Here is a 105,000-nt window from a genome sequence, read left to right as displayed (position 1 = left end):
TGTGAGGTTTGTGGGGAGTCTTGGAGGTCTGTGGAGGTCTGTGGAGGTCTGTGGAGGTCTGTGGAGGTCTGTGGGAGTCTTGTGAGGTCTGTGGGGAGTCTCGTGAGGTCTGTGGGAGTCTGTGGAGGTCTGGGGGATCTCGTGAGGTCTGTGGGAGTCTCGTGAGGTCTGTGGGAGTCTCGTGAGGTCTGTGAGTCTTGTGAGGTCTGTGGGAGTCTCGTGGAGGTCTGTGAGAGTCTTGTAGGGTCTGTGGGAGTCTCATGAGGTCTGTGGGAGTCTTGTAGCTGTGGAGTCTTGTGAGTCTGTGGGGTCTTGTGAGGTCTGTGAGAGTCTGTGGAGGTCTGTGGAGGTCTGTGGGAGTCTTGTGAGGTCTGTGGGAGTCTCGTGGAGGTCTGTGAGTCTTGTGAGGTCTGTGAGAGTCTGTGGAGGTCTGTGGAGGTCTGTGGGAGTCTTGGAGGTCTGTGGGGTCTCGAGAGGTCTGTGAGAGTCTTGTGGAGGTCTGTGGGAGTCTCGTGAGGTCTGTGGGGTCTTGTGAGGTCTGTGAGAGTCTTGTGAGGTCTGTGGGGTCTTGTGAGGTCTGTGAGTCTGTGGAGGTCTGTGGAGTCTGTGGGAGTCTTGTGAGGTCTGTGAGAGTCTTGTGAGGTCTGTGGGAGTCTCGTGAGGTCTGTGGGAGTCTTGTGAGGTCTGTAGGAGTCTGTGAGAGTCTTGTGAGGTCTGTGGGAGTCTTGTGAGGTCTGTGAGAGTCTGTGGAGGTCTGTGGAGGTCTGTGGGAGTCTTGTGAGGTCTGTGAGAGTCTTGTGAGGGTCTGTGGAGTCTCGTGAGGTCTGTGGGGAGTCTTGTGAGGTCTGTGAGGGTCTGTGGAGGTCTGTGGAGGTCTGTGGGAGTCTTGTGAGGTCTGTGAGGTCTTGTGAGGGTCTGTGAGTCTCGTGAGGTCTGTGGGAGTCTTGTGAGGTCTGTGGGGAGTCTCGTGAGGTCTGTAGAGTCTTGTGAGGTCTGTGAGAGTCTCGTGAGGTCTGGGAGTCTTGTAGGGGTCTGTGGAGTCTTGTGAGGGTCTGTGGGAGTCTTGTGAGGTCTGTGAGGGGTCTTGTGAGGTCTGTGGGAGTCTTGTGAGGTCTGTGGAGTCTTGTGAGGTCTGTGAGAGTCTTGTGAGGTCTGTGGGGTCTCATGAGGTCTGTGGGGAGTCTTGTGAGGTCTGTGGAAGTCTTGTAGGGTCTGTGAGAGTCTTGTGAGGGTCTGTGGGAGTCTCCTTGAGGTCTGTGGGAGTCTTGGTCTGTGGGGTCTTGTGAGGTCTTTGAGAGTCTTGTGAGGTCTGTGGGGAGTCTTGTGAGGTCTGTGGAAGTCTTGTGAGGTCTGTGAGAGTCTTGTGAGGTCTGTGGGGTCTCATGAGGTCTGTGGGAGTCTTGTGAGGTCTGTGGAGTCTTGTGAGGTCTGTGGGAGTCTCGTAGGGTCTGTGGGAGTCTTGGAGGTCTGTGGGAGTCTTGTGAGGTCTGTGGGAGTCTCGTGAGGTCTGTGGGAGTCTTGTGGGTCTGTGGGAGTCTCATGAGGTCTGTGGGAGTCTTGAGGTCTGTGGGAGTCTTGTGAGGTCTGTGGGGAGTCTTGTGAGGTCTGTGAGAGTCTTGTGAGGTCTGTGAGAGTCTTGTGAGGTCTGTGAGAGTCTTGTGAGGTCTGTGAGAGTCTTGTGAGGTCTGTGGGGAGTCTTGTGAGTCTGTGAGAGTCTTGTGAGGTCTGTGAGAGTCTTGTGAGGTCTGTGAGGGAGTCTTGTGAGGTCTGTGAGAGTCTTGTGAGGTCTGTGAGCCTTGTGAGGTCTGTGAGAGTCTGTTGAGGCGGATGAAACAGTTTCCTCCACTGGCCACCACGCCTTTCACACGGTCACCCTTTAACAGACACACACGCCAGCACAGCCGCGCCCACACACCACACGCCTACACTACCACACGCCCACACTACCACACCAGCACACGCCCGCGCCCACTACACACGCTACACCACACGCCACTACCACACGCCTACACCTACCGCCTACACTACCACACACCTACCACACGCCTACCACACGCCTACACTACCACACGCCTACACTACACGCCTACACCACCACGCCCACACCACACACGCCACTACCACACGCCCACACTACACCTTCACTCAGATTACACACACACACACACACACACACACACACACACACACACACACACACACACACCACACCTGCAAGTATTAGTAATAGTGGTAATAGATATGAAATAATATTTAGTCAATTTCTGGTCTTAGTTGAGGAATTGGTTTTATTTCATTAATTCTAGCCGATAGTTAACCCCGGACTGGCATCAATTCACTCAATCATACTCGTTCATACACTCATACATTCTGACCCATATATATTTATTCACTCATTCATTCACTCACTCGTTCATACACTCATACATTCTGACCCATATATATTTATTCACTCATTCATTCACTCACTCGTTCATACACTCATACATTCTGACCCATATATATTTATTCACTCATTCATTCACTCACTCGTTCATACACATTCACTCGCTGATTCAACCTCACACACACACACACCTAAACTCACTCATCTTCACACCCACCCTCCATCCACTCTCCCGTCCTCATTCCACACTCACACACTCACTCCTCACACTCACTCACACACTCACTCACTCCTCCACTCCCTCACACTCACTCCTCCACCTCCACACACTCACACACTCACACACTCACTCCACCTCACCACACTCACTCACACCTCACTCACTCCCACTCACACTCACTCACTCCCACACTCACACACTCACCTCACTCCCTCACTCCTCACACTCACTCACACACACTCCACTCCTCACACTCACACACACACTCACTCACTCACACTCACTCACACACTCACTCACTCACACTCACTCACTCACTCACACTCCTCCCTCCACTCGCACTCCTCCACACTCCCCTCACCCACCCCTCACACTCACTCCACCTCCTCCCTCCACACTCACTCACTCTCCACTCACTCACTCACCTCACACTCACACACTCTCCTCCCACTCACTCACACCTCCACACACTCACACACTCACTCACTCCTCCTCCACTCCCTCCCTCCCACTCACACACACACACACTCACTCACTCACTCCCACTCCCTCACTCACACTCCCTACTCACTCACTCACCTCCTCACTCACTCCTCCCTCCCTCCCTCACACTCACTACACTCACTCCTCCACCTCCACACTCACACTCACGCACTCACTCACACACACTCACACACACACTCATGATATAAGCTCCTTCAGATACACTGGAAAAACTTAATAACAAAAACTATCTCTGGTCACACATTAGCGGACAAAATTAGCGGAATAAAACTAGTCCGCTAATGGGAGGTGTTTACTTAAGACAGGTCGCGCTCTGTGTGTGTGTGTGTGTGTGTGTGTGTTCAGAGAAGAGAGAGAGAGAGAGAGAGAGAGAGAACTACGTTTTTTTTTAATTGTTATTGAATTGAGTTCCTTTACTGTATCTATCCGTGTACCTGTAACTCTACCTGTCCCTATAACCTATAACCACCTGTTCATTTTGTCCCCGAGTCAACCTAACCTAACCTAACCTAACCTAACCTAACCTAACCTAGCCATACGGTAAATAAACACTGACAGTTTTAAATCATTTAATAAGAGTTTAATAATTTACACCCAACTCAACCCATAGGCGCTCATAACTACTCCCTGGTGATTGAGGGAATTAACGACAGCCAGTTAGCGGTTCCAACTACGTCGATTAAATGGCACACACACAATGACACTACCAACTCGACAGTGACCAGGACAGTTGCTGGTGGCGTCAGTAGGTATAAGTTATCATTGACAGTGTTATCGTCTGCCGTACACCGTGTTATCTCCCGCGATAACATACAACAATCATCTCCACACTTGCCCCGACGTTTCCGACAGGTGGGGTGGGGAGTGGCCGACAGGTTTTGGGAGGGGGAGGGGTCCGATAAGTTTTTGAGGGAAGGGGTCGATGGTCACTATTCTGAAAAGGTCACGTGATATTTTTTTTTTGGGGGTCCCACTTAAGTTGTGATAATGTAGCCACACTTACGATAGATTCTTAGAGTCTTAGGTTTATTTATTTTTTTCACTTAACTTGTTTGATAAAGAAAGGAATATTTATCTCATTTAAGTTACGACATAAAAAGAGATTCTCAAAGATTCTTAAGTTAAATCTTCCTGTAGGGAGATACGAGAATCCCTCTAACTGCCTCACTTATAAGGATTCTCAACGAGTCTTACTTTAGTCTTATCTGGCGGAGTAAGATAACTTATCTCTATACGGTAGAGTCTTAGTGTACAGTATTAGTGCCATATTAACCATCATAATTACACCTTGAATGAGCCAATTAGATGCGTTCTTTTCTCTTTACTTCCTGAATGAGCCAATCAGATGCGTTCTTTTCTATTTACTTCTTGAATGAGCCAATCAGATACGTTGATTTCTATTTACTTCTTGAATTAGCCAATCAGATGTGTTCTTTTATATCTATTTTATTTAATAATGAACCAATCAGATGCGTTCTTTTCTATTTACTTCTTGAATGAGCCAATCAGATACATTCATTTATATCTCCAATCAGGGTGAAATTTGATTGAAAAACCTTTGGGAAATTCACCTTTATGTCATAGCTGAAGCAAAACAATTATATTCGTCCTGAAAAAAAAATAATTACGTTGATAATTTTTAACTTAATAATCTTTGAAAATTAATTATCATATCGTATCTTAAGAGCAAGGTAATATGACGTCACTAGAGGTAATGTGACGTCACTAGAGGTAATGTGACGTCACTAGAGGTATTAAATTTAACATGTTAATTTGTGAGAGTTTGGACCTATCAAGAGTGCCATAAGGACAGGGAGATTATGGCACTGAGAGGTCAAGTTCAATATTGCCACCAGAGTGAGGAGTATTAAGAGAGGGGTTCAATGCCTTAACTGTCACCCTCTTAACTTGTTCACCTTGAGTTTCTGTCTGTCTGTCTGTCTGTCTGCTTGTCTATCTGTCTGTCTGGTCTGTCAAATGTGTGTATGTGTGTGTTGTATCTATCTGTCTGTCTTTCAGGTGTGTGTGTGTGTGTTTGTGACTGTGTGTGTGTGTGTGTGTGTGTGTGTGTGTGTGGGATGGTCGTGAGTGAGTGTGTGTGTGTCAGCTGTGTGGGATGGTCGTGAGAGTGTGTGTGTGTGTGTGTGTGTCAGCTGTGTGGGATGGTCGTGAGTGTGTGTGTGTGTGTGTGTGTGTCAGCTGTGTGGGATGGTCGTGAGGTGTGTGTGTGTGTGTGTGTGTGTCAGCTGTGTGGGATGGTCGTGAGTGTGTGTGTGTGTGTGTGTGTGTGTGTGTCAGCTGTGTGGGATGGTCGTGAGTGTGTGTGTGTGTGTGTGTGTGTCAGCTGTGTGGGATGGTCGTGAGTGTGTGTGTGTGTGTGTGTGTGTGTGTGTCAGCTGTGTGGGATGGTCGTGAGTGTGTGTGTGTGTGTGTGTGTGTGTCAGCTGTGTGGGATGGTCGTGAGTGTGTGTGTGTGTGTGTGTGTCAGCTGTGTGGGATGGTCGTGAGTGTGTGTGTGTGTGTGTGTGTGTGTGTGTCAGCTGTGTGGGATGGTCGTGAGTGTGTGTGTGTGTGTGTGTGTGTGTCAGCTGTGTGGGATGGTCGTGAGTGTGTGTGTGTGTGTGTGTGTGTGTGTCAGCTGTGTGGGATGGTCGTGAGTGTGTGTGTGTGTGTGTGTGTGTCAGCTGTGTGGATGGTCGTGTGTGTGTGTGTGTGTGTGTGTGTGTGTCCAGCTGTGTGGGATGGTCGTGAGGTGTGTGTGTGTGTGTGTGTGTGTCAGCTGTGTGGGATGGTCGTGGGTGTGTGTGTGTGTGTGTGTGTGTCAGCTGTGTGGGATGGTCGTGTGTGTGTGTGTGTGTGTGTGTGTCAGCTGTGTGGGATGGTCGTGAGGTGTGTGTGTGTGTGTGTGTGTGTCAGCTGTGTGGGATGGTCGTGAGCGTGTGTGTGTGTGTGTGTGTGTGTGTGTGTGGAGTCAGCTGTGTGGGATGGTCGTGAGTGTGTGTGTGTGTGTGTGTGTGTGTGTCAGCTGTGTGGGATGGTCGTGAGTGTGTGTGTGTGTGTGTGTGTGTCAGCTGTGTGGGATGGTCGTGGTGTGTGTGTGTGTGTGTGTGTGTGTCAGCTGTGTGGGATGGTCGTGAGTGTGTGTGTGTGTGTGTGTGTGTCAGCTGTGTGGGATGGTCGTGTGTGTGTGTGTGTGTGTGTGTGTGTGTCAGCTGTGTGGGATGGTCGTGAGTGTGTGTGTGTGTGTGTGTGTGTCCAGCTGTGTGGGATGGTCGTGAGTGTGTGTGTGTGTGTGTGTGTGTCAGCTGTGTGGGATGGTCGTGTGTGTGTGTGTGTGTGTGTCAGCTGTGTGGGATGGTCGTGAGTGTGTGTGTGTGTGTGTGTGTGTCAGCTTGGGATGGTCGTGAGCGTGTGTGTGTGTGTGTGTGTGTGTGTGTGTGGAGTCAGCTGTGTGGGATGGTCGTGAGTGTGTGTGTGTGTGTGTGTGTGTCAGCTGTGTGGGATGGTCGTGTGTGTGTGTGTGTGTGTCATCTGTGTGGGATGGTCGTGAGTGAGTGTGTGTGTGTGTGTGTGTCAGCTGTGTGGGATGGTCGTGAGGTGTGTGTGTGTGTGTGTGTGTGTGTGTGTGTCAGCTGTGTGGGATGGTCGAGTGTGTGTGTGTGTGTGTGTGTGTCTGTGTGTCATTGTGGGATGGTCGTGGTGTGTGTGTGTGTGTGTGTGTGTGTCAGCTGTGGGATGGTCGAGTGTGTGTGTGTGTGTGTGTGTCAGCTGTGTGGGATGGTCGTGTGTGTGTGTGTGTGTGTGTGTGTGTGTGTGTCAGCTGTGTGGGATGGTCGGAGGTGTGTGTGTGTATGTGTCAGCTGTGGGATGGTCGTGAGTGTGTGTGTGTGTGTGTGTGTCAGCTGTGATGGTCGTGTGTGTGTGTGTGTGTCTGTGTGTGTGTCATGTGGGATGGTCGTGTGTGTGTGTGTGTGTGTGTGTGTGTGTGTGTGTGTCAGCTGTGTGGGATGGTCGAGTGTGTGTGTGTGTGTGTGTGTGTGTGTGTGTCAGCTGTGTGGGATGGTCGTGTGTGTGTGTGTGTGTGTGTGTGTGTGTGTGTGTGCCGCTGTGTGATGGTCGAGTGTGTGTGTGTGTGTGTGTGTGTGTGTCATTGTGGGATGGTCGTGAGTGTGTGTGTGTGTCATTGTGTGATAGTCGAGTGTGTGTGTGTGTGTGTGTGTGTCAGTGGGATGGTCGAGGTGTGTGTGTGTGTCAGCTGGGGATAGTGAGTGTGTGTGTGTGTGTGTGTGTGTGTGTGTCAGCTGTGTGGGATGGTCGTGAGGTGTGTGTGTGTGTGTGTGTGTGTGTGGTCAGCTGTGTGGGATGGTCGTGTGTGTGTGTGTGTGTGTGTGTCACTGGGATGGTCGGTGTGTGTGTGTGTGTGTGTGTGTGTCAGCTGTGTGATGGTCGAGTGTGTGTGTGTGTGTGTGTGTCACTGTGATGGTCAGGTGTGTGTGTGTGTGTGTGTCAGCTGTGTGGATGGTCGAGGTGTGTGTGTGTGTGTGTGTGTCAGCTGTGGGATGGTCGAGTGTGTGTGTGTCAGCTGTGTGATGGTCGTGAGTGTACTTGGCGTTACTTAAAGAAGAAACACCCACTAAGCATGAGCCTGTTTTCTACTAAGGGGTGACGCCTAGGAGGGGAGAGAGAGAGAGAGAGAGAGAGGGGGGGTCAAATTTAGAGGAGGGGTTTATTAATTAACTCAGGTAATGATGAGGTAGATAGGGGAGGAGTAGTAGATAGATCCTGCTGAAACTTAAAGGGGGAGGCTAAGGGGTGTTTTGTAGGGGGGCCGTGTTTGGGAGGGGATGGATAGGGGTGGTGTGGGAGGGGTTGTGTGTGTGTGTGTTCTAGGATGATGATTTATTTTTTTTTTGCGTGAATTTAGAATAATCTTTATTTGGTTGTTCTTCCCGTCTCGTGTCGCCCCACCCCACCCTGCCTGACCCTACCCTACCCTACTCCTACCCTAACTCCCACCCTACCCTACCCTACCTTACCCTCTAACCCACCCTACCCTACCCACCCTAACCCACTCCCCACCCTACCCTACCCTGCCTGACCCTACCCTACCCTACCTACCCTACCCCACCCTACCTACTCTACCCTACCCTACCCTACCCTACCCTAACCCTACCCTACCCTACCCTACCTATGGACAACATCTCCATTAGTCCACCTCTCTCTGTATGACACCTTAAGGCCGAAGTTGTACTGTGGATCTGTCCTCTCGTGTTGGTGGCTGCCTGACACAACGAGAAATTGACCCTGGGTTTAAATTACGTCTACAATGCCATACCACATTTCTATTATGCCCCGATGACCTATTGACCTTTGTAGATTATGATTGGGATTTGACCTCTGACCCTACCCTACCCTCATCACTGACCTCCTACCCCATTCCCCAATTCCGACCCTACCCCGCCTGTCCCAAGGGTTGACAGGTCTCCACACACACACACACACACACCATCAATTATCCAGAGGTGGGCAGATCCTCCTCCTCTCACCTGTCTGTCTCACTGCCCCTGTCTGTTTTACACCTGTCTCCTGTATACACCTGTCGCTTCTATACACCTGAAGCTGAGGTGTGAGAGACATTGTGATGAGTGAGAGATAGTGTGTGGAGAGACAGTGTGAGGACACACACACACACACACACACACACACACACACACACACACACACACACACTAACGTCTTTAAACACAGTAATTCACAAGATATTCTAAAAACACAAAAATATAACTACAAAATTCTATACCTACCAGTGAGATATCAGCTGTGATTTTGTCTATACCATCTAATATTATCCTGGCAGGGGGGCAGGTCTGACTGTGTCCCCTTAGTTGATGGGAACTGTTCGTTGCATACCTTCCACTTCAATTATTTCCATTACTCTTCACAAACGTTTAACTAAACTCTTATGTATATTATTTATAGAAGAACTATTAGGAATGTATGTTATTTCAGTGATAATATTTGCAAGAGATTGTTTAATGTTTTTTTTAGTGATTCGATGAAGTTGAAGTTATGATGGGATTAATCGAACAAGTAGGTAATGTTTACATCTAGGCGGGCGGATGATCCACAGTTAAAAAAGAATAAAGTCACCATCAACTAATGCTCTTCACATCAAGTACCATCTTTACCTGACAGTTTCAACCATAAATTGTTCACAGATGTTTATCACGAAATAAATAAATTTAGACGACGATTATTTCAAAGACGATCGTCAATTAGTTTATTATAATGTATTTGGTTAACGAAATCTTCATTGATGTATTTTTGTAACAGGATTTTCACTTATTATTTGTTCTGATTCATGTATGCAAAGTTGGTGGTGGAGGAAGAGGGAAAATCGATTCAGAACAACATGAGAATCGAGGGTTTATTTCCCCTAGGATGGATAGCGGTCATGTCAACAGCAATAGCTACATGCAGGGAGGCTACGGCGCTAAACCATTCACACGATACAGGCGACACCAACCAACCAAACATAACCTAAATTAATTGAATAAAAAAACCTAACCTAATCGTAAGTAATTAAATAAAAAACCTAACCTAACCGAAAATAATTAAATAAAAAACCTAACCTAATCGTAAGTAATTAAATAAAAAACCTAACCTAATCGTAAGTAATGAAATAAAAACCAACCTAACCGAAAATAATTAAATAAAAACTAACCTAATCGTAAGTAATTAAATAAAAAAAACCTAACCTAACCGAAAATAATTTAAAAAAAAAATCCCTGACCTAAATAAACGTAAAAATCTAAGCATAAAATCGATTAGTTTAGTTTAGAACTGTTTATTAGTTTAGGCTCGTATCTGCCGCTGCTAAAAACGATTCAACACTACAAGCAGAAACACGTATTTCAGAATTCATATAAATACCCTCATATTTTCATTCGATAAAATAAAAACACAGATATCAATTAAGATTTCGTCAAAACAGAGATATGAGCTTCGTCTTTACATAACTTGAAAAGAATCAGATAAGAGTTTTACAAGACTTTGCTGTCACGTAGAGCATCTGGCAGGGTAGAAGTGAGGAACATTGGAACGTGATAGTGATAAGAGAGATAGAAACGGAGACAGGTGAGAGAGAGAGAGAGAGAGAGAGAGAGAGAGAGAGAGAGAGAGAGAGAGAGAGAGAGGAGAGAGAGGAAATAGAGCGGACAAAAGAGAGAGAGAGAGAGGGGGATATAAGGCAGTCAATTGAAAAAAAGAGAGAGAGAGAGAGAGAGAGAGAGTGACCTGGTAGGCTGGGTGGGTTACGTCACTTGGCAGTTGGCGATCAATGATACCTGCTTTCCTGACTCCCCTCGGCTGACCTGGCGTGACCTGTTGCTGACTTGGACTGACTTGTACTGACCTGTTGTGACCTCTCGATGACCTGGGCTGACTTGTACTGACCTGTTGTAATCTGTATTAATTTGTAGATGACCAAAGGTAACGCCGAATTTGACAGGTAACCCATGGTCAAATCTGACAGGTAAACTCTGCAATTGTCACCTGTCAATATTGAGGCCTAAATATTTGACAGGGTGGCAAGGTGGATTAGTTCTCTGTCCCGTCAACCCATTCCACTGTCTATTATTCCACCCTACGACCTTCATATCCCATCCTACACGACCTCAACCCATCCTACACGACCTCAACCCATCCTACACGACTCCCTCCATCCTACAACGAGTCCAACCCATCCTACATGACTCCAACCCATCCTACATGACTCCAACCCATCCTACATGACTCCAACCCAACCCACACGACTCCCAGCCCATCCCACACGACTCCCAGCCCATCCCACGAGTCCAACCCATCCTACACGACTCCCCAGCCCATCCTACACGAGTCCAACCCATCCCACACGACTCCCAGCCCATCCTACACGAGTCCAACCCATCCTACACGAGTCCAACCCATCCTACATGACTCCAACCCAACCCACACGACCTCAACCCATCCCACACGACTCCCAGCCCATCCTACAGAGTCCAACCCATCCTACACGTCTCCCAGCCCATCCTACACGAGTCCAACCCATCCTACATGACTCCAACCCATCCTACATGACTCCAACCCATCCTACATGACTCAACCCAACCTACACGACCAACCCATCCTACACGACTCCCCAGCCCATCATACACGAGTCCAACCCATCCTACATGACTCCAACCCATCCTACATGACTCCAACCCATCCTACACGAGTCCAACCCATCCCACGACCCCAGCCCATCCTACATGAGTCCAACCCATCCTACGACCCCAGCCCATCCTACACGACCCCAGCCCATCCTACACGACTCCCAGCCCATCCCACACGACCCCAGCCCATCCTACACGAGTCCAACCCATCCTACGCCAGCCATCCTACAGATCATCCAGGTTCAACCCATCCTACACGACTCCAGTCCATCCTGCACGACCCCATCCCATCCTACACGAGTCCACCCATCCATGCCACCCAGCCCATCCCACACGAGTCCAACCCATCCTACACCCCAGCCCATCCTACACGACCCCAGCCCATCCTACACGATCCCCATCCTACAGACTCCCAGCCCATCCTACACGAGTCCAACCCATCCTACGCACTCCCAGCCATCTACACGATCAACCCATCCACACGAGTTCAACCCATCCTACACGACCTCCAGCCCATCCTGCACGACCCCATCCCATCCTCACGAGTTCAACCCATCCTACACGACCCCAGCCCATCCTACACGACCCCAGCCCATCCTACACGAGTCCAACCCATCCTACGCTACCCCAGCCCATCCTACACGACTCCCAGCCCATCCCACACGACTCCCAGCCCATCCTACACGACTCCAGCCCATCCTACACGAGTCCAACCCATCCTGCCACCCCAGCCCATCCTACACGATTCCAGCCCATCCTCACGACCCCATCCCATCCTACACGAGTCCAGCCATCCCACGCACCCCAGCCCATCCTACACGACTCCCAGCCCATCCTACACGATTCCCAGCCCATCCTACACGACCCCAGCCCATCCTACACGACCCCCAGCCCATCCTACACGAGTCCAACCCATCCCATGCCACCCCAGCCCATCCTACACGACTCCCAGCCCATCTATACGACCAGCCATCTAGTTCACCCTCCCAGTTCACCCATCCTACACGACCTCCAGTCCATCCTCACGACTCCCATCCCATCCTACACGAGTCCAACCCATCCTACACGACTCCAACCCATCACGCTACCCAGTCCATCCTACAGAGTTCAACCCATCCTACAGAGTTCAGCCCATCCCACACGACTCTCCAGCCCATCCTGCACGACCCCATCCCATCCTACACGAGTCCAACCCATCCTACACGACTCCAACCCATCCTACACGACTCCAACCCATCCTACACGACTCCAACCCATCCTACGCTACCCCAGCCCATCCTACACGATCCCCATCCAGCCCATCTCAGTCTCATCACACGACTCCCGCCATCCACACGATTCAACCATCCTACACGACTCCCACCATCCTACCGACCCAGCCCATCCTAGACCGCCCTCCACGCCATCCTACACGACTCCCAGCCCATCCTACAGGACTTCTACCCATCCTAAGGAACTCCAAACTTTAGGTTCAATCACAGAATTTCACTCTGCCTGAGAAAGCATAAGTGGACCTAATTTTAAAGTTTTCTTTCTTTCTCTCTCCCATTGTTTCATGCTCTCTCTCTCTCAGTGAGGTATGGCTCTACCACACTGCAGGGTGTTTTGTCACTCACTTCCTCGTAAAAGTAAGAGCCTTGGCAATGGTAATGTGTCGACGGCTTTTTCTTGCCCACACGTCAGTCTGTCTGTCCGTCCGTCACCAATCTAGAAAGTTTTACTTTCGGAACTGTATGTGTGTGTGTGTGTGTGTGTGTGTGTGTGTGTGTGTGTGTGTGTGTGTGTGTGTGTGTGTGTGTGTGTGTGTGTGTGTGTGTGTGTAAAGGTAAAAGAAAACAATTGAACATACTGCACTTTCTACTAGACCGGGTGATCCAGCCTCTGCAGTATAGCCAGAAATACCCCTGTACCCTCCTCCCTCTCTCTCTCCTTCCTTCCCTCAATCACTCTGTCTCTCTACTCATCTCTCCTCCTCCTTTCCTCCTCTCTCCACTCCCATCATTTCCCACTCACCTCTACCCCCTTCCCTTCCCCCTCTCCTCACCCCCTCCTCACCACCCCCTTCACCTCCTTACACCTGGCAACACCACACCTTTCCCTGACAGTCACCCACCCCGTTCATCATGGCCTTAATTCTCAAAAAAAATCCGTCCCTAAGTAAAAAAGAACTCTGTTAACATCACCCTGACACAACTAACTGGTCTACCTCAACAAAGACAACAACAACAACAACAGATTCTCATAGATTCATCGGGTCAACCCCTCCCTCCCCCCTCCTCTCCATGATTACCTGTAGATTATACCCTTCACCTTCTCACTCCATCTCCCTCTCCCTAGTTTATTTCACCTGCTAATTAGAGATCTTAGTATTACCTAGTGAAGGGTGAGGGAGGTAGAAGGATGAGGTTAGGTTAAGAAGTTAGTTAGGTTAGGTTAGGTTGTGGGTTAGGTTTGTGTAGAAATTTACCTGAAATATACATAAAAAACTTTCCATGGACATTCAACAGCCAGTACATGCACAGACTTACCAACAGTGAATAAATAGGTTTATATACGCCCAGTACTTGCTCAACAGTGAATAACAGAGCCAGTACATGCCCAGTACTACCAACAGTGAATAACAGAGCCAGTAATGATGCCCAGTACTACCAATGTGAATAACAGAGCCAGGACATGCCCAGAATTTTACCAATGAAAGTGATTAACAGAGTTTCGTGTATATGCCTGGCACTTACCAACAGTGAACAACAATAGAGTCAGCACATGCCCGTACTTACCAACAGTGCATAAAAGAGCCGCACATGCCCAGTACTCTTACCAACAGTGAATACAGAGCCAGTACATGCCCAGTACTTACTAACAGTGATTAAACAGGTTTCAGCACATGCCCACTTACCAACAGTGTAGTCAAATAGTATTTTGTGACATGCCCAGTGTTTCTGTACCAACAGTGAATAACAGAGCCAGTACATGCCCATACTCACCTACCAGTGAATAACAGAGCCAGGCATGCCCAGTACTTACCAACAGTGATTAACAGAGCCAGGACATGCCCAAAATTTTACCAACAGTGATTAACAGAGCCAGGATGAAGCTCCAGTACTTCACCAACAGTGATTAACAGAGCCAGGAATATGCCCAGTACTTACCAACAGTGATTGCTGTGAGCCAGGACATTCAGTACTTCTGCAAATAGTGACACAAGAGCCTGTGACATGCCCAGTACTTTCACTAACAGTGATTAACAGAGCCAGGACATGCCCAGTAATTTTTACCAACAGTGATTAACAGAGCTCAGGACAGTCTAGTACTTACCACAGTGACAATGGGGAGCCAGGACATGCCCAGTACTACCAACAGTGAATAACAGAGCCAGTACATGCCCAGTACTTTACCAACAGTGAATAACAGGTTTCTGTGCACATGGCCCAGCATATCACCACAGTGCACACAGAGTTTCAGCACATGCCCAGCACTTACCAACAGTGCATAACAGAGCCAGTACATGCCTCCAGTACTCACTAACAGTGAATGGGCTGGTTTCAGCATACGCCCAGTAATTCCCACCAACAGCATTTATTGAGCTGTACATGTCCAGTACTTAACAACAGTGCATAACAGGTTTCAGCACATTCCAGTAATTTCACTAGTGTGAACAGAGTTCTTTCAGTACATGCCTCCAGTACCCTACTCAACAGTGAATAACAGAGCCAGTCTAGTAATTCTACCAACAGTGGAACAACAGAGCCTGTTATTGCCTAGCACTTACCAACAGTGAGAACAGAGCCAGTACATGCCCAGTAATTTACCAACAGTGATTAATAGAGCACACAAATCGTCCAGTGGTGACGAGGATAAAAATTAAACAAAAAATTAAATATAAATAAAAATAAATAAAATAAACAAAGATGAAATAAAGAAAACAAATAAGAAATGATAAAAGAAAAACACAAAATTATATACAAGAATTAAAAAAAATAAAGTACAGCATGTGGAAAAATACAACCATGGTGGGGTGTGTGGGTGGTGGGTGGGTGGGTGGTGGTTAGGAGGTTTTCAAGGAGTCGATAGCGCCCAAGTACCTCCTTCCTAGTGAGGTCATGTGTGTATGTGTCTGTCGTTCTTGTTGAGGCAGTGTGAGTGTGTGTGTGTGTGTGTGTGTGTGTGTGTGTGTGTGTGTGTGTGTGTGTACAGATGGTTTGATGTTTATTTTAGTGGATTGATAAAGAAGATGTAGTCTTCAACACATGATCAGATGAGGTTAGGTTAAAATAGGTTAGGTCTGGATAGCGTTAGGATAGGTTAGGTTAGGTTAGGTTAGGTCAGGCATTAGGTGACCCTGAGGCGATGAGGAAGGGCCTGAGGGTAACAGGAGAAAGCACAGCACAGTATAGCACAGCACAGTATAGCACAGCACAGCACAGCACAGCACACAGCTTCTGGGTAATACAGTAAAGTAATCCTAGCATCAACAACCTCATCGTGGCTTGACTTAATCCCACTAACCCAGACCAGGGAGTAGACGTGCCCTGCCTACCAATCACATGCTATTGCTGGTCTCATTTATTTACTGCGCCTCAATATATAAGGTAATTTAAACACGCCATGAGGGTTATAATTACAATAGTCTATCAATTATATAAGAGCTACTACCCTCTACACGTCATCAATTAGCAGTCAACGCGCGCTTTTTACTTCCTTTTGTAATCTAGCCGTCATGATGATGCCACTACTCGGAGCTTCACGATGATGTCACTACTCGGAGCTTCACGATGACGTCACTGGTCGGAGCTTCACGATGACGTCACTGGTCGGAGCTTCCCCTTACTGGCTCTCTAAAAGCCCCGGCACCGGATACAATAACGGAAATTACCAAGAGTTGAAGAAACAAGTGAGTGAGGACGTGCGTCATGGACTTCACTCTTCAGGATACAACTGCAGCGGAAATCCAGCTTAAGCGACGTATACCGGCCATGGCTGTGTTCCTGGCCTGTCACACGAACGCTTCTGTCACGAATACGTCCTTAAAATCAGCTAATATACATTACTCTATCTTGCCTTCTCATTGGCTACGATATTTTGACTCTTAACGATAGATTTAAGATGAATTAAGTTAGTGGAGTGCGAAATATATGGCAGGAAAGATTTGTGGTTTGTGTATGAAAATCGGTTGAAACATTTTTTCAAACTATATTCCCAAGAAGTGATACAACCAGGGCCGGATTCAGGCGTATGGGCAGCTGCCCAGGGGCCTCCACAATCTGGGGGCCTCCACATATTACAATATTTTATTTATTTGTTTATTCATTTGGGTTATTTTTATTTTCATTCTTTAAAATTCATGTTTATCTATTCCATCACGTAAAACTATGTTCAGCAAGAAGCGTGATAGAAATTAGGCTAGCTACTCCTTGAAATTCATGAATACCTGGTTTTCCTATGAACGTATATTTTTAATATTTTTAATATAACTGCATATGGCTTCAAAATTCTCAAAGAAGTGTTCAAATTTCAGGATTTTCCTGGGGCTTCCAGCGCCCCCCGGAACTCCCAAATGTTTAGGCTCGCTTCACTCACCACCCCACCCTCTTGGGTAGTTATAATGAGGGGGGCCTCCTCAAAGAGGCTGCCCAATGCCCATGGGCCTCCACAGGTCTAAATCCGACACTGGATACAACCACTAGCTCATTATACACCATCGGTATTATAGGCAATATATCATCACTCAAGATCTTTTTCGAGTTTCAATTTCTTGTTTTGTGTTCATCAGTTTGTTGGGCGCTCATCCAGCTTAGTTAGTTAAGTTCAGACGCGGCCAGTAATAGCGACTCACCCAGGGATCACACAACGCCTTCCGGATGTTACGTCTTTCAAATGCTGTTGTTGTTTTAATGTGATGACTTAGTTTCACATCCTATGCCAACACTTCTCGGAATTTAGCGTTTTACAAGTGACGTCTTGGTCATTTAAGTCTCAAATTAAGAAACAATTTTCTTTTTCTGGCGCCAACTTGTAGATTTGGCTCAGTGTCTGGTAGAAAGTGGGTTTTTTGGTTAGGTAAATGTCTCCAATAAGCTTGTGTTTGTGGTCAACTCAAGGTAGTGGAGGATCTTGTGTTTGTCGGAGCGACCTTGTGACTAAAGTCTTTGAAAGGAAACACGATATGGCGTCTCTCTCTAACACCTACACACCAACAAAGAATAAACACCAATATAAACTCCACACAACAAACGAAAAATTTCACACACATTTAACCAACTCTCTCCACTAGCATTTATTATTTTTACTATTTCCATATCACAATCAATTTACCCAACAAGAATATCCAAAATTTATATTTTTCTAAACCAATTCACACATCAACAAGACCTTATAGCTGTAGGGGTGAGAGGCACAACATAGCAGGTTAGAACATGAAAAACATTCTTCCTACAGTCTAGAACCAACACACAACACCTACAAAGTACGTTACATTTACCCCTCACGACCGCCACGGGATCTCCAAGCCAGATGTCCTACAGAAAGTCACACCCATCTTTCCTTCCCGTGTTTTTCACTATCTTACCAAATAAAAATTACCCAAAACACGAAGAATGAAAATATGGAGTTATTTTTTTTTTACCCTGATTAAGGTTATTGATTATTCGGTTAACTAATATGCTTTGGGTAACACGAAATTCGAAAATTGTTATTAATACGAATGCTGTACGTGGTTGTAAAGGGTTAGTTAGTTGGTTTTGGTGTATCATAAAAATTAACTGAATGATAATAGAGATTTGTTATATACACAAACTTTCTAGTTATAATCTTCACTTTTTTCTCCTTTTCTATTTATTGTCTAGTAAGTATTTTTCCTGTTTTTTGTTCTTATATCAAAGATTTTTTATTTATTACTTTTCAAATGAACGGCTTTCCATTCCTTATTTTTCCTCAAAATCAAAATATATTCCCATTAACCTCTCATAAAAGTCCTTTATATTTGTGTTTCTTCAGATAAACTAATTTAGTATAATTTTTCCTCCAGTAAACGAAATTTTCCCTTAATTTAACCATTATTCCCTTTTTTCTTCAATAAACGACTATCCCCCACTTTCTGCCTAACTCCTTCACCAGGCATCATGTGAGCTCACGGGACCCCCTCCTCTCGAGTGCTGAAGGTCAATTAAGATTCATAATAAACCCCTTTTCATACCTCCAATCCCTTAATGAGATTTATCTTTTATTACGCGCCATTAAGACTTCAATCGGGCTCGTCCGTCCTCGAGGTCTCGCTAGTCTTAGAGTTCTAGATGATCCTCGAAGGTAATTCTGTCCCGTTAGTCCTCGGGGTCTTGGTGGTCCTTGGGGCGTTGGTATTCCTCGAGGCGTCAGTAGTCCCCGAGACCTTGGGGATTTTCGAAGTCTCGTTAGGTCTCGAGGATGAATCAGTCCCTTTCTCGAGATCTCGTTCGTTTGTACTGTGTCTTTATCTCGTTCTCTATGTCTTACAAGTCCTCAAAGAAAGTATAATCATAAACCAATTGATATATATTTAAGTATACGATCACACATTGACAAACAGAAAACGTAAACAGACCCAAACTGTTTTTCTTAATTTTCTAAACTGATCTTTTTCTTAATTTTCTAAACTGATCTATATGGCCCCTTAAACTTTGTCTGTATTTAAATAAAACTATAAAAATAATCATGCTTTTTATCTCACGAACAACATGGACAATAAGTGAAAATGAGATGGTTCGCTAAATGCCTTAATTAACCGAGATTATAATTAGGCTTGAACTGTACTACTTAGGAAATGAACTAGTAAAGAGCGCTTATTTTTTTTCTTTCCAACTGGAGAACTTATTTTAACCTTATTTTGATGATGCAGTTATTTTTATTTTACTTGTGCATTACTTAAGTATGATGTGTATATGTGTATGTATTGATTTAAGAATACGTGCTTAAATTACTTTACATATCACAACGTCACTGTATGTATGTATGGCAGTAGTAGTAATAATAATAATAATAATAATAATAATAAGACATTTCTCACCACCAATACACTAGAGATAGATGTCAGCTGGTGGGACGTCCTCCTCCTTCCTCCCGCGTGACGTAAATAGACAACAACAGGAAGTGAACCCAACGCCTCCGTTATACCTGTCAACAGTGGAAATAGAATCGTCAAACAGTACAAATGGAATCGTCAAACAGTACTTATATAATAATGACGTAGGATATACTATTTTTCCTATTAATTTAGCATTTCTAGTAAGGGTGTGATTGTTGAGGTTTAAGTTGGCATTTTATCCGAAAGTAAATACAGTAATATGATGGATTTTTTTCCCACGTTTAGGCTTTTATATCACGGGTTATCCCAGGATATATTGCGTTATTTAACCTTGCCCAGTATAACCTGCCTTTGACCCAGATTACTCGTTGTGTTAGTTAATATTGTAATTAACCTGAACTTGGGTAGGAAACTTAAACTAACATAAGCTGTGTGAAGGAGTTATCAAATTACTGGATCACCTGAAGGTTAAATACCCTTACCTAACCTAACCTAACCTAACTTATCCTTACGGTAACCTAACCTAACCTATCTTATCCTAACCTAACCTAACTTAACCAAACATTCGAGGAAGAATGACATATGGCGTCAGAGATTACCGTAGACTTTATAGCCATTGTGGGCAGATGTAACGACGTAAATAACCAATTATCTTTATACGTAACCTTCATGGCTGACAAACACGCACAAGTCTCGCCACTTGTTTTTGTCGTATATGACTTTCGAAGCATGTCATTAATGTTGTACCTTTAGGCCTATATATAGCAATACTATAGTTATATATGAACGTGAATTTCCTTTTATATATCTATTGGCCATAGTTGGATTATAATTATATACAATGTATATTCCTATATTGATTAGCCGTCAGGAGTAGCCAGCAGCCTATCTTGATATTCAATAAATGTTACAGTATCGTCAACATTGATCGTGTAATTTCAATGTTGTTAGACTTGTAAATGGAGGTTAATAGTGGATATTATGATCTGTACTTGTGTCTTCAATATACATCGTATAGAAAATTCCGTTCAAGATCTGAACCTGACGACTCCATTTATCAACCCCCAGTCCAGGGCGCAACATATACACGGAAAATATGTATTCATATGATAACTTTAGTGTATATTGTAAACAGATTATATATATATTTCACAAAATAAATTATTAGATGCACCTATAAAACAGAAAATCCAACAAACCTTACATGAATGCAGAGTACTCCAGGAGACGGACTCTACACACACTCTCTCTTGAGCTATCATTCAGGAAGTGGGTGGCGGTGATGCTAATATCGTCCTTGGTGTGAGGGTCTGCCACGTTCATTATTGCCTACACCATCCGTTCTCACATCCCAGTACACACACACACGCTCCAGTTTTCATTCTGCGAGACAAGAATGGTTGAGTTTGGTGTATAAGTAAGTTCCTGGATCACAGTGCACCCTGGACTCAACAGACCGCTGGCTGCTTGGCTCTCACCGTCGATTAGTCTCTCAGCTGTGGCTAAGATCTATTTTTAGTTGTGCTAGGTATGAATTTATGAGACGCTAGGATTGATCTGTTTTTGTGTTGCGGACATCTCGGAGACGCTAAGATTTTTTTTTTTTTTTGAGATCTCGTTGGCGCTATGATTGTGTTTTGTTAAGACATGGTTAAGATATTTTCACCTTTTACTAAATAAGGTGATGAACTTATCAAATCAGTCATTAATTGTGACGGATTTTGTTTTTAACATTAATTATCATAATTTATACTTTTTTTACAGATTCCACAAATTTTATCTTCAGAATATATGACTAAACACAATCATAAATTCTAATACAATTGGTTCCTGTATCCATGTCCTTACTGTATAATCCATAGTATAATTATACTGAGCTGAATAGATTATGTTAATTACATCTGGGTGATTACAGTGAAAGTTGTTCATAACTAATATAAGTTATCTATACGTCTTCGTGGGTCTGAACCAGTCATGGGAGATGGGACTGATTATAATTATACAAGGGTGTAATCCTATAATCGTAATTGACTACGATTATAGGACATTCCTGTGCTGTTTATTTCATGCTACTCACTGCATGTATAGCCTGACTCAACCTACGGTATTGTCAACCATTTTGATATACCTTCTTCATGTGGCAGCGTTCAAATCCAAGCTGAATTTTTAGTTGATTCTTATTATGTGGTTAGTTGATATCTTGGTAGTATGTTGACATTTTAATATAAGAAAACTCCTTTTACATTCAATACATCTCCACCTGTTTCTAACGAAGAACTAAAACAATACGAAGAAAATCACCGTAATAATATAAATAAACTAAAGAACACATCGACTATTTTCACATAATATTTAGCAGCAGATCGTAAAAGTATTCTCAGATAATGAAATAATAAAATTACAGCAACAAAGATCCGAGAAGCGAGTTTGCAATTTACGCCGCGGAGATTCGATATGTTATCTCTGATGAAAAATGAAATGTGTATTTTCTTCTCTCACTGCTAAGTAATTTCAGGAAATTGTTTCGTGCATATAAATAATAAATGTAATACTAAACTCATAATTATTATTGATTATATTCAGAGATAAAGAGGGACGTAAGAGAATCAGCAAATCGTTAAATTATATATATATATATATATATATATATATATATATATATATATATATATATATATATATATATATATATATATATATATATATATATATATATATATATATATATATATATATATATATATATATATATACTTCATTTTAGTCCATATAAATGATTTTGAATATATAATCAACGACCGATGAGGTCGTTGATATATATATATATATATATATATATATATATATATATATATATATATATATATATATATATATATATATATATATATGTTTGTGTGTGTATATTATTTTTTTACATGTGAGCTACAGGCCGCCATATACAGTACTTGCAGCTTTAAAGGTTAGCGCAAGGTATATTATATGATATTCCTTGGCTTAACGTGAATTAACCTCCAGACACGTAGTTGAATTTAAACAACTGCTTTACTGGACTCCACACACTTCCAAAACAAGTTGGTAAATATCAGTGACAAATTTCACTGACAGTATTTGTTCAGCTATGTATTTAAACATGGATGTGAATTATCATAATAATCCCACTGAAATTAATACATTAGTCTCGCAGTTGATAAATTATTCGGTGTGTACTGTTGGTCGCCAGTCTTGGTTAGAAGTTAGATAATTATGAGGAAAATGGAGTACTGAATATAGGAAACCCATGAATTCTAGTAGGCTGGCTAAGACACGTCCTGGTTTTAATCATTAAAAATAAAATAAAAACTAACAAATAAAAAACCGAATCATACATTATAATAAAATTTATGAATAAAATCACATAAATATCAACTTGCGTTATGCACCGTTGTTCATAGGGTAATACAGTTGTTCAATTACCCACAATTTAGTGACATTACAGTTACTGAAAGCACCTGGCCAAGTCTCGACCACACAGGATCAACGCGTATGCGGGTATAATATTCGCTGATTGGTCGTTTCCCTCCATGACGCCCGCTAATGTTGCTCTTTCATTTAATTAAATTTGTATTTATTCTAATTTGGGGGTTTTCTTATTTCCTTATTTTCCTTTTTATGTTTTTCACCCAGGGAGTTTATTTTGTCAAGAGTAATTTACATATGTTTTTGCTCCTTGGTGTTTTTTGTTTTGTGTTTTTATTGCAGAAAGGTTACATTGTCAAGAGTAATTTATTTGTACTTACGCCTAGATAGTTTGTGAATAGTATTTTACACAGACAAAGACATTGACGTTATAATGTTACTATACAGCGCTTCACCAGCTAAGCCTTTAAGCTCGGAACAAGGTTAGTAATTACATTAGTTCATCAACAATTAAAAATTATGAAAGAGAGACTCACTCTGTGCAGATTTATAGTCTTGTTTTAATCTATCCTGTATCATTTTTACGTACATAATTCGAATCACCAGTTCTGAGGAATTTCTAACACTCTTAATATCTTCTGTACGCTGTTGTAGTCAGTAGCGCCACTTTGTCAACATCAGGGAATACGAGAGTAATAGGTTTCTAGTTGTCTTTCATCAAGTCAATAATTGTTCTTATATACCCACGCTATTACAGTAATACCAATAAAAAACCTCTTTAGATGACAGAAATATTAACAATAAAAGCACACAACTGCTTTACGGTATGAGTACCATGGTAACACTGCGTGCAGGCTGGCTTACCGCTCTAGGTACTTACTAACACGGACCTCCAATTACCGTGCTGTACTGCCCCTGATGACTACAATTACTACTATTACCGTACGATTCGTGGAACAAACTATACGATTTTCTATACATGTGTTTAGGACAAGTTGCCGACATAATCGTTGACTAAAATGGTTTCTCTTATTGTAAACATTACACGCATTATATGAAAAACTGTTTATCTATATATGAGCTAACTTAGCAAGAAATCGCACGTAATAAACTCATCAGGTTAAGTGAAACCAAGTGAATAATTTCCTGCTAGAATGCCAGTGAAAATCAGTTGATATTGTCAGCGCATGTTGTACTGTGTCAGCAAGGGAGGAACCACGATTTCATGCAGGGGGTCCGAGGTGCTGAATTAGGACACGGGGTGATGGAGCCACCTGCAGGACACCCCAACCCTGCCAGAAGATATTAATAAATAAGTTCAGAGGTGTAAGATGAGCTATGTTGGTTCCCTTTAAAGTAAACACGATGAGGGGAATTTAAACTTTAACATGAAATTAGGGAGGAGAGAAATGCTTCCCACTTCCTTGTGCCGCGGGCCATTTGGGCAGCGAACTGAACATTATTCCGACGGATATTTTTCACTGTTTATTCAACGTTATTTGCACAGTGTATTCGACTATTTGCTCAGTAATTCAGCACTCTTTGTCTTAAACAATTGGGACAGCTTTAATTTACGGTAATTTACATACACTTCGACATAGTGGGTCCATACACTTGAAACCCCGGCCAGGGGCTTCTGATATACACAAACATATGTTTAGGAAAACCAACATTAACAAAATTACGTACTTAAGCAGTTTACTGAAAATGTACTCAAGCAGTTTATTAAAATTGTAATGCTGAGCACTTTCAAAATTGAATTGAGTTATTTTACGTGGCTCGATATATTATGTTATATGAATATCCTAAATATCGATCTTTACTTGACCACGGAAACTGGCTCAAGTTAATAAGGCGGAAACGAATCAACGATACGTTCTGTCTGAGCGGATACACTCCAGGAAAATGACAACGCGAGGAAAAACGACAGCAAGTTGGGGAATTGACGCAAAAAGTGCAAGTGTGATGCCGCCTTAGACATAGTGAGTCCATATACGAGTACTTGGGCATATTAGGTTATTACACACAGACATAGGCGTGTTTGCCCCATCCACTGTGTCTGCGTCGCGCCATCACTTTCTGCATTGTATTCGCAGTGTTCCCAACTGGCAAAAAAAAAGGTGGAAATAAGGCTATCCTTCGACAAAATGCTTATCATAGGTTGTATACCTGCATTCTGTATGTACATTGTATACCTGTCACCGTCTATATACATTGTACACTTGCATCGCCTGTGGACATTTTATGCCTTTAATGTTTATGTGTGCAGTTGCTTGTATTCCCAGACTGTCCATGAACACACTCCAAAAAGAATATATTTACGATTTTGTTAGAAAATGTGACAGAACGGACGAAGGATTTGGACAGCCCTACACTGAAACAACAGGAATCCAGTGTTTGTTTTGAAATTCATTGGACCCCTCCGTAAAGACACTTTTTTCTTGTGTGTTACAATGTATACTTATATTGTCTATGAACAAATTAAATTAATATAAACTTATAGCTCAACTTTACTGAGTATCTATCATCCTCCCACAAGCGATTTCAGCGATGTATCCACCCTGGCAACGCTTAATATTCTCCTTCAGTTATATTTTCAGTTACCCTTCCAATATCAGTAACTGTAACATCCCCACCCACCCCACCCCCTCCTCCTGCATGTCTCTAGTCACTCCCTGTGGGTGATGTATCTGTCATACTTCATATTTGTTAATGTCTATTGTATTTTACTAGTCAAGAATAAGCCTTTTAAAGAACATTAGTTGTTGAAGTGTAGTAATACATTATATAAACAGCTTTATCATTATTAGTGTTTTTCCTTTACTCAACAGAACTAGATCACTTCGAGAGTAGATACCCCAGCTTATTTCATCCTAAGCTTAATCATCCAAACGCTAAGTCAACCTAACGCTAACCTAACCCCAGATAGCGTTAGGACGTTAATCTTTTAAGTGAAATAACCTGGGATGTCTAATCTTCAGGAGATATTTTATTTATTTTGTTTAACATTTTACTAATTTTCAAGCTTTCTTACTGATTTTCCTGAAGAATATCCGTACCAGGACAGGCTCACCCAATGCTTGTAACACCCACGCATATTTTTACTCTAGTATCAGTCAACACCAACCTCAAACACGTCACGACTGAATGAACTCAAGTCTTCAGTTGGTGCTTGCCGCTATAGAACACAGGAACTGTAGTGAAGTTAATCAAGCGTTTGTGTGTTTGTTATTGAGACTGTTATTGTTTATCCGTTGACGATGACTGATTAAACTTGATGGTATATAAATCATGTACAGTTTGGTCTCTCGTTAGTTGTTTTTCTAACGTATTGTAGTGTAGTCTAATAGCTAAGGTCATTAAGGATATATTCTAGAGTAATATGTACACTAGTCTCTGTATATCAGTACTGAGTATATGATTACATTGATACTGAATACTTAAAGTCGATATAACCAAATATATCGCTCTGCTGCTGTCTGCTCTGTTGCTGTCTGCTCTGTTACTGTCTGCTCTGTTACTGTCTGCTCTGTTACTGTCTGCTCTGTTACTGTCTGCTCTGTTACTGTCTGCTCTGTTACTGTCTGCTCTGTTACTGTCTGCTCTGTTGCTGTCTGCTCTGTTACTGTCTGCTCTGTTGTTACTGTCTGCTCTGTTACTGTCTGCTCTGTTACTGTCTGCTCTGTTACTGTCTGCTCTGTTGCTGTCTGCTCTGTTACTGTCTGCTCTGTTGCTGTCTGCTCTGTTACTGTCTGCTCTGCTACTAAAAATGCTGAAAAGGGTAATACTGTACTGTGAGAGAAATCAATAAATTCTTTTGAGGTGAGTACGGAGACAGCGGCTCTTGGTCGTGTGGTGGAAGGAGTGGGGAAGATTTTAACTTGATAGGTTACTTGAGACTCTTCAAAGATGGATCAGTGGTTTATACAGCTAATTTTGAAGTTTCTAATAACTTTTCTGAAATCTTGTACATTTCAATTTGTTGTCTAGTGTAAAGTAGGTCCCTTATAATTTAGACTTGTCGGGAAAATCAGCCTTAGAGGAATGTATGAAAAAATAATGCTTATCAAAAATTTAACCAATATGACTACTGTAGGGGTACCAGTTTCAGTATTGGTACATCATTTTCGTCAGCGTGTAAGGTGTGCAACATTTAATGCTTTGCATATCATCAGCAAATAACATTTTAACCTTTCTTGATCTTTATACATTAAGGTCACTAGACAAGACAGGTAAAATAAGGAAGTAGACATACGGATTCGGACGTGGAATACAAAAACATTGGTAGAAGCTGGAATTCAGCTGATATTCATATAGGATCTTTTTATGAGAAATTTATGACCCAAGCTTATTTGGAATATATTTGAAAAAACCTTAGAAGTATCATGGATATCAGGTAGACTACTACACTAAGAGTACGTTCATTCATTAAATGTGTGCGCTCATCGATCCTCAGTTGTTAATGACGTCATACCCAGAGATCACCTTCTTCATATATAAGGAAAATTTAAGAAAATGAGGCAAAGAAAAGTAAATTTCAACATTTATGGATGATCAAATTGGCAAATATCAACACGCAGCTATAATTTTTATAACTTTGCTAGATAAATATTATGTAACAGGCTGTAAAGTTAAAGAATTCTTATATATTAAACGTGAATGTGGCAACAAACGGACTCGTTGCCAGTCGCTATGGGTTGTGTGCGGTGATTGGCTGAGCGCGTCACCCTCTCGGTCAATGGCAGGCCTCGGTTCCAATAATGTGTGTATCGCGCCAGACTTTCAAAGGCAACCCTTACCTTGAGGGTGAAAAATATATTCTCTCTATCTTTGGTATATAGACCTTAATACACAACCCAGTAATATTCCTTATAGTTCAATATTCCCGGATAAATAAGTTTTAGTCTAGTGGAGGTTCTGGTAGGGTCATAAAAGGAAAGTAGACCAAGCCGTCTGCTGGGTAGAGTCCCGTGTGTTGAGAACTTCAGATGTGAGGATCAATAATGGAACGCATCTCAGTAAGGCTGTGAATATCAAGAGTGCATAGCAGAGGAGAAATCTTTGGCAAATACCACTAATGTATTGGCCCTTTGTGGCGTATTTTAGGGGTTATGGCTCCCTTATAGTGTGTACATTATAGTGATAAGTCTAGTGAGATGGAAGGTAGAGTGGTATAGCAGGAAACATGGACCTGCCTAGCAGTGCTGGGCTCCTGATTCTTTCGTGCGCGTGAAATGAAACGGGATTTTCGTAAGTTTCCTCCTTATTTGAACCTTTTCGACGATGAGTGGACGACCCAGGACTACAAGCTTTGCTGAAGGAAACAAAGGACCACCTTCAGTTTCCTTCCCGGGCATGAAAATAAGCAGTAAGTACTCTTAACATTCCGTGATGGCCGTCCTCCCTCAGCCTTGTCCCTACCTTATGAACACCTCTTCCTCCCGTTTATTTCACCTCCTAGTCAGATTTTCCTCTGTTCTTTCACCGCATTTAGGCACCTTACGTATCCTGAAGGAGAAAATAGAGAGAAAAAGGCGGTGTATGGGCAGTACAGGGCGTGGCAATGTGAGCTGGTTGAGTGATGGGTAGACGGTACAAAACAGCTGATGGAGGTCGGGCGCCCACTACCCCACCTTACCCACCCCCACCCTTCCCTACCTGCTCCTCAAACATGCCCATATCATGTGGCAGAATCTTCCTTCATGCTGTGGTGGAATAATACATGCCAGTCACCCTTCTTAGCAGAAATATCAATGGTTTCCACAGGTCCGGGAGCTCTGGGTTCCTGAGAGTGTTAGTCTACCCTGCCTCTCTACCTCCCTACCCTCACCATACTATATAGAAAGTACAAGTAGAAGGTCGATTATACATCTCTGTGAAGAAATAACCCCCTCCACCCTTTGCCTAGTGTAGGAATATCAATAGTTTCTTCATATTTTAGACTTACTGGACCTGGGAGTTTAGTCTTAGGGGGTATATAAGCCTAATCTATTCCCCACCAGATATCAGGTGCTCAAATATCAACTTATAACAATTTCTAATGTATAATAAAAGTGACCCCAACTCTTGTAGAAATGATAGCTACCCATTTATTTTACCTACGTATACCAGGTATCCTAATTATACACCTGAGCTTCTTAAACTTTTCTCAACTGATTTCATCTTCAAGATATATATATACTTTTCATGATATTTAAGACATTTTAGTAATTTTTGTATCATATGTGGAGAGAAATTTGTGTTCAGTATGCAGAGTAGACTATATTATATGACCAGTGAACCATTCTCTTAGGCTTACACAGGGACAAAGGCATGACCTGTATAACTTATCATGTTTACATAATAAATGATAGTGTAGATAAGGGAAAAAGTTCATAACGTCTATATACATGTATTGAAGGTGGCACTTGGAACTTTCATTAGACTTTCCCTTCTTCCATGTCTCCATTTTATTTTCTTATGCTGATTGAATTTAGTGTTTGTAGATAGAAGAGGTTTGTTGGGTTACTTATATTACTGTAGATTGGTGTAAAGAAGTCCTGTAGATTTTTTTATTTTATACTGGTTGATGAAAGACAAAGGTTATGGCCTCGTCGACGGCACCCTAGAGCAGACATTCGAGGGGTTAGGTCTCTCTTGTCTTAGTTTTCCCAGTAACCATAGCATTTGCCTCCATAATTTCTCTCTATAATTTTCCGTTCTATCTTTTGAATTTTTTTTTTACCATAGATGAGCTTAAACAAAATTAATTAAGAATCCCTGCTGCTTATTTCACCTGATGATTAAACACCCAGTTGATAACCTAACCCCCCCACACACACCTCCACCCCATTTATTGTAAGCATGAAATACTCAGTAAGCGAGGGTTCCTGATCTCCATGAGACCTGTACCTAGATCGATCATGGCTATGTACTGATTGAGTCTGCAACACCTAAATCCTGCGTAATCAGTGCAGCTCTGATTACAAAAGCATACAAATCCAACACCGAAAAAATCCTTTTCACTCATCTGACCACTGGATTTACAATAAAATTTACACTTACACATCAAATCCTTGCTTCTATTGTCCTTGAGCTAACACACAAACCCTAGTGAAACTAAATAGAAAAATAAAACACAGGCTACCTCCCATGGTAGCTATTTACAAAACCTAAAAGCACCATTTTATAAATTATTTTTTCAACCCAAATTTGTCTACAGGGTTAATATCAGATCATATATGGGGGTGTGATGGTAGGTATGTAGTTACTGGATTTGCCATTTAATGATGCCAGACAAAACCAAACAACCTAACAATGCTCATGTTTGCATCTGTCATAATAAAACAAAAAATAATAGCCCACCTGCCCAAACACCTGGTACATTATTAAGGGGTGAAAATGTAAATAAAAACCCAACCAAACTTATAATTTTACTCGGTATAATAATATTTCTAGTAAGGAAAGGTAGGTTGGTTATGTCTGTCTTCATGAACACTCTGCCTAGACACTACATCCTTGCTTTCTGATTACTGTACAGTCTTTGAGTTAAAATTTCCTCAAAGAATATGTCTATACATTCTAGTTAATTATCCTCTTTAGAGATATAAATTTCTTTGGTTTGTTTTTCTTCATGATAACTTAGCTTTTAAAACACCACTTAAAGCACAGTGGAAGGGGAGATTTGAAAGATGGAAGTACAGGTAGTCCCCGACTTATGACCGACTTGACTTACGTCCACCCGCACTTACGACCGCCTCAGTCGTACCAAAATGTGGTCAAATTATGTATTTTTGAGTCCCAAAGTCAGTACACAGACAAAATTTTCATTTATAATTCACTTTAAAATGGCTGGCAAGCTTAAAAGTGAGTGTTTTGTGGTGTTGAGAAGAAAAAGAGACCCAAATTTTCGATTTTCTATGTGTTATTTAAGTATTTCCGACTTTCGACCTGGATGTCGGTCCCTAACCCCGTCGTAAGTCGGGGAGTCCCTGTAGTGGTATTCAAGTGTTTAAAACAAGAAAGGTTAAACAACATTTCAAGGTAAGTGCCAACATAACTGTATTGACCTGCGTTTAATCCAGGCCCACTTAACTATATCAAACAGCAACAATATTTTCATGACTTTTTTCATGTAGCTGCTGTATATACTGTAGCTACTGTACTGTATCTATGACCATATTTACCGGGTATTGTATACAAGTGTGGTGCAGGATTCTGTGAAGTCAGACTAAAGTGTGCCGGATTAAGGTCCCAAAAAACTTTTCAATATCTGGTATCTGTCCTAACCCACAAATTCCTTAATAATTTACTACACCTTATGTAACCAGGCTGTTTATTGTTGATTCCTTGTTCTAAATTGGCTTTTATCACTTAATAATATAATATTGTGAAGACCAGTGGTTTCATGACATGTAACTTTATCTTACTGTAACTTAACCTGAGTAAAAGTTAAGGAAAGAGACTCCAACCTTAGTTCCTGATTTTTGTTGAAGGGATTTTTGCAGATATGTTTGTTTCAATTAATAGTGTAAATAAAAAAGGAGAAATGGAGAAAGTGGGTATGGTATAATCTTAAAATAATATATACTGCTACAGTACCGGTAGTTACTAATGCAGCTGGGGATCTATCTTATGAACTGTCCCTATCAAGCATCACCATTGTGTAAATGGTAATCCCTCAAGGTGAACACAGTACAGTACATGAGTAAACTAACACTGTACTGTACAGTAATATGGCTGCCGGTAACAAAATAAATCAACTTAATCTCGTGATCTTGCCGGTACTTTTTTGATCATGTTAGATTAGGTTGATTTGTCATCTGATATCATCAGCTAATGGTTTAACCCCATAAGTGTGACTGTGGGATCACAATTAACGTAACAAATATAACTTTTTACTCCCATTTTCTGAAGTTTATATCAGGCACTTATCTTTTTATTTCTCACCCACCAGATTTGTCATAACAGATATTTTTATCTCCCTTCATGGCTGTGACACTCGACTCCAGTCAGAGGATTGTCAGAATTGGTGTACTGTACAGTGACTACTGTGTTTTTATTTCTACTGTACCCAGCCCATTCTGCCATCTCCTGGATGTTTGAGGTTTTTTAAGGGTACTGTACCTGGTAATACTTTACAATAGGAGGCACCAGTAAACTAGTTCTTCTGGAAATATTGTTTATACAGTAAGTACTGTAAAACATTGTTGCTTGAACTCATTGTACTTCACATTCTCAACTTTGGAACTGCATTAAAATGACTGAATATGTTTATGAAACAGCAAGAAGACTGTCCACTTAAAGCAACTAATGCTATGCTATAGTATATATATATCTCACTGTGGTTTGTTCCTGCTAAAATCAGGCAGTTTATTGTGTCTTTTGTCAATTAGCCAGTGAGTAGATGCTGTGGCCTACCGGTACTTGTGGTTTTGTAAGTACGGCACAGTAAATTCAGTCATTTATTCACAATTCTAACATTCTACTGGAAATACTGTTATCATCTGATGGCTTTGTTGGTTTTCCTGATACCATTGTTTGTATACCTGCACTGTCTAGGTATAATGGAAATTATATATACTGTACAGTATTCTGTACAGTACTGTTACCTGCTCTGCCTGTGTACTGTATTCCTGCATGGTCTATAATACACGCTGAATCAATTGTTAACGTGCATGATGATTTTACTAAATCAATCAGTTGACAAAATCCAGTTAGTTTTGGTTGTCAGAGGCAGGAAGAGTAATTCTCTCAATCACCAGCTGGGTCCCAAGGTGGGGGCATATAGACTCACTAAGGTGGTTAGGTCAGGTGGGCTTGGTCTCTTAACCATTTGTGTATGGGGTACCTTCTCTGCTGAATGAAATCGTCTGACGTTAGCCAAATAAAATATTGTATTAAATGTGGTATCCATATACGAGTTGCTTGAGAAGGTATTAAGCCAAAAATGAAGGATTGTTCTTGAAATACCATTTCATGGACCAACTTGAGCGAAATGGTCCAGCTACCTCCCCAGCTGACAAGGGGTAGTATAGAAGTCAGCTAAACTGAATGGGTTTGTTTCTGGATGCTAATCCTTACACTGTACAGTAGCCAGTTTTGTGAAGGGTGACATCATGACTCCTTACCTTTTTTTGGGAGACTTCATTGTGACAGAACGTTGTGGCTAACTTATTCATGATTTAGTCCTGGCCTTTGTTGTTGAAGGGTTTCTTGGGTCTCAACCCAAAGGTAAGGTGACCAAAATATATAAATTACAGTATTTACCTTCAGCTTCAGGTATAAAATGGGTTTTATGGATCAATCCTTCATTTATGGGTGTTTCTGGAACACACAATATTGAGGTTAATGTAAAAACATGAAGCATATTCCTTGTTTAATTGGAAGCATTAAAGGGCAGCTGGATTGTTTTTTGATTCAGTGTGTTTATAGAACACTTGGTCATGAATTTTGTGTCGGCTATAACTGTGCCATACAGTATATATTTGTGAATACATATACAGTGCACTACAATACTGTATTAGGGGAGTGATGGTGAGGATGGCGTACAGTAATTAGCTGGTAGTCCTTTGGATCATCAAAGATTTTACCTGATTGTTATTTGTGTGTATGAAACAAAATACTGTAGATCCATATTTTTAATACTGTAGTAGATATGGTATAACCTTTTCAGGTACTGGTACTGTGCAATACAGTATTTTATATGTACAGTACAGAATACTGTAATTGTATACAGTGTATACTGTAGGTACTGATATACTATACTGTATATTAAATCCAACCAGTCCAGGGATTTTCACTCTTTGATTCACCCATGTATGGCATCCCATAGTGAAGGGGTTAAAGATGTTTAAGATATTTGTTTCATTTAAATTATAACACCAATAGGTATAATTGTATCCAAGTTCCAAGCAGGGCAAGCAAGGTATGGTGGACAGGACAGATAAGCAATTTTGGGTGGTGGGTAGGTCAGGAGGTGGACAGTGAGGGTATTAACAGTGATTTTTCTTTTCAGGAAGGTTCAGTCAAAAATGTCAAGGAAAAGATGAACGGTCTTGTAGGGAGTTTAAAGGAATTTTAGTGTGATACATTGGGATCTTGGTACATATCTCAGCCCCAGTTGTCTCCTCTACCAGGCTGAGTGCTTCCTCAGTCTGGGGTTTATGTTCTCTACAGCTGGTCAGATTAACTACACTGTTGAAACTATTTATCGTGTACTGTATTGTACAATGCAGTTCTTGGAGGTTTCCTTTGTTGCGGACACTGTAATTGTTTCACAGGATAGCTGTGACTTGGAGTGATATGCCGAGCTACCATATATCTTCAGAACCTATGTATTGCTTCATATGACAGGAAAAACAGGACTCAGGACACATCTCTGACAGTTTTTCCTTTCATGCAGGAATCAAACCAGGTATGATTGAGAGGGGGAACTCCCAGCATCATTTTACATATTTCAGCTAAGTTCAATGTAGAATTTTAAACTTTGTCTTTCTATGAAATTAAGATTGTCTCTTGTACTTCAAGCATGATGGCATGTGCAAAATCTTCAACAAGCACTTCAATTACGGATGAGAGGAATGTGATTGAGAAATATCCTTGCTCATCATACATGGCAGTAGTACATTATACCTGACACTTGACGTTCTGTGTGAGAAATTGCAGTACAGGGTACAGCATTTTTAAAAGAATGAGTACAGTACACACGGTGCCGTACTGTACAGAGGTGTGAGAAATTGATGTGCGGTACAGTAGTTAATGCTTTGCTTTGTGAACTGTTATTTTAAGTTTTCATATTTTTAAAACTGGTTAGACTTACTCCTGTGCATTGCTTTAAAAGGTTTTGATGTATTATTCATTATCTGTAGAAGCTTTTTACTTTTGTTGAAAAAAGAAAGCAAGGAAACGTTTTTATTCTTAACATTTTATTTCATTACTAAAAATTTACTACTTGGGTACTACTGCAGCATATACCTACATTACATAATATTTTTTAGTCCATAAATTCCAGGGCTTGCTATGATGATGTGTCCAGCCATCTGTCTGTTCAGTTTTTCATTTGCGTCCAATAACTTGAGCTTTACCTTGTCACCATGATTTTCTTACTTTCTGTGTCACTATAACTTGCTGCAACAAAAAGGCTTAGTTAAATGTTCAGAGTGATGGTGCTTAGTGTTGTTGAGTTATGGCCCGTGATTACATGTGTTGCAAGTGTTATCTCGTACGCTTGATTGGACTCCATTTTTTCCCTCAGTGGAACTCCTCATATTTGTATCTTTTATGTTTTTTTTTCTCCGTAATTCCCTTTTTATCTGTGATTCCTTGTCCCCTACAGAAATACTGTACTACAGTATTTTGAATGATTATTCTTTGATGTCAATTCTACAACTCCACAATGGAATTTCACTGATTGGTTGAAACGTTACTGTGAGTTGTAAGTTGCTACCGTTACTTAACCCCTTCCTGCTGAAAACCCACCCCAAGCCACCCCATGCGAAGGTAATATTGTTCCTTTTTTACTCCCAAGCGTTACAGTGTATCTTGCATATTAATGTCTATACCACATATGTTGTTTTCACTTGTTTTTATATATTTGGTGAATTTTGTATCTTTTCATGTAATTATTTCAGAATGTATCTTATTGAATACTGTATCAGTTGGAAAATTTTGACATGTGTGCATTTTGAATCATTCTTTATTTTTAACCACAATATTTTCAGTTAGATCTCTCAAAGATGACAGCGGGAATTTTTGCATAACTACAGGACTATAATTCAGTGTTTTATTTATTTTTTATTCCTTTGGCCAGAGTACTATACTATACAGTATTTAAGTGATTGAACCAACCTTCAGATGTGTAGCTACTGTACTGTACTGGTATATGCAGTATGAAAAAGTTACCATCCCAATGATGACCACATGAGAAATCAACTGTGAGTGTATGGAACAGTTATCAGTCCTTCATTGGTTTTGTAATTACAGTATGTAAACTATTGCATAAATTGTGCTTTTAGACCATCTGAAAAATATAGGTCTACACAGCCATTGGAGTTCATTTATAAGTCAACCTCTAAAACTAATTAAATTTACTTAAACAGTATAGGGATAATTATTGGAAACACATATAATTTATAATTTTGTACCAATCTCTGTTTCTTTTTTTGTTTTGGCAAACTGTAAAGTCTGAATTTTATTTACCTTTTCCACACAGCACTTGGCTGAGAACACACATAGAAACTGTCTGCTGGAGCTCACCAGATTGTTCATTTTCTGAGTGTGGCTGGAGATAACAGGGAATTTAGGGCAGAGGATTGCAAAATTCTCAAAGTTTAGTATCTGGAGAAGGAATGATATCGGTTGGATGTGTCTGAATATAAAATATTTGGCTCCATGCTTGTAGCTGTCCAGGATGTAAAAACAGGGTATCTAGAGAGAATAGTGTTAGGTGCCTACATGAGCCTGGGAGTGAGTGTGTCGTCCTGTATTGTGAACCACAGTATATTTAGCTACCCAGAATTATTAAAGCTTCTGTATTCTGTAGTGGGAAGGCTTTTGGAGTTAGTAATTTTAATATGTATCATGAATACCAGCAGTTGTTGTCTACTTTTCAGAGGGGAATTTAGAGCTCCATCTTGCCTATGGAGCGAGTGTGATTATTGCCCCTTTGGCCACCAGGAATGGAGAGGCGTTATTATTACTTTTGACGTCTTTGTTTACGTATATTGTTCAGTCGCTCAACTCTTGCTTGATTCCTCCTACTTCAAAAAAGAGATTGACCACTTTAGCAATTGGTAGCTACATCATCTGAATGCCCATGACGACACCTGTGACTTCTGAAGGTGGACAGGTAGTAAGTAATACAGTACGCACAGTTTATTGGCCCAGGTGGTTGAGGGGTCGTTCATAATTTTGGCGGACATTTTTTATTATTCGCATTGATATTGTACACTGTGTTCCCAAAGATTCCCACGGTGTATAATTCTGCTGGTACAGTTGTGGAAATGTGCTCCTACACCCCTTGTGGTAACCCGAGTCTCCAAACGGCCAACCTATATGACCTATAGCAAACCTATCCACCAATCACATCCGTCTTTACACAACCAATACAGAGTGATTCATAAATAGTGATACTAATACTACTGCGACAGTGCTGTTTGGAGACACTGGTTACCACGGGGTGTAGGAACACATTTCCACAACTGTACCATCTACTGGACTGGGTACACCACAAGTTCACTTACTATAGTTACTGCTGCAGATTCCATGCTCATCTCATTGCTGCAGATATAACTTTATTAGATAGATGGATGGATATTTAGTAAAGTAGTCATACAAGTTTAAATTGATTCAGCATATATGTACACAGTATTTTTTTTTTTTTTTTTTTTACGGGAATTAGCCAACCCGGGCACAGGTCAAACGACCCACAACGGAGCCTGGCGGGCGAAAAAAAAGAACGGAAAGAAATTGAAAATATAGAAAAAAGGTTATACTGTATTAATCTACACCACGAAGATGCCGGAAAACCAGCTTTTTAAAGTGAGACAGATTGTAAGAGCATGGAAACACAGAAGAAGGCAAAGCAGTCCACAGTTTGGCTGTGTGAGGAAAGAAGGAGGTACTATAACGGGTTATTCTCGTGTGACCGATATCCACAGAGAAATGGCCTTACCGGCGGTACACAGGATGCCAAATCCCCTGAACATTGCCCGTTAAAGTACCTGTAAAAGAGAGAGAGTGAAGCAACATTGCGGCGAAGAGAAAGGGGAGAGAGATTGTCGACTAAAGGAGGAGAGTTAATAAGACGAAATGCCTTTGATCCACCCTATCTAATAGTTGGACAGAAGAAGAGCCACCCCAGATATGAGAGCAGTACTCCAAGTTAGGACGAATGAATCCCTTATATACTTGGAGCAACTGCTCAGGAGTGAAGTAGCTGCGGCATCTGTACAGCATTCCCAACTTTCGGGAGGCAGCTTTAGTTATACTAAGGATGTGTGATTTCCAGGACATATTGGAGGAAATGGTGAGGCCTAACATATTTATTTCAGAATTTGGGGGGGATACAGTATACATAGACACTACAGATATTTTGTGTTCATAGAGTAAACTGGGGTTAAAATCAATATCTATTAATTTTCCATTGAAATTGAGCCTTCTTAAACCTTGGAGCTGATTGGTCATTAGATTTATTGGCACCCTAGGCTTTGGGCTTAATCTTTATTTTCCATTAAAATTGGGTCATGTTTGGAGATGGGGCCCCACATAATGGCCCCTAGTTTAATGGCTCACTATTATATACTGTAATACATTGACCAAGTTAGATCCCTGTGTGGTAGTGTCTAAAAAAAAGAAAATCGAGCAGGATCTCTCACTTCTTAGTCTCTGTCTTTTGTGGATCTCAAAAAATCTGGTTATTGGTGACTCGCTCTTAACAGACAACTGGGTAGTGGAGAACGTATTGCATAACTATTGGGGGTGCATCCTTACCCTTAACATTGATTACAACACTTCCTCGTCACTTCACTATGCATACTAAATGAGCTGTTTGAACCTGTCAGGGTCACTCAGTGCAAAAACCTATGCATGTGCTCCAGCAGACTTGAACCATCTACAGCATACACTATACTAATGTACTGGAGGTTAATTGTATTTGAAGTACACTACAGTATTTCTTTATCACTTTTTATTTTGTTTATCAAGCTTGTTGTTTAAATTTGTATTTCTTCTTATCATCTTTCAAAACTGTTTTCATTTCCTATAACTATGATTTAATATCATGCACACACATATACTGTAGAGTGGTAGGTAGGTTAATTGTAGCTACTGTACTGGACAGGTTAGAATCTCAGGAGTTCTATAATGGGTGTGTGCTAACCCTAGACTTTTCCTATAATAATACTTGATATTTGCTTATTGGGCTTCTATACAGGCTGAATATGATTGTGTGGCAGTGTGCTCGGATATAGAATCTTTGGAAAGAATTCAGAGGAGAATGACAAGACTAATCCCGGTCAATAGGAACCTTGAGTACAGAGACAGGTTAAAGTACAGGTATCTTAATTTGCACTCCCTCGAGAGATGTAGAGTGAGGGGCGATATGATAGAGGTGTTTAAATGGAAGTCAGGGCCTGATCAAAGGGGACATTACAAAGGTACCAGGAGCGAACTCGTAACAATGGTTTTAAATTAGAAAAAGTTAGATTTAGGCGCGAAATAGGTAAACATTGGTTTGGAAATAGAGTAGTAGACGAGTGGAACAAGTTACCAAATATCATCATTAACTCGAATAGGCTGGATAGCTTCAAACATAGGTTGGATGAATATATGAGCAATAGGGGTTTGGTGTAAATGAGACTGCCCAGTACGGGCCAATAGACCCGCTGCAGTTTCCTCCATTCTTATGTTCTTATATGGTTAGAATAAGATTAATGTTGTGTATCTTAGGTTATCCATATTTGAACATGTATCCTATATTTCTTGGACTAATTACTGTACTGTATAGCCATAGCCACAAATTATTGACTTTCAGCTCAAATTGCTCATTATATTTACTGTATTCTTTTTCAGTAATCAGTAAGAACCGTATAGAACTGGGATTTACTTTCTTACACGCTTTTGTCAAGTTTCCACCTGAATATACAACTCACATTATATAGAACCGTAGTTTCTTTTAATATTTGTTTCTTTACACATAAACCGGAAATTATGAGTCTTGTTGGATGTAATTTTATTTTGATCTGATAAAAGGATTACAGTAATTTGTATGATAGTATACAGTGGATAACTTGTGCACTCTCTATCTCTCTCTATCTGTTTATTAGTCTGTCTCTGTTGGCAGCTATAAAGACTGTTGAGTTACATGTTAACTTTTTGCCCATGAATACTGTACCGTGTGTTTTATTTATTTATGTTGTGGGGGGGGTGTTTACATAAACCCATTGAGTTAGATGATGGGAATAACTACATACAGCCCCGTCACGATACTATATATACTGGTACGTAGATTTGTACTACTCGCCTTGGCTACATTATATACTGAACTAGCTACTTACCTATTAATAGCATGCATCTTACAGTGGTGGGTAACATGAGGCATTCTTATCTTGAAGAACTCATTGTTCTTATTCCCAGCATTGACGAGGTTTGCGACCGCACTGTGAGATGCTTGTTAGTGGTGTTCTCTGCTGATAATCCTGTCACACACAAAGATCAATGACATGCAGTGCATGGTTGGGTTTAAGTACTGTACTTATTTTTTCTAATTTTCTTCATGGAAATTGTCTTGCTAATAATGAAAGAGAAAAATAGTGAAAAAAATCTCGAGAAATGAAAGAATGACAGAACCTTGTGTCGAGAAATTTAAACTATTGTCTTCATGGCTGTACCAGAGTGAAGTGTTGAGTGTACAGGACAGGAACACAGGACTGTCAGGTAAACAGTTAACATCCTGTCTATCGTCTGTGTTTCCGTCAGTCACAGTCTCTTTATTTGTAACACTTGCCTTAATGCGTTTGATTTATTGACCTCCCCAGTTTCACAGCTGTTGCTCCCCCTCACCATGTGTTGTGTCAGGTGTACGTTGTGACAGCAGGTATGTAGAGTTTTTCATCTTAGGTATGTAAAGTGTGTTTGTGTGTGGAAGAAGTCACTTTTTATCGGAAAAATAGTCGAGTTAGTTAGCTACTTCTCCCGTAGTCAGAATTATTTAGGTGTTGTTTAACTGCTGGACAAGATATTTTGTACCCTGAAACATCTTTTGAGATATTTCTTGGAAGTTTAATTAAAGAGAAAGAGCAATGACTGGCTGTTTTAGCTTGAAGAAGAGTGAAGTGGATTAGTACTGTATAGGGGAATACATTTTAGGCTGCTTTGTAATTCAATATCTGAGTCGGGTTTATTTAGAGGAACGATCTTTTGATATCCTTGGGAGTAACAGGTATTTGTTTACCAATAATGAAGTGAAGAGATAGAGGGAGAACTGTTTTATTACTTGTGATTACTGTGTGTGTGTGTCCATGTTCAGGATAATGTTGATGCCCTCGTCAGTATTTGGGATCAGGCTCTTGTTTGTGTCTACATCCTGGATAAGGTTCCTTCCCATGTCAGTGTTTAGGATAGGGGCCATTATCCACATCCACACACCCTGGTAAAGGTTCATGGTAGCAGGAGTAGAGGGGAGTCTCATAATGCTGATAACTTGTTGGGTTCGCTATAGCTATGGCTTCTTTATCCTTTATGTCAAAACGCTGAGTTGTAGCAAAAGTGGATTGTAGATTTAGGTAGTAAGTTTGTAACATCTCCAAGTTCTCATATGAAATCCATTAGTTTTTTATCTAGGATGTTTTCCCGAGTTTAAAAAACGTGCTTTTGAGTTGAGCATTTATATCAGTACAGTAAATGTGATTGGTATTTTTAGACTCGTGTTGTGGTAACATTAAGCGAGCATCATTAGTTGTAGGTCAGTCACAATATTGAATTCCATTTCTGTATTTTATATTGTTGCCATGTGTCATCTGTCTTGTGATGAGGAGAGCATTTACAAATTTTGACCTGTCAGCATCATATGGTAATTACAGTAATTTAATGAGTTATATAGCTTTAGTGTTTTCATTTATCAGATGATGGTCGGTGATGTTCCTGGCTGGGGGAAGTGACAAAGGAGGTCTCAGCAGTAGTCTTTCTCTCCTCTGAATGACTTGCTGAACCTTTGTAGTACGAGAAAGAAGTTGTCCTGGTGCAGAACGTTGGGAATGCTTGACCTAAATTTCCTTTGTTGTGTTTGACCAATATCCCCAAAATCACAAGACCAAAATCTCTTTCTGCCTTTTTCAAATGGAGGTTACAGCAGCCATTACCAGGTATACTCCTTATTATGGAAACTCTTTTGGAATTCTTTGGTACTGTAACGGGAAGCACAATTTGTGGTTAAGGTGAAAGGTTTGTAGTGGTTTTGTGTTAGGTGCTGTGTAAGTGTTATTATAGTGTTTTAGGTGTAATTCTGGGGTGATAGGCTGGTGTTATGGTGGTGAGGGGCAGGCAATAGAGGGAAGAGGGTAAACCAACAACATTAATCTAATTATAGCCCTGAGTTACATCAGCAGCTGCAGCAAAGTGCTCACTTAAGCTCAGTTGCTATACACTGATTCTCAATATCCTAACTAAGTGTAGGTTAAAGATCTTGGGTGAGGAGTTCCTGTTTTTGGCAGATTTGAAGTATAGGTTGGGAGTTTTGCAGGTAATCTGGGTATTTGGGTCAGGATGTTTAGACGAGACTGAGGGGAGGCTTGGCATGGGGTACACACTGGGGTGTAGTGGGGGTGGCCAGGATGGTGCCAAGTTGAAGCACAGTTTTGGCACTCTGGTGTGGTGAGGAGGAAGGCCAGAGTTAGTGCCAAGTCTTCCTTGTGAACGGGTTACTTTAACTGCACTCTGCACGTATGCTGGTAGTTGGCTCCACTCTGCATGAGGTTATTTGTGGACAGGGGAGACTAGGGGATCAGTACCTGTGTAGTTGATAGTCATGCTTACGACTCAACTCAGTGCAGTGGCTACTCACGAAAGTGGGGACCTGATAGCACGCAAACGGACTTATCGAGGTATCTTTCCCATTTGCATCTCTTGAGTGACCTGATTAGGTGCATTAGATGCCTGACCCCCCCAAAAAAGAGGACGTCACTATAAAGGAACTAATCTGCAAAAGAGAACGCACTTACTGTAGTTTATGTTAAGTGACCTAAAAAGTGTCCGTAGTTATGGTACTTGTGTCAATATGTGTTGAATGATAACCGAACCTTAGTGCACTAATACTATCTTAAGCAGTCCGGTACCGCTGGCGGTCGCGCGTTTAGCAAAGTGTGTTGTGGTCACGGGGTGTTTACCATCAACCGTGCCCTATTAGCACCCGGATAATTACATCAGTGTACCATTGTATTACATAAAACAGTATTATCTGTGGTCAGTCTAGTGGCCAGGTTATGTATGTGTTCGTATTACAGTAGCATGTGTTGTTGAACCATGAAACAACTCCTTATGAAGTTTAGAAGAAGTATTTCCCAGGAGCGTGAGTATTCCAGTCGTGCTGTGTTTTTTTATGGTTTTATTTGATGACTTTAACAGTAAAAATTTTGGAATACATCAAGGCTCATCATCTTGTGTGTTAAGACCCCAGTACAGTATTGATGTTTGACCTAATTTGCATACTGGAGTTTTGCTACAGATGTGTGGCATGTTTATTGTCGACTAAAACTTTTGACTTCTAAACCAATCTTTAAATATTAAGTCATGTACAGAAGGATTATAGTACAGTACTGTAATTAAATTAACAACAGTCAGCTTTTGGGGAATAGTTCTGTAATAGTTCTGTATTTTTTTTAATGTATTCTGTACCTTAAATAATTTTTTTGTATGCATGCATACTGTGTGTGTGTGTGTGTGTGTGTGTGTGTGTGTGTGTGTGTGTGTGTGTGTGTGTGTGTGTGTGTGTGTGTGTGTGTGTGTGTGTGTGTGTGTGTGTGTGTGTGTGTGTGTGTGTGTGTGTGTGTGTGTGTGTGTGTGTGTGTGTGTGTGTGTGTGTGTGTGTGTGTGTGTGTGTGTGTGTGTGTGTGTGTGTGTGTGTGTGTGTGTGTGTGTGTGTGTGTGTGTGTGTGTGTGTGTGTGTGTGTGTGTGTGTGTGTGTGTGTGTGTGTGTGTGTGTGTGTGTGTGTGTGTGTGTGTGTGTGTGTGTGTGTGTGTGTGTGTGTGTGTGTGTGTGTGTGTGTGTGTGTGTGTGTGTGTGTGTGTGTGTGTGTGTGTGTGTGTGTGTGTGTGTGTGTGTGTGTGTGTGTGTGTGTGTGTGTGTGTGTGTGTGTGTGTGTGTGTGTGTGTGTGTGTGTGTGTGTGTGTGTGTGTGTGTGTGTGTGTGTGTGTGTGTGTGTGTGTGTGTGTGTGTGTGTGTGTGTGTGTGTGTGTGTGTGTGTGTGTGTGTGTGTGTGTGTGTGTGTGTGTGTGTGTGTGTGTGTGTGTGTGTGTGTGTGTGTGTGTGTGTGTGTGTGTGTGTGTGTGTGTGTGTGTGTGTGTGTGTGTGTGTGTGTGTGTGTGTGTGTGTGTGTGTGTGTGTGTGTGTGTGTGTGTGTGTGTGTGTGTGTGTGTGTGTGTGTGTGTGTGTGTGTGTGTGTGTGTGTGTGTGTGTGTGTGTGTGTGTGTGTGTGTGTGTGTGTGTGTGTGTGTGTGTGTGTGTGTGTGTGTGTGTGTGTGTGTGTGTGTGTGTGTGTGTGTGTGTGTGTGTGTGTGTGTGTGTGTGTGTGTGTGTGTGTGTGTGTGTGTGTGTGTGTGTGTGTGTGTGTGTGTGTGTGTGTGTGTGTGTGTGTGTGTGTGTGTGTGTGTGTGTGTGTGTGTGTGTGTGTGTGTGTGTGTGTGTGTGTGTGTGTGTGTGTGTGTGTGTGTGTGTGTGTGTGTGTGTGTGTGTGTGTGTGTGTGTGTGTGTGTGTGTGTGTGTGTGTGTGTGTGTGTGTGTGTGTGTGTGTGTGTGTGTGTGTGTGTGTGTGTGTGTGTGTGTGTGTGTGTGTGTGTGTGTGTGTGTGTGTGTGTGTGTGTGTGTTTTTAACTGTTTGAAGGCTTGTGCAGAGGCCAGGAAAATATACAGTTACATATTTGGGGAATGGGTTTCGAATTACAAATAATATACAAGTAACATAAGTGACACAAATAAGACATATAATAACTAGATGGGGAAAAGCTCAAACTACAGGGCATTTCAACATAGTGACAGTACAAGAAGTAGTATTTACTGGGAGTGAATACACTGGTTTATTACAAGTTATTGATAATTTTTACAATGGTTTTGTGTGTGTGTGTGTGTTATTTTAGTTCATAAACTCACAGCATTTATATTATACTGTATATGAGGTGTCTTTGGTGTTCTTTTTTTTAATATACTGTATAAAGGAATAATGGCTAGGACTTGGCATAGTTTAGTGATACTGTATACATTGTGCTGGTACAGTAACCAGTGTTTGGACATTGTGTATAAAACCTGAGCAATTTTGGTCCTAAAAGTTTGGCTTCCTTATTTATTATAATTGCCACCGGGACTTACAAAAAGGGGAGGTGTAATGAAACTTGTTAGGACCCACGACAAACTTGGTGGGACAGGGACCCAGCGGTAGCCACCTCACTGCTCCCGGGAGGCATAACGGAGTCTCCCATTTCTCTTTCTTCATGAGAAGTGTTCAATTGGTTGAAATATGGTGTTCCAACTGTGTTGCATATTACTTGTGCATCTTGCCTGTGCTTGACATGTGTAAAACTCCCCATTAGTTTTTTAGAAATCACAGAGCTCTTTAGCTCAGTTGGCAGAAAGTTCAGTGTGTACAGCACTTGAAGGGTCGTGGGTTTGATCCCTGACCAGAGTGGTGGATTTGGTTACCCTTGTAATCTATCCCCTGTGCACCCAGGAGTGAGAGAATACTGTACACTATCAGAGGTCCTTAACAATCCTTCAGTGAACTACAATCCTGCCAAGAGGATGGGTTGATGCAGTCGCTGCTGAATGCTAAGTACAGTATTACTGTATTGTACCAGGAATCGGCACCTATCTGGCCACCTTGCACTAAAGTAGGAAGAGGCTTGCTGGAATACCCGGTAGAAAAGAATGTTAAAGTGTCGGAGAGAGTGTACAGCAGGGGTGGGCAAAGTACGGCCTGCGGGCCACATTTGGCCCGCCACTGCATTTGGCAATCAGAAAAAAAAATCTTATTAATTACAGAAAGGACAATTTTGGAAGTTGGGTGGACATAGCAGCAATACATTAAGTGTGTGGCCCGCGAAGTGCGCCACCATTCATGAAGTGGCCCTCCATCAAAAATAATTGCCCACCCCTGGTGTAGAGTGACATGAAAGAATTCCATGGCCTCTCTCTCATGCTCTGTTGTGTTTGAATTTCATATCTTGTGGAAGAGCATGTGAGTCAGTGTGGCTGTTGTGCTGAGAATACTTGGGCCAGACTGCACTTTTTGTTGCGTAGCTATACAGGTACTTGGACATTTCATAGCTATTCTTGTCACCAGAAGGTCAAGCAGACAAAAAAAATATGCAGTGAAGGTAATGTTGATTGACAGATGTGTAGTGGTGGGGAGGAGTAAACTGTGGATCAAACTTATACAGGACGGGTGTACCTTCATAGTATGGGGTTACGATACCTATTTCTTGGCAAAAAGAACCCGGGTTGTATTCAGGAAGAGAAATTTGATTGTTTCCCTTTTATTCAATTTGAATATTGAGTCTACTGTCAATTAAATGTGTCACACATTTTATGCTCTGAGGAAACATGCGAATTCCTCATCTGATAGTTTCAGTGCTTTGCTGGTGATGAGATAGCTGCCTTGACCTGGCTTTGTTGGTGATGAGATAGCTGCCTTAACTGGCTTTGTTGGTGATGAGTTTGTTGCCTTAACTGGCTTTGTTGGTGATGAGATAGCTGCCTGAACTTGGCTTTAAATGATATCAGGATGTAAGTCACTACTGTGGCAGATGATCCCTAGGTCTTGTGTTATCACTGGTACAGGTATGGTGGTGTAAGCATGCCTGGCTTTTCTCGAAGTGACAGGAAGTGAGATTTTAAATCCTCATAAAAAAATCTTAGTGTTATCTGGTACAGTATGCTGTCATTTTCAAATTTGGTACAGTATTTATAATAAGCTTTCATACTGATGCAATGCTCAGTGCTGCAAGCTTCACCTTCCCCTGCTCTCACCTTTACATTGGATATTTCATTATATAAGAATTTATGAATGATCTGTTTCATTATTAATTTAAAAGTTATAAGGTACATTTCTTCTTGTAAAAATTAATTAAGGTGAAGTTTGTTTGATGCCAACTCATTCAGTGGATAACCCTTTTTCTTATAAGATAGAGGCATGTAAATATTTACAAGAAATGCCACGGAAAGACCTGAGCCAATGTGACCCTGATAGTAAAGACAGGTAGACAGCTTTTGTAATACCTCACACCTGTTGTCACACAGTGTAGAGAGACTAAACGCCTTTGGTATACAATATATTTTTAATGAATAATTGACAAACTAGCACGATGAAAATGTGGGGAAATTTAGGTCGCTGTCCAAAGCCAACAACTAAATTTTGTCTCCACTGATGTTTATTGGGTGTACTGATGTAGTGAAGTAGAGGCTTTGTATAATTTAAATGTATTTAGTTGCTGTGTTTTTGCTTTACCATAAATTAACCAGTTAGTTATTCTCCCAGCTTCAGTTATGAGGAAGATTCATCATATAAACCTTTATAGATCTAGACCCTGGACAGCTGGCTTGGGTGGAAGCATAGTATTGTAATGGTGACATAAAAATGGGTTGTTAGTCCACCAAAAATGAGGTTAAGAAAAGGTATCATTAAAGTGGTAGCCAAGAGATGGATAAGTGTGAGATGCAGTGATGTCGCAGAGTAGTGCAGGAAGGTCAGGGGAGAAGGTGATAGGTGTGGTATAAAGTTGAGACTGAAAGTGGATCCCATATTTTTGATGGGCCATTTGGGATACACACACACACACACACACACACACACGCGCGCATACACACAGGCGATTATTTGAGCCGTCCTTCATCTGTCTGTCTTGTGCTGGGGAAGTAACGAGTACATGACTAATTGTGTGACTGAATACTGTACTGTACATAAACCTTACGCAGTATCAGTGTACTTTATATACTGTAGAGAAATATAAGAACCAGATTAGTGTATCAGTTTACATAAGACTGTTTCTTCTCTTATACCATGATGGAATTTAATGCGTGCTGTACTGTACAAGAATTTTTATTTGTTACAAAGTCAAATTATAAACAGTACAGTATATTAAAATTCATAATACACTGTAAATATATATATGAAATTTAATTAAAATTTGCCACCGGGAGCTCTGATTGCGGCTGAAATATTAACAGGAAACTCTGACTGAAATGTGCATAACTCGTCAAGTGGCTACACTGGCCGCACTGGATTACCACTCCATGATAATTTGAGCACCCTGCCATGATATAAAAATCTGCTCTCTAATTAGTGTTCCTGAAATTGTAGACCATGGTAATCATCCCTGCAGTGTAGCTGGGCCTTACTCGATTATTAGCTGCTGTGCATATCCAAACTAAATTAAGTGAATCAAGTGGTGTAGAGCCCTGTAAGATAAGAGAGATAGAGAGTTGGAAAAGATACAGTATATTGAATTTGGATCATGTGAAGTTAAGGCACCTCAGCTTTCTTCCTCATGATGATTAAACACCCTAATGCTAACCTGACCCTCCCCCTTCCTCCTCGTCAGCACCAGGTAGTGTTAAGGTGATTAATTATAAAGCGAAATAAGCGGGATGTGTAATATTCACATGATCTTTCAATTTAAATATCTATATCTTCTGCTGTTCATGATAAGCGAGACAGGAATCATACAAACCCGTCACTCATACTGAAGACATCTTGACACTTGTTAATCCTGGTACAGTACAGTAAATTATAGTACAGTAGCTACACCAATTTTAAAACAAGTGTGAGCGAACTGAGGACAGACCAGCAGAAATGATGTTTCCTTCAGTTGGGATTGATAATTATAGCAGGCACTGTACTTTGTGGAGCTGCCAGATCACATGAAGATTAGGCACCCCAGCTTATATCACCTTAAGGTTAATCACCCTGACCTAATTTAACCTAACTAAATCCAACTTTACCTGTTTTAATCTAATATGATCTAACTTAATGGGTGAAGCCAATGTTTACCTGTTATGGAAAGAATGAGGACTTGAGTGGCATGAGAGATTTGGTGGTGAAGCTAAATACATGATGGCTACAGTCACTGAGGGAACAAGAAGCAGTACAGTAGTGTAATGTTATGCTTATGTTAATGAATACATAGAACAATACAGTAGTGTGTTCATGTACCAATACCTAACATAATGAAGGGAGACAATGGGAAGAGTATTTTGTTGGAGGAAAGGTTCAGACAATGATGAATACTGTCGATAGAAGTTGATCATGATAGCCAAGGGTAGAATAGTTTTGAAAGAATGAATAGGTAATCTTTCTGTCATGACGAATGATTCACAATGGGTGCTGTACAGATTGACTTATTTTCATATTAGCCGAGTGTTTCTGGCAGGAATGTAATAGCCGATTATTCCGTCCTTAGTAAGAGGTAGATGGCTGGAGTTGACAGGTGTGGTGTTATTGTCTAGAAATAGCTGTGTCAGTTGAGTATGTTAGAGGCATGACAAAAGATGCTGTATGTATTGAATGTGTGTTGAAGGAGGGTGAATACCTTAGGGACACAAGTATCTCTTTGATAGATCACTTTCATTTACTAAACACTTTACTGTTGGTCCTTTTAAGCTGTTTGGAGAGTTTAACTTGATTTGTCTCACATGAATTGAGTGTACAGATCCCCCCCCCCCCTCCATGTTATTTCTCCTGATGATTAACCACCGTGTTGCTAAATCATAGGATTAGGTTAAGTTAACATTGGGTTGGTTAATCTGGAGGCTAATTCTTGCAGTGATCCTTATAAATTTCTTGTGGTTTAAACTTATTAGGTACAATATTTGCTTTGTTTTTACACTGTTAGGTCTATGGGATTACTGTTTTGTACAGATTGTCGTGCAGGAGATAACACGAGGAAAAATACCCCACAACATTAGTGATGGTAGAGGTAAGGGGCATTGAAGAAGTTATGAGGTGTGGGTGTGGTAAAAGGTAGAACTTGAGTTAGAGTTTACATCAAGGATAAATGGGCACTGGCGGATGTTTAGAAAATTTTATTAGTTTATACTTGGTCGGGTGAAGGAATAGGAGGCAGTGCATGTAACGGGTTGAGAACGGTCTTTTATTTTGGTGTCCCTTCGTCAAGTGTCCCAGTTTTAATTATCAAGGAGCTAGCCCAGGACCTCTGCCAAGTGTCCCAATACTTTACAGAGGTGATGTGGGCCACTGCCATTATCACACACATGTGTTTATGTCACAGTTTGTAGTCTTGTACAGGGTATAGTATAGTATTTTTAAAGACTTATGTTTTGATTGTACAGTACTTAATTCTCTTTAACTAGCATAGTTTTGTAATCTGTATTGTGATTATTTCAAAATAGGACCTTGGAAATAAGTTATCTGAAAGTCACAGAAAACTGGCATGGTGGAAAAAAAGTCAACACTTCCTTTTAAAACACTCCACTGCGTGAGTTGTTGATATAAACAGTATGGTAGTGGTGGCTGTGTCACCATCTGTTGCTACTTGTACTATGTAAAGTACCTGGGATCAATATTTAAAACTCATTATTTCACATTTACTAAACCATATTTCACAGTTGATTTTATACTAGTGGTTAATTATATCCTAGACAGAGGCTTCAGGTCTGTGAATAGCTACATATCTTCACACATATATACTGGACAGTCACCGCTAGTGAACAGGTGCAGTACAGTACACACAGTTGTCTTATTGTACACATCTTGAGCTGTACACTGTCTTCAGATTTATTTGTTTGTTGGTGATGATATATCTATAAATGCAATACAGTACAGGTCTTTAAAACTCACACTATGTATATATGGAAATTTAATGATAATCACTGCTATCATACCTGCTTTTACAAAATTATGTTTTAGTTATGAAATTTAGCAGTGTGCTGCCCTTATAGTTTGGCTGCTGGCCAGCCTGTCATGTGTTTGTTAGCAGACAACATGGAGCAGGAAGTTGAATAGAAATATCTAAAGTACTTTTTTGTGTATAATTACATAAATGATATAAGAACCAAGTTGCTACATAAAAGTAAAACTAATGTAAGTACATTTAGAGGCTGACCTTACTGGCTGGCAACTTTGTGAGCATTTGGCAAAGGCTAGCAGTGAGAGAGGCGTCAGTGTGTCCAGGTGATGTTTTAAGAATTGTAAACTTCAGATTTTGTGGTGCATATCGGTTGAGTGGAATTTATTCACAAAAATCACAACAGTACAATACGCATATACAGTATATATATATATATATATTTTTTTATAAATAGAATACCGTACTGCTTTGTCACACCACTTAGTATTGATATTTGAACTATTTCATCTGATCTTTGTACATTTAATATCTTTTCCTTTGTCTTGGCAAGTTGATCTGTTGTTTATAAGGACAGTACAGTACTAACGAATACATTGTATGATTTTTGTAAGAAAGTTCTGCTCACTGATATAATTATGTATCACTAAACTGAACATCTTGGTGTCCAGGAGGGAGGTGGGGAAATCCATAAAGGTGACATGGTCTCTGCTTCAACATTTCTAGATTTCCAGTGTCGTGGTGTGACTATTTAGTGATGTAGGTCAGTTCTCTATGTGCATATAGGTGATATGTTGATGAAACAAACAAACAAAAAGTAGAATTTTTACAAGTAGTATCAGCAGTACGTAAAGAATATAAAGTGAAGATGACCCGTAGCTACTGTACTTCTCTGAATTTTGTGCATTATCTCCTAGATTTTATTAAGTGTCTGTGTCTATCTGCAAGCACTTTGGTATTTTGTGTGAACTGATGTGTAACACAGTATCACAAAACATATCACACAGATATTTAATTTTCTTATCCATGCTGCACAAAGGACACCTAACTCGACCCTTAAATGGCAGCCGTCATTAGTGGACGTTTCTTGTTCCTCGTATTACATTTTTGCACCTATGGGGATGGAGTCGGGAACCTTAGCGGCTGGTTGAGAGTTAAATATAAAGTCACTCTGTCAGGAGCATTGTTCTTCAGGGTCCACACTGCCTCATATAGCTACCTCCCATAGTTCATCACAATGCTGATAAGAAAGAACAACAAAAGAACTTTATATAGGTGTAGCTACTTATATTTTGTTCATGTATTTCCAGTATATGTTAGCTATATATACAGTATCTATATACAGTACAGTATTGGACCATTTAAAGATTGTGCTGGTCATTTTTGGTATTTGAACAAACCACAGGTACCATCATGGGATTTTCTCTCACTCTCCCACTGATGAATATGCAAAACCTTATTGCCTTTGGTTGTATGTGTTCCTATTATGAATTCACTCGGCTAATTCCCTCCCGTGATTGAATGAGTGTCACTTCTTTTTATGTTATATTATTTGTTGATAAAAAATTTTCTTTGGGGGGGGTGGGTGAATACAGTTTCACATGACGACAACTGTTATGATTCCTGACGTCCTGTACTCTACAAATTCACTCAGTTTTTCTGTATTTCCTCATGTTCCATTTTACAACTATGAAATTAGTTAAGAATACAGTACAGTACTATTATATCTTAAAGAATAGAGGAGATACAGTAGAGTATTTATAATGAACAAGGTGTTTCCCATGATATGTATACAGTATGTGTGCTGAGGAGCGTGTGTTTGGGGTGTGCTGAGGAGTGTGTGTTTGGAGGATGTGTTACCCGTGTGGGGGGCTGTGGTTGTGTTCTAGGTGTGTGTGTGTGTGTGTGGGCCAGGGACACACAGGAATAAACTTCTTGTGAGTCAGCCAACCAGGAAAGGCAATCATAGAGCTAAATAATGCAAACAGCTAACCATACACAGTTATATCTCAACAGCTTAAGAGAAACAAACATATAGACAATTGAAATACTGTACCCTGTAATATATGAGTTACAGTAGATAGGTAAACTAATGCTATGCTTTACAGTTGGGTTCGGAAAAATACTTGAATTCTGTTGTTTTGATGGAGTTCAGTTGATTTGGTATTGTTTTTTGCGTGTACTTTATTTATTGTCATTTGTTAGACAGTCCAGAGAAGTTTGTTTTTATTTATTTTGATTTTATTTATCATTTCCAACATTTATTAACTTATTAGTCATTTGGGCAGTTAGTCTCCTCTTTTGTATTTTTTTTTTATCTTCATTATCCAGTGTTGGTATAGGAGGAAATAGAAGAAACTAGCTACTGTTCTCCTCATTCCTCCTTTTCCACTCACATTCTCACTCCTCACTCTTCTCACTCCTCATTCTTCACTCTCCTCATTCTTCACTCTCCTCATTCTATGCTGGGTTTCTAAAATGGCCGTCTTCTCTTATATCCCCTCCCCCCTCGTATCAATCTAGTGTTGCAGCATCCATGTTTCACTCTCGTCACAACACTTCTGGATGACAAAAAACAAAAACAGAATCAAGTTCCATTGCTTTTGCACACGTGAACAATATTGTGTTATTTCAAATGTGTGTTTCACCCCCGAACATGTGTAGGATGAAGCAAACTTTCCAATAGACCTTACTACCCCTGTCAGTTTTGCATTTTGATGTGAGCTTTTTTTTCGTTTTCTTTTCCAGTGTGTCATCTGTCTGTCTGTTTTCCTCATTTTTTATGTGTGGTTCATATTTTCTCAACCAATGGAAGAATTTAAATGGAAATTTGTTTATATGTGTGTTTTGGAAATGGACAAGTGTGTTTTACTCAGTATAGGAGAGGGTGTGTTGTCAAGGTAGTGAGCAGATAAACTTCAAAAAACAAATTTTGTCTTTTTCCCGGAGCATCATTTGGTTTGATGATTGTCTTGTTCACCCTTTCATAAATCTTTTCAGAGCATTAGTAAAATCTACTCTTGTGAATTCTTTCTTAAGATGTTAATTATCTCAGTGACTCACAGCAGTAATCACTCCTCAGAAGTCAGCCATTGTTTGCCAGTCTGAAACATTCATTAAGTCTGCTCAGGTGTAAATTTTTTCAGCCCCTTTGATATTGATTTAGTGACGAGGGTAATGCAGTAACAGGTGAGGCTCTGTATTAGCTGTATAGTAGGACAAGTAAAGCACAGTACCTGTAAATAAACCATTCATGTTTGTATGACTAGATGTTCTTAACTGAGTTAGAGAGAAAGCAACTTACATAGAAACACAAGAATATGTCACAGAGCTCAGTTATGGAGAGCATGTGTAGCAGTTCTTCCTCTTCTAAGTGCCAGACTGTGCCACTTGAATGGCTTCTTGGATAGCCTAGGAGTGCGACCACGAAAAATGTGTAATGCGGGTGTCCTTGTTGCTGGTATGTTTTTGCATAGTTAATTCCTCCGTAAAACTTTCACTTAATGTGATGTGTGTCCTACAGTATCAGTGATTGTTAATTATTAGTAAATGAGTTGAATTAAGAATGTGATAAGGTTCCTTTGGTGATGCAAATAACAAGTACAGTAATTGTGAAGGAGAGGTTTGGCTGAGCTGGTACAAGTGCTTTTGTATAAACCATAAACAGACAAGGAAGCTCAGTTGAATATTAGCGGATAAGTGTAGTGATTGTACTGATAAACAAGATTAAAGGTGAGATAATGTAAGAAGTACAGGAAATATTATTGACCTCATGGTTGAAATATAAATAACTGGAAAGGACTTGCCAGTAGATGTTATATTTCTGTAAAGTGCAGATGGTAGCCTGAGGTGTGGCAGGTTGGCAGTACTGTAGCTGAGAATCAGGAGGACCTTGGTGTTGAAGTGAGAATGTATTGGGTTCTATCTCCACTATTCTGTAAAAAGAGCAACACCACTGACAGAGTGACCTATATTCAAGTCTGGCGGGTGTGCCTTGTACCCCATAGATAAAAGAGTAAAAATATATGTCAACGTTTGTGATAAGGAATGATGGTATGCCTTACATTTATATTGAGTGTAGGCTGATTGGAAGATTTAAGAGGGAATGAATTTATGGTAGTTAGTTGAAAGGATGTTACAAGACTACATAGAGCTGCGTCTGTCAATCCCATTCACAACTCAAGATGGGGGCTCCTCCTCTTTACCTTCCATGTAACATCTGTTTTTTTCTTTACTTCTTGTACGTCATTTGCGTTCTTTATCATCATTGAAGGCTAAATGTATCTCCTCTGCCTAACTCATTATTCAGAAGTGTCTTTATAAATGCTGTATTGCAGTTACATCATCAAACATTAAGCTAGTTATGGCAGCTGCTGTTCCGTGCCACCGTGACTTTTAACGTTACGTTTCTCGTGTACTCTCATGCTCATCCTCATCTCACAAATACCCTTCTTATAAATATGTCTTTAATAGCTGTGATAATACTGCACTTGGTGATGTTGCACTTAGTGGCTTACCTAGTTCTGGCTGTTTACACACACACACACACACATCCACTCTACTCTTTAGTGTGCAAATCTTTCACTCCTCAAAAGAATCAAAATTTGTCAGAACTCCTTTGCTGACTGTCTTTGGCTCTTTTAGAACTGATAGATACAGCATACACATTATTCTCACAAGCCAAGTGGAAATTTTATTAAGTGTAAGAAATTTTATTTTCCCTAAATTCTCAGTTCCACACACACATGAGCTTCTGTGGATCATGTCAATTTTAGGCACCCCCTTAATATTACCCCCCCCCCCATCCCCATGTAGCATCAAGGTGTTTAATTATCAGGTGAAATAAACTGGAGTGCCTAATCTTCACATGATCCATTTCTATTATACAGTACTGTACTGTAGTTTTCTGTAATCTAAATGCTTCTGGCCATACTAAGAATGTATATATTTTCTGTAAAGCTTACAGACTTATCTCTGCTTTACTCAGCTGTTGTACTGTACTCTTATCTCTGTACCGAAGTGACTGCTATTGAACCACTTGATTCTGTTACATACTACTCGAGTCATCTCCACTGCACATTACAGCTAATGCTTACCTTATAAGAGGGGGTAAAGAATGATTGGTATGCTTGTGTGTGTGTGTACAGTAGGCATGTCTACAATGTGTGTGTGTACAGTATGCAAATGTGAGTGCATGCTTTTTGTGTATGTACCTCGTAATGGGGTGTAACTGTGTGCTTGAGTATTTTAAGAACATTTACAAACTTTGAAATTCCAAGCAACTTTCCAATAATTTGACTGACCTTTATTTGGCTGAACACACACACTGTGACACACACATGGTATAACCCACTTGTGTCACTTCCACCCATCTTCTATGTAGTGCAGTGTTGTGTGTCAATGAAACCTTAACCTGGTGTGGAACTTTTCAAGGGAAACTCTGCACCGAAATGCATTTAATACATTCACAATAGTAGATAAAGAAGATGTGGCGAAAGTTTTAACAAGCAGAAGAGGGAAATATTGACGTTGATCGCTGTCTCACTGAGTCATGGGGGACCTCATTCTCACTGAATAGCCGAGCGGCTCCCCTTCCTTGCCCAGCGTGTGTATAGTGACTTGTTGCTCATAGTTAACTTGGGGAGACCTTGACGTCGATGAGTCAATACATAGTGAAAAGTTTTTTTAATTACTGTATTTTTTATTTTATTTATTTGAGAAGAATTAAAGATCAAGATGGTAGAGTTGTTTTAAGAGTCTTGGGATATTTGTTGAGTTTGATCAGTGTTATGTAGTTGAGAATAGATAGACAGACAGACAGACAGACAGATAGCCACTACACACTCTGGTCCCAGACGCGTGTAAGTGATAGAAGGATCCATTACACAGTCGGTGGTGGTGTTTGTTTGTTGCGCCTGTTTCGTTCCTCGTTGAATTAACTAACCAATGAGTTGAGTCGATAGCTAGGATGATAAAGTAGGCAGGGAGGCTTATATATGCAGTAGACTGTTAGATAGGTAGTTTGATAGATATATAGATAGATAGATATATAAATAGATACAGTAGATAGATAGATACAGTAGATAGATGGATAGATAGATAAGTCAATTGATAGATAAGATAGGTAGACACTGTGATATATAAAGCGATACTTAGAAGGAATACGATAGGCAGCGGGAAATTGCAGTGTTATATTTGATAGGTAAAGAGACTGTGTTGGCTATACTGTGTTTGGTTATAGCGAGAGCCTGTGGGTGTGAGGAAAGCCTTGCAAGAGGGGCGGCGAGGAGAGATAAGCAGAGGCACAGAGACTTGAGAGAGGGGAGGGAGGGGAGGGACACAGGAAATTGAAGCTGTAGTCTCGTGCAGTGGACCAGGCCATCCCCTCGTCCTATCACGATGCGGAGTAAATGAAGCAGTTCGCAGGTGCCAGTAAAAATATAGGCTAGTCGACGGATATACACCGGTACAAATTTGGAATTCTAAGGACTTGTGTTTTGTGTAGGTGCATTGAGAACTTTCCCCATGACGGAAAATGTGAGTGTGATATTTATTACCAAGATTGAGGTTTTTTACTCTAAAAAATCTGATTATATATTTTGAAACATCTGCTGAGGAACTTATGATGTGTATAATAATGTAGATGTAAAAGGAAAGGGGAAATGATGGTTAGTATAGCTAGCAACTTCACGCTGACCATGGTTGTGTGTTTGTGATGTCTACATGAGAATTATTGTTGGCTGAGGAACGGTATAATACGGAAACAAGCTTGACTCTAGTTATGTTACCGTAGTGGTGTTGATATATACTTAGTCTTGAGTAAATGTTTGTGTAGTCATTAGTATAGATATGGTGAAGGCTCTTTACAGTTCTCTCTAGTACTGTATTTAGCTACAGGGTGTTATTATCATACTGTATGGTCTCACTCTCTTACCTATGGAAAAATATTGGACTGCTTTCCTTGTCACCAAACATTCTTTCATTACTCTACTCCCCTGCCCCCATTTTACTCTCTAAAGATATTAAAAAGTTCTCAAAACTCATAAAACTCACCAAACAAAGCATATTGATGTTGGAATAGTGTGGTGGACCTGTACCTACATCAAAAAGTGCTACATGATCACAGATATGCAGCATTTGAGGTTCAAGGTTCATAATCCATACTTATAGTCATGATTTGTTGAATTTTTGTTGGTTTGTGTGTGTGTATAGTAGATGTTGACTGTTGGCAACTATTACTTTTCTCCATCACTACATCACACTACACACGTACCCTTAGAGCATTGTTTACAGTGTGGACGGCCTTGGTAGTGTCGTGGAGCAGTATGGAAGTGTTGCGTAACATTTATTTTGGTGTGACCAGACTTTTGGAACCCATGAGGGACATCACCCATAGTTTGCAAATGAACTTTGGTGCAATTAGAGGGTGGAAGTTAAGAGGTTGGTTCTGTAGTGGGGTGTTACTGTGTTGTGTTTGGCAATTTTCAGTGCAGTGTAAATTCTCTTTTCCTTAATGGTTTTTTCTATAATGTACTGTACAGTGATCTTTAGGCTGTAATAAGATATTGAGTGTTTTATATTTGTACATTGAGTGTGAACATGCTGTACTGTAGAGTAGCTTTTGTGGACTGACATCAGGTATCAGTAACTACAGTATTACAAAAGGACCATCAAGTTAGAAAATACCACAGATTTGTAATATTTTCAATTGACATTAATTTTGTTTATGGTACATAGCGGCAAGACGATGAGGACTTAAAGTTACTGTACATCCTTGCAAGTTCTGTAGCTACCTGGGTGTGAGTAGCTACAGAGTCACATGTTGCACCTTGATTCTGTATAGCTAGATGACTGCTGTTGGATTCTCTTAACTTTTTCTTGTTACAGTACTGTACTCAATGTTATCCAAAAATGATATATATACCCTGTACTGTATATTATGTGTGTGTATGTTTTTCTTTCTTGGAATGCAATCCCTTGGTGCATGGGGCCCAAAATTTGTTCTACTACAGTACCCTTATTATAAATTAGATCCAGTGTGAACCAGGTACAGTATCTGATGTTATATACTGTATGTTGGAACATGTAACACCTTGGCAAATAATTCACTTACCTGGCAAAGTTTAAGTCAGGTTAGTTTTATAATTGTACAGTGATGACTAACACAGTAGTACAGTTTAATTTACACTAATATTTTGATGTCCTCTCACACTCCCTCACTGGGTCTTGAATCCCAACATACCCACCAACTCTCCTCAGACTATCCATCATAACTTAAGATTCCCTCACATTACATTCTGCAGTATATTATGCCATGTCATCTTGCTCCTTACTCAACATCACAGACCCTCACTTATATCCTCATATTCTGCCTTGCATCTCGGCCTCTGTGTGGGCATACTGTACTGTGTTTAATTGTCAGCTGCACCGCTCTAACCCCAGCACCACACAGTCCGTCATCTCATCTGTGTATCAATGCCATCGCCACAGAATTTGGGAGGCAGAGAGAGAGAGAGAGAGTTAGTTTATCTCTCTCTATCCATCATCTGTACATCTGTATGAAATTTGTTGGTGTTCAGTGTTTTGAGAATATATTTGAAACGGAGAATTTTTTTCTGGAAGGATCTGGCATCTGGTAAACAGTTATTGAGAGTATAAGTACAAGGTAGCATATGAAAAGTAAGAGGAAATGTAAACTATTTGTTGTGTTGTTTTGTAACCATATATCAGATACTGTAGAAGAGTTGTTTGAAGGTTGCAGTCACAAGGGAAAATCAAAACAGCATCAAGAAAAGCTTATTGTGTAGATCTGATTTCTAAAATGAGGTGTTACTGTAGTCAATGTGATTTAAATTTTTTTTTCATCCACTGAAGAGCCCCTGCACTGTACTATGTTGTCATGTAGGTTTTGTAATACATGTACAGCAATAATCCATCTTTAGTCACAATGTAATTTCCTTTGCAGAATAATTTTTTTGTTTAAGTGCATGAGTCATTCTCCACTTTGTCACTAACTGTGTTGAGTTATAAACCCTTATGTTAACCTGTGTTGTCTGGCCTTTGCAGGTAAAGATGGCAACAAGATCACAACAGTCATTGCCACCCCGGGTCAGGGCTCAGATAGACCGCAGGAGGTATCGTACATGGACACAAAAGTCATTGGCAATGGCAGTTTCGGTGTGGTGTTCCAAGCCAAGCTGTGTGAGACTGGAGAACTCGTCGCCATCAAGAAGGTGCTGCAAGATAAACGCTTTAAGGTCGGTTTACAGTTTCAACAGTAAACACCATTTGTAATTTCTGTAATTTAAGTTTTGTGCAGCCACTTGAATTCTTCTTTCAGGGTCCTATTGTCTTGTTGACTCAATTTGGAGAACTGTACAGGTCTATTAATTAAATTCATGTGAAGTCTTGTGAATGAGTGTGGCGGCTGATTTACTTTCTGTATTGCATTTGTAAGTTGAAGGTGTGAACCAAAGGGTGTGTGTATGTAGAGTATACATACTTGTTGTTTTAACCATTATTTGTCAGTGTCTCAACCTTTCTAGTACCATTACTGCTATTTAAGACACTTGGGTTAAAATAATGATGCTGCCCAGTGAATGCACAAGTGTTCCTGGAGTCTATGTTTAAATATTAAGAGTTCTTTGTGCTTTGCTCTGAAGTAAGGTTCATATTGTTTATAATGCAATCATAAAAAAACAATGCAATGTAAATTTGTTTAACAAATACAGGTACTCTTCATCTTGTCAATTAGTTACCTAGCTTTGAGGTGGTGCAGTGAATGGATATGTTCCCAGACAAATGAGTCAGGTGGTGACCGTACCAGTGATCTGTGGTGTCATAAGTTTTTACGGGTATTCTTCATTGAGTCATGCTTTTATACTCAAATTTGTAAAGGTAAATTTACTGCTCAATTTTTGTTTATTGTATACTTAAAGTAGATATATTTATGGTCTTTAAATTGTTTAACGGTACCTTACAGCTTCTATAATGTATTTGCTCAACATTGTACAGTAGTATGTAAAGAAATAAAACAAAATCTTGTTTAGTTGATTTCTCCGGAAATCATCCCCTTTTTTTTATTGTCAGGATACTGTATAGTGCACATGCTAGTTACATTTAATTTTAAAATGTCTTAAATTTAAAGTTGCCACACAACTGTAGAGCAGACATGCATATATTTTTACTTTGTTCACAGCCACACACACCTCACTCATGAATATTCAATGTACCAAGAGGTACAACTTCTCTGTGAGGACTGATCTGTTCCCTTGACTGTGTGGCACTTGCTGGTTGAGTGCCCTTGTCATGAGGCCCTGTGACGTCACCTTGCTGGGCTGCACGAGAGGGATGGTACTTGCAACACCTCTCACCTCAGTGCTTGATGAGGATACCTGTTTTTACATTTGTTCGGGAGGCTGGCCTTCTTCCTCACTCATATAGTATACTGCACACTTTGTAATCATTTCATGGTAGTAGTTCCCCAGTTGACCTTGAGGTTTGGTACCTAATAGGGGTCAGGATAATTTGATTCATAATAAGTCTGTTTACCTGTTATGAGAAGTAGGAGATTGGGGATGAACTAATCTGCTTTGTACAGTACTTCTCCAGTCTGTCATCCAGTACTGGCCCGGTCTGAGTAATATCTAGAACTGTGCCTGATTCTTTTATTTTCCCAAGTTTTTCTTTTCTCTCATGATTAAGCTTCCAAAACATGACTTGCAATGAAGTGTGAACAGAGTCTGAGTAATTTTTATGTATGTATGCAATTTGTGGAGTGGCCTTGTGTCAGTCCATTATGTTTCAAAGTTTTGGTGTCCAGACTGTGACTCTTGGTGAAATGGTTTAGGTACCTTACCCCCTAGGGAGAGCAACCCTCCTTTACACTTTGTTATGACAGGGTCCAGTGGTTTATGCCATTGTTGCCGTAATAAAGCTTTTGATTTCTGAACTGTGATTCTAAATTCAATGCAGAAATTTATTTGATATTTTAGGTATTTTGCTCATTGGGAGAGGAAGTTATCATTTAATTTTGTGTCATTGGGTTGAAGTCATGGTTATTGAAACTACACTTTTAGTTTGGGAACCATAGCTCAGGTTGCCATGTACAGTACATACTGATATAATATATTTAATGGCACCTTACCCTTAGTGCGAGAAAAACCTTTACATTGTGAGTCGCTGAGCCAAGAGTCAAGCTCGCTGAAACTAGTGTGTTATGTTGGTAAAACTAGACTGTTACCTCCAGGTCATGTGATCATTGCCCTAAGGAGGAGATCCCCTCTGCATTTGGTTTCACCGGGTTAAAAGTTTTTTGGTAATTTTTGTCAATATTTGAGTTTCCATGTAGTACTGTACCGCTCACATTCCTTGCCCCAAGGGAAAGATTCTTGTACCACTATCTGCATTTTTGTTTGGATTTCTGGAATGGTTACTTTGTGAAAGAAACAAAAATAACTGAAGCAGGTTTAGGTTGAGATAAGATAAGGACAAGTGTTGGAATATCACAAAAGGAAATTGAGAAAGTGATGAAAAATTTTTGAAGACTCTTGTCACGAATCAGATAAGAAGAGAGGTGTTGGGAAAGAATGATATTCAAGTGATTTTATGTGAGTCACAGCATGGAAGAACTATGCACCATATACTGTAGTTACTGTATGGAGAACAAGCCTTAATGAATGTAGAAATAAATAGGTGTTACCTAGCAAAATATAGGTAATAAAATGGCGGAAAGGTGGATTTATAAAGGTTAAAGCATTTAGAGGTGCTGAAGTTGAAGGTTGTCATTGTGTATGTTACATTCTCAGTCTTGTAGTAAAGTATAAATAGTTCTTATATAAAGTGTATTAATAAAAATTGAATTGTGTGTGAGGAAAGTTTTGTCAGGCAGTGTTATACATATTTTAGAAGCATTGATGGATTTGATAACTAGTTAGTGACAACTTCGAGTTCTTTGTGCCAGTAAAGTAATGGATGTTTATATCTAGGAGTCAAGGTGTTGGCTTAGATGTAGGAGCAGTGGAGGGAACTGGGTGATAGGCAAGTTATTAAAGAGTGCACACTTCTCTGTTGATGTAAGTTTGTTGATATAACCTTCAGACTGGGTCACAGAACTAGGTGAATCCCAAGATAAGATTATAGGGAGCTGCTGCGTCTTTGAGTGGCCCAGGGGTGACGTATGTGTGTGTGTGTGTGTTGGAGGGTACACGCTGGCCATCTCTAATCAGTTTCAACAACCCGGTGCTGTTATGGACCAGCATGAATTATGGGATAACCTGAAAACAACAATGGGTTTTAGCCCAAGTTAGCTAGAGATTGTCATCGTGATAAGAGAAGCAGTAGAAGTGTTAAGAAGAGCTGCATGACTAGATTGGCTGGCTCTGATGTACACCACCTAGCGGGAAATGTTTTCAAAAGCCAGGAACTATTGGAGAACTAATGGGAAAATATTAACAAGGGGGGAATGGCCTAGGGGGTAGAAAATCAACGTGATATATATTTTTTTGTCTTACTGATCAAACACGGAAGAAGCTATGATAAGTTAAAGTCTATAAAACTAGATAACCAATGCACCTGAACTGTTGATAGACATTTTAATGGACAGGGCTTAACTGGCTGAGTATTTGATTAGCCAGAGGTGAAGATTCCTCTGTGGCCTTTAAGGATTATTAAGTTCCAACTTGAACTTCAGAAGACTTACTGTAGTTTATTTTGGATCACTGGGAATATTTTTTCATCCTTATTGCTTCCTGTACTGTATTAGATATCTCCAAATTAAACTCTGGCTCTTTTTTTTCTTCTAGAAACATGAGAGAATTGGGGTAGAAATCTTATAATTTTCAGTACAGTAGCTAGTTTTTGTGGTGAGGGTGAGATGGGGCTGCATCTTTAGCAACATCTTTGGGGTATCATGATGAATTGAGTTCTGTGCAAATTATCTTAAGGTAATTTTATAGGTACAAAGGACGGGATATATATACAGTGTTAAACCAGAGGTGTGTCTTCTGTGGAACTCATAAGAGAGGTGTTATTCCTATGTGATCCAGGGCTGTCAGCTTTAGTATAAGGGTACCTGACTCATCCAGAAGTTAAGCCAGGTGATGAGGGAGCTTCTGAAAGGAACAACCCTGGGTGGGAGAGACCAAGGGGATTAGCATAAAGCTCCTGGATGCAGCAGGACAAACAGTCATATAGAGGAGGAGTGGAGTGAGATATAGCTTCGTATGGAGACTTGCCAAGAGAGAGAGAGAGAGGCCAGGAAGAGAGGGAAAGGCCAGGGAGAGAGAGAATGAGAGAGAGGCCAGGGAGAGATTGGAGTTACAAGAGCTCCAATTATCTTTGCTGTTATTGCACTGTCTGCCATATTCATTTATCTCCCACCACTCTGCTGCAGGCGGAGATTTAGAAATGCCACCATGTTTATGTACGAGTGTCTGAATGTGTGAACGAGGTAACTTTGTCAAATGGCATTGGGTCTTAACCAAAATTTAGCATGTAGGGACAGCATAACAAGAATTCAGATATTTGATATTTTCCATCTTTATTGCCCTGTTTTATAACACCTAGGAGTTGGCTTTCTCTAGTGGTAAAATGTTACTAATCTGTTGTTATATCAGATACTGGTAATAGACCTTGTTATATTGCTGTGGAACTCTTAGCTTATGATCTGTTTGTTTTAGTCCAGCATTTCTTCCACTAAGATGTGTTTTATATTTACAGAACCGAGAACTTCAGATAATGAGAAGACTAGAACACTGTAATATAGTCAAACTGATGTATTTCTTCTACTCCAGTGGAGATAAGGTGAGTTCTGTACTGTACCCAGTCTTTAACACTGTGTCACACGTCAACCACACATTACTTAATAAACAAACAAGCCATAATGCTCAATTAATTAATGCATTAGCACAGTTTTGTAGGGTAAAGTTATTGACAAGGAATATCATTAGTCTTAAATCATGTCATGGCATGAGTTGACATTGAACTTACATGAAAAGAAGTTTTTCAAGATGAAAGGAAGGTCAAATATTGAAGATATTAATACTGTACAGTAGTTCAAACATTTCTTGGGAATTAAAGTAATTTATATTGGAGCCATATACAGTACAGATGAAATAGCTACTAAAAACTGGAGGTGTATGAGAGATATGTTAACCTGACATTATTACATGGACTCTGAATGCAAGACGAAGGAGCAAATTAGAAGCAATGTAAATGACATACTAGAGACTAATACTGTATGTGGAAAAGACAAGATGCAGAGAATCATAAATACTGAAATAAATTGGATGTGTGGGAGTGAGAGAAGTGTTGTATGGCATATTGTGAGAATGGTCAGTGAAAAAGATTGGTAGAAAGACCATACTATTAAGTCAAAGGATATAGATGACAGGAGGGATAGGGGAAGATCATGCAGCAGGAGGAGAGATGGGAAGGATGGGTCTGAAATGAGGAGGATGGATGCGGAGGAAGAAGTGAGTGTGTGTGTGTGTGAATGAATGAATGAAAAAGTCATAGCTAATGCTGTTGACTTTATGCTGACTTGCCAGATTGAGAGCTTTGTTGTGAGAGGGATTTACCAGAACTGAACACATTTTCTCCATTATTAAATAGAAACAAATGACAATAAACCAAGATGGCGAGAGAATGTGTCATAGTGTATATTTTGCTCTATTTTGGCCCCCATGCATTAGATACGGTACTGAGCTTCTGAACAACCATGTGGCTTTTAGAGAGAACAGGTGTGAGGGATACTGTGGAGACCTTAAGTTGGATTTTGTACAAGTTGGCTATCATAGTAAGAGAGTGTTAGTGTTGTACCAGGGAGGGGGAATGGGAAATTGGGTCAGTTTGAAGGGAATAGAGTTAGAAGGATAGGTGTTGGGCTCAGTGGAAAGGAGTGGAGAAAGATTTTTTGTGGTTTGATGGGAAGGGAGTGGAAAAGTTGTGCATTATGTGTGTGTGTTGTTTGAAGGGAGGAGAGTGGAGAGAAAGTGTGTGTGTGTGTGTGGGGGTGCTTTAAAGAGAATGTGAGACAAGGGACTGTGTGGGTGTGGCTGTACGAAGGAGAATGAGTTTGTGTGTGGTGTGTGTGTGTGTGTGTATGTAGTATGTGTATATGTGTATGCTTAGTTGTGACAAGTGTATGGTTTTGTGTATATTTGTGTACACTGTATAGATGTGAGGGAGGAGGAGACTGGGGAGTGTGTTCGATTGTTGTTTGATTGTCAGGCACGTTGAATACAGTATATGATGGTGGTGGATACGGGGAGTGAAGGTCTTTCAGATGTGAGAGAGAGAGTATTCATTGTGGCGACATGGCTAACTTGATTTATAAATTCTATCCTGTTTTTATAACTAAACCTTCTGAGGGTTATCAAATGCCGTGTGTAGATAATTTGTGAACATTGTCACATAATTCAAATGACAGGAATAAGTTCAAAGAAAAGGAAAAAACCTGAGATATTTTTTTTTTTTTTTAATCTGAGGCAGAATATAGAAGATTCAAGGCAAGGGAGGACATTTTGTAAACTTACCTTTAGACATTTTGTAGGTTTTATGAGGTTGTGTAGAGACAGTAGATAAAAGCGGTTGATTGAGTTGTTGGGTGAGATTATAACAGTTTGGTAGAAGGTTGGAGGGAGGGGAGCCATAGTCTGTGTATGTTATGGGCTGTGTGTGTGTTGAGGAGATTGTCCATGTAGCAGAGAATAATATTGCCTGAAAGTGGAGGAGGTAATGAAGATGGAAGTCTCACTGAAGAATTAACTTAGTGAGCCCAGCACTTGCATAAATATGAAGCAGGGTGTGGTTGTGTCCTGATTCATTTTGTGTCACTTCACATTGACATTGCATAGAATTTTTAAAAGTATATATTATCAAACAAAAAATTTGCTCGCTTATTGGTTTTAAGCAGTGTGGTTCCAGCTCATCACACACACTGACTATTGTTAAGCTAGTCTCCCACCACCCTTCTCCCCTACTGGTTGTTCCACCTTATATCCGTTGTGTCAAGGTGCTGTAATTACAACTGCTTGTGTTGGTCCTTCACTCTCACTCACTCATTCTCTCAATTTCCTGTTTCCCAGATTACTTGTGATGCTGCAGCAATCTGGAACTGGTTTCCATGTCCATCTTTATGGTGTCTGTATTCTCACATGTAGAAGATGAAAGGTAGAAACAGGGAAGAATTAAGTGAAGGATAAAGATGGAAATAAGAGTCGGCATTAAAAAAAAAAGTAAACCACGTAGAATAATAATTAATGTTGTTATTATTATCTTTCAGAAAGAAGAAGTGTTCTTGAACCTAGTGTTAGAGTTTATCCCAGAGACAGTATATAAAGTAGCAAGGCATCACAGCAAACAAAAACAGACTATACCAATCAGCTATATTAAGGTGAGTTAAAGTAGTTAAAGTGCTCCTTGTCATTTTCTTTTGTAACTTGACCTGTTGCTTTGTTCTGTCTATACCTGGGTTGGTGACGGCATTCCATCACCTTATCTTAGTATTGTACAGTAGAAGTTTTGGTTACAGTTAATAATGGTTTTATGAAATTTCAAAAATGATTATGGAGGGAAAATTGAGTAAACGTCATAAAAAATTTTTATTGAGTATGTTGTTTTTTATTATGGGGAAAAGTAGTAATAATAACGTGTGTTTACAGTTGTACATGTATCAGTTGTTCCGGAGCCTTGCCTACATTCACTCTTTGGGTGTGTGTCATCGTGACATCAAACCCCAGAACCTCCTTTTGGACCCCGAGACTGGGGTTCTCAAGCTTTGTGACTTTGGGAGTGCCAAACACTTGGTACGTGGGGAGCCCAATGTTTCCTACATCTGTTCGCGTTACTACAGGGCTCCAGAACTCATATTTGGGGCCACTGATTACACCACCAATATTGGTAAGTGCATCATGGGCGTGTTGAGACAATTTTAACATTAAAGAAATTTATCTGTTCAAGACACATAACAGTGTAAAAATTTTCTACTTTGTGTGTGTATGGATTTTTTGATAATTTATCCTCCTTTCTATAACTTGAAAAAGGCTACAATGATCAATTTAAGATTTGTTATGCAGGTAGGATAATGTTTACCTCTAGCACACCTGATGAGTTATCAAGAAGCAGTCATTTAATGGTTCATATGATTTCTTTCACTTGAGTTAATATTTGTTATAATCAGCATCAGTATCTGTCCGTGTGTCAAGACTGTTTAATTACCGACAGATGTATGGAGTGCGGGATGCGTGCTGGCGGAGCTCCTGTTAGGTCAACCCATCTTCCCAGGTGACTCGGGTGTCGACCAGTTAGTGGAAATTATTAAAGTTCTTGGAACGCCCACCCGGGAGCAGATCAGGGAGATGAACCCCAACTATACCGAGTTCAAATTCCCACAAATTAAGTCTCATCCATGGCAAAAGGTATGATGATTGGTGTGAGAAGTTGACAGTGTTATGTTGTATGATCTGTGTGAGGTAGTTGTTTGGAGTACATGTATGTTGTTGTTCTTGAGTGCTGTAATGTCAAAGTAATTGTTAATCTGAAAAAAAGAGTTGGTTTTACGTGTTGTTTTCTTGTCTGTGTTAGTAGAGAATGTGTGAAACTAATCCTGTATGTGTTTGAAGAATTTTCTAAGTTAGAGTATTGTAGTTATGAAAACAATCTATACACATCCAGATGTAAGTGTAAAGGATGAAAGCAGTATTGATTAGTGGTCTACTAAGCTGCACCAGGAATCACTTGACCTTTTATATTTAAATATTGGATTATAATGTAGTGTAGTGTAACCAGTCAAGTAGGTCAGTTGTAATGCAGTTTTATTAGGTATCCTTGAATATTTTTTAAGTTTCTTGAGGATGATGGCGCATGTTCTTATATTACATAAAGAGAGATAGTTTTGCATCCAGCATTCTAAAGCACTATACCGTAGACTAATCACCAGCACATGTTGTCCATATGAATATTTACAACCAGCACCTCCGATTTTAACATTGTTTCTGACTTAACTACTATTCAAATGTTGTCATTGAGTAAGCATATTGGGCATACTATCAGTTGCTGGATAATCTTCATTCACTGCTTACTTGTGTAGGATAAATAATATTCCTCAGATGTAAAAGACAAACATGATATGGCAGACAGACCCACATCAAAATCAGAATGGAACAAGTGACCCAGCAGTAATTTTTTGTGTTGGAGTCAGCAGATGGGGCCAAATGCTAACTGGAGGCGGTGATGTTGTTTTACAGGCATTGATGGCTCGCATGGCTGATTCTCCTAACAATGATAAAAAGCATCAGAAGCTTAGAGTAAGTAAGTGCTGGGCGTGGTGGCTTGGTATGCTGGATGCATTAGACCCCTTCACACCTCATTTACCACCTAAAATCCTTAGTTCTTGTGGGGGAGTACAATGTGGTGGCAGTTGCAGCGTGTGTGACTGTAGGCTGTCAGTCAATGTCCCATTATATTATTATTATTATTTTTTTAGTTCGTTGTTGTTATTTGTTACGCCTGTCACAATAACGATTGATAGTCCAGCAGCATAACAATAAGGATGTAACAAGTTGGTGTTTTAACCTAGAGAGAAACTTTTAGATCTATGCTTTACCAGTGACTTGAAGCACTTTTACGACATTACTATTTTTGTGTCAACTGTTATATGTTGTAGACGTTTCTTTTAAGAGTTTAAAAAACACACACTTTTTATAAACAGAGAAGTTTCACTATTCATTAACTTCAGTTATTTCACTGTTGATTTTCGTGTTTGTGAAATTGGTGCGAGACTTTTACCTAACCTCAGAAGTTGCTTTTAATTAAGAGGTTCTTTCCTCACTAACATCTACTGACTTATCTCACAACAAGCATCTGGTGGGAGAGGTTATAGCTACTCTCTCATGAAGCACCGGATGTTTTTGTTGCCATGTTTCCCTTTATTAGTTTATTATTTTATTTGACTATGCCTCACTGGAGATGGATCTACTCCTTTGCATTTTATTTGCATTAACCTCCCCACCTCTTTCATTGCACAATATCCCATACTGTTGTCAAGACTAGTATGTTGTATATGGGTAGTAGTATATCATGGCAGCCAAAAGTACTTTGGAAGATCAGTGTTGTTGTTGTGGTTTCATTTTAAAGTTGCCATGAATCTTTTTTTTTATATATATATATATATGATCCAGTCATCTTGTAGACACTCCCCATACTTAGTAGATTTCATGTTACAGTTCCCTGCATTTTTATTGATTTTTTATTTGATATGGAAAGTACAGTACCGGTAGCTCTTTAAATACAGTAACATACCTTTAGTTACCCCCGACTCCACCCCCAAAGAAAATATTCCCCCAAAATGTAGCCAATGTTTTTGTCTCCCTCCCTTCCCAGTTTTTTATTTACAGGAGTATGAAGGCACACTGTATGTGGTAAATTGTCTTTATATTTTTTTTTGTACCATTGTAAGAAGATTCAGTGGTCAATGGGTTGATTTTTAATTCCCAATAAGAGCACCATTGTCATAAGTGTTATTTCTTTGACTGGAGATGATTTTACTTTATTTCATACTTTTTATATCTTGAAGGGGGGATGTGGAAGAGGAGCCACACAAAACACAAACCCTTTTCATTAATTACAGTATTCCGATAGATAAATACTATATTACCAAATTATTGAAAAATCCTTCTGTGATCATTCAAATACACTTTTCCTGCTTTTTTATTTAACATGTCTTGTTGAGTCTCCCTCCTCCTTCCTCTATGTCTTAACTTGTATCTTTAACTGGCCTGTCCAATGGTATTATTCACTTCTATTTGATATCTAAGTAAGCTACAGTATGTCCTTTCCTCATTCCCTCTTACCTCAATGGGCAAGTAGGGGTGTGTTGGAAGATGATGGTCGACCAAACCTAAATGCCTCGAGTGGGAAGACTTCACTGAATGATGTAGGTAGATAGACACGCGGGTTAAAGGTATGGAGAAAGTTGTGCTCTTATGATGTGCTAAGTGGGGAGGTAGGTATATTCACCCACAAAGGTCCCGTTGACTCTCCTGAACCACGAACCCCGAGAGAGATTCAGACTCGTGAATCCGAAGTATTTATGGACAGAATAACACATCGGGGTTTACTGCTTCGGGTTCACGGGTCTTTAAATTTATTTCGGGGTTAAATCATCTCCCATAGTTTTCCACGATACATTCTGAAACTTGATACACATAATATAGAGGGGTAATAGATGCGTATGCTTACAGTGGGTGAAGTTGATAAGTTATTTTCTCAAATTTTGCCATCTATGGGACTGATATTTACAGATATTCAGCTTTTTGGATCAGTTAAATAAGTGACTACTGGAATCAAGAGTCAGTATGATATACAGTTTATCACAGGAAAGAAAACTTGGTTAACTTGTATAAGAACTAAAATTATATCCTTGTAAAGTAATGAGTAGTGTAATTATATTCTTTTTTTATAGGTGTTTTTAGTTATGAATTTCTTGCTGTTACAGTGGATGTAGGTCATTTTACTGGCAGAAGGATATTGATCGTAACTCATCCTTTGATATTGAAGTCTTTGAAGTATGTAGGAACTGTGAACTGTAATGTGGGTTTGTGAAACTTATCGTATTAGGTACAGTAGTTTAGGATGCATGTTGCCAAGAGGCATCTTATTTTGTACAGTGATAAATAGTGTTACCACATTGCAGTAACTTTTCTTAATTAGCATTATTAACTAAGGAAATTAGTGAAATTAGAAAAAAAACTAGTGAAGTCCAAGACTGGTTATTGTAAGTAAGCATAATTGTCTAAGTTTCTAGTATATTGATGTAAGTTTCTTACAAGCAGTCAGAATATTGTATTTGTAGAGGACTGGAGAAATATGAGCTGGGGCCTCCAAGCATATTTTTCTCAAGATAACAAGTACTGTATATTGCTGACAGGCAGAAACATTGTGACTGATATAAATAGGACAAGTATGAAGGAGTGTCTGTTGGTGTTGTGTAAGGATGGGAGAGAACTTGTAGTATACTGTATTATGTTGGATAGTGAATTAAGACTCAACAGATTAGTGGAGACATTCATGTATTATCATTAAGAGCAGAAGGTAAACACAGAACTGGATGTGGCGTTGGTTCAGATGAGGCACAATGCTAACATATCTGTCTATTCCTATAAAGAAATATTATCCATGTCTTCCAGTATTCAGCAAGACAGATCCCAGATTATACTCCCAAGTCATACAGTACGTGAAATATTTTTAAGGTACCTGTACTGTCCTCATTAATTATATATACCTTAATATGTTTACTATGTGTGTGATCTGCCAGCAGTGAATCCGAGAAATTTTGTCCAGGTTTTGTGTTTTATGAGTATATTTTGTACAGTTATTGTTATAGAATCTGTAAATGTAACTTAAGCCAGGTAGAGTGGTGGTGCTGAGCCGAGTTAGTGTTGGGTTTTGGGGCATTTATGATGGCCTGTAAACATGTCTAACTCTAGTAAAAATCATTGATATCTCAGCTGGAACTTATATAAGTTTAGAAGGATAAAGCAAAACTCTCTTGAAAAGTTTGTTGATTTATCTATCTTCACTGATAACTTTGAGGTATTCATGAGCAATGTAAATGTGAACAAACTTGCAAGCTACAAGCCTCAATTAATCATGTCGTGGAATGACGATAATACCCCCATGGTACCATCCAACGTGACAAGGCTGTAGCTAGCCATTAACCTCGACATTACCAAACTGATCAGACTTTGTTTACTACAGTAGGTGAAAGTTTCCAAACTTGGCCCAGGTTTGGGAATGATCACAGTGTGTGAGATTATGAAAAGATGGTACTACCCCCTGCATATTGGTGACTTTTGCTGCACTTTTCTTTACTTTACTAGGAATTGATACACAGCAGATCACAGCTTGAAACACCTTGATAATTTCTACAAGAATAGGCAGCACAAGAGCAAAGCTAATCCACCCACCTGCAATGCACCCTCACCTTTCTGCTACCTCAGGCCAAAGCCTCGTTTTGTATATTTTCAAGATCGTAGTTTTGGTATTTCATTTATAGGTCAAAAGACGTCTGGAATTAGTAATAACCTCATCTGGTACTGTACTGTAGTTCTTGGGCGGTATTAAGACAGGTATTATCATTAATTATTCACTTTGTGGCCACTGCAGTCCCTTTATGTCGTAGAGCCACACACACACACACACACACACACACACACACACACACACACACACACACACACACACTCTCTCACACACTCACACACACACACACACACACACACACACACACTCACACACACACACGCACGCACACACTCTCTCTTTCTCTTTCTCTTTCTCTTTCTCTCTCTCTCTTTCTCTTTCTCTTTCTCCTCTCTCGTCTCTCGTGTTTATTACATAGCAGTGGTTGGTTGATCTTTACATATGCCTTACGTCTACAAGCAAGGGATGTTACTTCTTCATTTGTTGAAAGCAAGACCTAAATATTTCAGCAAGTGTTAACGGCTTTAGCATCTGTTGACACTAAGGTGAGATAAAGGTTGATCAGTTGAGAACTCAGGGAAGGTTCTCAGGGGAGTGAGGTGAAGCCAAACATTTTTACTCATTGAACCAGAACTTTTGTTTCCAGCATTACTCTTAAATTGCTTGTGTTATTATCTTTATTTTATGCATTACTCTTTCTTTTCAGTCACCTCTCTCGCCCTCTTCTGTTAATTTTATTTTAATCACAGTTCTTCACAGTTGTGTACATTTAATCAACCATTTCTTGTTTTTCTCGGTCATTCAATTTTATATCTGTCGTGCCTTCTTATTCTTTATTTTTCACGTACTCCTTTCTTCTTCCAATCTCTGTTTTTTTCCTCTCCGTTCACCTCACTTTACCGCCATCTCTAATTTATACTATTGAAAATAATCTCCAAAGTTCTCCCTTGTCTCACTTGTTTTTTCTTTTTTTCTTCTTATCTATTGTCTAGTTCTGTCTTCCATCCATTCCTTCTGACTTACTCTCTCTCTCTCTCTCAGTTGGAGATTCCTCTTTGACTAAATCAGTAAGTCTTCGGTGGCCTTTTCATTAACCAGTTTTTGTCTCCTGTCCAGCTGTTGCCTGAATTCCTTTGTGGAGTCATATATGTGTGGCTGGTCTGTAGCTGATAAACACTGCTTCTTTCTAGAATTTTGTAATTTTATCAGTTTTAAAAAATATATGAAAAAAAATTGAATAAAAGGGTGTTAAAATTTCAATCCCCTCTTTATGTTCCTGACAACCCCTCCTCCCACCTCCCTTAAGTAGCTACAGCCCGATATTGCTAAAAGTGTCGGGAATTTTATTCACAACTGTACTTTCCATTATATATCATTCAAACATCATTGTCATCTTGTGTATATTAATTGTATTCCTCTTCTCTTCTCATTAAAGGTGTTTCGTCAGCGCACGCCCGAGGATGCTATTAACCTTGTTGCTCGGCTGTTAGAGTACACGCCCTCGGCTCGCATCACACCGCTTCAGGCCTGTGCACATAAGTTCTTCGACGAACTCAGGGACCCCAGCACCAGACTACCCAACAACCGGGAACTGCCGCCCCTCTACAACTTCACCGAACAAGGTAATCAATCGGTCGCCTACCTTGCTTAACCCATTTACAGGATCACATGAAGATTAGGCACCACAGCTTATTAGTTCACTTGATGTAACGAACTTTTCTCTCTATATAGTCCGTTAAGTCAATGATTCACCGCCAAATAGTATTTATTTACTTGTTGGCTCAGTTTGTGATCCTATCCCAACAAGTCTTGCTATTTTTATTGCTAAGTTTAAATTAAGTGTTGGTGTAAGGTAATAGCATACATGAAGGTCTTAACCAAATACTTTGGACTTCTTATGTGTTTATTTACTGATGATGTTGCTGTAGTGTAATGACATAGTATCTGTACTTGATGTATGTCTTTTACAAACTGGTTACTCTTGCCAGGAGGGGTGTATTGTTAAATGTTTGTCTCTCTTATAAATAACAATGTTAACCTTCAAACTTTCAGTTACCTTACTGGGAATATTAATGTTTCAGAAATCAAGATCCAACCTGAGTTGAACAGTAAATTGATTCCTGCACATTATCGTGGGGAACCAGCCAACAGCAGCGGCGGCGGCGGCTCATCCGCTGTAGACTCCTCGGAGGGTGCTGCAGCTGCTGCCGCTAATGAAAACTGAGCTGGGAGGTGGTCGGCTCAGCCAGCCACCCCTGCAGCCTCCCCGTCTGCTTCCCTGCCCCCTTGTGCCCTGCCGTTGACTGCTCCAATGTGGATAAGGCCTGGCCGAAGGGGCTGCGGAGGCCTGTCTTCTTGGGCGGATAGCTGTACCTCAAGCTGCAGTCTGGCTGTAAATCATGCGGCCCTCATGATGTGTAAAGTGTAAATACATTGAACAATACTAGTGAACGACTCCCCAGGCTTGAGGCACCCAGCAGCCACACCGTTTGCTTGTTATTGCATACACTGTTGTGCCAGTGTGGCTGGGCCCAGGTGTCCTCGACCTTGAGGCAGGAGCTCGGTGCTGACGGCTAGCCCTCGGGTGCCCAGCCCACTGCATGTGTGGTAGCTACTGCTCACGGGGTCGTGCGAGCACCCAACCCCTCGCCCAGCAGTGGAACCAGCCTCGGATGCGTTGTATTTGTCTTGGACTATCATAGTTAGGTCCATCATGTCTGCACCAAGTTTTGTAGGCCACTGTTGCATGGGAGTCTGTATGCTCTGACGAGGTGTATAGTTTGACCAACAGCAATGTGCTCCCTCTTGGTATTCTGCTGCCTCCCACCTCCCCTGCTGTCCCCTTACCTTCTCACCTGCAGCAGCTAGTTCACCCCAAGCCAGTGCTAGTGATGAGTTGTGAGTTGTTGGTGTGTCACACTGAGTTAGTGCCAATGTTACTTGTAGTATCACCTCTGTTTGCCCGCCCTGGGCTCACTTTGTTCCTGCTCTTCTGCCGGGGACACCAGCTTCCCATGTAGCATCAGTGTCCCTGGAATTGCAAAAAAAAATTATTATTATTATTATTATAAGGAGGCCAGCCTGGGCTTCACTGGTCCCTAGACAGCACATACACCACCACACTATCCCATCACCAGTATAGGGCGAGTTAGGGCTCGTCACCATATTATGTGATCTGTAACCATCATAGTGTGGATCATTTCTCGTGATCCATCACAGTTATGGTCGAGGTTGTACAGCCCGTGGCAGGATAGGCTAGGACTGGACGACGTGCTCGCACCGCTTGCACAGAAGTCGTCATGATGAGGTTTATGGCATTGTCCCTCTGAAAAGGCTGATGAACTAATAGGAATGGCAAGCAGTCTGTTGCTTGTCTAGCATTTTAATGTTGGAATTCTTCTTCTGTATATAGTGTTCATTTTCACTTTGCCATCACAAGTACAATTTATACATAGACAGTCCTTCAAGTGGTCTCTGCAGACGACCAGGGCCCTTGGCCACCTTGTAGTTCATCACAGAGTATTTGAATGGATGCTACTGTTCAATGAATCTTGTGTGATCCTCTGTACTGTTCGATTGCTGGTGGAGAGGTGTCAGTGTATCATAATGATTGTCCTCTTTTTCCTTTCTTTCTAATTAACCCTATTGTATAAGTGATTGAGCAGGAAGATGATAATGCTAACTCAGTAAACTACACCCTTCCCATCCCCCATCCCTCCCCCCTGATGGTTTTGTCCAACACCATCCAACCAGTGACACTTGCATGGAAGCCTAGTTATACCATCAGTGATTAGGAGCTTTAGAAGGTCGTACTACAATAAGGTTCATAATCGACATCCACGACTGGAAAGAACTACTTGAACCTCATTGAACTACTGTCCAGGGCTTGTAATTACTCTTTTAAAGCATTTGCTCATGTCATGTTTCTCATTTAATATGATGCAGTGGGAGACAAAATAAGTGAACGGCCTGGTTGCTATTTTTTTCTCCTAGCATGGATGATATCATAGTTTTTTAACTATAATATTGTGATTGGTACTGCTATGGTAGGTACAAAAAGGGTATTATCCTTCTTGTCTGAAAATATTGAATACACAGATCGCATCACCAGTTTGAGCTTTAAAATATTTCATGAGGTTCATTTCTATATATTGCAAAGTAGGAAGTAAAGCCTTATTTTAATCAAATCAAAAGTTTAGCTTGATTGAAAGCTTTACTCTTCCTCCAGTGAGACTGTCCATTCTCTCAATCAGATTTGTTTCATCACGAAATCTCATCTTTTTAGTCATATAACTCGGTGAAAACCTCTTCACACCCATGTTTTAAGGGCATCAAGCCCACCAATACCTCGATTGCCCCAGGCCCATTTAATAACAATTTTTGATTGTCCACGACAGTGGGTTTTAATTATTGTGTTTGTTACATAACTGGTAGAATACAACTCACGGACAGAACACTCGTGTTAAAATCTTTGGTCTTGGCCGATCAGAGGTGAATTAAGTGGGGCCCGAGAGTGCTTGAGGCATTGGTGTCGTGCATCAGACTCTCACACGGATCATTTAGGGCCTAGGGCAAGTGAAGTGAAGCAGGATGGGCTAATATATATATTCATAGGCCGATAATCTCCGTTATTCACAGTCTTGTCTATACAGGGCATGAGATTTTGAGATTTATATATTGTTTACTCTCATTTCAGAAAATAAGCATAAATTGTACATAATGACAAAAATCTCATGCTCTGGATACACAGGTTGTGGGTAACTGTGGTGTTGGTCATCTCATCACCTAGTACAGTATATTCTGCTACTCATCCAGGGCACGAAATAATTTTCCTTTCAATATTGTAGTAAAATGGACAAGTTCAGTGTTGGCGAGTTTTAGACGGGACTTTCAATTGGGTTTCATATTCCATTTGACAGTGCAAAATAGTGAGCCATTATTGAAGTCCCCACATCAGAAGGACATTCACTGAATAAGTCAATACTGTATATGAAGATGCAGTGCTGGGCGTTTGTGGGTATTGCTGCAAGAAAATCTCTGTCATCCTTGATTTGTGGCTTGTTCACTCAATAGAATGAAACACAATTTGTGCAGAAGTAATATATATATATATAGACTGCAACATGTAGTGATAGAGATAGAAACTTTTGCCGGGAGGGGACATGACAAGACCAGGTGTGTGTGCGTGTTTGTGCGGTGGGTTGTCAAAGAAGGCATGATTACTGTATGAAAATGAAGCAGTTTTAATCTATTGGGTGTCTAAATTTGTTGTGCTAAGGATGTATAAAAGTATGAAATTGTTGATGATCCCGAGTTCCCCTTTTGTAAAAATATGAGGATACCAGGGTAAGTTTAGCATATAATACCTCATGTACAGAAAAAGGTGAACAGCAGTAAGATGGATTTTGAATATGGTAAATTGGAGTATTAAGAGCTCTTGTTTTTAATTCAGGACAGACAGGCGTGACAACCCAGGCACTACAATAAGGAGCTGTTACCAGTTGACAGATGAGTTTTGCCACAATAGAGGGCTTAATGGTTTATTATTATTGTTTACGTGATAGGCGTAGCAATTGACCCGAGAGTTGAGGTGGAGTGCTCAACTGTCTGTCAATGGTGTGACACACGGCCGCGACACTTCTCCGAGGAACACACGGCCGCGACACTCCTCCAAGGAAAGATGCCCCGACTCTTGGAGAAACGGCGGAATTTGTCGGGTAAACTTAATCGATTCAGCAGTTGGAGGGTCTTGAATGTATCCTTTGTGGTATGAATTAACATTGCTCAAGTTTCTCCTGTTCGTGTATTTATTGTTACGTTGTGGAACAGTTTTCGAAGGTTGGGATAAGTGGTAACACTTTGATTCTAATAGATTTTATTGTAATTGTATCCTTTCAGTTTGTTGGTACTGATAGATAATGTTAAGCTTAAATATACTAAGTATCTCGACATTTACAAGAAACATTAACTATCAGCCAATTCTGTTTATTTAACGATGAATTTCTCATGAATGGAGTAACGGAGGCCGGACGTTAAATGAGCCTTGGATCCTCGTGTGATGGAAATATAGGGGGGTGGGTTTTAGGCACCAGAAATGTTTGATATATCCACACACACAGGCATCACGTAGCTGTCAGCTAAATCTAGGAATCTGTCGTGGAAAAGCGTGAGCCCCTTCGCTGAGTAGTGTCGCGGCCCACTTTTGATGAGGGAATCCTATCCTGAGTTCACAACACCTTAGCCAATAATATTTGTAATTACCCTAATGTAAAAATGTACTCTAATGCTTAAAGTGTGCTTTTAAATTAATGTAGATGCAACTGTTCTTGTTCTTATGTTTTTCTTAATGGATGTACTTTTAAATGACAACATGTAGTACATGTACTAAGTTTATAGTATAATTGTTTTAATAAAGAGCAGTTGTATTACTGTCACATGGATCATATTTCACTATCCTCTATAGAGGTGATTCATTACTAAAGGGCTGCCACTTCTTACTGTAAGAGAGTGGCTCTAGTTGTAAACCTGACACAATATATTTCTCTCCCAGTTATTCATTAACACTATCTCAGTTTACAGGAAGAGAATATAAAACAAAATTGATATAATAATTTTATGTTAGAAACACATTCAAATCTTGCTGTAATGCCTAGAAAACTGATTTAACATGTTTTTGTAAATTACTCTCAATTTACAGTGTGCCCTTTAACCAGATACTGTGTCTCTTATCTAGACGTCTCCAATGACTGGATTTGGGAGCCGTCCAAAATTTTCTGAGATGTTTCCTTGCACTTGGCTACTCACGCAAAAATCTGGTCTGATACGCAGATTCTCTTGTGGTTTGACAGTCACCTGGGGGCAAGTGTCATGGCACTGATTGGCTAGTTAAGTACTCCCCACAGACTAAGGACAAGCTGTAGTTTACTTCATGTCTCCTCTTGCTGTGATCTGCTAGTCTGTATCCTGCTGTTGTACTGTAAACATCCGTGAGGCAGTGACATTTGACTCTCATTTTTTGTGTTCTGTACGTGAAATAAGTATTGAGCCATGACGAAAGTGCCAGACAAGCCTTTGGGGAGTAAAGGCCAATGTAGCCTGCGATGGTGAGTATAACCCTCCACACCCACCCTACTTGTGATGTACCTCAATGCCTGCCCCTTCCTGACCAAATATCCCACCTCCTGGTGACAAGCCTGGTGGCACTTGACATTATTAGGGACCTACTGTATCATTCTTTGCCATAAACAGATGAACCTGTACAGGGAATCCTTTACTATAGCATGCAGTATTGATCTTCCATTCCACTTATACTGTAATAAAGGTGTATAAAGGTATCAAAAGTACAGAATTAGGAGTTTATTCTATTCAATATTTCTTAATTTTCTCAATTATTTTTATAAACACTTTTTCTTTTCATTTTCTTATATTAACACATCTCTTTTTCCCAAATTAACACTTCAGTATCCTATGGTGTATTTTTTTATTGGTTTTAAAATAACAATCTGGAAAATTACACAAGTAATCATAAAAAAAATGATTTAGAAGAGATATTTGCCTAGTTGGGGGAACATTTACGAGTACTGGAATTCTCCCATACCCAGACTAACCACAGTAATTATCCCGTAAAGGGACACATACTACAGTACTCAAATTTATTCTTGTTAAATATCTCCAAATGTCAGTTATCAGCAACTTTTGGCCAACCCAGCACTAAAGTATTGAAAGCCCAAAGTAGATTATCTGGCATACAACCCTCAAAGAACTAAGAAGCGGAGCCAAGTTGATTGAAACTAATTGTATGTGATGTTACAAATCAGAGATATGACATTAGTAGCAAGTCAAATAAGAGATGAAGTATGGCAAAATGCAACCCAGTGCCCACATCCTTCCCAAGCAATACTAACTCACTTAGATACACTTATATTTATACATTTACAATTTAAGCTATCGACAATTATAGCATAAACTTCCAAAAATATTACTATATCAATCGAAAATGAAAGTACAATACTTACAAATAAAGATCCATTGATAAAAACATTGGGTGTTAAAGCATTACATTTTACCTCGGCTAATCCCACATTACCACACTTAGGAGGTCACTTTATAACCATGACCAGAGTCCTCTCATGTTATGTACCTCACTCATGGGACTTCCTTCTGTATCTACGCATGTATGGTCTTTGTGGCTTTACTCCTGTATGCACTTCTCAAGAGGATGTTGGTGGGCATTGACACTGTATTGTTTTAATATAAGTTTGTTTCTTTTAATGTGCGTTTGATTTCCAAAGTTGATACACATATTACTATGAATCCTTCCTAAACCATCATATTCTAAGACATTAACTATCATCCTTCAAGACTTTAACCATCATACTCCAAGACTTTAACCATCATACTCCAAGACTTTAACCATCATACTCCAAGACTTTAACCATCATACTCCAAGATTTTAGTCATCATATTCCAAGACTTTAACCATCATACTCCAAGACTTTAACCATCATACTCCAAGACTTTAACCATCTTACTCCAAGGTTTATTGAACATAATTACTCATCTATTCCTAGACCTCAATGAGTCGTACTCCACTGACATACAAGCATACCGTACACACGTGCTCATGAACCACAACCCTCTAAGCAGTAATCAGATAATATGCATCAAGGCTTGTTGGCCCTAAGGTGGTAAGTCGCCAGTATCAGCGTTCCTGCCCCACACATGTTTATGTAAATGCTGGAGTCTTTACTCTTTTATCATTGGAGATATAAGGTAAGAAGGTTGATCAGTTTTCTATGGTTAAAGTCACAATTTGGACTAACCCATGCAAGCGTGGCAAATGGCCATAAAACGATGATTATACTGAACACACAGGATACTCTACCTACATATGATCTGTTGTTGTTTTTATAGATAGTATGTTATTCTGGCAAACTTATTTTCATCTGGTGTAGTATTGGTACTAATGGAAAGATGAATTAGAATATATAACTGGTGTTCTCAATACAGTGAGCAGCATCCCTTATAAACCTGGCTAGGATGTTATCAATACCTGTGTTATTATGGGGGGCTAGTGTATGTAATTTCTACTACAAGTTCAAGACTGTTCAGAGTGATTGCTTTCTTTCTGAGGTGTGGGAGAGGAATTTGAAGGCATCTAACCCTACCATTGGCATATGCAGAATTTTTTTCAGGGGGGGTGCAGGAAAGCACGACAAGACCTGATATATCAGTTTATTCATTGAGTATGATCACTATATTCAAATTACCATACTATTGAGTATGTACTGTATGATCAGCAATATCACTTATCAGTGTTATCACCAAATTATTAATTGCTAACATTATTACAGGATTGACCTTAAGTATTAAAAACTATTGGTAATTATTCATTTTATATCATTAATCCTGATAAATAAGGGATGGCTGGTGACTTGCTCAGAGCATTATCAGAGTAACTTCAGTGGATAAATAAATACTGCAGGTCGCGCTCGTCAGCTCTAAAACGATCAATCACATCTTCAGTGAAGGTTTTCTTTTTATTTAACACCTTCATTAGTGCACGCTGAGCATGTGAATATTATATTGTTTATAATTATGTGTCATCTTGTACTGTACTAGATAAATTGTGCAGTCACCCAAATCATACTACTGTAGTTATCAAAAGTTTAAAAATAAGAACCCACAATTAGTTATGTTGTTACAATAAGCAATTAAATATTACTGAAAATTTACTAAATTAATCGCTGTAACTAAAACAATGCATAATAAATTTTGATGACAAGTGGTCACGTCTTCATCATGACCTAACACCAGGTATACACGGTTCCTCTGATGTGGCCATCCTGACGGTCTCACCTGAGTCAGCCAGCCAGGCCCAGGTACCAGTTGTCACTCTTGCCAATGACATCGTAATTCTCCCACACAGAGGAATTGTCAAAAGTACCGGCTTCCCGCAAGTGACCGTTGTGGAAACATTATGGAACAAACAATTCATTTAAAAAACTTTTAACATCATACACATATTATGAACAAGAACTGCGGAAAAAAGAGCATTTCTAAATTTTCTAACCTAACCTAACATAACCACCTTGCGACCCCCTGTGGATGACCATATATATGTGTGTAAAATTAATCATTACAAATAGGCTAACATTCTACCTCTATTTAGTACTACTGTTATATTACAAATATAATTAAAGTGAATACATAAATAATGTATGTTGTATGTTGTCTAGCTAATAAAATGTGCATGTGCATGATAACTGTTTTTCTGTGCCAAAAAATGGAATAGAAACACATCACTTGTCAAATAGGAGTAACTTAACAACCAAACCAAATCTTAACTTAGCCTAATCTAATCTAACCAAACCAAATCTTAAGTCAGCCTAATCTAATCTAACCTAATCAAATCTTAACTAATCCTAATCTATTCTAGGGTTCCTAATATTCCTGAAATCAATTTATTCTTATATTTTTTTTGCTAATAATAATCTGTATCGTAAAATTAAGTTTGCAAAGATTTACTAAAGTTCCATTATGTGCATTTCTTTATTTAAATTTATTTCGTTAAGGTTGATTTCTTTAATATAACTCCGTCCTGAATTAACTACATGATAATTTAATAATCTATTCATAATTACTACTGTACTACTATTACTAATATTATTATTATTATTATTATTATTAACCGAATCTCGAAAATTTTGTCTTTGCAATCAATAATTCAAACAATTCTAGGACATTTCTATAACGTTTCCTTCGCAAATGACCTATATTATTACTGCATTGTTATTGTTATTATTAGCCATTTAATTCAAGTGATACTCGATTGATCTCTTTAATACTACGCTAATACATTTAAACTCATTCAAAGTTATTTAAGTTTGGCCTTTAAACTCTTCTAGTGACATTCGTTTTCTCTTTCAAGTGACATCCGTTTTCTCTATTGCGATAAAAGAAAACGGGCGTGTATGAGGGAGGACGTCTGTACCCTTTTATTTTATTTGTAAGATATAGCAATTATTTTACTGGATCTTTCGGTTTGATGAACAGCAAAAAATTTAATTAATGTGTAGTTCTTTTAGCAGAAATTATGCCTTTTAATGTCGCGCTCAGAAATAAACAAAAAAAAGGAAACATTGCAGACGACATACGCTTCGAGTAGAACGTCTTTATTAGATATTCCTCGGTTCCTCCTATATACTTTCCTAGGCACTAAGAGAGGTTTCACTGTGTACTCTGTTTTAGTTTTACTGTAATTAGTGCTTCCCTCGTGGATTATTATGGCCTCTAAAGCAAGTAAAGGTAAAGAAACACCACGGAGAACCACTCGGAGAAAAGAAATGGTGCTCAGAACTCTACCACCAATTGAAGATAAATTGAAAATATGAGACAGTCGATGCTGCGGCTCCATGAACGTTTTCTGTACGGAGTTTGGGGCTGAAATGGAGTACTTTTTAATGACATAACCTGATTTAAGTGCATACAGTGTAATTAAATGTAAGTGTAACTAGATATTAAGTGCAGTTAAATATTAGTGTGAATATGCCTTTTGTAAATAAGCAGCTCCCCATTCTCCTCCATCTCAAGATGCGTTTGCAGCAATAAAAGTAAGTGTTAGTGCAGTGTAAATTTATGTTGCTAACTTAATATTGTTTTTTAGTAAAATAATGGTTGGGAGCATTTCTTGTTGTTATAAGTACTTGAATGATCTTATTATAAAAAAGTTGTTTTAAAGACATCTTAAAGTTCAGACAATGATAGTTAAAGTTTGCGGAGTCAATAAATACGCATATTATAATTAACAGACAAAGTTTACATTTTCTGTAGATCAAAGAAATAAATTTTCTTGGTAAAACTTAAATGAAAAACAACAAATTGATAAGTTCACTAAAAGAGAAAATGAAAATCACGATGTTCAAACGAGTTACATTAGATTAAAATTAAATGTGCTGAATCTCAACAAAACTTTAAAGAAATTAAATTAAATAACAAAATGTCAACATCACATTCAATAAACGACCAGATCATTTAAACTTTGACGTTTTAGTAAATTAATTTTTGAGTTAAGAGTTTACAAAAAAGAGTACAGGGTAGTTACAAATGAAGAATTTTGTAAGTAAGTTACACTTGACTACTATATACGTTGTTGGATTTGTAGATTACCTTAGATGCTCTACAGTATTTACGAATGGCCTAAAGGTTTTGAAACCTAGTACTGTTCTAGGACTTTTCTGGAGGTAAGGAAATTCCATGCCTGTATATAGTAATCCAGACTGGGGGGTATAAAGTGGTGTTATCGTTAATTATAATTGTGTTATAGTGTTTTATTTGGTGTTATCGTGTGTTAAATGGTGTTATCGTGTGTTAAATGGTGTTATCGTGTGTTATGTGGTGTTATCGTGTGTTAAATGGTGTTATCGTGTGTTATTTGGTGTTATCGTGTGTTAAATGGTGTTATCGTGTTATGTGGTGTTATCGTGTGTTATATGGTGTTATGTTAAATGGTGTTATCGTGTGTTATGTGGTGTTATCGTGTGTTAAATGGTGTTATCGTGTGTTAAATGGTGTTATCGTGTGTTATGTGTGTTATCGTGTGTTGTGGTGTTATCGTGTGTTAAATGGTGTTATCGTGTGTTATATAGTGTTATCATGTTAAATGGTGTTATCGTGTGTTATGTGGTGTTATCGTGTGTTAAATGGTGTTATCGTGTGTTAAATGGTGTTATCGTGTGTCAAATGGTGTTATCGTGTGTTAAATGGTGTTATCGTGTGTTATGTGGTGTTATCGTGTGTTATGTGGTGTTATCGTGTGTTATATGGTGTTATCGTGTGTTAAATGGTGTTATCGTGTTAAATGGTGTTATCGTGTAGCAACGGTGTTATCGTGTGTTAAATGGTGTTATCGTGCGTCAATGGTGTTATCGTGTGTTAAATGGTGTTATCGTGTGTTAAATGGTGTCATCGTGTGTTAAATGGTGTTATCGTGTGTTAAATGGTGTTATCGTGTGTTAAAATGGTGTTATCGTGTATTAAATGGCGTTATCGTATGTTACCGGTGTTATCGTGTAAGCGTGGTGTTATCGTGTGTTGTAAATGGTTATCGTGTATTAAATGGTGTTATCGTATGTTAAATGGTGTTATCTTGTGTTATATGGTGTTATCGTGTGTTAAATGGTGTTATCGTGTGTTAAATGGTGTTATCGTGTGTTAAATGGTGTTATCGTATGTTAAATGGTGTTATCGTGTGTTAAATGGTGTCATCGTGTGTTAAATGGTGTTATCGTGTGTTAAATGGTGTTATCGTGTGTTATGTGGTGTTATTGTATGTTAAATGGTGTTATCGTGTGTTATGTGGTGTTATCGTGTGTTATGTGGTGTTATCGTGTGTTATATGGTGTTATCATGTTAAATGGTGTTATCGTGTGTTAAATGGTGTTATCGTGTATTAAATGGTGTTATCGTGTGTTAAATGGTGTTATCGTGTGTTAAATCGTGTTATCGTGTGTTATGTGGTGTTATTGTATGTTAAATGGTGTTATCGTGTGTTATGTGGTGTTATTGTATGTTATATGGTGTTATTGTGTGTTATATGGTGTTATCGTGTTATATGGTGTTATCTTATGTTATATGGTGTTATCGTGTGTTGTTTGGTGTTGTGTGTTATATGGTGTTATCGTGTGTTGTTTGGTGTTGTGTGTTATATGGTGTTATTAGTTGTTAAATTATAATATATAGTAATTACCTTATTTCTCTCTCTTTCTTGCTCAGGTAGTGCTTGCAACACACAGTCTCATTTCTACAGCACAAGCAACATTCATGCAACACACACCATTTAGTTGAGGGAGGGGCAAGGGTCGGTATCGGCAACACAAGGCAACACAGAAACAACAATACAATTCCAAACTATCAATGCCTTCCCTCTCTCTCTGTCTCTCTCTCTCTTTCTCTATCTCTCTCTTTCTGTCTCTTGATACGATCTTAACTGCAATTGAATGCACTTCATTCCCACGTTAAACATGAGTATTTCGCTATAAGAGCTGTACGTTACGCAATAGCAGCTGTAGGTAGAGCGGGAAAGCAAAAATTCTCGGCATTACTTACAGCGGGTTGACACGAAGCCAATTTCCTGTAATTTGATTAACAGGTGAGTCAGTGGTGATGGAGGCAGCAGACCTTAGGTGAAGACGTGTGGGGGTGACTGTATAGTTTTCAGCAACATGCTTCTTTTAACCTCCCTTTACCTCCTTCCCTCCTGTTCCCTTTACGTCCCTCCACCTCCCTCCACCTCCTCTCTCCACTTCCCTCCAACAGCGTATAAGTTTAGTGGGATTATCCTGGAATATCCGAGAGAGAAAATAATAAGGTGGGAATATGCAGGTATGTCACAGAGAGTATAAATACCCCCTAAGGAACATCTGCGAATATATGCAAATCAACAGTAAAGCCTCACAGGTATATACAGATTCTTGAAGGCTCGTTAGGTGAATATTCCTCGAAACTGAAGATTTTTTTTATTTTTTTTTTTCAACGAATATACTTTTAATTAACTGGTGTTGCCCTTTAGCTATACCAGTTCAAAATATAACATTAGAATATGGCGGAGGTATTAAACAGAGATTATACTTGTTGGTAGATACGTTTTGTTTATTTCACAGTTAGGAAGTACTGTAGTGGTGTGGGGTTAACTAAAGGAATACATTTTTTTCTCGCTAACGCAGCTTATGGGACATTCTGGGTAATTGTTTTTATTTATTTAATTTTTTTTTTAATTTGAAGTATTTTTCTCACTAGTTTCGGGGCCATTTGACGCTGTATGAAGCACTAAATCAGTTTTTTAATACAGTTTCATATTTTATTATTAAGCTTTAACACACCATCCCTACCAAGCTGTCCTGATTAATGCGGCTTTTTCAATATATTAGTACATCTTGGCTTCGTCTTTAATACTGAGTCACTCTTTAACCGAGCTTTCCTGACTAACTCAGTACAAGACTCGTGTATCTCTCGCTAGTTATCCTGTACAGTATTGTCCTCCGCCTGAAGTAGTTAAACAAGCATCACAATTCAGCTGTGTTTGTTTGTACCAATGTTGAGTATATGATTATTTTCTCCTTTTCTCTTCCCTCCTTTTCTCCCTCCAGCCAAGACCCTCCTCCCTCCCTCCCTCCCTTCTTTCCATCCCTCCAGCCAGCCCAAAACCCTCCTTCCCTCCCTCACCCTTCCCCTTCTCTCCCTCCATTCAGCCAAGACTTCCTTCTCTCCCTCCCTCCCTCCCTCCCTCCCTTTTCATCCCCCTAATTCTATTCTCCTTCATTGGTGTCCCTCTTCAGGCAGTGTAGCGTGGGGGGTGATGTGGGCGTGGGCGTGGGGTGGAGGGGTTACGAGGGCGTGTGGATGGGCTGGCCTGGAGGTGGGAGAGGTGTAGGAGTGAGGTGACGAGGGGAGAGGGGGGGGGGGGGGTGTGTTGGTATGTGGGCGTGTGGGCGGCGTGTGAATCGTGTGTGGGCGCCTTATCTCGTCCGTATAACACCAAGACGCTATTACACTTGCTGTCTCCTGTTGGTTTTACCGGTTTCTAGGTTTTTAATACCGTCTCTAAGTTTTTAATACCGGTTTCTAGGTTTTTAATACCGTCTCTAAGTTTTTAATACCGGTTTCTAGGTTTTTAATACCGTCTTTAAATTTTTAATACCGATTTCTAAATTTTAATACCGGTTTCTAAGTTTTAATACCGGTTACTAAGTCTTCAGTACCGGTTTCTAAGTTTTTAATACCGGTTTCTAAGTTTTTAATACCGGTTCCCAAGTTTTTAATACCGGTTTCTAAGTTTTTAATACCGGTTCCCAAGTTTTTAATACCGTTTCTAAGTTTTTAATACCGGTTTCTAGGCTTTTATTATCTAAAGTAGGATACGAAATGAGATATCTAACTCAATTGGTCACACTGCTTGTTATAATTACGTAAGAGATTAGATCCTAATGACCATCGCTAATTAACCTCTAATAACCAGGTGTAATTAAGCTCTGGGTGGACTAGCTAAGTGACCAATCAGAGGGGACATTATGGAAGCATTATATAAGAAGTGTGGGGTAAATTACTCTGACCCCAGGAAAGTCATGATGGAGAGAGAGAGAGAGAGAGAGAGAGAGAGAGAGAGAGAGAGAGAGAGAGAGAGATAAGAAAAAGATTAGATTAGAGAGAGGAAAAAATATAATGAAAAAAAAGAAAATATCAGAGAGAGAGAAAGAAAGAAAGAAAAAGAGAGAGAGAGAACCTATTAAAGAAACATACAGTTGTTCACTTGCTCTTAAGTGCACCAGAGACTCGACCAACCACTTGAGTTATAACTTCAAAGTGGAAAACCAGACGAAAGGTAAGGAAAAAAAAAGATTTTTTTTTTTTTACGAAGGAGGAGAAGAAGAAGACGACGATGAAGAAGAAGATGAATGAGAAAATGAATATAAAATTGAGATCTGGAGGAAAAAAAGATGAAACAAGGAATAAACTTAAGAAAAAATGTCAAAAGGCATTAAAAAAAAACAGCGTAATGGTGAGAATAGGATAAAAGGAATACAATATGAAGGAGAAAATGATAAAGTTGGTGTATGAGAGAATTAAAGATAAGTGGGGGATAGAGAAAGAGTTGATGAAGAAAGAGAGAGATAGATAAAATAACCGATAAAATGAATCAAGGGTAGAGAAAGTGAGAACAGAAAGAGAGGGTAAATGATAAAGAATAAAAATGATATTCGGTAGGCAAATGGAAGGAAGAGGGAAGAGAGGGAGAGAGAAGGGAAGATAAGAGGGGAAAGTCGAGAGGGAAGGCAACAGACGAAGGGTAGAAGTGAGGGGAGAAAGAGAGAGAGAGAGAGAGAGAGAGAGAGAGAGAGATATTACTACTACTATTAATAACAAAAAAGATTAGGTTAGTGTTAGGTTAGATTAAGTTAGGTTAGGTTAGATTAGGTTAGCATTAGGTCAGGTTAGGTTAGGTTAGGTCAGCGTTAGGTTAGATTAAGTTAGGTTAGGTTAGATTAGGTTAGCATTAGGTTAGGTTAGGTTAGGTCAGCGTTAGGTTAGATTAAGTTAGGTTAGGTTAGATTAGGTTAGGTTAGGTTAGGTTAGGTTAGCTTTAGGTTAGGTTAGGTTAGCGTTGGGGTACATAATCATCAGGTATAATAAACTGGGGTGTCTAATCCTCATGTGAACCGATAATGGTAAGCCACTAAGCCCTGTTAATGGTCAGTTGGCAGCGTAGTTGGTTCGCCCTGATGACAAATTTCATCCTATAATTGGCGAGATTCTAATTAAAACACGTCGTTGTTGTCAGGGGTCGTTAAGGCCTTGGAACGTGACCCCCAGCTGACGTACGACCACAGAACGACTCTATGTATGTATGTATGTATGTATGTATGTATGTATGTATGTATGTATGTGTCTGTGTATGTATGTGTCTGTGTATGTATGTATGTATGTATGTATGTATGTATGTGTGTATGTATGTATGTATGTGTGTATGTATGTATGTATGTCTGTATGTATGTATGTATGTATATATGTATGTATGTATGTATGTACAAGGCGAAGGGAGGAACAGGTAAATAAAGATAACAAACTAAGGGAAGAACATAGAAAGGAGAATGAAAGGGAGAGAGAGAGAGAGAGAGTGAGATAACTAACTTGATAAAGGAATGGCGAAAGATGAGAAGATGAGATAGTGAAAGAAGATTTGATAAAACAAGGAGGATACAAAGAGATAAAAGGAATAAAGGTAAGGAGAGAAGGAGAGAGAGAAGGAGGGAGGGAGGGAAGGAGGGAGACAGGGAGGGAAGGGAGGGAAGGGAGGAGAGAGAGAGGTATGAGGGACGGGGAGGTAGGGGAGAAGTGAGTAAGTGAAAGGGAGGGAATAAGTGAGGGGAGACATAAAGAAGGAAGTGAAGGAAGAAGGGAGAGAGTAAAGGTAGGAGGGAGGGAAGGAGGAGACAGGGAGGAAGGAGGAGACAGGAGGGAAGGAGGAGACAGGGAGAACTTGTGGTCATGGAAAAGAAACTGACAACATGAATGAACCGAGTAATGATAAGCTAACACGGTGGGGACATGATAAACGTAGGAGGAAGAGGAGGAAGGGGGAGGAGAAGGAGGAGGAGGAAGAGGAGGAAGGGGGGGAGGAGGAGGAAGAGGGAAATGATGATGAGGCAGGAAGAAGGGAGGAGGAAAAGAAGGACGAGGTGGATGAAGAAGAAGAAGGAGGAGGAGGAGGAGAAGGAGGAGGAGGAGGAGGAGGAGGAGGAGGGCGGAGAGAAGAAGGGACAGGAACAAGGAGAGGAGGAATATAGAAAAAGGGAAGAAGAAGGAAGAAGAGAAAGACCTCAAAACGGGCAGAGGGGTGGAGAGAGAGAGAGAGAGAGAGAGAGAGAGAGAGAGAGAGAGAGAGAGAGAGAGAGAGAGGTGTTTTAATATTTCAACACAAGCCAAGTTAAAACACACATTCACTTGAAAGAAATTAAAACAAAATGAACCAGCGTAAAGCAAGTCCTACCCATTGAATGCAGTAAACACACACACACACACACACACACACACACTTAAAAAAAAACGACAACAAACTAAACGAATATTTCTTGTGAGTTAAAACTACAATATCAGTCAAGTCAGAAAGTTATATTATTTGGCCGGAGTAAAATTGGGAGAAATTAAAGAATAGTCTTCCGTTGTTGAGAGAGAGAGAGAGAGAGAGAGAGAGAGAGAGAGAGAGAGAGAGAGAGAGAGAGAGAGAGAGAGAGAGAGAGCAATACATAAAGGAGAAGAAGGAAGGTGTTGGAGGGTGGCGGGAGGTGTGAGGTAGTGTTGGAGGGAGAGGGAGGGAGGGAGGGAGGAGGGAGGGGGAGGGAAGGAGGGGAAGGAGGGAGGGAGGGGGAGGGCGGGATGGTTGTTGATAGATGAAACGAGTTGCCAGAGAGGACTATAAGATGTCTCTTGATGGCATTTTAGCCCCACCTGTCAATAGACTTTATATCTCTTCGTGTTTCCCACTTGATCTCTCTCTCTCTAACCAATTTCTTCCTCGTTATCAGACTAAAACCACAAATCCCTTGGGACTTTCCTACCTAGCTCAGTCTCCCGTGGTTGTATTTGTCAGCACTTCAGTGGACCGCAATCATTGTCGGAAGTCTGCGAAATTTGCAAACCTTCACGGGTCACTTGCCACCTGTTTATCTTGGTCAAAATCGGTCCCAGGTTAGAGTCTCAGTCGATCCTTCTATGTGTGTGTGTGTGTGTGTGTGTGTGTGTGTGTGTGTGTGTGTGTGTGTGTGTGTGTGTGTGTGTGTGTGTAGCTTAAGTGTGTCTCTGTGCTTGTCCTTGTGTGAATTCTCTATCAGTGCCTGTATCTCTCCCTATCTCCTCTCTTTACTGCCTGTATCTCACCTATCTCTGTCTCCCCTGCCAGTGCCTGTGTGTCACCTATCTCTGTCTCTCCCCTGCCAGTGCCTGTGTGTCACCTATCCTGTCTCTCCCCTGCCAGTGCCTGTGTGTCACCTATCTCTGTCTCCTCCTGCCAGTGCCTGTGTCTCTCCCTGCCAGTGCCTGTATCACCATCTCTGTCTCTCCCCTGCCAGTGCCTGTGTGTCACCCATCTCTGTCTCTCCCTGCCTGTATATCACCTATCTCTGTCTCTCCCTGCCAGTGCCTGTATATCACCATCTCTGTCTCTCCCCTGCCAGTGCCTGTGTGTCACCCATCTCTGTCTCCCCCTGCCAGTGCCTGTATATCACCCATCTCTGTCTCTCCCTGCCAGTGCCTGCATATCACCTATCTCTGTCTCTCCCCTGCCAGTGCCTGTATATCACCCATCTCTGTCTCCCCTGCCAGTGCCTGTGTGTCACCTATCTCTGTCTCTCCCCTGCCAGTGCCTGTATATCACCTATCTCTGTCTCTCCTGCCAGTGCCTGTATATCACCCATCTCTGTCTCTCCCCTGCCAGTGCCTGTGTGTCACCCATCTCGTGTCTGTCTCTCCCCTGCCAGTGCCTGTGTGTCACCCATCTCTGTCTCTCCCTGCCAGTGCCTGTGTGTCACCCATCTCTGTCTCTCCCCCTGCCAGTGCCTGTATCTCACCTATCTCTGTCTCTCCCTGCCAGTGCCTGTGTGTCACCCATCTCTGTCTCTCCTCCCGCCAGTGCCTGTGTGTCACCCATCTCTGTCTCTCCTGCCAGTGCCTGCATCTCACCCATCTCTGTCTCTCCCTGCCAGTGCCTGTGTGTCACCCATCTCTGTCTCCTCCCTGCCAGTGCCTGTATATCACCTATCTCTGTCTCCCCTGCCAGTGCCTGTGTGTCACCCATCTCTGTCTCTTCCCCCAGTGCCTGTGTGTCACCCATCTCTGTCTCCTGCCAGTGCCTGTGTGTCACCCATTCTGTCTCTCTGCCAGTGCCTGTGTGTCACCCATCTCTCTCTCCCTGCCAGTGCCTGTCTCTCCCCTGCCAGTGCCTGTATATCACCTATCTCTGTCTCTCCCCTGCCAGTGCCTGTATATCACCTATCTCTGTCTCTCCCCTGCCAGTGCCTGTATATCACCTATCTCTGTCTCTCCCCTGCCAGTGCCTGTGTGTCACCTATCTCTGTATTTCTCCATCTCTGTCCCCTTCTGTCAACACCCGTATTTCTCCCTGTCTCTCCCCAGTCTCTATCTCTCCCGTTCTGTCATCACCTGTATCTCTCCCTGTCTCTCCGTGTTCTCCCTGAGGGCCGCTCCAACACCTACATTATACAGTAGGCGGAGATCATCCACGTCACCACAACTTGTTCTTCTAATTTTTATAACTTAAGGGTAAACCTCGCTAGCGCCCTACACTCCCTCCTCCAGCCCTCGCCCCCCCCTCTCTCAGCCTCCGGGTCTCAGTTTACAGCCCTTCCCCCAGCCTTTAACCCTCAGTTCATGGCCCCCCAGCCCTCAGGTCACAGTCCTCCCAGCCCTAAGTCCTTGACCCTAAGCCCTCAGCCGACTCTTCCTCTTAAACAAAGACCTCGGGATTTCCATCTGGATACGTGAGATTTTTTTTTTTGCACGTTTGTCTTGGTAATACTGAAGCGTCTTTTTGTAGAGATCTGTCTGTGTGTCTGTGCTTGATTGGGTGTATGAGTGTCTGTGTGTCTGTTTGTCTGCGTGGGTTTATGGATATCTGTGTTTATGTATGTCTGTCTGTTTGTTTACGAGTATATAAACTCTTAAAAAAATATTGGAAGGAGTCATTATATATGAGTTGCAAAGTAGTTTCCTCTCATAGGTTTCTGTAATAAATTAATAATTTAATTAATTAAAATCCAGAATGTTAATAAATATACATCAATGCACAATAGATGTATTTGTGATAATATCATCCACTCACGGAACTTTTGTTAGGCCTACGTATGATTTATTTATTTTTGTTGATCTAGTCCTTCGAATTTAAGCCGAGAAGCAGTTTTCTTTGATTGCTTTTCACTCCCGGAGGAGCAGTTCCGACAAGCGTACAAGTCTTCATCACTCTCTGAGGCCGCGTCACCCAACAACCTCTCATGGCCTCCTTCTCCAAACTTCTGCTGTTCTGGGGAATCTGCTTCTTCCTTCCCTTCCCTGCTGCTATTGTTGTGATTCTTATGGTCTTCATCATCAAAACAGTTATTATATTCTGTTGCCACGCGCCGTGTTGTTGTGACACCTGAGTCTTGCTGTCTCGTGTCTCTTGCTGTTCTTGCTGTTGCTGCTCGCTGTAGGATCTTCTATGGCTGCAGTGTGTTTTATGCTTTCATCTCCCGTGTGTTACTGCTACTCGTGTCCACCATTGCCCTTCTCTTATGACTTATATTCCTCGTCTATCTCTTGGTATATGAGATAACTCTGCCTTCATGCTGAGGGTCGCTGGTCTCACCGTCTTCTGCTTTATGCGCTCATTACTTCTACCCTCCCCGCCCCCCGTCTCCCGTCTCCCGTCTCCCGTCCCCCTCCCCGTCCTCGTCCCCCGTCCCGCATCTGTCAGTCAGGCCGTTTGGCAGTCTGGGGGATGCTCGTACAGTAACTAGGACACGTACAGTAGCTACAGATAGTAACCAAAACTTAATATGTGATTATGCCGTAAAAAGACCTTAGACGAGTTTGACAATCGGCATTTTCTGTCGTCGTTGTCCAGAGTTATTGTACTTGGGTTTGCTTCCGTCCGCGTGTCCGTCCGTCCGTCCGTCCGCCCGTCTGCTAGGGAGTTGTCCGAACGATAACGTGAACAAATAACAGTGGATTTCAACTAACTTTCGCAGGTAGATACAACACAACACTATCTCAGTTAAGTTAGATATTCAACATTTTCTGTGGTTATTATACAGAGTTATGAAGGCCCTCCCCCCCCTACCCCATGAACTTTGCTGTGCTGTAGTGGGTAAGTGGTGTGATGGTGGGGTGGTGGGTTGGTGGGGTGCTAGTTTGGTGGGGAGGTGGGTTTGACGGGCAGGTCAGGTGGGTTGGTGGGGTGATACTCGCTCACCTTCATACCGCCATCACACTTTCATCTTTACACTCTGTAACGAGGTCGGGTTTAATGGTACCAAGTCCTCGTTCATGTGAATAATTTTAACTTTATGAAACAAGAACCCAGTGTGTGTGTGTGTGTGTGTGTGTGTGTGTGTGTGTGTGTGTGTTTTATTATCTTGTTTTATGTTGAATCTGTGCCGTGTGTGTGTGTGTGTGTGTGTGTGTGTGTAAGTGTGTGGGTTTGTGTGTATGTGTGTGTGTCTGTCTGTTTTAATCCATTTTCGCCTTTCTCTTCAAGTCTATTCCTTCTTCTCCCTCCCTCCTTCCCTCCTTCCCTCCCTCCCTCCCTCCCATCATGAGCCATCACCATTGCAATCCTGCTGGTTGAGTCATTTCCTCCTGACGTCTGCTGTGTGACAGAGCCGCCGTCCCTCCCTCCCTCCCTCCCTGCTTCCCTCCTTCCCGGCCTCTCTCCGAGTCTCGCGAACCACACACACAAAACTGTCAATTTCAACTGGGTACACATCCACTACCTATTTCTCCTCTGTCTTCCCTCCCTCCCCTCCCTCCTCTCTCCCTCCCTTCCAGCCCTTCCCCCTTCCCTCCCCCCACCCTCCAGTAGCATTTCCACACCCCTCTCCACACACTCCTCCCTCCCTCCCTCCCCCACCCTCCAGTGTTTCCACACTCTCTCCCCTCTCCCCACCCTCCCTCCCCCCCCACCTCCAGTTTACTTCCACACCTCCTCCCCCCACACCTCCCCCTCCCCCACCCTCCAGTGTTTGTTTCCACACCTCGACGATGGAGTCAAAATCATTGTTGACATTGTCGTCAGGGAGTTGTTGGTCCATGACGATATTACCAGCGGGAGAGTTAGCTGTGACGTATAGCTGTGACGTGTAGCTGTAACGTGTAGCTGTGATGTATAGCTTTGACGTATAGCTGTGACGTGTAGCTGTGACGTATAGCTGTTACGTGTAGCTGTGACGCATAGCTGTGATGTATAGCTGTGACGTAGCTTGTGACGCATAGCTGTGTGATGTATAGCCGGTGACGGCAGCTGTGACGTGTAGCTGTGGATGTATAGCTGTGACGATGGTTGTGACGTAGTTGTGACGTGTAGCCTTGACGTATAGCTGTGAAGTATAGCTGTGACGCGTAGTTGTGACGTAGCTGTGACGTGTAGCCTTTGACGTATAGCTGTGATGTATAGCTGTGACGTGTAGCTGTGACGTATAGCTGTTACGTGTAGCTGTGACGTATAGCTGTGATGTATAGCTGTGACGTATAGCTGTGACGTGTAGCTGTGACGTGTAGCCTTTGACGTATAGCTGTGAAGTATAGCTGTTTCATTGCTGTGTCATAATGCTGTGACGTAGTGACTTACCTGTGAGTATAACCGTGACGTAATGACTTAGCTGTGAGTATAACCGTGACGTGATGACTTAGCTGTGAGTATAACTGTGACGTAGTAACTTAGCTGTGACGTACTGACATAGCTGTGACATCACTTTTGTGTTAGGTGTGACGCTACTGGGAGGGATTTATCAGGCCACACCCTTAACGTTTCTCAAGAGGTAAACATTGTCCAGGAAACTTGTGGTTAAGGATAAGGAAGTGACTTAAGTTAGCAATATTACCGTTGTTAACAATGTTAGTCTAGTTAACATTGTTACTCGAGTTAACATACAGTAATTGGTGTGTGGATGAAAGCCTTATCTTGTTAATACGTGAGGAAGGTATGTAGGGAGAGAGAGAGAGAGAGAGAGAGAGCATCCACATATCAGAGTCTCACTCAAGCATTGAATTGTTGTGATGTGTTGCTTTGGTAGTGAGGGAGTGTCTGTGAGTGTCTGGGAGTGTCTGGGAGTGTCTGCGAGTGTCCAGAAGTGTCTGAGAGCGTCCAAGAGTGTCTGGAAGTGTCTGGGAGTGTCTGCGAGTGTCTGCGAGTCTCCAGGAGTGTCTGAGAGTCTTTGGGAGTGTTGAGGAACGTTACTATATGGTACTGTCTGTGTTTATCTCTTACACAACTTTGGCGAAATATAAAACCCGGATGTTCTCATAGAATTCCAATGAATCTTAGTTGTTTGTGGTTTAAAATGGATCACGTGAAGAATAGACACCCAGCTTATTTCAGCTTAAGCTTAACCTAACCTAACCTAACCTAACCTAGGAAGGGTGGTGTCAGGGAGATAGGGAGGGTAGTTAATATGTGACAAAGATAAGTAATGGTTGTCTCCCTTACCACCATTTGTCTTTGTCACTCTTGAGGTGGTGCAGGGAGATTGAGGGAGGGGTGGTGCAGGGAGAGTGAGGGAGAGTGAGGGAGGGGTGGTGCAGGAGAGGAGGAGGGTTGGTGCAGGGAGATTGAGGTAGGGGTGGTGCAGGGAGATGAGGAGAGGAGGGAGGGGTGGTGCAGGAGAGAGGAGGGAGGGGGTGGTGCAGGGAGATTGAGGGAGGGGTGGTGCAGGGAGATTGGAGGGAGGGGTGGCAGGGAGATTGAGGGAGAGTGAGGGAGGGGTGGTGCAGGGAGAGGAGGGAGGGGTGGTAGGGAGAGTGGGGAGGGGAGGGGTGGGTAGGGAGATTGAGGGAGAGTGAGGGAGGGGTGGTGCAGGGAGAGGAGGGAGGTGGTGTGCAGGGAGATTGAGGGAGGGGGTGGTGCAGGGGATTGAGGAGAGGAGGGAGGGGTGGTGCAGGGAGAGGAGGGAGGGTTGGGCAGGAGATTGGAGGAGGGGTGGTGCAGGGAGATTGAGGGAGAGGAGGGAGGGGTGGGTAGGGAGAGGAGGAGGGGTGGTGCAGGGAGATTGAGGTAGGGGTGGTGCAGGAGATTGAGGAGAGTGAGGGGAGGGGTGGCAGGAGAGGAGGGAGGGGTGGTGCAGGGAGATTGAGGTAGGGTGGTGCAGGGAGATTGAGGGAGAGGAGGGAGGGGTGGTGCAGGGAGAGAGGGAGGGGTGGTGCAGGGAGAGGAGGAGGTGGTGCAGGGAGATTGGAGGGAGGGGTAGGGAGGGGTGGGTGCAGGGAGAGTGAGGGAGGGGTGGTGCAGGGAGAGTGGAGGGAGGGGTGGTGCAGGGAGAGTGAGGGAGGGGTGGTGGGGAGATGAGGGAGGGGTGGTGCAGGGAGATTGAGGAGGGGTGGTGCAGGGAGAGTGAGGGAGGGTGGTGCAGGAGAGTGAGGGAGGGGTGGGTGCAGGGAGATTGAGGGAGAAGAGGGGAGGGGTGGTGGAGAGGAGGGAGGGTGGTGCAGGGAGATTGGAGGGAGAGTGAGGGGAGGGGTGGTGCAGGGAGAGGGGAGGGGTGGTGCAGGAGAGGAGGGAGGGTGGTGCAGGGAGGAGTGGGGGGAGGTGAGGGAGGGTGGTGCAGGGAGAGTGAGGGAGAGTGGTGCAGGGGAGTTGAGGAGGTGGAGGGAGGGGTGGTGCAGGGAGGAGTGAGGGAGGTTGGTGCAGGGAGTTGAGGGAGGGTGGTGCAGGAGGTGGGGGAGGGTGGTGCAGGGAGTTGGGGAGGTGGGTGCAGGGGAGTTGAGGGAGGGGTGGTGCAGGGAGATTGAGGGAGGGGAGGGAGGGTGGTTGCAGGGGAGGGAGGAGGGTGGTGCAGGGGAGGTGGGGGAGGGTGGTTGCAGGGAGGTGAGGAGGGTGGTGCAGGAGATTGAGGGAGGTGGGGGAGGGTGGTTGCAGGGAGGTGGTGGTGCAGGGGAGAGTTGAGGGGAGGGGTGGTGCAGGAGTTGAGGGAGAGTGAGGGAGGGGGTGGTGCAGGGAGGTGAGGGAGGTGGGGGAGGGGGGGGTGGTGCAGGGAGGTGGGGGAGGTGGTGGGGAGTTGAGGGGAGGGAGGGAGGTGGTGCAGGAGGGAGGGGAGGTGGTGCAGGGAGTTGGGGAGAGTGAGGGTGGTGCAGGGAGGAGGGTGGTGCAGGGAGGTGAGGGAGGGTGGTGCAGGGAGGTGAGGGGAGGTGGTGGGGAGATTGAGGGGAGGTGAGGGAGGGTGGTGCAGGGAGAGTGAGGGAGGGTGGTGCAGGGGAGTTGAGGGAGGGTGGTGCAGGGAGGAGGGAGGTGAGGGGGAGGGTGGTGCAGGGAGAGTGGGGAGGGGTGGTGCAGGGAGATTGGGGGAGGGGGAGGGGGTGAGGGGAGAGTGGGGGAGGGTGGTGCAGGGAAGGAGGGGAGGGGGGAGGTGGTGCAGGGAGGTGGGGGAGGTGGTGCAGGGGAGTTGAGGGAGGTGAGGAGGTGGTGGGGAGGTGAGGGAGGGTGGGTGCAGGGAGATTGAGGGAGGGTGGTGCAGGGGAGTGGGGAGGGTGGTGCAGGGGGAGTTGAGGGAGGGGTGGTGCAGGGAGAGTGAGGGAGAGTGAGGGAGGGTGGTGCAGGAGGTGAGGGAGGTGGGTGCAGGGGAGGTGAGGGAGGGTGGTGCAGGGAGATTGGGGGGGGTGGTGCAGGGGAGGTGAGGGGAGGGTGGTGCAGGAGTTGGGGAGGTGGTGCAGGGAGGTGGGGGAGTGGGGGAGGGTGGGGTGCAGGGGAGGTGAGGGAGGGGTGGTGCAGGGAGTTGAGGAGGTGAGGGAGGGTGGTGCAGGAGGTGAGGGAGGGTGGTGCAGGAGTTGAGGGAGGGTGGTGCAGGGAGGTGGGGAGGGGTGGTGCAGGAGGGAGGAGAGTGGTGCAGGGAGATTGAGGGGAGGAGGGAGGGGGTGGTGCAGGGAGAGTGAGGGAGGGGTGGTGCAGGGAGATTGAGGGAGAGTGAGGGAGGGGTGGTGCAGGAGGTGAGGGAGGGGTGGTGCAGGGGAGATTGAGGGGAGAGTGGGGGAGGGGTGGTGCAGGGGAGTTGAGGGAGGGAGGGAGGGTGGTGCAGGGGAGGAGGGAGGAAGGGTGGTGCGGGAGTTGAGGGAGGTGGTGCAGGGAGATTGAGGGAGGTGAGGGAGGTGGTGCAGGAGGTGAGAGGAGGGTGGTGCTGGGAGATTGAGGGAGGTGAGGGAGGGTGGTGTGGGATGGTGCAGGGAGTTGAGGGAGAGTGAGGGAGGTGGTGCAGGGGAGGTGGGGGAGGTGGTGCAGGGGAGGTGGAGTGGGGGTGGTGCAGGGAGTTGGGGGAGGGTGCAGGGAGATGAGGGAGGGGTGGTAGGAGATTGAGGGGAGAGGAGGGAGGGGTGCAGGGAGTGAGGTGGTGCAGGGGAGATTGAGGGAGAGTGAGGAGGGGGTGAGGAATTGAGGGAGAGTGAGGGAGGGTGGTGCAGGGAGAGTGAGGGGGAGGTGGTGCAGGGGAGGTGAGGAGGAGGTGGGGAGGTGGATTGCAGGGAGGTGGGAGGGTGGTGAGGAGTTGAGGGAGGTGGGGGTGGTGCTGGGAGGTGAGGGGGTGGTGCAGGGAAGTTGAGGGAGAGTGAGGGAGGTGGTGCAGGGAGGTGAGGGAGGGGTGGTGCAGGGAGTTTGAGGGGGAGTGAGGGAGGGGTGGTGCAGGGAGAGTGGTGGGGGGAGGAGATTGAGGGAGGGTGGTGCAGGGGAGATTGAGGGAGGGTGTTGCAGGGGAGATTGAGGGAGAGTGAGGGAGGTGGTGCAGGGGAGATTGAGGGGAGGGTGGTGCAGGAGTTGAGAGAGTGAGGAGGTGGTGGGGGGTGAGGAGAGTGGGGAGGGAGTTGCAGGGGAGGTGAGGGAGGGAGGGGGTGGTGTGGGGAGATTGAGGGAGAGTGAGGGAGGGTGGTGCAGGGAGAGTGAGGGAGGTGGTGCAGGGGAGTTGGGGAGGGTGGTGAGGGAGTTGAGGGAGGGGGGAGGGTGGTGCAGGGAGATTGGGGGAGTGAGGAGGGGTGGTGCAGGAGAGTGGGGAGGGGTGGTGCTGGGAGAGTGACGGTGAGGAGGGGTGGTGCTGGAGATTTTGGGGAGAGTGAGGGAGGGTGGTGCTGGGAGGTGGGGAGGTGGGTGCTGGGAGAGTGAGGGAGGGGTGGTGCAGGGAGTGAGGGGAGGTGAGGGGTGGTGCAGGGAGAGTGAGGGAGAGTGGGGAGGTGGTGCAGGGAGAGTGAGGAGAGTGAGGGTTCAGCAGGGCAATCACTGTCAGCGTAGTCATCACTGTCAGCAAGCCCATCACTGTCAGCAGGTCCATCACTGTCAGCAAGCCCTGTCACTGTCAGCAGGTCCATCACTGTCAGCAAGCCATCACTGTCAGCAAGCCCATCACTGTCAGCAGGTCCATCACTGTCACAAGCCCGTCTGTCAGCAGGTCCATCACTGTCCACTTCAGAGCCATCACTGTCAGCAGGTCCATCACTGTCAGCAAGCCCATCACCGTCAGTAGGTCCATCACTGTCAAGTGCTTCCATCACTGTCAGCAAGCCCATCACCGTCAGCAAGCCCATCACTGTCAGCAGGTCCTCACTGTCAGCAGGTCCATCACTGTCAAAGTCCCATCACTGTCAGCAAGCCCATCACTGTCAGCAAGCCCATCACTGTCAGCAAGCCCATCACTGTCAGCGCTTCCATCACTGTCAGCAAGCCCATCACTGTCAGCAAGCCCATCACTGTCAGCAGCATCCATCACTGTCAGCAAGCCCATCACCGTCAGCAGGTCCATCACTGTCAGCAAGCCCATCACTGTCAGCAAGCCCATCACTGTCAAGCAAGCCCATCACTGTCAGCAAGCCAATCACTGTCAGCAAGCCCGTCACTGTCAGCAGGTCCATCACTGTCAGCAAGTCCATCACTGTCAGCAAGCCCATCACTGTCAGCAAGCCCATCACCATCAGCAAGCCCATCACTGTCAGCAAGCCCATCACTGTCAGCAAGCCCATCACTGTCAGGAGGCAATAACCCGCTGTTTACGGGAGGCCGGCGGGGAATCCTCTCATTAACAGACTACCTGAGTCACTGCACCTGTCCCAGCCAGCGTCCTGTTCCATGTCTTCAGAGTCATCAACAACACGTCCAGTTAACTGTCCTTTATACGTGCCAGTTAACTGTTAATAAGACCTAAATTTAAGTAACAGCTCCAGTCTTTAAGTAACAGTTCCAGTCTTAAGTAATAACTCTAGTCCTTAAGTAACAGTTCCAGTCTTAAGTAACAGCTCCAGTCTTTAAGTAACAGTTCCAGTCTTAAGTAATAACTCTCGTCTTTAAGTAACAGTTCCAGTCTTAAGTAACAGCTCCAGTCTTTAAGTAACAGTTCCAGTCTTAAGTAATAACTCTCGTCTTTAAGTAACAGTTCCAGTCTTAAGTAACAGCTCCAGTCTTTAAGTAACAGTTCAGTCTAAGTAACAGCTCCAGTCTTTAAAACAGTTCCACCTTAAGTAATAACTCTAGTCTTTATGAAGTAAAAAAAGTTTATGGGAAAGTTTTGGTTAATGTAAAAAATATAATGTATATTTTTGGGGGTTAATGTTAATCTCATTCAACAGTCAAATAATAAGAAAGGTTAATAATGTTTTGTTAATGTTAATCTTTGGTTAATGTTAATCTCTTATTAGTCAATTAAATTCACTACAAAAGGAGGGGGATTATCTCATTAACCACGAAAATAACGCTAATAAAATGGTTAATGCCAAGGTAAATATCTCGTTAATCAGATAAATGATACAAAAGAGTTAATGAGTGTCTCGGGATGATGGAAGGGGAGATGGGAGGGGGTGATGGGAGGGTGATGGGAAGGTGATGGGAGGGGGGTGATGGAGGGGTGATGGGAGGGGGTGATGGGGGGCGATGGGAGGGGTGATGGGAGGATGATGAAGGGGAGATGGAGGTGATGGGAGGGGGGTGATGGGAGGGGTGATGGAAGGGGTGATGGAAGGGGATGGGAGGGGTGATGGGAGGGGTGATGGGGAGGGGGTGATGGGAGGGGGGGGATGGGAGGGGGTGATGGGAGGGGTGATGGGGGGAGATGGGAGGGGTGATGGAAGGGGGTGATGGGAGGGGGTGATGAGGGGGTGATGAGGGGTGATGGGAAGATGGGAGGGGTGATGGGGGTGATGGGTGGGGTGATGGGAGGGGGGATGGGTGGGAGATGGGAGGGGGTGATGGGGGGGTGATGGGAGGGGGTGATGGGTGGGGGAGATGAGGTGATGGAGGGGTGATGGAGGGTGATGGGTGGGGAGATGGGAGGGGGGTGATGGGAGGGGGGATGGGAGGGGGGTGATGGGTGGGGGAGATGGAGGGGGGGTGAGGAGGGTGATGGGAGGGAGGGGTGAGGGTGATGGGTGATGGGGTGGGTGGGGGTGATGGGTGGGGGAGATGGGAGGGGGGTGATGAGGGGGTGATGGAGGGGGTGATGGGTGGGGAGATGGGAGGGGTGATGGGAGGGATGGGAGGGGTGATGGAGGGTGATGGTGGGGAGATGGGAGGGTGATGGGGGGTGATGGGAGGGGTGATGGAGGATGGGGGTGATGGGAGGGGGTGATAGGAGGGGGTGATGGGTGGGGGAGGATGGAGTGACAGGCCCAAACACTGCTACTGAGGCACGAGAGAGTCATTAGTGCCACATCAGGTGACTCAGCCTCAGTGCCTAACCTAACCTAAGCTATTCCCCTCCTCCCCCTCTCTTTCTGCCTCTCTCCAACACCCCCCCTCACTCACTCTCCCACACCTCCCCCTCTCTCTCCCCCACTTTTACACCTCCCCACACCTCCCTCACCTCCCCACCTCCCCACACCTCCCCACACCTCTCCCACACCTCCCCCACCTCCCCCCACCTCCCACACCTCCCTCACCTCCCCACTCCCCCTCACCTCCCACACCTCCCCACCTCCCACACCTCCCTCACCTCCTCACGCCCTCACCTCCACACCTCCCTCACCTCCCACACACCCTCACCTCCTCACTCTCCCTCACACTCTCCCTAACCTCCCACACACCTCACCTCCCCACTCTCCCCTCACTCTCCCACCACTCTCCCTCACTCTCCCCACACCCCCACCTCCTCACCTCCTCACCTCCCACCTCCCTCACCTCCCTCACGCCTCACCTCCCACACCTCACCTCCCACACACCCCCACCTCCCCACCTCCCTCACCTCCCACACACCTCCCCTCACCTCCCACACACCCCACCTCCCTCACGCTCCTCACCTCCTCCCACACCTCACTCTCCCACACCTCCCTCACCTCCCCCCACACCCTCACCTCCCACACCTCCCACTCCCACACACCCTCACTCTCCTCACTTCCTCACCTCCCACACACCCTCACCTCCCTCACTCTCCCTCACTCCTCCCACACCTCACCTCCCACACCTCACCTCCCCTCACCTCCTCACCTCCCCACCTCCCACACCTCCTCACCTCCCACACACCCTCACCTCCCTCACCTCCTCACCTCCCACACCCCCACACCTCCCACACACCCTCACCTCCTCACCTCACCTCCCACACCCTCACCTCCTCACCTCACCTCCCCACCTCCACACCTCCTCACCTCACCTCTCACCTCCTCACCTCCCTCACCTCCCACACACCCTCACCTCCTCACCTCCCTCACCTCCCACACTCTCCCTCACTCCCACACCTCACCTCCTCACTCTCCCCACCTCCCCACCTCCCCACACCTCCCTCACCCCCTCCCACACACCCCACCCTCCCCACCTCCCTCACCTCCCACACCTCCCTCACTCTCCCACACACCCCCCACCTCCCTCACTCCCCCTCACCCCCCCACACCCCTCACCTCCCACACCTCCCTCACCTCACTCCACACCTCCCTCACCTCCTCACTCTCCCACACCTCCACACTCTCCCTCACCTCCCACACTCTCCTCACCTCTCCCACACACCCTCACCTCCCCACTCTCCCTCACCTCCCACACTCTCACCTCCCACACCCTCACCTCCCTCACTCTCCCACACTCTCCTCACTCTCCCACACACCCCCCACCTCCCCACCTCCTCACCTCCCACACCCCCTCACCTCCTCACCTCCCTCACCTCCCACACCTCCCCACCTCCACACCTCACCTCCCTCACCTCACCTCCCCACACCCCCCCCACCTCCCACACCTCCTCACCTCCCACACACCCCCACCTCCCTCACCTCCCACCTCTCCACACCCCCCTCACCTCCTCACCTCCTCACCTCCCACACCCCTCACCTCCCACACCTCCCACACCTCCCCACCTCCCTCACTCTCCCCACCTCCCACACTCTCCCTCACCTCCCACACACCTCACCTCCCTCACCTCCTCACCTCCCACACCTCCACCTCCCACACACCTCCCCTCACCTCCCACACTCCCCTCACCTCCCTCACCTCCCACACTCTCCCCACCTC

The 105,000-nt window shown here is 42.2% G+C and overlaps 3 protein-coding genes across 9 annotated transcripts in view; 2 read left to right on the top strand and 1 right to left on the bottom strand.

Moving 5' to 3' along the window:
• LOC121854890 (mucin-17-like) overlaps window positions 1-10,629 on the bottom strand; it is an 11,434-nt gene extending 805 nt beyond the window's left edge. Inside the window, exons 1-2 of the mRNA XM_042349702.1 lie at window positions 10,525-10,629; window positions 1-1,874 (exon numbers count right to left, since the gene is read on the bottom strand). The exon at window positions 1-1,874 is cut by the window's left edge and continues 805 nt beyond it. Coding sequence (XP_042205636.1) covers window positions 1-1,874; window positions 10,525-10,629 — 1,979 coding nt within the window. The remainder of the gene's footprint in view (window positions 1,875-10,524) is intronic.
• Window positions 10,630-11,343: 714 nt separating this feature from the next.
• On the top strand, window positions 11,344-12,282 carry LOC121854889 (proline-rich extensin-like protein EPR1). Its single transcript, XM_042349701.1, has one exon. The coding sequence runs from the start codon at window positions 11,344-11,346 to the stop codon at window positions 12,280-12,282; it is 939 nt and encodes a 312-aa protein (XP_042205635.1).
• A 15,314-nt stretch (window positions 12,283-27,596) lies between these two features.
• LOC121854880 (protein kinase shaggy-like) lies at window positions 27,597-78,728 on the top strand. Of its 7 annotated transcripts, XM_042349684.1 has the most exons (10): window positions 27,597-28,128; window positions 34,144-34,155; window positions 59,373-59,563; window positions 64,026-64,109; window positions 66,592-66,702; window positions 66,971-67,208; window positions 67,533-67,726; window positions 68,555-68,614; window positions 73,726-73,912; window positions 74,372-78,728. In XM_042349684.1, exons 1-10 carry the CDS (start codon window positions 28,044-28,046, stop codon window positions 74,512-74,514), a joined length of 1,305 nt encoding a protein of 434 aa, XP_042205618.1. In that variant the 5' UTR covers window positions 27,597-28,043; the 3' UTR covers window positions 74,515-78,728. The 7 variants fall into 7 exon arrangements, with proteins under 7 accessions (XP_042205618.1, XP_042205619.1, XP_042205622.1 ...); XM_042349685.1 differs by lacking the exon at window positions 34,144-34,155 and having other exon boundaries at window positions 27,617-28,128; XM_042349688.1 differs by lacking the exon at window positions 68,555-68,614 and having other exon boundaries at window positions 27,637-28,128.
• Window positions 78,729-105,000: the final 26,272 nt, after the last annotated feature.

This window comes from Homarus americanus, unplaced genomic scaffold, assembly GCF_018991925.1.
Source record: "Homarus americanus isolate GMGI-L3 unplaced genomic scaffold, GMGI_Hamer_2.0 scaffold60624, whole genome shotgun sequence".
Classification (NCBI taxonomy): Eukaryota; Metazoa; Arthropoda; class Malacostraca; order Decapoda; family Nephropidae; genus Homarus; species Homarus americanus.
The sequence above is the reverse complement of the archived record's forward strand: the minus strand, read 5'-3'. Positions and strand labels throughout refer to the sequence as shown.

Coding starts and splice junctions, on each gene's coding strand:
- LOC121854889 (XM_042349701.1), top strand. CDS start 11,344: ATGACTCCAACCCATCCTACACGAGTCCAACCCATCCCACGACCCCAG.
- LOC121854880 (XM_042349684.1), top strand. CDS start 28,044: ATGAGTGGACGACCCAGGACTACAAGCTTTGCTGAAGGAAACAAAGGA. Junction 66,703..66,970: donor TACCAATCAGCTATATTAAG/GTGAGTTAAAGT, acceptor GTGTGTTTACAG/TTGTACATGTATCAGTTGTT. Junction 67,209..67,532: donor TGATTACACCACCAATATTG/GTAAGTGCATCA, acceptor AATTACCGACAG/ATGTATGGAGTGCGGGATGC.